We start from the raw sequence: 144179 nt of genomic DNA on the forward strand, positions 1-144179 counted from the left end.
CTGCCTTCGTTCCTGGCCATTTTTCCCCCTAGACATAGAGTCCTTGGTGGGTTTTGTAGAAAAAGCGTGGTTGTCACCTGGGGATGGGACATCAGCACTGTGGGAATGAATGATTTTGCAGGGAGCCAGAAATTCACAAGACTTGCCAACACATTTTCCTGGTCTTATATTTGCCAGTAATGAGAACCAAATGAGGCGCAGCTTCCTCCAAAAGGCTGCGTCAATGGCACAGATGAGGGTTCGGAAGCATGGAATTACCCTCAGCGGTTGGATGGTTGAAAGTGTGGTGAAAAACGCTAGGGTTCATGACTTCAGGACTTGCACTGGGGCAGGAATGGATTAATGTAAATTGGAGGCAATGGAAATCACTGCAATGGAGAGGGAGGATGCCTGAAGCCACCGAAAGTCCTGAAGGCCCGTGAAGGGGTCTTTACACCAAGCGACAAGTTTGGGCTTTGTGTTGAGGGAGAGAGTGGTAAATGCTATGCTCCTGTCCTCTTCTCTGATTATGGAACGGGATGAATAGGGGCATGGTCCCCTGTTTGCATGTACTAATTGTGTCCTGTAAAAGCGAACCAAATATGATCTGAGAGGGACTCCATACTTCTATTATCTGAGTCCTTGTGGACAAACTGTAACCTAACTTAATACGTAGATAAGGTTGAAAACTTCAGTTGGGAGTGTGTGCCAGTAACAGTGGCTGGGTCTTGGCCAATCCCAGCAGCCATACATCGACCACTCACACACTGCCGAGTGTTCAAACTGTGTTCAAATAAGGCAAATGCTGAGCTGTAACCAATCTAGTAGTTTCTGTACCTCACTTCTGATTTCTGTATGTCACTTCCCTTTTTTTTTGCCCATCATTCTTCTTCCACTATTGGCTGTGCTGGAGCCTCTGTGAATCTGCTGTGATTCCGGGAGCTGCCCCATTCGCGAATCGTTCATCGTTCAATTAAACTCCTTTAAACTTAATTGGGCTGAAGTTTTTCTTTTAATAGTCCTTTCCAAGGGGACGCCACCTTCTTTCAGCAGGTCAACAATTTTCAAGATGCTAGGCCATGGGGAAATGTATGAGGTTTGCCTGTGCCTTCCTGAGAGTCTACTAGACTGAGTTGGTGATCTTCCTCTTTCACTGCTATGGTCTGAGTGTTTATGTTCCCCTAAAATTCGTATGTTGAAGCCCTAATGCGCAATGTGAAGGTTTTAGGAGGTGGGGTGTTTGGGAGGTAATTAGGTTATGAGAGCAGAGCTCCCATGAATGAGATTAGTGCCTTAGAGCAGAGACCCCAGAGAGCTGTTTCGAGAGACAGTGCTATCTACGAGGAATGGGCTTTCCACACATGGAATCTGCCAGTGCCTGGAGGTTGGACTTTCCAGACTCCAGGACGATGAGAAAGAAATGTTTGTTGCATACCCAGTTTACAGTACTTTTCATTGTAGCAGCACGAATAGATCAAGATACCCACCCTCAGATCCTGGCAAATTCTGAGCTGATCCTGAACTGGGTAGAAAATGTGTCAGCAACCTCAGCTCCCCTGCATGAGGGGGTCTGGAAGAGGCCTTGCTGCTATGGATACAGAGTCACAAGCAACAAGAATGAGCCCTGCCTCAATCCCTCTGAGGGACCCTGGTTGCTTATCTCTCTTGCTGTATGTCCTGTGAATTGATGGATTACCAGGAACCTGCTGGAACCCTCAATGTTATTTTCAGTGGAAGCATTTGCTTTTGTTACTTGATGCTCTGTTAGATCCCTTCAGATATTGTAAACGGCTGGGACAATCTTATTTCATGTAATTTTCTAAGTTCTTGACACCCCAAAATAGGCTTTCTTGTCAATTCAAGGGTTTAGGTTTGCAGAAGTTTCCATATTCTGAAGGTACCAGAGCCCACTGGCATCATGGGGAGAATGACAAGGAATGGGAATAGTTATCCCAGGCTTCCTAACCTCATTTATATCATGATACTGTTTGCACTGTCCAGATATGCTGGAAAAAATAAACGAATTTACCTAGAGGTTCTGGTCTCCTGGCCCCATCCTTGAGAACTACAGGGATTAATGTCATGCTACATTTCATACTGGTTAGGAAGTTGTGAACTATCTTATCATGGGTAATATTTGACTTATTTGAAGGATGTGGCCCAAGGCACCTAACAATTTTCCCATTGAGTGTTTACAGGTTTGGGCTGTGGTGGCCTCTCCCTTTTTTAGTCACTACTGCCTACTTTTTCTGAATGCATCTTGCTTAGTTCATTCTTCTTTCTTTTGCTTCTTTAATTTCCAGTTCTCAACTCCTCTCCACCTGTCCACCACATCCTAGTCCATTTCCACTAGCTACCATTAGGAGTGCATTCTCTCAGTCTCTCTTCCAGCCCACCCTGCTCACCTGGGAGCTCTTGGAGGGCTGCATGGGAGGGTGGTGTGGCCCAGCGGAAGCAGCCAAAGATTTTGAGTCACACTACCTGAAACTTAAATCTCAGGTCTGCCGCTTATTAGCTTGGTGAACTTGGGCAAATTACCTGTGCAATGGAAAAATAACAGTTCTAAAAGAGATCATGTAGTTAAAATGGTAGAGACCACTTAGCAAATATCAGTTATTATTAATTACCCATCCTCCTGTCAGTGGTTAACACTGTCTTGGACTACAGCTGTTATTCAGACTCTGATAGAGGTTGAAATCCTGCCTTTGCCCTCTGTCCCCTACAAAAAGATCTTGGGTGATTGAATTGCCGTTCCCAAGTCCATGCATTAAAGTTCATGATACTGACTTACGTAAGAGATCTGAAGTGTTTTTAAACTTCTGTAATTCTAAGTACCACAGTGAGTTGGTGCCAGTCACAGTAGAATAGAAGCCGTAAACCAGGAGAACAGCAAAGGATCAGCCAAATGACACCAGTAAGACCCTAGAGGAGGGAGGAGCCAGAAAAATGTCTAGCAATTTGGTGTGAGAACTGTGATAGCTGATACCATAGTTTTGGCTGCAAAGCATGTTGGGACCACAATGGCTGACAACCTGGAAAGAAGAAATTGGGACCAAGAGGGTTTGGGGTAATAGAAAAATGTGCTAGGATCTATGCAGTGTGGAAAGGCCAATCTCAATTTTCTCATCCAGCACATGCTTGGTAGTTAGTGTGGTCCCGAATGGCTGTGCTGGCGATGGGTGTGGAAGCAAGGTGACGAGTCAGAAGCATCTTTGAGTGCTGCTCTTGTGCGTATCCCACTGGTTCCTTGCAGAAATATTGTTAATGTACGTATTTTCCAGATGAAGACACTGAGGGTTAGGGAGCTTAAATAACTTTGTTTAAGGTCAAATGTCTTGTGAGTGGAAGAAGGAGTATTTCCTCATGTCAGTCTGTCTTTAAACTCCAATTCTTTAATTTTTTATTCTTTTGAGACAGGGCCTTGCTCTGTTGCTAAAGTCCAATTCTCTATCGCTATATCATGCTATGTCTCTGGAAGCAGCTGAGCCATCAGAAATAAGTGAAATTATATTCAATGAACTCTGCTTGATAATGTAGGCAAGCAGGCAATATCCTTTAGGAAAACAAAAAGCTAACAATCAAGCTTTAGGTATCTGAATAAACCACTTAGGTGGAGTAGACAGATAGAAGAAAGGAAACATTGAAATGCTTTATCATATCAGGACTTTTAGTTTTGTAGGGCAGGCAGAGACATCAGCTTTTTGCTTCTCTCTTGGTAGACATCCATTCCCTTGTTCCTGTATTGGTGCAGAGCCTCCAGTTCATGGTTTGGATCCAAAACTTACTGTGTTTCCACAGTTTGTGGACTTTAAGGTCATGATGCTTTTTCTTAAAACAATATCAAGGATATTAAAATTTTAGTAAATGAAGGTTTATAGATCCAGATCTGTGATTTCTGCAGGACAATGAGAATGCCTTTGAAATTGATCTGTGAAGGATTAAAAAACTGTGTCTAAGTTTATGGAGACTTATTCTGATTTTTCTATCTGATATAATTGGTTGGTCACTTCTGTTCTCTCAACCGAATTTTTCCCTTAAGTTGTATACTTTTTTCTGGCATAACATCAGTTTCTTCAGATTGCATTTTTGATTTGTCCATGAAATGAATGCCTGTGCTCCTAAGTAATACTTCAGAATATGATTCTTTTTTTGGTATAAAATGCTTTGTTTCTGAAACCATTCTGAGACTCTATAATGTGCTCGTTCCATTTGTCTATGGACACTAAGATAATTTTCTGAAAACACAGAATGGTAAGAATGGTTACAAACCCCTAAAATTTAGCTTTAAAGCTGGCATCAAAATCCAAATTCTGCTTAGATGTATTTTAAAGAGTATTTCTATTGACTGTTAAAATAACAAAGCATATTATTTTAAAAACAGCCACTTTACTTTTGAATGCTGTATTTGAGCCTTTGTCTCCTTCCTTCTCCTCCTTCCTTCCCTTCCTCCCTCCTTCCTTCCTTCCTTCCTTCCTTCCTTCCTTCCTCCCTTCCTTCCCTGCTTCCTTCCTTCCTTCCTTCCCTGCTTCCTTTCTTCTTCTTTCCTTCTTTCAATTCTCCTTCCACAAATAGTCATTAAATACCTACCCTCTCTCAAATCTGTTCTAGGCTCTGGTATGTTTGAGGAAAAACAAGGAAGCCACCATATCTGGAGCAGAGTGGGTGAAGGGGAGATGGTAGATGAAACCAGAGAGATGGAGAAATGAGAGATAACAACATCCTACAGGCCATTGCAAAGTGTCAGCTTTTGCTCTGATAAAATGGAAGCTATCAGAGAGTTTGAGCAGAGGAATGACATCATCCCACTTACAGGATCGCTCTGTTAGTGTACTGAGAATAGACTGTGGAGAGAAAAAAGTAGAAACAGAAAGATAATTAGGAAACGTTTGTAATAGTCTCAGCAAAAAATAATGGACCTTGGACCAGGGTGGAGTTGGTGAGAAGTGGTCAGATTCTGGATGTATCTGGAAGAGAGAATCAATAGAATTTGCAAGTAGAGTGGCAGTGAGGTAAGAGGAGTCAGCGATAATTTCCAGGAGTTTGGTCTGAGTAACCACAAAAAAGGAAATAGTTATTATGATGTGAGGTAGGAATACTAAAAGTTCAGTTTTAGACATCTTGGGTTAGAGATGCTATATGGCAGATGCACCTGGCAGTAATAACTTAAGCATTACCCAAGAATTACCTTGTATGGCAGACCCACCGAAATGTGTGTGCCAAGGTCTGAGCTAAGGAATCCCAAAGTGTCCAACCTAGAGATTCATTCTTTATCTATGATGAACATCTGAGCTCCAATACCATCCTGTACATGGGATGGAGGTCCTTTGTTTTGGGTTAAATAATGGTTTTCAGGTGGAGGTTGTTAGGAAGAGGGTGCTAAGTGAAAAATGCTACCTAAACTGCATGTTATCTGCAGGCTGTGGTGGTTCTCCTGGCCAGGAAGCCACCACTGGACTGCTCTGTATGTAAGTTCCCTTCAGTAAACACTATGTTATATTTTCCAGCTCCGAGTAGCTTCTTCAAGGCTTTGAACCTGGTGTCATGACTGTTGTAGCTAACAGGTGTCTGGCAAACAGATGCCTGTTAAGTGTCCAGGTGGAGATGTTTTCTATGCAGTTGTATTTGTAACTTTAATTGATGGGTGAGTTTGGATTAAAGCTAATAATTTGGAAGCCTTCTGTGTATAGTTGGTATTTAAAGCTAGGAGACTAGATAAGATTTCTAAAGAAATGACTGATAAGTGGGAAGGAAAGAAAGTTCAAGGACTGTGTGGACGCACTTATGTTTGCAGGTTAGGGAGATGAAGAGAAACCAGCCAAGAAGACTGAGAATTGGCTGAATGAAGAAGAGAGTGTTTCAAGAAGAAGAGAGCAATAAAGTATGCCACATGCTGCTATTAAGTCCATTGAGATAAGTACTGAGAACTGTTATTGGACAATTAATATAGGGAGTGGATGGAGATGGCAAGAATAGACAATTGTATTGAGGTGTGTTGCTGGGAAGAGGTTCAGAAAAGTAGGCTAGTTGCTGGAAGAAGATAATAATTCAAGATAAATTGATATTTAACTAATTATCTCATAATGAGCTGCAGTGGAAGGTGGAAATACAAGTGACCCAGAACATCTCAACTCCCTTTCATATTTTCTGAGAAGACTGAATATCCTATACACATTCTGTATTAACCATCTGAGAGTCACTGATTATAAACTTTGGGTTTTCAGGTCTAGGAACTTTTGTGACAAAAGAATCTAAGAGAACATTTCTATGCTTAATTAGATTACTTAGAGCTCAATCTAATTAGGACTCTGATAAGAAGTATTAGATACATTTCAGCTATTTCTACTGACATCTTTTCATTAAGTTATAAATTTACTTGCTTAAAATATTTATTGAACATCTACTATGTATGTGTGAGTCAGTTGCTATGAACTGAAAGGTGGGTGAGGTGTTATCCTGAAAGGGTAAACATGTAAACAAGTGATGACAGCACAAATCAATTTGGGCTATACTGGAAATACATTCAAAGTGCTGTAGTTGACACAGACCAATGGAACAGAATAGAGATCTTGGAAACAAGACCACACATGTACAACCATTTGATCTTTGACAAACCTGACAAAAACAAGCAATGAAGAAAGGATTCCCTGTTTAATAAATTGTGCTGGGAAAACTGGCTAGCCATCTGCAGAAAACAGAAACTGGGCCCCTTCCTCATATCTTATACAAAAATTAACTCAAGATAGATTAAAGACTTAAAGCAAAACCCAAAACTAAAAAAACCTTAGAAGAAAATCTAGACAATACCATTCAGGACATAGGCATGGACAAAGATATCATGAGGATAATATCAAAAGCAATTACAACAAAGGCAAAAATGGACAAATGGGATCTAATTAAACTTAAGAGCTTCTGCATGGCAAAAGAAACTATCATCAGAGTGAACAGACAACCTACAGAATGGGAGAAAATTTTTGCAATCTATCCATCTGACAAAGGTTTAACATCCAGAATTTACAAGGAACTTAAACAAATTTACAAGAAAACAACCCCATTAAAAAGGGGGCAAAGAATATGAACAGACACTTCTCAAAAAAAAAAAAGACATACATGTGACCAAGAAACCTATGAAAAAAAGCTCAACATCATTGATCGTTAGAGAAATGCAAACCAAAACCACAATGAGATACCATCTCACGCTAGTCAGAATGGCAATTATTAAAAAGTCAAGAAACAACAGATGCTGGAGAGGCTGTGGAGAAATAGGAACACTTTTACACTGTTGGTGGGAATGTAAATTAGTTCAACCACTATGGAAGACAGTGAGACAGTTCCTCAAAGACCTAGAACTAGAAATACCATTTGATGCAACTGTCCCATTACTGGGTATATACCCAGAGGAATATAAATCGTTCTATTATAAAGGCACATGCATGTGTATGTTCAATGCAGCACTATTCACAATAGCAAAAACATGGAATCAACCCAAATGCCCATCAATGATAGACTGGATAAAGAAAATCTATTCCTTGTAGATTCTGGAACACCATAGTATTTCAAGGTACATATATACCATAGAATACTATGCATCCATAAAAAGGAACAAGATCATGTCCTTTGCAGGTACATGGATGGAGTTAGAAGACATTATCCTCAGCAAACTAATGCAGGAACAGAAAACCCAACACCACATGTGGGAGCTGAACAATGAGAGCACATGGACACAGGGAGGGGAAAAACACACACTGGGGCCTGTCAGGAGGGTGAGGTGCGGGGAGGGAGAGCATCAGGAAAAATAGCTAATGCATGCAGGGATTAATACCTAGGTGACGGGTTGATAGGTGCAGCAAACCACCATAGCACACATTTACCTATGTAGCAAACCTGCACATGTATACTGGAACTTAAAATAAAATAAAATAAAATATTTTTTAAAAAGTGCTGTAGTCACAGTAAGTAGCAGAACACAGCAAAAAGGGCAGCAGAAAGACTTATAGGGCCACCAGAAGAAGAAATAGGATTTAGACCTCCAATAGGAGGTTAGGCTGGGTAATGTTGAGAGGTCATGCAAACTTGACCCTATGAAAATCATCAATGCAATTCTATCTCCAGGCATGAGGAGTCAGGCTCACATATCTATGGGAAAGTGGTTATCATGATACTGGAGACAGAGAGGTTGTAAACTCCTATGGATATTTAACAGGGCTAGCATATGGCCAATTGATGCCCTAAGCACTGTCCAACAGTGGCTCCTCCTGGGCCCTGCCACTGCTTAAAATCAAGAGCTTAAGGGTCTGTTACACAAATCAGCTGATGAGTTAAGTGCTAGCCAGATCCAGTCAGTTGTGTTGACACTGGAAGGGAACCAGACACTCTCACTCCATGAGATTAAAAACAAATGTGATATCTGATGACACCTTCAAACCAAAGTTTTAAACTTTAGTTACTCATCATGGCCAAGAAAACATTTCCTAAGCAATGGAAATTAAAGTCAAACACTCCAAGGAGATAATAATAAAAAATTCTGGCTGGGCGTGGTGGCTCACACATGTAATCCTAGCACTTTGGGAGGCTGAGGCGGGTGGATCACAAGGTCAGGAGATCGAGACCATCCTGGCTAACATGGTGAAACCCCGTCTCTACTAAAAATACCAAAAGTTAGCCAGGTGTGGTGGCGGGTGCCTGTAGTTCCAGCTACTTGGGAGGCTGAGGCAGGAGAATGGCATGAACCCTGGAGGCGGAGCTTGCAGTGTGCTGAGATCACGCCACTGCACTTCAGCTTGGGCGACAGAGTGAGACTCCGTCTCCAAAAAAACAAAACATTCCATTGAAGTTGAGTGTGACAGTAAAAGAGTTAAAAGCATGCACCTAACTAGCTTTTTCTCCTAACTAGGGAGAAAACTACCAGGTGTCCCCTCCCTTCCCTTCCTGTCCTAAGCACAGACTTACTTTGCTTAATGGCTAATCCAGGGCTCGTGTTAGCAATGCCAGCTGGTAAATAGCAACATGATTCAGATTTGAAGCATGGTTTAAGGAACAGTTATTACACATGGTTGAGCCTAGAGGGAGAGTCAGAATAATCATGGTGTGGGGGTAATTTGAAAGAGTGCAAATCTGGGTAATGATAAATCATATTCCCCTCTTGTATGCTAAGAGCTCACATCCTGACAGTTACTCCTTTGGAGGACAATGACCACCACCGCCAACACAACAACACTACAACTATAGAAGGAGGATAAATTAACTCTTTAAATAGAAGACTTACTATATATTTGACACTGTGCTAAGAATTTATTATGAATTATGCCATTGAGTCATGATAACATTTATGATATAAGTAATATTGCTAGACATACTTTGCATATGAGAAAATTGAGACTCAAAGAGTCAAATGGAACTGGGATTTGAATCCAGGTGGGTTTGGCTCTATCTCCATTCCACAAAGATATTTATGTCCATAATATGTCTTTCTTGCTGCAGTGTAAACTCAGTAGACCATGTGCATCTAGTTGACCCTGGCAACCCTCCTGATGCCACCATAGGGCATGGCAGGCAGTAAGTTTATTGAGTAAATGAGTGAATGAATACAGCCTGCATCAATAATTACAGACATCTTTTTTTTAATAATTCCTGAAGTATTTCATTTGTAATAAAACTCTTGCAAAAGGACAATAATAAAGTCATAAAAGACTGGCTATCTAAAACATTACTCTAGCCATCATCTTATTCATTTTCAATATCAGCCTAGGATTTCTCATTTAAAAAGGGATAAGTCTCATTAAACAAGAATCCTGAGACAACCAGCGTGCAATATATATGAGTATATATGCATTTTCTCTCATGTAGTGATGATTTGTGTGTTTAATTTTTTATCTCTAATAAAGAATTAAATTGTTTAGTGACCTGAAAATTGAAAATTTTCCCTGTACCAAGACAAAAATGATCATTTCCGGACTGAGTGTGAATAAATGTTCCCTGGTTATCACTTTAGTTCTTCACCAGTTGAATGTCAGAGATGTGTATTTTCCTGATTAATTATTAGTCTAGGCAATGACTATGTGCTGTTATGCTTCACAGTTAATACTCAGACTGTTTTGAAAGAAAGATAATTTGGTGTTTTGAAAGGGAGATAATTTTGTGTTTTCTGGCTCATTCTTCAGGGATAAAAATAAAGTGGAGAATATGCTCTTCTAGTCTTTATTGCAGTGGAGACAGAAGTTGATTAATTAAGTTGTCACCTAACTATAAACAACCCATGTCAGTTATTTTACAACTTTAATAAAGTTTTTAGAAATTTACATCAAAATTTTAATCAACATTACATGTATTATTTATAATACCCGGATAGTATCAGTGTGGTATATTTATAAGCATTGTGAACTGGTGCAGAATTTAAAACTTGATTCTTCATTAAATTTTAATTCCTGAACTTAGCTCCTCTAGGTGAACACAGATAGGAAATAACAAAGTCCTCACCCATCTTGGAAAGGAAAATGCTTCCCAGGCATTTCACGGCTTCCTCAAGCCCAGGGGGATATGCCTAATGGGTGTCCCCCACATTCCACAATGACTTTGACACTTCCTTTCCATTTTTGCCTGTTGAATTGCTGAGTTTACCAATATTCCTGTACACTCAGCATTGTTCCAGCAAACCAGGGGTAAAATTACTTAAAAAAAAAAACACTGAATATCTTGGAGGAAATAGATTTTCCAAAGTAAAAGCATGATGGGGGAAAAATGCAGGAAACAGCAGGAAGGGATTGAGTAGGTGGAGGAGTATATCTGACACATAAAAAATTCATGCTGAGCCTTCCTAAGCTGCTCAAATGAAAAGTGATTAAGGCAAAACTAATGTCTGCATGTCATTTAGAGGAGGAAAGACACACTTTTTAGAGCTGACTTTAATTTTATTCTTAGAATTTATGTGAAGGGAAGGGAATGTGGGAAATGCAATTAAAATAAAATTTTCGTTCAACATGTGCTGTTTAGATTGGCACTCATATTAATTCAAAGAAAGGGAAGATTATCATCAAATATTTAGCATCCTTTTGTGTGAGTATAACAAGTTCAGTAAACACAGTCTCTAACTTTTTGGAGTTATCGCTTTAAGGCAGAATTAAGATATGGTAGGCAGAAATCTGACCATTTAGAGACAGGGACAGTATTTGCTATGGTTTGAGATAAGCAGAATAAACAAATCTCTACTTATGCAGGAACTAGGCTTCAGAGTTTGAAAAGCAGAACTTTAAAGCCTGAATGTATCACAAGCACTCTTTCCATGGAATAATTGTTCTGTTCATTTTAAAAATAGCTTTGGAATGACTAAGGCCCCTTTTCAAAGATTATTGACACCTTAGTTAATATTCGCTAGCCAAAAAAAAAAAAAGTTTCTCAAATTTGCCAATGGGCAAATGGCTCACTTTCAGATTAAATGATGAAAGCTTTTCCTAAAAAGGTGCAGCATAAATAATGCCTTTGCTCTTTGTCTAATGCAACTGATTAGCAATCACCAAATGCTCTAAGGACATAACAATTCCTTCAAATTTCCAGTGAGGAGGCTGATTATACATTGGCCACTGGCTGGCCACATGGCCCTGGAGATATAATTTGTTTGGTCCATAAAGAATTATTGTTGATTTTCTTTTAAAATAAACATTTAATAATTGGGAAATTTTATCCAAATATCTACATTTATGGTTTCTTTTAAAAATATGTCTCTGCCATATTTTCACATAGCCACAAATCAGTTGCCGCTGAGAACATCTGCCCCTTTAGATTCCAAAGTTCTCCAGTTTCTTGATGTTTCTCAACATTTTTATCATTATCATTATCCTAAGAAAGTTTCCTTTGAGGATATTTTTCCCCTCCTAATTGCCTATCCATCCCCAGAATATTTTAATAATGTAAATACACTGTGTATCGGTTTATCTATGGTGGCCATTTGGAAGACCACGAGCCATTGTACTACCTAAGGATTTTGCACTTCTCAGTAAAAAATTTTTGCCCCCTTGTGAATGATATCACCCCTATGGAGAATGCATGCTGCTCTAAACCTTGTGGTTTGGCAACACGGAGACTGAGTGTGTTTTGTGGAACTAAAAATAAAATATGAAAAAATTGGAGGACTATAAGTCTTATACCTCCCTTATTTTAGTCCTTAAATGCCTGTCCCCTGTGGGCATTTAAGTTTGCAGTCTCTGATCCATATGGGATAGAGAGAAATCATCTTTACAACCTCTAAGGGATTCTAAGTTGAGCCTCTTGTCTGTGAGTACTCTGTCCTGGATGGCCACAGCCTTCTGTGCTGAGCTGTAGGAACCGTTTCTTCAATGATTTCCTCAGGTGAATGCAAGATGAGTGCTTTTTAATTCAGAAAGGAGATGATTGAGAATGTGCTCTGGTCTTGATAGACTGAATTCGTCATTTATCTGATCATGGTTTGTGCTCAAGAAATATTTATTGAAACTTACTCTTATATCTAGCACCGTGCTAAGTCACTGACACCAGTAGAACTCTATAGGCATCATGAACTGAACACAGTGATGATTTTGATCATGAGATTCCTTTGATTTCCTAGTCTCATGGTTGGGGTATTTGGTAAAAGTTACTAATGAGGGATTTTAAATAATCAATCTTTAAATACTGAAAATGGAAGTGTGAGCAAAAGTAGGAGGAATCTACCGATTTCCTGACCATTGATGCAGGTTGGTATGTCAGTGCAATTTGCCTGTGACATATTTTTCCTTATGAATGAAGCTTGTATGTGTATTAAGACAGAATAAGAAAATACAAAGCTGTAAGAGGCTGACAGTAGGAATTTTGATACAGGAAGATGTATCTTTTGATCTCATGAAAACAAAGGTAGGGTTCAACTGTTGGGTTTCATTTGATAATTAGGAGATAGGCTGGATTGAGGACTAGCTCTGGGCTGAATGCATAATTCCCATCAAGAGGTTTTTGTTAATCGCTGGAGACCAAATATTTGTGTCTCCCCAAACTTTATACATTGAAATTCTTACTTCCAATGTGATGGCATTAGGAGGTGGGGCCTTTGGGAGGGTAATTAGGTTGTGAAGTGGAGGTTGATTAGTTCCCTTATAGAAAAGTCCTTGTAGAGCACCCTCATCCCTTCTGCCATGGGAGGACACATTGAGAAGACAGCCATCTGTATTAGTCTGTTCTTATGCTGCTAATAAAGAAATACCCGAACTGAGTAATTTATAAAGGAAAGAGGCTTAAGGGACTCACAGTTCCACATGGCTGTAGAGGCCTCACAATAATGGCAGAAGATGAAGGACGAGCAACGGTACTACCTATGTGGTGGCAGGCAAGAGAGCTTGTGCAGGGGAACTCCCACTTACAGAACCATCAGATCTCGTGAGACTTATTCACTACCTCAGGAACAGTATGGGGGAAACCGCCCTCAGGATTCAATTACTCAACCTGGCCCTGCCCTTGACATGTGGGGACTATTACAATTCAAGGTGAGATTTGGGTGGAGACACAGCCATGTCACCATCTATGAACCAGGAAGTTAGCGCTCATCAGACACTGAATCTGTCAAAACCTTGATCTTGGATTCCTAGGCTTCAGAGCTGTGAGAAATAAATTATTGTTGTTTATAAGCCATCCAGTCTATGGCATTTTGTTATAGCAGCCTGCATTGACTAAGACAGATATTGGTGCTAAGACATTAACAGTATCAATTCTTGGGTCCTGCTCTTGTAGGTTCTGATTCTGAGGTCAGGTGGGGCCAGAACTTACTGATGTGGAAATTACTGGACTAGATGAACTCTTGAGACTACAAGTGTCAGCCTCCAAAAAGTATATTTTAGGACCTTAAGTACCAATCCGGGTGGAAATTCATCAGGTTTTGGAACTGGCCGAATATCTCATACCAGTTGATACATGGTACCAGCATATTTTAATGCTTAGTGTCTGTAAAGAGGTAAGCAATAATATTTGGAGAGCTTTTTGGTCTATGTACAGTACTATATCTTACGGAAGTGTTGGTGGCAGTATGAGTGAACCAATGATCAGTTTTAAATAGAATAAATGTAGGTCGACTGCTACTGCAATTAAATACTATAAAAGGACTCATTTAGTTGCTAGTGGCAAAAAATCATTTCAAATGGTTTGAACAAAAGGGGATTAGTTAGTTCACATTTTTGAAAAGGAGACTTTGGATTCAGATGTTAAACAATTAGGATCTTTCTTTCTCTATTTTTCAGTTCTGCTTTTCTTTGTAATTTGCCACTACAGACACTATGAAATCCCTTCATTCTTGGGTAAGGTCCATCAGTGGTGGCAGGATGGCCTCCAGCAGCTCTGGGTTGACAAACCTCCTGGGTTAGCAACTCTAGAGTACAGAGAATTTCTCTTTCCCAGGACAGACAATAAAAGGGCCAGGGCAAGTTTTCATTGGTCTGCTTGGGTCATGTGATGATCCCAAAACAAATCACAATAGCCATGGGAAATCTGACTTTGATTGGCCTGGAAAGGGTCACATGTCTATTCTTGTTGTTAAAGCATTGTATCAACTCAATCTGAAACACAAGGGCTGAGAATAGGGATTGTTCTCCAACTAAGAATGGGGTACAGTCACCAAAAGTAGGGGGAATGATTGTTGGACAAACAAAACCTGCAGATACTGTAAAATAATAGCAAATATCATCAACAGTATTTTCTGAGATAATAAAATCTACCTTTAAACTCAAAGAGAACAAATTAATGTATGGGTGAGTAAGACTGGTTTTAATCCTTTTAAATTGTCATTAGTGAAAGATCATTTCAGAATGATGGATTTACCTGAGAAAAAACAAAGTTTTCATATTCCAGAACAATGATCAAACTTACTAAGAAACTGTATTTGTGTCTGAAAATATTATTAACATCTTGTTGGTGGTTCTGAATTGGAATGAAAAGACAAGTTTTCATTTCCTGAAAGATGATCAATATAAAAACCGAGAAGTCTGATCCTTAGAGAAAAATGAGGGCCTGAGATGTTAAGCATGTCAAGGTCTAGAAGATACTTGAGGAAGCCAAGAAGCCATGGCTCAAACACATCAAAACTTTCTGGAAAGATGAAAAATAACAGCTGGGTGTAGCGGTTCATGCCTGTAATCCCAGCACTTTGGGAGGCCCAGACAGGTGCATCACTTGAGGTCAAGAGTTCAAGACCAGCCTTGAAACCTTGCCTTTATTAAAAATACAAAAATTAGCTGGGTATGGTGGACCACACCTGTAATCCCAGCTACTTGGGAGGCTGAGGCAGGAGAATCACTTGAACCTAGGAGATGGAGGTTGCAGTGAGTGGAGATTGTGCCACTACACTCCTCTCTGGGCAACAAGAGCAAGACTCTGTCTCTAAATAAATAAATAAATAAAAGATGAATAATAACGAAAAAGCAGATGGTCACCTATTCAAAGAGATGACAGCAGGGCAGTTAGAGGACAATAGTGGGAGACAGTTTGTCTGAATACCTTTTTGTATTTTTGATGTTTTCACTATTATGTATTTAGAAATTTGTAAATAGAATTTAAAAAATTATTGGGCCATGACAAAAAAAAATTCTTCAAAAGCTGGGCATGATGGCACATGCCTGTAATCCCAGCTTCAGTGAGGCTGAAAGGAAGGAGGATCACTTGAGCCCAGGGTTCGAGGCCAGCCTGGGCAACATAGCAAGATTCTGTCTCAAAAAAAATAAAATATCCTAAAGTCATCATGTAAGCACAATACAATCTAGCGTCTCTGCTGTGCTGATTTTCTGATTCCAATTGTGCCTCTCCCTGCTTTATAGGCAAGCCTCAGACTGGCCTCTGATCCATTACAGGGTTCCTCTGGATGGGACACACCAGAAACTTCCAGTTCGGCCTTTCTGGGTGTAAATCTCCAACTCCTTTAGCAAGATGCTTTCTTCAAGGAGAACAGAATGTACAGAAGGCTGGTTGGCAACCTGGTGAGATAAACTACACAGAAAAGAGAAAAATGACATCACCTCATGGACAGATCACAAAACCCTGGCCTGAGAAGTTCTCCAAAATTTGAGGAATTCTTCAGCTTACAGCCATCTATGCTTTCCCTGACTCATGAAATTCTTCCTCTCCCATATGAATTTCTCCTGACTAATGCTAATTAAAGTAGACAAAAGACCCCCTTCCCCCACAGAGCACTGATCTGTATACTTTATGTAGGAAAAATGTTTTTAAAATATTTCTGGAAAACTAAGGCTGATAGGAATGTCTGCTCACATAAAGGTCTAGCTTTTAGTTATGCAGAAACTTTGTCTAACATAAGAATTCATTTGGGAGGATTCTGGGAAACTGAGGCTTTCCTGGAAGCCTGGTTACTATGGTTTCTTGGGCATCCTTAGATGTCCTCTGGTTACTATGTTTTTAAAATATTTCTGGAAAACTGAGGCTGATAGGAATGTCTGCTCACATAAAGGTCCAGCTTTTAGTTATGCAGAAACTTTGTCTAACATAAGAATTCATTTGGGAGGATTCCGGGAAACTGAGGCTTTCCTGGAAGCCTGGTTACTATGGTTTCTTGGGCATCCTTTGATGTCCTCTGCATTTGAATCACTGGCATTTTAATTCTGTGGGGACCATTGTCTGATTGCATTTCTCCTTCACCTTTCCCTGATATCTTGTACTAAACACCAGTAACGCAAATTGATGAATGAAACGAAAGCAATTTGGTGGAAGAGGCAAGAAAAACCTCCACTCAAATTAAATTTGTGCTTGTAAAACGTACATTGATGAGGAAGAACCTGCTGGCTCAGAAACCTTCCTGGAGTTGTGCTGATGAAGGATGGAGTTAACCTTGCTTTACCTTTTTGAGGCCTGAAGAAAGCCTCATGACTGAGAAGTCATATTTAATTTTATTTTCTATTCAGAGCTGATACCTCCTTCTCTCTGTCTTTATTTTGCAGGCTCTCTGTTGATCTGGCACAAGTGTGCAGGTTTTTAAAAACGATGATGTTATCTGTTTACTGTTCAAATGCAATTTTAAATGGTTCGGCTCAGCACATTTGAATAAAAAATCCTATTGAAGATGCAATATTCCTCTGCTACCTTTTCGCTGAGTGCATTTGCATGGCATTCCTTTCTCAATCGGAATATAATACTATATACCTGTTCAGAGTGATGTGATTTCCAGCATTGAATTTGCAGTCGTGAAACAGGCTGTTCACCTTCCTATCATGGAAATTTGGTATTCATGCATAATTTTCTCCCTTACATTTACAAAATACATTATTAGCCACGTGTTTGTGCCCTTGCTCTGCTCTATAGCGTTTTCATTTGAAATCTTCCATATTCTTATTTTTGCTCCTACCATTTGATAGAAATCATGAAATTGCTGAGTTAAGATAAGCACCCTCTCTTTCTTTCTTTCTTTCTTTTTTTTTTCTCCTAAGCGTGATTGGGGATAGATAGGAATGAGAGATGAAGAAAGCAATGAAGAAAGAGCAAATTGATCATTTACTTTAAAAAGTTCTGACCACTGGCTTGATGAGAAGCATCTTTAATTTTAAATATTTTGCATCTACTTAACTGCCTAATCGCATGGTTAAATGAGCTGTAGGAGAAAGATCGCAGCTAAAACCTTTGATCAATGTCAGCCAGTTCTAGAACACTGATGGTAACACCAGGCTGTGTTTCTCCTCTGGTAATTTTGAACTTCTTCAGAGAGCCCTGTTTATTAAGCAAGGCAGACTTTCTGCTTGGGCAGCATTTTCCAATTACAGAGCCTTCCCTGCAGTATCTAGAGATGGAATCAGAGACCACACACGTGTTCCGGGCAATGCCGGGCAGCCCAAAGTCAGCAAGTCCGATGCTCAGCCTCACCTTCTCAGTGTGCTGCAGCCTAGGGTTGTTTCCGAGTGCATTTTGACATGTGTTCTGTGTGGTGAATAGGTGGGAGCAGGCTGCCTGCAATAATTGGCCAGCCGGGATTGCCTGGGTGAAGCTCCTGGAACTCGCCCTCATCAATCGCATCCATTGAAATACAGTTATGTTGCTGCTCATAAAGACTGATTGTGTGTGTGTGTGTGTGTGCATATGTGTGTGCATGTATGCTTGTATTCATGCACATATCTGTGGGTACTCAGGATGCTGGTTTTTTGGAACTGGTAATTATTTAGAAATCTTGGACTAAGTCATAATGATAATTCATTAGAGGAAGAAAACCTGTCTAGGTTGCCTTGAGATATGGGGCAGACTGTGGGTGGGGGTATTCAACATTCCATGGGTATTAGCTGAGCAATCCCAGTTGTGCTAATTATGAGAAAAACAAATATAGTAACACAAGAAATGTATCAATAAGAATAAAACCCAGCCACCACAATTAGTGTAGCACTAACGGGTGTGCCAAGCTGTGCTAAGTCTTCCATGAAAACAATCTCATGCAATGGCAAGAGCATAGATTATGGAGCCAGTCCCTCTACATTTGAATCATGGCTTTATCATTTACTAAAGTTATGTGATTAGGCGTAAATTGATTAACCGCTTTGTGCCTCTGTCTCAGTTTCATCAACTGTAAAATGGGTATATGAATTTTACCTAATTCTACCAGATCATTTGTTCTCAACTTGATGCATCTTTACTGCCTTCTAAGTCTCCCCTGTACTGTGGAGAAGCCAATAACTATGGTTCTTAGAACATCTTTTTGTGTATGGCTTTGTGTAGAGTCTGCCAAGGAGAGGGACTTGGGTGAGATTTTCCTAAAATGAGAGAAGCAGCAGCCATTATGTTTTAAGGGAGTTGGTTGCAGGCAAGTGTGTGGGCAGGTAGATAACAGATTTATAGTGGCTTTCAGGTAAGCCTAAGAATCACCTAACTCAGGGATGCTGGCTGAGAAGCCAGAGAGACCCTCCCAGAGGCCCTTAAGGTGTTCAGTGGCCTCTGGGTGAGTGTCGACTCCCACTTGCATAGATACAGCAGCAGGCAGAAAGGTCCTGGTGGCTTCCCTGAACTTCATTGCTAAGTCTTTCCAAAAGACTGCAAACCTCTAATTTCCTGCATTAGAACTATTGATACTTAGAACATGCAAAATACCTTTTGTTTTTCTGACCAAATGCTGACGGACACACTATCTCATAGGGTTGTTGTACAAATTGTGTGGGGGGTTTCAAACAAATGCTTGGACTAGTGCTTTCCACTGAAATTTGCAGCTCGTAAGTGCTTGTTACTTAGTTCTCACCTCAACTTTAAGAGGTGGTGGTGGGTAGGAAAGTAGTGAGAGTGTAGTTTCTAGGGTCGGTGTATCTAGGTTTGGAAATTACAGTTAATTTGCTTATGAGCTACATGGTTGGACGAATTTATACGTACATCGGGGATAGAAGTAGCACTTGCTTGATATGATTGTTGAGAAGATGGAGAGTTAATAACACATAAAGCAAAAGTACCTGCTACAGAGTAAGACACTATGCTTATTAGCATGTTGACAACTTGTTCAGAAGATTGGGTTCTCAGAGATCAGGTCTCCGTTCATCTCTCTGGAAGTGACGGTGGGGGGGCGGTTGCCTCTGCAGACCATGCCTCGGTTTCCCATAAATGATCCTGGAATTGCCTCTTGCTGGTGTTTGCCTTCCGATCAGACTGGCCTCCAGTCTTTCCTGTTGCCACCTGCTCTGCATTCACTGGGTCTCCCTGCTGGTGAGTGGCCTTGCCCTGATGATCTGCCATTGCATGCTCCCAATTTCTGGCTCTTCTGGTCCAGCTGAGCTTCCTCCAAGTTGTCTGTGATATGTGAGACTGGCCAGGGGACAAAGAAATACTTATTGCCTATTGTCCAGTCACTGCTCCATGTAGAACCCTTTAGGGGAAATAGCTTACTGAACAAAGCAAGTTAAATGAATGTTTTCCCTAGCTGGACCTTGGGCCCCAGACTCAAGTGTAGAACTCCAGTGAGCCTGGCTGTACCAGGGGGAGGATGCTTTTATTTTCGTAAGGGGAGTCAGCTCATGTGACCTGGCACCAGTGCAGGCCCAAGGACAGATCCAGAATTTTGTGTAACTCTAGTCCAATCTAGGGAAAAGGCAAGTACACTTTCCACCTCATCGCCTCCTTCATGATAAATCTGGACACAGTGAATTGGCACTGAGGCTGATACAAAAAGATGGCTGAGCTTCGACTGACAAGACGTTACACCAGGACAAAGGTTGAGCCAAAACTTTAAGAAAGAAGCTTTTACAATAACCTGGCATATCAGATCCCTTTCCAAAAGCAAAAATATAGAGATTGGCATGGTGGGACATTGAGAAGTAGAATATTTGGAATCAGAAAGATACAGGCTAAGATACTGGCTGAGCCACCTGCGTGAGTCTGCTAACTTTTTAATCCTTCATCTTTCTCTTTTATGAACATGCAAATCACCATATTTATTTTCAGAATTGTGGTCAGCATCTGAAAGATAATGTGAAAAAGTTGAGGGTCTAGTATATGTTGAATAAATGGACTTCTCCTTCTATTTAAACAGTTTGCCCAAATACCCTCTCTGACAGCAATAACATTTTGGTTTGAGGAGTAAAATATGCGTGTATACATGCTTAGAGCAGGTCCTGGGACACCAAAAGTGCTATGTGGGTGTTAGTTAGGTAAGCATTTTAATTCTGTTATTAAAAAAGAAATACATTTGATAATACAATATAGACAATTCATAATGATAAATTTTAGAGGTTTAGGGATAGATCTTGAGGCCTTACCTGTGTGACAACATTAATAATGGTGTGAGCATTTCTAAATTACATTTTTTTCTAAAAATAGAAAGTTGAATAAAGTCTCCTCCAAAATGAAACCTTTGCAATTAAACTGGAAGGATTTTTGCAAATGTCACACTCTTGCCCTAAGGCTTCCTTTGAACCAAGTCAATAATTTTAGAGATTCATGGGTAGTTGTGGAATTTACATCATGGTATAAAAATTCAAAATGGTGGTTGGGGCACAGATGATTCTGTGAAAATCCCTGAATTTTTGTCATTTCCGATGGTGACATGTTTCAAGTGACATCCCTGTAAATACTGAATAATAATATGTTCCAGACAGAGCCCTCAGGGGACAGGAGAAGAAAATGAGAATGGAGCAGAATTAAAACTGACAAGAGTGAGAGACGGCATGGAAGATAAATAGCAAAAGTGTGGCTCTGTCAGAGGAGCATGGGCTGCAGAGCGGCTCAGATGATTGCATGATTGATGGAATCAGCTGTGGAGGAAATGTCCAGTAATGTAGGAACAGATCAGTATTGAGAGATAAATCATCCTGCAATCGTACACCGCTATCTCAACACTAATGGGGTTGAAAAACAGCACAGTTTTGAGGGAGGTCTTGAGATCATTGCTTTCTAACAACCTGTTCCTGTGTATTGGCAAGAAAGTTAAATCAAACTTGGGACAGCATTGCCATGCCACGGGTATAAGGGTGTAGGGACTGGGGGAGCAATATACTTTTACCATTGAATTGAAATTTCAGCAGCTCATGGGCTACTCGCCAATCTAAAGGCAAGGGAGCCTTTTTTCCTTGCAAATAGAATTCAGATCCCAGTGCCAAATTGCCACTTTGCTCTCCTATCTTCCTCTTGAATTTTCCGTTAATTCCCAGAGGAATATCCTGGTTGTCAGCCTATGGCAGGTCTTCCTGGACATCAGGAAAAGCTTTTTAAAAAAATTTTTTTTAAGACAGAGTCTCGGTCTGTCGCCCAGGTTGGAGTGCAGTGGTGCGATCGTGGCTCACTGCAAACCCCACCTCCCAGGTTCAAGCGATTGTCCTGCCTCAGCCTCCCAAGTAGCTGGGATTACAGGCACCCACCATCACGCCCGGCTAATTTTTGTATTTTTAGTAGAGAGCGGCGGGGTTGGGGGGTGGGTGGTTCACCATGTTGGCCAGGTTGGTCTTGAACTTCTGACCTCAGGTGATCCGCCCGCCTCAGCCTCCCAAAGTGCTGGGATTATAGGCATGACTCACCGTTCCTGGCCAGAAAAAGCTTTTTTTAAAGAATGCTAACTGTGCCCTAATTTGAGCCAGTGATTACGTAGGAAGAAGAAAGTATTGCAAGGGAGAACAATGCCATTTATTGAGTACCTACTGCATGAATGGTAGGCATGGTGTTTAGCACATATTAGCCTCAGGAATCCCAAAGAATGCAATCAGATGGATCAATGATGAACTGAATCTGGGAAGATGCATTAAATAAAGGCAAAATGGCAGGATAAAAACCGTAGGTGCTCATTAGTTCTCTGTTCCCCACTCTGCTTAAGCAGGGTCTGGGTGAGCATTTTTCCAAGTCAGAGAAAGCATCACCAGAGTAGGGCATCTGGAGGCCTTTGTTAGCATGAGATTCTATAGATCACAAAATATTCTTAGGTTGCTGTTTGTCTCCAACAATTTAAGGGAAAATGCTTCTCAGAGACATGGAGGGGAGCTCAGTGACACCTTACTTCCTATTTTAATCCGGGAGACTCTTGGGTTAGCCAAAAAGCAGATCTGATGGGACTTGAAGGAGCTAAACGTAGTGGTTCTGCTACTTAATCTTTTACAACATATCCCTCTAGATTTGCATGGCCTTTTTGGCATTTAGAAATGCTGTTCATATCAAGGACTGTTGCAGTTGGACAGTACGTATTCTCTATTAATGTTTTTAGAAGCATTTTATACAGTTGACCCTTTAACTGCATGGGTCCACTTATACATGAGTTTTCTTCTCCTCTGCCACCCCTAAGAGAGCAAGACCAACCCCTCCTCATCCTCCTCCTCCTCTGCACCTACTCAACATGAAAATAATGAACCTAAAGGCCATGCTCCACTTATGATGATCCACTTCCACCTAATGAACGGTAAAAATATTTTCTCTTCCTTATAATTTTAACAATATTTTCTCTATTATAAGAATACAGTATATAATACATATAACACATAAAATATATGTTAATCAGCTTTATGTTATCAGTGAGGCTTCAGGTCAACAATTGGCTATTAGTAGTTAAATTTTGGGGGACTCAAAAGTTGTATGTGGATTCTTGACTGTGTGGGGTTTGTGCACCTAACCCCTGGGTCGTTCAAGGGTTGACTGCATATGTAATTTTTATATATATATATAAATACATAATGAATTTATATATACTATATAACATATATAAGTTATATATTATATATAAATTATATATAATGTATAGCATATATTATATATAAATTATATATAATGTATAGCATATATTATATATAAATTATATATAATGTATAGCATATATTATATATAAATTATATATAATGTATAGCATATATTATATATAAATTATATATAATGTATAGCATATATTATATATAAATTATATATAATGTATAGCATATATTATATATAAATTATATATAATGTATAGCATATATTATATATAAATTATATATAATGTATAGCATATATTATATATAAATTATATATAATGTATAGCATATATTATATATAAATTATATATAATGTATAGCATATATTATATATAAATTATATATAATGTATAGCATATATTATATACAATACGAATTCTATATAGGTTTGTATATAAATGAATTTTATTTTGTAAATCCTTCAAGTTATGTATTATATATAGGTTTATATACAAATAAATTTTATTTTATAAATTCTTCCTTATATTTTATATGAATAGTAGTGTACATATAGTAGTCTTTATACATATATACACACTATATAGAATAAAGTATGTGTATATATTACATACAGTGTATATATATATACACACTATATGTATAAAATACATGTATAAAATATAAGGATGACTTTATAAAATAAAATTTATTTAGGGCCAGGTGTGGTGGCTGACGCCTGTAATCCCAGCACTTTGGGAGGCCGAGGTGGGCGGATCATGACGTCAGGAAATCGAGACCATACCGGCTAACACAGTGAAATCCCGTCTCTACTAAAAATGCAAAAAATTAGCTAGGCGTGGTGGCGGGTGCCTGTGGTCCCAGCTACTCAGGAGGCTGAGGCAGGAGAATGGTGTGAACCCGGGAGGCGGAGCTTGCAGTGAGCCTTGATAGCGCCACTGCACTCCAGCCTGGGCGACAGAGCGAGACTCCGTCTCAAAAAAAAAAAAAAAAAAAGAACAAGTTTACCCTCACACAACACTGGGAAATATGTTTTTTTCTCATTTTATAGATGAAGCTATTAAAGTCCAGGAAAAGTAAAGTCTTCGTCTAAGTTAGCGTTAGAATTTGAATCAGGCTGCATTCCTCTCCCCATCTTCCCGTCTGATTTCTTGTGATTCTTTCAAAGATGTGATTATTCACGTGGTCTGTGCTCCTTAATTCCCTCTACAATCTTACCCATAATACAAAAGCACCTAATGGCAACAAAAGTCTATTCAACCTGAAATACTATGAGATGATTACCCTGCTTAATTGCTTAAGGAACCCAGCTGAATATAATTTTAAGCTATTTATTATGGGAACAGACTCTGGGATTCTCTGTCACAGTTTCTGAATAGAACTTTTTCTGTGCTGAGCTAAGTTTATCCAGGCATGGAGGCAAAGAACGCAGATGTTTAATTAAAAGGAGTGGCTTAACTTTAGATTAGATCATTGTAATCTTGGGAATCTAGCTGGATTTTAACACAATGTTATTTTTATTTGTGGATAGATATTTCTAAGGAGCCCCTGATATCTTTATAGCCTCTCCAGAACCCATTCTAATCCTAAAAACATGTTAAATTCACTCTTAGAATACCGAAGCTGAAGGTAATTCTTAGAGATAATCTATTCTTGTGCCTTTATTCTACAGATGTGGAAACTGAGGCCTAAGGATTTAAAAAAATCATCAAAGATCACACAAAAGATTGTCAAAGGTCAAATCCAACTTATCCCTATTTTCCCAGGACTTTCTCAGTTTGAAAACTGAGGTAGGGCATGGTGGCACATGCCTATAATCCCAGCACTTTGGGAGACTGAGGCGGGAGGATCCCTTGAGCCGTGGAGTTCAAGACCAGCCTGGACAATACAGTAAGACATTGTCTTCACAAAGAAATTAAAAAATTGGCTGGGTGTGGTAGTGCACACCTATGGTCCCAGCTACTTAGGAGACTGAGGCAGGGGGATCACGTGAGCCTGGGAGGTCAAAAGGTTGAGACTACAGTGAGTCATGATCATGCCACTGCATTCCGGTCTGGGCAAAAACAAAAAACAAAAATCAAAAAAAACCCGGAAAGTCCTATGTCCCCGGGACTCCCTTAGTTCTGGGCAAACTGGGATGGCTGTCATCCTACCTTGCGCTCTCTCTATTTATTTATTTCACTGGCATAAATACAAAATGGACAGATTTGGAGGAGAATTGCATGCTGCAGTTACTGATAGTATTCTAGAAACTGGACAGACAGAACCCAGATGTACTCTTTGGAGTGTCTGGCATGAGCAAACACTCAACAAATATTCATTGAATCAATGAGTGAATGAGAATGCAAGTCACTTAAAGTGGTGTCATCGCTAGTTCATTTTTCTCAATGTTGCTCTAATTCCCATTGAGAGGGTATCAATGATTTCTTGCTTTTTAACCTGCCTACATTTTGTTCTGGAGTTCCTAGGTAAGATTAAGCTGCATGTAACCTATGGAGCTGCTGTTTTGCAGATGGTCGTTCCCAAGGTGCTTTTCACAGTGTTTTTGAATTATCTTGCCAATATTTCAGGAAAAGCAGCAAAAAGAAGGGAAAGAAAAGCTTTCATAATGAGAAATGACAGGAAAGCAACTCCCTCATGGGGTTGTCAGGGAAAGAGTTGTTGAATAATTCAAATAACAGATTTGTTCATTTCTAAGCCATTTCCTGCCCCAGCTTTGGAAATCTGCAGAAAAGTTCTGGATTAGGAATTATCCAAGACCTGATTTCATTGCTGCCAGGGGATCAGTTGAAGGGACAAGCTCCTTCAGGTGGCTTGGGGAAATTACCATAGTTTGAGGTCACTTACAGAATTTTCTGAGTTGGCAGGCCCTAGGTTGCTTTTTCCTTGCGCCAGGAAAATATAGACAGGGCCAGCACCTCATCTCTGAAAATAAAATGTACTGAGTTCTCACGGGTAGCTCAGCATTAGGTATGGCAGCTGCCCCAGCAGACTTACTCGTTCTTGTTTTGTTTTTGTTTTTTTTGCAGCTGTATCTAGGCATGGGAAGGGGTAGGAACTGGTGGTGAAACTCATGTAGGTTATGAGTCCAGGTGAAAGTAATTTGGCTCTTTTTAAGGAATTTCTGCAAAAGTTTAGAGGTCCTAATTGGGAAAAGTTATATTTTTGGATAATCTGCAAAATCCGTTTATCCGTATCATCCCTGGCCTTGTTATCACAGGTCACTGAGGGTTGGCTATACTTGTTTCTTATCTGCCCCAAGAGGACCTGGGGAGGATTTATTATCTCTTGCCACTAAATCCCTGACCATATGTGTATCAATTTACCAAACAGCCTTATATGTGCTTGGGGACATCCCTCAGAGATGGTTCAGTCATGAGAGCATTTCATAAATTTTTACTATTACAAATACTACCTCACATTTGATAAGCTTTTACCTTTATTTTTCAGGCTAATCTTACAGTTATTATATTTTTATCCACAAAACTCTTCAAGGGAGGTAAAAGTGTTATTAATGTCCCCATCCCTGACAGATAAGAAAACTAAGTAATGGAGAAATGAGGTGATTTTCCAGAAGTTATTCATGTCAGAGCTGGTCCTGAAACCCAGATCTCTTACAGAAATTCAAATATTCACCTTTTTCTACTCTTCTTTGCAAATGCCTCTACTATTACTGATTGAATGGTAAACCCTTTGAGGAAATGGGTTGGATGAAAACTCTTGCTTTGTTGGACGTTCTTACTTGAAAAGTCCATCAAACTTAAACAAAGGCCAGCTTATTTTGAATCTTAAAAAATGTAAGGCTACTCAAATTAACCTGAAGAGGGATTTGTGTTTTTTAGCAATTTCAGATGCCAGTCACTGTGACAAGTGCTTCTTATTCATTACCTGCACTAATGCTGGTGAGATGTTTGCACCAGTATCTGTTTTGTTTTAAGCTAGATAGTGACATATAGATGATGCCTAGGACAGTGCACAGCTACCAAAGTACTAGGTATTGTAAGTTTCTTGGTTTGAATACAAATACATATTTGTACATACATACTCAAGAGAAAAGCCAGTTTAAGTAAAATTCAATAGATATTAGTTGAAAATCACTCATTGTTCTGGGCACTGAATAAAACATAATCTCTTTCCTTCAAGGAGTTTGTGGTCCAATGAAGGAAACAGGACACTGATTAAAATATGGGTAAAAAGACTGAGCTAGAATCCATGTGGTAGAAATAGTCTATAAGAAGGTAGGCTTCCCAAGGGCAGGAGTCCGTATCTCCAGAATTTAGTTGCTTCTTAAAGATTTGGTGAATGAAAAAAAAAATGAATGGGTGAATAAATAAATGTTCTAGGAAAGCATGTAGGAAAGACAATTGAGCTGTTCTAAAAGAGTTGTGGGAAGTTTCATAGAAATTGATGGGTGAGCTTCATATTCAAAGATAAGTAAGATTTCAGTATATAAAGTTGGGAATTCTTGGCAAAGAAAAGAGCTAACAGAAATATTTGCAAGTGCACAGAGCATTTTGGAATTCAAGAGATGACAAATAATAAGTCTTGTGGGTGGGATTTAGACAGCTGGAAGTGATGAAGTGGAAGTCTAAGAGAAGAAGCTAAAGAAGTAGGAAGTACCAAACTAAGGCTTTGACTCATTTATGCCCCAGGGAGGCATCATGTATTTATAAGTAGAAAATCAGCCTCTAATTTGTGCTTTAGTAAAGCCATCTCTTGTGTCCGTGTAGGAGAGTCCTGAGGTGGAGAAGGGCTGGGATCAAGCCAACCACTCACCCACTTAAGAAGTAATGAGATCTTTAATTGCCTTTTCAGCAGTAATGGGGGTGGAGGTGGGGGAGTAAATTCCAAAATCATTAGAAAAGTAGAATGGGTTGAGTTTGTTGACTCATTAGATGTGGGTGGGGAAGAGAGGGCGAAGGTAAAGATGACTAAAGTTTCTAGTCAGGCACTTGGGTGGATATACCAAAATTGTACATTTACATAGTCTGTGGGTTTCTGAACAACCTAACAATTTTAAACCCTCCTAACTAGATGGAAAACTCTTAGATTAGAAGTGCAATTTCAATCCCAGATTCATAAGTACTTTCTCATACAGCTTTGTTATCTTAGATTTCTTTTAGTATATTAAAAAAAAAAAGGTCAAGATGATGGCTTTTCTCATTCTCGGAAGAAAGCAGAGATGATCGTAATTTTTGCTTTGACATTCGCACTGTTCAGGCATGCCTCATAACTAGCTTTTAGGGCTTCAATAAGTAACGCAGTGACCAGAAGCTCTAAAATGGGATTTAGAAGTTTCCAAATGATACCCAATTAAAAAGTGTTCCAGGCAAAAAAGCAGCAAACCTTGCTTTGAAAGGTACTCACAGTGCCATTTCCCTGAGATGAGGAGGGAGCTGCAACTCTGGGCTGATGGTTAATGCTAAAAGCATTCAACTGCAGCTGTAATTACTGACAAGCAAACTATGAACCAGAATTAAGATTATTAGTAATTACTTCCTATGAATCAGGGCATGATGGGTTCATGGCTTTCTGTCAACTGTTTTGCTTGAGGCAGACGGATATCTAGAGTGTCAAACTTAAAAAAGTTCAGCACAAAGGAATAGATTAGGGAAGAAATTGCCTCAATGAGCTACATGAAAATGTAAAATTAGGTCTGTCTAAAGACAGTTGGTTGATAACTTTGCTTCTTATCATGAAGGTTACGCTGAGTTAACCAGAAACTCAGGGTCATAAAACTTTGTTACGATCAACTTTAGAGTTAATTTATTTTAGTCATTTTACTTAGGAAACTGAAGCCCAGACTAGGCAAGAAAGTTGCCCATGGTTACACAGCTGGTCAGTGATAACACTGAGACAAAGTGGTAGTCATTCTAGGTTGCAGGTGCAGGCCTTATCTAAAATGGTTTATCCAACTGTAATTTGTTGACTGTACATTTCGATGCATAGGTATGTGACTCTTGCTGGCATAATTTCTTTTTTTTTAATTGTAAAAAACACATAAGATGGGATCTACCCTCTTAACAAATTTGTAAGTGGATTGTACAGTATTACGGTATTTACTATATGTGCATTAATTTTTTTTTTTGAGATGGAGTTTCGCTCTTGTGGCCCAGGGTAGAGTGCAGTGGCATGATCTCTATTCACTGCAACCTCTGCCTCCTGGGTTCAGGTGATTCTCCTGCCTCAGCCTCCTGAGTAGCTGGGATTACAGGCACCTGCCACCATGCTTGGCTAATTTTTGTATTTTTAGTAGAGATGGGGTTTCACCATGTTGGCCAGGCTAGTCTCAAACCCCTGACCTCAAGTGATCTGCCTGCCTCAGCCTCCCAAAGTGCTGGGATTACAGGCATGAGCCACCATGCCAGGCCTATATATGCATTGTTGTACAGCAGATCTCCACAACTTTTTTGTCTTGCATGACTGAAACTGTATTAATAAATAATACCTCAATTTCCCCATCCACAGAAGGGCAGCCATCATTCCACTTTCTGCTTCTATGAGTTTGACTACTTTAGATACTTCATGTAAGTGGAAAATTGAAGTATTTGTCCTTCTGTGACTGGTTTATTTCACTTAGCATAATGTTCTCAAAGTTTATCCATGCTGAAACAAATCATGGGATTTTCTTTTAAAAGACTAAATAATATTCCATTGTGTATATATATCACATATTTCTTTATCCATTCATCTGTTGACAGACAGTTAGGTTGTTTCCCTTCTTGATTGGTGTGAATAATGCCACAATGAACATGGGAGTTCAAATATCTCTTTGAGATCCTGCTTTAAATTATTTTGGATACATACCTAGAAATGAGACAGATGGATCATATGGTATTTTGATTTTCAGATTTTTCAAAGAACTTCTGTACTATTTTCCATAGAGTGCCTGTATCTTGCTCCCCAATGGTGTGCAAGGGTTCCAATCTCTCTACATCCTCACCACCTCACAGATACTTGATATTTTCTGGTTTTTGGGTTTTTTTAAAAATAATGACCATCCTAACAGACATGAGGGATATGGTGATATCTCATTGTGTGTTGCTTTTTTTTTTTTTTTTTGAGACAGAGTTTCACTCTGTTGTACAGGCTGGAGTTCAGTGGTGTGATCTTGGGTTACTGTAATCTCTGCCTCCCGGGTTCAAGTGATTCTCCTGCCTCTGCCTCCTGAGTAGCTGGGATTACAGGCGCCCGCCACCATGCCTGGCTAATTTTTAGTAGAGATGGGGTTTCATCATGTTGGCCAGGCTGGTTTCAACTCCTGACCTCAAATGATCCACCTGCCTCGGCCTCCAAAGTGCTGGGATTACAGGTGTGAGCCACAGTGCCTGGCCTCATTGTGGTTTTGATTTGAATTTCCCTGATGGTTAGTGACGCTGAGTATCTTTTCCTATACCTAGTGGCCATTTGCATGGCTTCTTCAAAGAAATGTCTATTTAATTAAGCTGTTTGCCCATTTTTAAATTGAGTTACTTATTTTGCAATTGGTTGTAGGAGTTTCTTATATATTTTAGAAATTAACCCCTTACCAGCTATATGATATAGAAATATTTTTTTCCAATTCATAGGTTGCTTTTCATCCTGTTGATTGTTTTATTTGCTGTGCAGAAGGTTTTAAGGTTTTCAAAGTCATCCCTTCTGTCTATTTTTGCTTTTGTGTCCTGTGCTTTTGATATTATATTCAAGAAATCATGGAAAAATAGTTATAGTGTTCTTCTCTTATGTTTTCTTGTAGTTGTTGTATAGTTTCAGATTTTACATTTAATTTTATAGTGAATTTTGAGTTGACTTTTGTGTGTGGTGTAAAATAAAGGTTCAATTTTATTCTTTTACAACTAAATGTGCAGTTTTCCCAGCACCATCTGTTGGAGAGATATATTTCCCCATGATGTATTCTTGGCATCCTTGTTGAAGATAAGTTGACTGAATGTGCATAGGTTTATTTCTAGGGTATTTTTCCTGTTCCATTAATCTATAGGTTCATCTCTATGCCAGTACTATACTTTTTGATTACTGTGGCTTTGTGATATAATTTGAAGTCAGGAAGTATGAGACTTCCAGCTTTGCTCTTTCTCACAGTTGTTTTGGCTTTTGGGGGGTACTTTGTGGTTCCCTATAGATGTTAGGGTTATTATTTCTCTTTATGTGAAAAAGTCTGGGATTTTGATAGGAATTGCATTGAATCTATAGATCACTTTGGGTAATGTGCACATTACAGTATTGAATCTTTCAATTCGTGAACATGAGATGTCTTTTCATTTATTTGTGTCTTCTTTAATTTCATTCACCAGTGTTTTGCAGCATTCAGTGTACAAGTTTCTGGCCAACCTAGTTAAATTTATTTCAAACTTTTTTTTGATGTTATTATAAATGGGATTATTTTCCTTAACTTCTTTTTTTTGGACTCTTAATTTTTAGGGTATAGAAACATAACCAGCTTTTTATGTTAATTTTGAAACCTGCCACCTTGTTGAATTTGTTTATTCAACGGGATTTTTTTTTTTCAGAAACTAAAAGAACTTTAGGATTTTCTACATATACATCTGCAAACAGAGATAATTTTACTTATTCTTTTCTTGATTTGGGTAAGTTTAATTTATTTTTCTTGACTAATTTCTCTAGCTAAGATTTCCAGTTCCATGGCGAGTAAAAGTGGTGAGACTGGACATCCTTGGCTTGTTTCTGATCTCAGAGGAAAAGCTTTCAGTTTTTCACCTTTGAGTTTGGTGTTAGCTCCATTTTTTCTTTTTCATATATGATCTTGATCATGTTGAGGTAATTTTCTTCTACTTCTTGTTTGTTGAGTGTTTTTATTATAAAGTGGTGCTGAATTTTGTCAATTGCTTTTTTGGTGTCTATTGAGATGATCATATGATTTTTATTTTTCTATTAATGTGACATATCGTATAGATAGATTCATACATTGAGCCATGCTTGCATCTCAGGGATAAATCCTGCTTGAATGTGATATATAATAGTTTCAATTTGTTGTTCAATTAAGTTTGGTAGTGTTTTGTTGAAGATTTAAAAATTTGTATGTATCAGAGATATTGGCTTACAGCTTTCTTTTTTTATAGTGTCTTTGTCTGGCTTTGATATTAGGATAATGTTGACTGCATAAAATGAGTTTGGAAGTATTCCCTCCTTTTCAACTTTTTGGAAGAGTTTGAGAAAGATTGACATTAGTTCTTCTTTAAAAGTTTGGTAGAATTGACCAGTAAAGCCCTCTAGTCTTGAGCTTTTCTTTTCTGGGAGGTTTTCGAATGTGGATTCAATCTTCTTATTCATTACTAGTACATTCAGATTTTCTATTTTTTTAATGATTCACTCTTGATACTTGTATGTCTTTAGGAATTTATCCATTTCTTCTTGGTTATCTGTAAGTCTCCTAGGCTTTCTTCATGCTTTTTATTCTTTTGTCTTTTTGCTCCTCTTACTGAATAATTTCAAATGACTTTTCTTCAAGTTCACTGATTTTTTTTCTTCTGCTTCATCAAGTCTGCTGTTGGACCACTCTAGTAAATGTTTTGGTTCAATTATTGTATTTTTCAGCACCAGAATTTCTATTTGACTTTTTTCTATATTTCCTTTTTTTTGCTGATATTCTAATTTTGATTTTTTCTGAGCTCACTAAGCATTTTTATGGCTGTTATTTTTTTATTCCTTGTCAAGTATCTTACAGGCTTTCATTTCTTTAGGGTTGGTTTCTATAGATTTATTTTGATTCTTTGATAGGGCCATGCTTTCCTATTTCTTCATGTGCCTTGTAACTTTGTGCTGGGATTTGCACATTAAAAAAAAGTCGCTTCTCTCAGTCTTTATAGAATGGCTTTAGACAGGGAAAGACCTTTCCTATTTAGCCTGGCTAAAGATTCCAGAGGACTCTCAAACTTTTTCTGTGGATGCATCTTTTCTGGATTTGTTCAAGTACATTCTCAATTAGAGGCATTCACCAGCTTTTCTTCTTTTTTTTCAGGACCTCTTAATTTCTTGCATCTTTGGTCTCTCTTTGTGGTATTTCAGGTTCTCTGGCTTTTAAGCAAGCCACCCGGTTCTTTTTCATTTGCAGTGATCTTCTGTGATCTGGAGTATGCTGGGTCACATCAGCACTCTGAGACAAGAGAGACAGAAACCAGTCCTTCAGGCAACACCTAAAAATCCTGCACATTGGATGGATATTTTAGTTTTCTCTTGCTTTCTCCAAGGAGAAGCCAGAAATTGACAGTTTTCCTTCAATTGCACTACATCGAGCTATGGGGCTCAATGGCAAGTGAGGGGTGTGGCAAGTGGGTGCCACAAATTTTCTTACTGACTTTGACGCAGTTGTTTTTGCCCTGACCTGGGGTGCAGGGACCTCTCAGTTTCTTTGGATTTCTTACAAAGGGAATTGGTCCATGTGTGGTTGAATTGGTTTCTCTGTGGGGAAAGGGAACATCCTGGACTTTCTATTCTGTTATCTTGCTTATGTCATCTCCCTCTCCACTCTTTAAAATGACAAATAATTACTCCTTTGTTAATAATATTCTTTAAAAAAACTTTAAGTGCTATTCAAGTGCAGTAGTGAGAATGGGGAACACAGTAGAACACGGAGTTTGATCTGTAACTGATTGAATTAACTGAGATAGCTCATTGTCTTCAGAAAAGTCTGCCCACTGCATTGCTAAGAGAAGTGGCTCTCTACTATTCTCTTTGTACTACTTGTCTTGGGTTGGGTTCCCCCAGAAGCAGATGGAGATTTGAATCACATAACTTATTTTGAACATAGTGCCAAGAAACACAAGAGGAGGAATGAGGAAATGAGGTGGACAAGGAAAAAGAATCAACATAGTGAGTGTTAATGAGCAGGTTACCGCTGTGGGCAACTATGGGTAATTTCTGACAAGCGCCTCTGAGAGATAGTGCAGAATATGCCTCAGTGTGGTTCCACCCAAGGGGTAAAGTAGCCTCGGGTATTATTCTCCAACTTTCATCATTAAAAGCACTGTCCCTGGGAATGGCATATTCCTTGTCCTTCTGGCCTACACCACTCCTGGGCTGAGTCCTCTAAATCCAGTAGGGGAGAAGTCATAGGTGCTTGTCTTAGGCAGCAATCAATGTTCAAAGAATTGTGAGTTCAGAGGGAACATGGATAATACCCTGCCAGTGTCTGTTCTTCTGGGCTGGCTGTTGCAAATGGCATGCATTTGGATCCGGTAATCCCATATCACCAGATGATAGAACAGTATCCAGGAAGAATTTGAGGTATTCTAGGAAATTTTAGAAGGTTAGGCAGAGACAGAGTTTTTGAAGTGAGAGCTCAAGCATTTCTTTGGAGAAATCACTAGAGCTTGGTGGAGTTATGGATTCATGTATTCCCTGCATTAAGTTCCAAAGATTATAGCTTACATTGAATGAGAGTCCCATGAAAACCAGTACTGAGAACAGAAACATTGCTTGTGGAATGGCTTTGGCTCACAGCAGTATTAGCACTCTCACTCTCCAGCATTACCACTCTCATCTAAGCCACTATTTTCCTCCTAGCTTATTGCCGTAGTGTCCTCAATGTTCTCCTTGCTTTTCCTGCAAACCCCCAATCCCTCTTGGCCTCTCTACCCTGCCCAGTTATTCTCTACACAGTAGCCAGAGGGGCTATCTAGCACTAAGTCAGATTATGTTGTTCATTTGCTTATAATGTACCAGTGGCTTTCCATCTCACTCAGAGAAAATACTCTAAGGTCCTTTCATTGGTTTACAAGTCTCTGTATAATCAGCTCCTGCCTTCTCACCTCTGAGGTGACTTAGCCCCAGCTCCGGTGGCTTCTTTGCTGTCCCAAGACCACACCATGTGTATTCTCTCCTTCGAGCCGTTCCACTTGCTGTTTCCTCTCCCTGGAATGCTCTTTCCCACACCCACATGGATTGCTTTCTTACTTTCTTCAGGCCTCTGCTCAAATATTGGCTTTTATGGTTACTCTGCATGAAATATTCTTTACTCCTTCTTCGCAGCTTCATTTTTCTCCATAGCAATTTTTATTATTTATTTCTACAGCTAGAAAGTAAATCCCACAAGGACTCGAATTTTGTTGATTATATTCAGTACTATATCTCCAGTGGTTAGAATAGTGCCTCACTTTCAATAAGCAATCAATGATTCAATAAATATTTGGTGAATAAATGAATGAAAGTATTAATACACGGATGTGGTTGGACAGAAACTGAAGTATACCCAGGGGAAAGTAGTCAGGCCAGGGAAGTCTAAACCATAAGAAATTGTTGTTGACTTTGAATTGTAGTTAATTTTCCTTTCTTACTCCTTATAATCTATAGTATATGGGGATGCTGAATTTGGAGAAGAGAAAGCATGGTAAGTGACTTCAGATTTTGAGGGACTAGTTTATGAAGAGGAGGATGAAATTATTCCATGAATTACAAAGGCCAAGATCCCAGATCACAGGAAATAAACTACAGAGAAGCATATTTTTGAAGTCAAAGGAGGAAAGAGCTCTCTAACCATTTGTACTTCCATAAAATGGAAGGGACTGCCTTTCTATAAGTAATGAGTCCCCCATCATCAGAGGTGTTCAAGCAGAGTAGAAAGTAGAGGTGAGATCCAGAAGATCTTTGAAGACTCTGTCAATCTTGAAATTCTAGAATTCCATAAACATGAGAGAGAAGCAAAAGTGTCTCTCACAAAGCATCCCACTACAGTGTGAATGCCATTTACTGAATATTCATCTCCTATAACGTTTTTTTCATACAGCTGGAGAGTATTCTATTACCTGAAAGACTCAAACAAGCCCCCCCCCCTTTTTTTTAAAGCACATGCCCAATGTTGGACATTTCTTTTAAATTTTTCATACTAAAAATAGAATTTGACCTTAGTTGGTTTCTGCCCTGAAGGGACATCCTAGCAACAGTGTTTGAGCAGACACAAGCTCAGGCGAAACTAAGAGTGGGTTTTAAAAAAAATACTGTTTCTTGGCCGGGCACTGTGGCTCACACCTGTAATCCCAGCACTTTGGGAGGCCGAGGCGGGCGGATCACGAGGTCAGGAGATCAAGACCATCCTGGCTAACACGGTGAAACCCTGTCTCTACAAAAATACAAAAAATTAGCTGGGCGTGGTGGCGGGCGCCTGTAGTCCCAGCTACTCGAGAGGCTGAAGCAGGAAAATGGCGTGTACCTGGGAGGCGGAGCTTGCAGTGAGCATTGCGCCGCTGCACTCCAGCCTGGGCGACAGAGCGAGACTGTCTCAAAAATAAAAATAAAAAATAAAAAAGGAAAAAACAAAACTGTTTCTTAGATCCAACCCTTTGTCTGTGTCGAACATCACACATGCAATGGTTAAGCCCCAAATATATCATGATGGAGTAAGGAGGGGAGAGAGATATTTGGGCTCTGAGTTTCCCCCATGCCTCCTATGTCAGAGCTTCTTACATTTTACGTGCACACAATCATTGGGGTTTTTCTATCACAGTGAAAATTCAAATATAGTAGGTCTGGGTTGGGGTCTGAGTTTTTGTATTTCTCGTAAGCTCTTGAGGGAAACCAGTCAGTTGACCGCTTTGTGAATATCACAGTCCTAGTTCATATTCCTTACGGGGCTGTCTATGAAATTGTCTCTATTTGGAGTCAGAAGCAGAAAATGTCATCCAAAGCCTAAAAACATTCTGAATCATTATGATGTTTACTTTGCATCAAGAAAAGCAATGACAAGTGGTTACTAATGAAAATAAGCTGTTGAAGGGAACTGCCAATTAGAAACAATTCAGCTTTCATCTCACATCAAGGACAAAATTAATCATGCATGCTATTTCCAACAAAAATGATTTAAGTAAATTATTTAGTATTTATATTTTGTAGTGATGCATGCCTAATAAAATCAGTGGTTGCAGGGCATGATTAACCGGCATCCTTCAGAATCTAGACCTGCTGCCCTACTATAGGACTTGGTGTTTGGAAAATCCTGACCTTTTTGGAGAAGGGACAGAGGTTTACACTACAGTTTCTCTGTGGCATCCCAAAGTGTGACCTGGATATTTGCAGTTACCTAATCCAGGCTTGTTAAAGGTCCGTGTTCTTAGGCAGAAGTCCTGAACTCACTTTTACTGGAGCAGTTCACAATGTATGACAATTGCCTCTGTTTGCTTCTTCCCTTCTAACGTGGGAGTGACAGGGACAGTGTCTTGTTCACAGCACATGTAAATATTAAGAAACTAAAGACAGCCGGGCATGGTAGCTCACGTCTCTAATCTCAGCACTTTGGGAGCCCAAGGTGGACAGATCATGAGGTCATGAGTTCAAGATCATCCTGTCCAACATGGTCAAACCCCGTCTCTACTAAAAATACAAAAATTAGCTGGGCGTGGTAACCTGCACCTGTAGTCCCAGCTACTCAGGAGACTGAGGCAGGAGAATCGCTTGAACCTGGGAGGCAGAGGAGGTTGCAGTGAGCTGAGATCGCACCATCGCACTCCAGCCTAGGCAACAAGAGCAAAACTCCATCTCAAAAAAAAAAAAAAAGAAAAAAAAAGAAACTAAAGACATATTTTTTAGATAGAAAGAGTGAAACTTTCTTGAGAAGAAGTTCCATCTGCCAGCCCTGATCATATTGTAGTCTGCCTTGCAGAATTCATCTGAAGCTTCCTCCACTGCCAGACAGATCTTCCTGCATCAGGTCCGGTGCTGCCCCTGACATGTAATGCTCAAGATTTCTAGACATTGAAACACTCTGAAGAATTGAAAGGTAATTCAAAAAGGAAAAATAATGACTGTCCTCAATGTGTGTGTGTGTGTATATATGCACACCTACCTGCCTGTGTGTGCTTGTTTAGATGATAAGAAAAATACTAAGAAAGTCTCGATAATTGAAACACTATGGAATTGATACAAGCCAAGAAGCAGACCCAAATACACGCAGAGAATGAATAGTTTATCCACTAGATGGCTTAGGAAAAAAATGACTACTTAGTAAAACAACAAATTAAGTTAAATATGTTTTCATATTACACAAACAGAAAACAAAAAATCCAGATGGCTTATTTAAAGAAATATTAACAAATAAAACAATAAAAGATCTATAATAAAACGTAGGTAAACATATTTTTGGAGTTCGAAAGACATTTTTAACAAAGAAAGAAAACACAAAGGAAAAGACAAATATATTTGAATGCATACAATTTGAATACAAATTTGAAACTGATTTTCATCTTTTATACAATGCCGGTGAATTTCCAATGTTAGTAGAATGTAAGAAATAAATATTCTCATATAATGCTGGATAGACTATGAAATATACTTACATTACTGAAGTGTGATTTGGCAAACAAGGTCAAAAACCTGTAAATTTTACATTCTATTTGATGCAGCAGTTGAATTTCTAAAAATTGGTTTTGAGAAAATTATTATAGATGTAGGGAAATATTATTTTGCAAAAAATAAGTAGAAACAATTAAGTATTCAATGGTAGGGAGTTAATTTACCAGATCATTATGCATCAATATGATGGAATACCATTCATCCATTAAAATGAGGAATAAGAATATTTAATGATAAGGAGAAATATTGACAACACATTGTTAAGTAAAGCAGAAGTAAAGCTGTATTGAAAATGTGAACCCTACTTTAAAGACTGGAAGTTTATATGTAAAAAATTAATAGTGGTTATCCTTGAGTTTAGGTATTATGGGTAATTTAAAGTTCTACTTCTGCTTTTTGTGCATTTTCATATTTTTATCAATAAACATATTTTACTTCTGAAATCAGAAAGAAGTGTTAATAAAAGAATGAAATCCCCTTACAGATGAAAATAGCATTGTTGTCACTATTAAAAATGAGCAGATGCTAATATTAATAATTGTACTAATTTAGGTCATGTTTTAAGTACTGTTAATAACTATTCTTTTTCTCTGTTAAATTAAGTCTCTTAAAGTTTTTACAAAGTACACAAAGGAACATGTTGAACAATATTTTAGTAGTCTAGATACAAAAAAAGTCTCTTTATATTTGTAAAAATAGACCAAATTATGCTGTGGTAACAAACAACCCTGAACCTCAGTGTTTTTAAATATGAAGGCTTAGTTCTCATTCTGGATGAATTTCTTTTCTTTTTTTTTTTTTTGAGACACTTTCCTTTTTTTTTTTTAATTATACTTTAAGTTTTAGGGTACGTGTGCATAATGTGCAGGTTAGTTACATGTGTATACATGTGCCATGTTGGTGTGCTGCACCCATTAACTCATCATTTAACATTAGGTATATCTCCTAATGCTATCCCTCCCCTCTCCCCCCACCCCACAATAGGCCCCGGTGTGTGATGCTCCCCTTCCTGTGTCCATGTGTTCTCATTGTTCAATTCCCACCTATGAGTGAGAACATGCAATGTTTGGTTTTTTGTCCTTGTGATAGTTTGCTGAGAATGATGGTTTCCAGCTTCATCCATGTCCCTACAAAGGACATGAACTCATCCTTTTTTATGGCTGCATAGTATTCCATGGTGTATATGTGCTACATTTTCTTAATCCAGTCTATCATTGTTGGACATTTGGGTTGGTTCCAAGTCTTTGCTGTTGTGAATAGCACCACAATAAACATGCATGTGCATGTGTCTTTATAGCAGCATGATTTATAATCCTTTGGGTATATACCCAGTAATGGGATGGCTGGGTCAAATGGTATTTCCAGCTCTAGATCCTTGAAGAATCACCACACTGACTTCCACAATGGTTGAACTAGTTTACAGTCCCACCAACAGTGTAAAAGTGTTCCTATTTCTCCACATCCTCTCCAGCACCTGTTGTTTCCTGACATTTTAATGATCACCATTCTAACTGGTGTGAGATGGTGTCTCATTGTGGTTTTGATTTGCATTTCTCTGATGGCCAGTGATGATGAGTATTTTTTCATGTGTCTTTTGGCTGCATAAATGTCTTCTTTTGAGAAGTATCTGTTCATATCTTTGCCCACTTTTTGATGGGGTTGTTTTTTTCTTGTAAATTTGTTTGAGTTCATTGTAGATTCTGGATATTAGCCCTTTGTCAGATGAGTAGATTGCAAAAATTTTCTCCCATTCTGTAGGTTGCCTGTTCACTCTGATGGTAGTTTCTTTTGCTGTGCAGAAGCTCTTTAGTTTAATTAGATCCCATTTGTCAATTTTGGCTTTTGTTGCCATTGCTTTTGGTGTTTTAGACATGAAGTCCTTGCCCATGCCTATGTCCTGAATGGTATTGCCTAGGTTTTCTTCTAGGGTTTTTATGGTTGCAGGTCTAACATTTAAGTCTTTAATCCATCTTGAATTAATTTTTGTATAAGGCGTAAGGAAGGGATCCAGTTTCAGCTTTCTACATATGGATAGCCAGTTTTCCCAGCAGCATTTATTAAATAGGGAATCCTTTCCCCATTGCTTGTTTTTCTCAGGTTTGTCAAAGATCAGACAGTTGTAGATATGCGGCATTATTTCTGAGGGCTCTGTTCTGTTCCGTTGGTCTATATCTCTGTTTTGGTACCAGTACCATGCTGTTTTGGTTACTGTAGCCTTATAGTATAGTTTGAAGTCAGGTAGAGTGATGCCTCCAGCTTTGTTCTTTTGGCTTAGGATTGACTTGGCAATGCAGGCTCTTTTTTGGTTCCATATGAACTTTAAAGTAGTTTTTCCAATTCTGTGAGGAAAGTCATTGGTAGCTTGATGGGGATGGCATTGAATCTATAAATTACCTTGGGCAGTATGGCCATTTTCACGATATTGATTCTTCCTACCCATGAGCATGGAATGTTCTTCCATTTGTTTCTATCCTCTTTTATTTCATTGAGCAGTGGGTTGTAGTTCTCCTTGAAGAGGTCCTTCATGTCCCTTGTAAGTTGGATTCCTAGGTATTTTATTCTCTTTGAATCAATTGTGAATGGGAGTTCACTCATGATTTGGCTCTCTGTTTGTCTGTTATTGGTGTATAAGAATGCTTATGATTTTTGCACACTGATTTTGTATCCTGAGACTTTGCTGAAGTTGCTTATCAGCTTAAGGAGATTTTGGGCTGAGACGATGGGGTTTTCTAGATATACCATCATGTCATCTGCAAACAGGGACAATTTGACTTCCTCTTTTCCTAATTGAATACCCTTTATTTCCTTCTGCTGCCTTATTGCTGTGGCCAGAACTTCCAACACTATGTTGAATAGGAGTGGTGAGAAAGGGCATCCCTGTCTTGTGCCAGTTTTCAAAGGGAATGCTTCCAGTTTTTGCTCATTCAGTATGATATTGGCTGTGGGTTTGTCATAAATAGCTCTTATTATTTTGAGATACATCTCATCAATACCTAATTTATTGAGAGTTTTTAGCATGAAGCGTTGTTGAATTTTGTCAAAGGCCTTTTCTGCATCTATTGAGATAATTATATGGTTTTTGTTGTTGGTTTTGTTTATATGCTGGATTATGTTTATTGATTTGTGTATGTTGAACCAGCCTTGCATCCCAGGGATGAAGCCCACTTGATCATGTTGGATAAGCTTTTTGATGTGCTGCTGGATTCGGTTTGCCAGTATTTTATTGAGGATTTTTGCATCAATGTTCATCAGGAATATTGGTCTAAAAATCTCTTTTCTTGTGTGTCTCTGCTAGGCTTTGGTATCAGGATGATGCTGGCCTCATAAAATGAGTTAGAGAGGATTCCCTCTTTTTCTATTGATTGGAATAGTTTCAGAAGGAATGGTACCAGCTCCTCCTTGTACCTCTGGTAGAATTCAGCTGTGAATCCATCTGGTCCTGGACTATTTTGGTTGGTAAGCTATTAATTACTGCCTCAATTTCAGAACCTGTTATTTGTCTATTCAGAGATTCAACTTCTTCCTGGCTTAGTCTTGGGAGGGTATATGTGTCGAGGAATTTATCCATTTCTTCTAGATTTTCTAGTTTATTTGCATAGAGGTGTTTGTAGTATTCTCTGATGGTAGTTTATATTTCTGTGAGATCGGTGGTGATATCCCCTTTATCATTTTTTATTGCGTCTATTTGATTCTTCTCTCTTTTCTTCTTTATTAGTCTTGCTAGCGGTCTATCAATTTTGTTGATCTTTTCAAACAACCAACTCCTGAATTCATTGATTTTTTGAAGGGTTTTTTGTGTCTCTATTTCCTTCAGTTCTTCTCTGATCTTAGTTATTTCTTGCCTTCTGCTAGCTTTTGAATGTGTTTGCTTTTTCTTCTCTAGTTCTTTTAATTGTGATGTTAGGGTGTCAATTTTAGATCTTTTCTGCTTTCTCTTGTTGGCATTTAGTGCTATAAATTTCCCTCTACACACTGCTTTGAATGTGTCCCAGAGATTCTGATATGTTGTGTCTTTGTTCTCGTTGATTTCAAAGAATATCTTTATTTCTGCCTTCATTTTGTTATGTACCCAGTAGTCATTCAGGAGTGGGTTGTTCAGTTGCCATGTAGTTGAGTGGTTTTGAGTGAGTTTCTTAATCCTGAGTTCTAGTTTGGTTGCACTGTGGTCTGAGAGACAGTTTATTATAATTTCTGTTCTTTTACATTTGCTAAGGAGTGCTTTACTTCCAACTATGTGGCCAGTTTTGGAATAAGTGTGGTGTGGTGCTGAGAAGAATGTATATTCTGTTGATTTGGGGTGGAGTTTTGAGACAGACTTTCACTCTTTGCTGCCCAGACTGGAGTGCAGTGGCTTGAGCTCGGCTCACTGCAGCCTCCTTTTGTCAGGTTCAAGCAGTTCTCCTATCTCAGCCTCCCAAGTAGCTGGGATTACTGGTGCCCTCCACCACGCCTGGCTAATTTTTGTATTTTTAGTAGAGACGGGGTTTCACCATGTTGGCCAGGCTGGCCTCGAACTCCTGACCTCAGGTGATCCACCTGCCTTGGCCTCTCAAAGTGCTGGGATTACAGGTGTGAGCCACCACGCCCAGCCCATTTTGGATAAATTTCTATTGTGGAATTTTGAATGGAGGTGGGGAAGTGGGAGATCAGCCCATCTTGGTCACTCAGAGATCCACTGTCTTGAATGTTGTTAGAAACTGACACAGTTAAATGAAATGCAACAGGATCTCATACTGGCTCAGAAATGACATAAGATGTGTTTACTCACAACACATTGGCCAAAATTAGCTATGTGGTCCCATAAATCATAAATGGCCAGGAAGATGGAAAGGCAGAAATATTTGGTGAATAGCATTCATAATTTCCTTCTTTCTTGACTTGGACAGTGGGTCTACAACTAAAATCTGAAGACTAGGAGGCTGTGATCTGGCAATTACCTTGAGAAAAGCTGAAACAATTAGCATAAGCAAAGAAAAAGAGATGCAACAGAGAAAATATTGAGCATATTTCTAGAGGAGCTTAAATTTCCTGCATTTCTCTTTCCTCACTATGATTAACATGAAATTCTATAGGCTACTCTTTGATAATGTGATTCACTTCAGTGATTACAATTAAAAACTGTAGTGTTTTATGTATTTTGAAAGACACCTCTATTCCTCTGCCCACCAGCAGGGTTATACAATGTTTTATCCGTTTATTTCCAACAGAAGCCACATGTTTACCATGCTGGTAATCTTCTGCAGATATGTCTTGCTGCTTCAAAATGTTATCATGCAGTATTATTATAGTTCCTATTGTAGAACCATCTTCCTATGGCTCATTTTAAGTTTTGTCTATTCTGAATTCTCTATAGGGAGTTTTGTTTTAAAACGAATCTTCCCAGTTAACAAGGACTGGGTTAAAGTGAGAAATGTAATGACTGTTCTATTGTAAGGTAAAACAGTCTTACAAATATCTGAACCAGTAGGCCAATCTAATTAATTAATCTAATCTAATTACTTAATTGGAGTAGCCAAAAGCAGTATGCAGAGATTAGGACACAAAGGTGGCCTAACTGTGTAGCAGCTGGATCCGAGGTTTGCCAGTGAGCTCTAGTAGGATTCCAGATGTTCCTGTCCAATCCCAGGATGAGAAATGTCAACTGATGTCAACCCTGCCAAAAGATGTTATTTCTTTAGTGCTGGAATATCTCCCATCAGTTAGCCTGCAATGAAAGCGATGAGTGATTCTCATTTGCCATTTTTTTTCCCCTTTCAGGAATGATCCTGAGAAAGCAAAACACACCAACAGCAGGTAGCAAATAAAATAAAAACTGCTTAGCTTGATGCCAAGTAAATTCTATTTTCTTTGCATTCTGGTCAACATAAAATGCAATATTAATGGATAAATTAAAAAGCTTGTATGACTTCAGAGAGGATCACTGGAGTACTAGTCATAAATGGCTAGAGGTTTTAAAAGAGTAAGGATTTGAAGCTTACAAGATCAGCCAGATATAGCAGAAAGATATGGGTATTTGGATGAGACATGTAGTACTTTCAGCCATATATCATTAGTTCAGAACTTTCTTATGAGCTCCAGACCCTCGTTATGAGTAATCGTCCCACAGATAGTACACATTCAACATGTCCTAAGTGGAACTCATGTTTCCCTTTAACCTTTGTCTCCCCTTCCTCCCACTCTTTCTCTTCCTACTGTGGTGGCTGTGGGAGTAAGAACACTGAAACGAATGTGGGCAATAATCTTGATTCTGTCTTGCCATCACATCCAATCAGACTCTATGGCATACACTCACAGCTACCTACCCAATATCCATTCTTCCTTTCTTTCCTACTCAGAACACTGATTTTGTTTAAGTGCAGTAATATACTCCAATAAAAATACTCACCCCTTGAGACTCTAGGGGTGATCATATAACCCGCTATTGGCCAGTGGGATAAGAGTGGAAGTCTCTTAGAACTTTTGAGAATCCTATCTTTTTCCTGATATTAAATAACAGGCCAAGTTGGCTCAAACTTTTTGCCTTCCTTTTTCTCATTTCCTTTCCTGAACACAGAAACAATGCCTGCAGAAACAATGCCTGCAGATAGAACACACGTTTTTCAACCATGAAGATAAGAGCCACATGCTTTAGATGATAGAGCAGGAAGCTAGGAAGAACCTAACCTTTGACGGCTTCCTTGAGTAGACACAGATTCTTGGACAGTCTGTACCCAGACTTTTGTAATGTAAGAAAACTAAAACTTATTTGGTTGAGCCATTGCAGTGGGTTTCTATTACATGAAACCAAATGCAATTTGCTATGGTTCGAATATTGGTCTGCTCCAAAACTCTTGTTAAAATGCAATCCCCAATGTTGGCAGTATTGAAAGTTATGTTTGTTAAGAGGTGATTGGGTCATGAAGGCTCAGCCTTCATGAATGAATTAATTAATTCATGAATTCATGTCATGGGAGTGGAACTGGTGGCTTTATAAGAAGATGAAGAAAAATCTGAGCTAGCACACTCAGTTCCCTTGTTGTGTGATGTCCTGTACCACTTTGGGACTCGGCAGACTAACAAGAAGGTCCTCACCAGATGAGTTCCCTTAACCTTGGACTTCCCAGCCTTCAGAACTGTAAGAAATAAATTTCATTTCTTCATTACCCAGTTTTAGGTATTCTGTTATAAACAACAAAAAATGAACTGAAACACAACCCTAACTACACAACCCCCATGTTTGTTGTCTTTACCTATGCAATATCTCTCAGATCTCTCTGCTTCTCTCCATCCCCACTGTCTTTTCTTTGGTTTAGATCATTATCTCCTTTTTCCAGAGTTTACTGCAATAGCCTCCTAGTTATGCTTTCTGCCATCAGTACTGTTCTTTTTCTGGGTTGTCCTTAATGTGGCCAGAGTGTTCAAAAATTCAATATTAATCTTTTATGCCTTGCTTAGAGCATTTCAGTGTTTCCTCATGACTTTGTACGTAAACCTGAACTCTTCCTCATGACTTACAGGGCCCTGTACACCTTCCTAACCTCATCTCTTGTCACTCTCTGCCTTGAACTCTGTACTCAAGCCATGTCTAACTTCCAATTCCTTAAATACATCATATTCTTTCTGTTTTTGGATTTTTGCAAATGCAAGTCCTTACTTACTGTCTAATTTTCTGATTGGCTAACTCCTACTTATTCTATAGGCCTCAGTAGTTGGATACACAGGGGAATACTCATTTAATGAGATGGAAAAGACTCAAGAAAGAAGCATTTGGTTTTAAATGTGTTAAGTTTGGAATATTGATTAACGATCAAAGTTGAGATGTCCAGGATACAGTTCAATACAGGAGTTGGAAGCTGAGAGGAAAAGTCACACCTGGAGATATACCTTCAGGAGTCATCAACATCAAGATTGTATTTGAAAACAGGGAAAGAATGAGAGCAGTTGGTGAAGGAATGGAGATAAGAAGGGTGCCGGACCAAGCAACACTTGGTGGTCTAGGGAATGGAGAGCTGTCAAAGGACAGTCTTTAGTCTACTGCATTGTAGTTTTTGTTGTTTGTTTCTTTTTACCAATATGTAGAGCTGGACTCCAAGCTCCATGAAAGTAGGGTCCCTACCTGTTTGATTTACCATTTTATCCTTGGTGTCCAGCAAAATGCCTGCTATATAGTAGCCATTCAGTGCAACTTTCTTCAAGGAAATAATAGACATGAATTCAACTCCTGCCTACATTATTAACTGGAGAACCTGTACACCTTGTTTCTTATTTCTGTAAGAAGACTAAATAAAATAGTTTTTAAGATTCTTTGCAGTTCTAAAATCCTGATTTTAGAGTGCCTGTGTTCTATACCCAGCAAGCCAACATCCCAGATTTCTGCATCTATCCTGTGATTTGGGATTAGTAAATGTATCCACTGGTAACTTAGAAAGTGAAACGTTTTGATGTGGCTTCTGATATATAATTTTTCCTCTAGGCTATTAGTGTCCTCTTCTCTAAAGTGAGGGATTTTGACTGCAGCGCCCCTACAGCCCCTCATAGCTTAAAAATTCTGCATTCCATTGTAGGGGAGGCTAAAAATCGCACTACCTTAGTTCTTATGTGAGATCTTTGGCTGTGTCTAGGAACTAGATTGATGCAACACAGACTGACCAGAGAAAAGCATACAGGCTTTATTAATTTCACATGTACATGGGGATCTTCACAAGAGAGCAACATCTGAAGGAATAGCCAAAGCAAGATGCTTTTATACTTTGTATACAAATAGTGATACATTCATGAAGAAATGACAGGACAAAGGGATCTCTAGGCTAGGAGCAGTAAATTCTAAGGGTATCACTAGGAGATATATTGGGGGTGTAAAGCTAGTGGAAGATAAGGGTTACTTCAGGGAGTTTATTCAGGCCCACAGCAGCAAAAATATCCTCTCTGGTGATCAGGGGTTATTTTCTCACCCTGGTATGGGGAAAGGCACCCCTCCCAAAGGAATTCTTACGGCTTGCTGTAGGAAATGGCAGATCAGATAGCTTTTTCTACAAGTACACTTTTCTCCAATATTTTCTGCATGAAATAATCAATATACAAAGCAGGCATATTTTGGGATGGCATGTGTATTAATCTGTTCTCATGCTGCTAATAAAGATATGCCCGAGACTGGGTAATATATAAAGGAAAGAGGTTTAATTGACTCACAGTTCCACATGGCTGGGAAGGCCTGACAATCATGGTGGAGGGCGAAAGGAGAGCAAGACACATCTTACATGGTGGCAGGCAAGGCAAGAGAGCTTTTGCAGGGGAACTCCCCTTTTTATAAAACCATCAGATCTTAGGTGACTTATTTACTCTGATGAGAACAGCACAGGAAAAGCCCATCCTCAAGATTCAATTACCTCCCACCATGTCCCTCCCATGACTTGTGGGAATTATGGTGGGAGCTGCAATTCAAGATGAGATTTAGGTGGAGACACATCCAAACCATATCAGCATGTCCCTAGCTCCTTCACCATATATATTCAAAGAATATTAATAAGAACTAACTTGGATTTTCTGCCTTTTGTGGGCTTCATGCTTTCCCAAGTCATTTCTTGGAAATAATTTCTTTGAATTATCCTCTTACTATGGGCTTCATTCTATCTCCCCCACAATCTGTACGTTGAAGCCGTAACCCCCAGTACATCAGAATGTGACTGGACTTGGAGATAAGGCCTTGTCGTAGACCATTTTTTAATTGCTTATGTCAGAATATATAAGACTAATTCATTTTTAAAAAGAAATTTATTTCTTATAGTTATGGAGGCTGGGAAGTCCCAGGTTGAGGGGCTGCATCTGGCAAGGGCCTTCTTGCTGGTGAGGACACTCTGCAGAGTCCCAAGGCAGCTCAGGGCATCACATGGAAGGGACTGAGTGTGCTGGCTCAGGTCTCTCTTCCTGTTCTTATAAAGCCACCAGTCCCACTTTCATGATAATCCATTGATCCATTAACCCATTAATCCATTAATCCATGAATAGATTAATCCATTTATGAGGGTATAGCCCTCATGATTACCTCTTAAAGGACCCACCTCTCCACACTGCCATGTTGGAAACGAAATTTCAACAATGAGTCTTGTGGGGAGCAAATATTCAACCTGTCACAGGTCCTTAAAGAGGCAATTTAGTTAAAATAAAGTTATTGGGGTGAATCCTAATCTAATATGACTGGTGTCTTTATAAGAAGAGATTAAGAGAGACAAAATAAGAAAATGAGAGAGAAAGGATGAGAGCAAGAGAATGAGAGAGAGAGAGAGACCAGGCATGTGCACACACAAATCACACAAATCACACGTGAACACATAAGTGAGAAGGCAACCGTCTGAAAGCCAATGAGAGAGGCCTCAAAGAAATTAAACCTTCTGGCACCTTGATCTTGGACTTCCAGCCTCCAGAACTGTGAGGAAATACATTTCTGTTGTTTAAGCCACCCAATCTGTGACATTTTGTTATGTCAGCTCTAGCAAACTCATACACCACTTAATACATGTAAAAATCTTGTGAGTTTGATATTCTTTTCCTAACCACATTTACAGGTGAGGACACAGAGTTTAGTGAGGTGAAGTGATACAGTTAGCTCATGGTCTTAACCACTACACTCTAATTGAAGCAATGCAAGTGGAAGTGAAGTAAGAAAACCAAGCTTGTAAGCCAATAATAATGAACACCTGTTGAATATTTGGTAGGCATAATTGTATGCAATTTATATGTATGAATTTATTCTTCATAACGCTAGTTGTTAGCTATTGCTGACTAACAAATTATCACATAAATCATAAATCATCAAACAGTTGCTTAAAACCACAAACATTTATTATCTCACAGGTTTTATGAGTTAAAAAGTCTGGTGACATCTTGGCTGGGTACCTCTTACTCTAAGCCTCTCATAAAACCATATTCAAGATCTCAGATGGAGGTGTAGTCCTTGCAGGGCCCTTGCAGGGCTCACACTGTGGTTGTTGGCAGGATTTAGTTTCTTACAAACGATTGGACTGAGGGTCTCAGGTCATCACTGGGTGTTGGCCAGAGGCCTCCCTCAGTTCCTTGCCATGTGTACCTCTCCATTGGACATCTCTCAACATGGAAGCTGGCTTTCATCAGAGCAAGCAAGAGACAACAGAATGGAAGAGCAAGACAGAAGTTTCAGTCTTCGTGTAACCCAATCTCAGAAGTGACATCCCCTTGATTTTGCCATATTTCATTGATGAGAAGCACTTCATTAGGTCCAGCCTATACTTAAGTGGAGGCGAATACAGGACATGTATATCAGGAGGTTGGCGAACTGGTTGTCTACTATGGATGAGCGAAGCAGAAGCACAGAAACGTCAAACAACGTGCTCAAAGTCACACAGCCAGTAAATGGCAAATGACAGCTAGTCAACTCTGCATCCTGTGTTCTTCCGCTTTATGCTACAATGCTTCGCTATGCATAATACATCAAATGCTATCAGCAAATATTGGAAAAAAACCTTTGGAGTAGTGGTAATGGACCAAATCCAGAGTTGCCATGTACTATTGCAAAATCAGTTATTGTGTTGGGGGCTGAAGGGGGAGCAGTCTGTAGCAGCAGTCAGCCAACCTCTTTTGTAAAGGGCTGTATAGTATTTAAAGCATTGTCCATATGGTTTCTGTGTCCAACTATTCAACTCTGTTGCTGTCGCTCGAAAGCAGACATACATAGTAGTTAAATCAATGGGTGTGGTTGTGTTTCAGTGAAATTTTACTTACAAAAGCAGGCTGCAGGCTGGATTTGCCTGCAGACTACAGTGTGCCAACTCCTGGTCTGAATCACCGTGGGCACATAGATGTGCCAAGGAATTCTTAATGTTGTTAAAGCTAGGATGACTTGCTTTATTGAGATCTCAGGAGTCACTGAACCAAGGAATGCAGCAGAAACCATTTCAAAGCAATAGAAGCAAAGAAGGTTGATGTATTATTCCTTGGTCCCTATTCCCCTCAAGACACCCCTAGCGTGCATTTAGCCTTTGCCACTCTATGCGCCTTGAACAACTTGTTTCAATTTGGGGGAAGGAATGCTTCCTTGAATTTTCTTTCAGGCTTTCATCCTATTGTATTCTGGTTAGTTCTTTCTTTGCCCAATGCCTGAGTCCTTTTCCCTTCTTATCAAGCTCCTTGCCCTAGGTCTGGCATTTTTCAGGTTGTTAACATCTTTGCATTATACCCAAGGTTTCTCTTGTAGTTCCCATTATGTTCCCTTAGGTGGAAAGGATCAATTTTCCCTGGGAGTTTCCTAAGTTTCCTAACTCCTGAAGAGGAATGCTCGAAAACTGTAGGTGACACCTTGGGCAGAGGCATATCATAGAACTTACCTAAAATTAAGAGTGAGCCCTGGACCCTAGTGAGTTCTAATTTTGAAAGACGTCTCTATCAAACAGACAGGATATAGGAAGCAAGGGATGGAGTGGTTTGCCTCATTTGGGGAGCAAACTCAATCAATATCATGAAAATGGCCATACTGCCCAAGGTAATTTATAGATTCAATGCCATCCCCATCAAGCTACCAATGAATTTCTTCAGAGAATTGGAAAAACCTACTTTAAAGTTCATATGGAACCAAAAAAGAGCCCGCATCGCCAAGTCAATCCTAAGCCAAAAGAACAAAGCTGGAGGCATCATGCTACCTGACTTCAAACTATACTTCAAGGCTACAGTAACCAAAACAGCATGGTACTGGTACCAAAACAGAGATATAGATCAGTGGAACAGAACAGAGCCCTCAGAAATAACGCCGCTTATCTACAACTATCTGATCTTTGACAAATCTGAGAAAAACAAGCAATGGGAAAAGGAGTCCCTATTTAATAAATGGTGCTGGGAAAACTGGCTATCCATACGTAGAAAGCTGAAACGGATCCCTTCCTTACACCTTATACAAAAATTAACTCAAGATGGATTAAAGACATAATGTTAGACCTAAAACCATAAAAACCCTAGAAGAAAACCTAGGCAATACCATTCAGGACATAGACATGGGCAAGGACTTCATGTCTAAAACACCAAAAGCAATGGCAACAAAAGCCAAAATTGACAAATGGGATCTAATTAAACTAAAGAGCTTCTGCACAGCAAAACAAACTACCATCAGAGTGAATAGGCAACCTACAAAATGGGAGAAAATTTTCGCAACCTACTCATCTGACAAAGGGCTAATATCCAGAATCTACAATGAACTCAAACAAATTTACAAGAAAAAAACAAACAATCCCATCAAAAAGTGGGCAAAGGACATGAACAGACACTTCTCAAAAGAAGACATTTATGCAGCCAAGAAACACATGAAAAAATGCTCACCATCACTGGCCATCAGAGAAATGCAAATCAAAACCACAATGAGATACCATCTCACACCAGTTAGAATGGCAATTATTAAAAACTCAGGAAACAACAGGTGCTGGAGAGGATGTGGAGAAATAGGAACACTTTTACACTGTTGGTGGGACTGTAAACTATTTCAACCATTGTGGAAGTCAGTGTGGTGATTCTTCAGGGATCTAGAACTGGAAATACCATTTGACCCAGCCATCCCATTACTGGGTATATACCCAAAGGACTATAAATCATGGTGCTATAAAGACACATGGACACGTATGTTTATTGTGGCACTATACACAACAGCAAAGACTTGGAACCAACCCAAATGTCCAACAATGATAGACTGGATTAAGAAAATGTGGCACATATACACCATGGAATACTATGCAGCCATAAAAAAGGATGAGTTCATGTCCTTTGTAGGGACATGGATGAAATTGGAAATCATCATTCTCAGTAAACTATCGCAAGGACAAAAAATCAAACACCGCATGTTCTCTGTCATAGGTGGGAATTGAACAATGAGAACACATGGACACAGGAAGGGGAACATCACACTCTGGGGCCTATTGTGGGGTGGGGGGAGGAGGGAGGGATAGCATCGGGAGATATACCTAATGCTAAATGATGAGTTAATGGGTGCAGCACACCAGCATGGCACATGTATACATATGTAACTAACCTGCACATTGTGCACATGTACCCTAAAACTTAAGTATAATAAAAAAAAAAAGAATGTGAAGTTTCATAAAACCAAGCCCACTGGGTGACAATATATAACCTCACAAATGGTCCCCGATAAACTTTTAAAATGTAATCTGAAAAGTTAACTACTTATGTCAGGGTTTCATCACATAGCAAACCAGTAATTCTACTTTTAGTGTGTTTTCTTTCTCACAGGAAAAAATTATCTGCTAGGAAAAAAATATTTGCAGCCACTGCCGTAGTCTTTATATTCTGAGTCTTTATATATAATATTTAATTTATATTAAATATTATATGTTTAATTTATATTAAATATTATATAATATTTAATATACTTTACATATTAAAGTGCTGGTAGCAGCTTTGGTGGTGATATGATCAACAGTTCCCTAGTTATTTGCCTGGGGCATTGTTAGTCTTTTATACTTATTTATTTTATTTTATTTTGTGCCTTGGACCTCCTAACACTTAATAATATAATTTACTTTGATTACACTGCAGATGGGCCTCTCTCGGACTCAGCTTTAAAAATGAATGCATTTAATTTTAGTAGAAGTGTGCAACAAGACAGCAGGTGACACAGCTAAGTGAGAGAAGGGTTCCTAATTACACTTCTAAATCAAACTGTGCTCCAAGTGCCCTTCTGGGGTTAAGTACTGCAGAAATCTAGGGCAATTGATGATTGCTGACTCAGTTTTCCCAAGCTGTAAAATGGGGAGGGGAGTATATTTTTATTCAAGACATCCTGAAGTTTCCAAATATTTAAAATTTATATTCACTACTCTTCCTAAAGCATAGTGTTTAGGGATGCTTAGCAATGAATGATTCCCTTTTTTCCCCTGTAGGCAGTTTTCTGAATTCCACTCAGCATCACCTGCTGTTTTATTACACATTTTCTCATAATTGCTTTTGTGTAATCAGGGTTTGTAGGATAAATAAAAAAAATGACTAGTCATATTTCAAGATATGGAATCCAGGGAGCACCTCAGCATTATTTTAAGATTATTTAAAAATGGATTAATTGCATCCTTTTCTTCCTTCTCATAACAATATTTTCTCATTAGGCTGGATTTATTTATCACATTGCTTTTCGTGTTGTAGTTTTTGCCATGTGAATGAATTATAGACCTTTTCAGAGAGACTTTTAAATGACTAGGTGATGATTTCTTCGCTGTGCCATTTGTAAGTGTCACAGTGATGAAGAAAGCAGCTTTTTAATTTTTTTTCCGCATAAGAAATTAAGATATACTTTTGGGAAGGGTGTGGATCATGTTTCAAGGAGCAGGGTCCAATTACTAAATTTCAAGAAGGAAAATGTTTAATTGAGATGAAGCCTTGATATATTTTGACGGAGATGGCATTTTGGAGGCAGTTGACTTTGTTGATTAACATGTTTTAAAATGTTTTGGCACTTGGCTGGAAGTAGGATCTTTTAAGTCTGGAGTTCTAGGCAAGAAAATAAACATGAATGAATTCAGAGATGAACATGAGTTTACCATAAGAATACTTAACTAAGCACCAGCCTGACTAATGGGGTGAAATCCCATCTCTACTAAAAATACAAAATGAGCTGGGCGTGCTGTCTCATGTCTGTAATCCCAGCTACTGGGGAGGCTGAGGCAGGAGAATTGCTTGAACCTGGGAGGTGGAGATTGCAATGAGCTGAGATCGTACCAAATGAACTCCAGCCTGGGTGACAGAGTGAGACTCCGTCTCAACAAACACACAAACAAACAAAGTGAAAATGTTTTTGCTTAAAAATCCCAAAGCAGGCTCTTGATTTTAAAAGGGGTCCTGATAAGTAATTAGCATTCTGTTGTAGGGAATTGAAAATAGAGACAGAGATCATATCGAGTTTTCTAAATAGAAACCCTAAGAGTGGTGGAAATGGAAATTCACAAAAGAAGATAATGGATTTCAAAAACACTTGAGGTTCACTATGACCCAGAAGAGATGATGGGGGTTGAAAAGGTATGAAAAGAGGATTCATTAGAGACTTGTTCCCCAGAGTATAGTCCATGAACTGGCAGACACCATTGATATTACCTGGAGCTTGCTAGAAATGCACAGTAGTCTTGGGCCTCACCAGAGACCAAACACATTTTAACAAGATTCTTTTGTGATGTATGTGCACATTCAGGTTTGAGAAGCACTGCTTTTGAGTAAGACACTGAAAATATTTTTCCTTTACCAATAATGCTTTAGTATATAGGGTTATATTTCCTTCACCATGTGTGGAGCCACACTATTTGATTCTACATTGAATAATACTTGCATAAGCACCCAAATGCAAACGCTGTTTTATAATTTTGAGTTGCTGCATAGATGCATGTATAGACAGAATCTGTTGCACTTGAGGTTAGAGTTACGAAACAGAATGTAAAGGTCATATACATTGACTACTTAACAACAACAAAATGGGGGGTGAGAAGGGAAAGAAAGGTAAGGAAAAGGATAAGTAAAGGAAGTAATTTTCTTCTCTTTAATAACAGGTTGTCAATACTGGTTAAAGTTGAAAATTCAAGAAATGGAGTTTGTCATATTCCAAGTTATAAAAATCTAATAATATAATCAACACAAATTGGGGGTTGAGGCAGGAAGGGAAGGTAGAAGGCAGTGTTAATGAACCAAATTATTTATCTTTCACAGCAAAGAGCTAATAGATGCTGTCCAGGGTTCATAAATCATGAAATAAAGGCAGGAGCATGTAGCAAATATGAATCATATTTCAAAAATCCAGGTATGTGAGAAATGTTACATTTCTTTATTTCTTCAAGTCCAGTTAAATCAAATGACAATCTTTTCCCTGATAATTTGGCAAGAACTAAATTATAGTTGGGATTAGGGAATCCCCCGCAACCTGTACTCATGTAGTTTAAGATTCCACAACTCGAATAAACGGGAGGGTTCCTTTACATTGGAACTTCATTTTCTTCATCAGTCTGGTAGTGATGCTACTGCTTGTCCCACCCATTTCCCAGAGTTACTATGAATTTAAATCCAATTAAATTTATAGAACATTTACTTAGCACTTAACAACAAGTAGCTATCAAAATAAAGAGACACAAATGACTACTACAAGTTTCTATTTACACGGAGCATAAACTCTAGTAGGCAGAGTAGAAAGACATGTACAAAAACAAATGAGTCTCTGTATGTAAAAGAATTTGGAAAACTGTGAAGTATACCACAAGACTTGTGAACAACGATGAGGCATTATTAATTTTCCCTAACATCATCATCTTGCTCCAGACTCTCTAGTTGTTAAGGAGATAGAAATATATTCTTAGTCATGGGTCCTTGTAAATCTCTTAGTTTATAATCAGGAGTAAAAACATTGCTGCAACACTGGCTGCTCCTAAAATGAACAAATGTGCAGGAATGAATTTCTCTTTAGGCTAAAGGGAAGAAATGTGTTGCTCACATTTTCAAAATCCATGTGTTGATTTCCCAGTTCCTGGTCCTACATGTAAGGGTGGGGACTTGGTGTAGGGAAGGGATGAGTACGTGGAACACAGATGGTTTTTAGGGCAGAGTAACTATTTTGTATGATACTACAGTGGTGGAAGCATGTCATTATACATTTGTCAAAAACTCTTACAATGTACAACATCAAGTGTGGACATTAATGTAAACTACAGACTTTGGGTGCTAGTGATGTGTCAATGGAGGTTCATCAATTGTAAACATGTGTATAATTCTCATGTGAGATGTTCATCGTGGGTAGGCTGTGTGTGTGTGTGTAGGGACAGAGGGTATATGAAAATGATCTATACTTCCTTTATAATTTTGCTGTGAACCTAAAATTTCCTTTAAAACTTTATAATTTAAAAAGTATGTTATAAAATTGTCCTCTCTTGTCAGTTTCTAACACTGAAAGCGTCAGAGACTATAAAAAAAGGCACTTTTTTTTTGAGATAGTCTCTCTCATTTCCCAGGCTGGATTGCAGTGGCAAGATGATGGCTCACTGCAGCCTCACACTCCTGGGCTCAAGGGATCCTCCCAACTCAGCCTCCTGAGTAGCTGGGACTACAGGTGTGCACCACAATGGCCAGCAAATACTTGTATTTTTTGTAGAGTCTGGGTTTTATCATGTTGCTTAGGCTGGTCGAACTCCTGAGCTCAAGGAATCCTCCTGTCTTGGTCTCCTAAAGTGCCGGGATTACTGGTGTAAGCCACCATGTCAGGCCAAAGACTAATCCTTTTAAAAAGGATCTTATGGCTGGGCATGGTGGCTCACACCTGTAATCCCAGCACTTTGGAAGGCCGAGGTGGTCAGACCACCTGAGGTCAGGAGTTAGGAGACCAGCCTGGGCAACATGGTGAAAGCCCATCTCTATTTTTTTAAAATTTTTATTTTTTTGAGACAGAGTTTTGCTCTTGTTGTCCAGGCTGCAGTGCAATGGTGCAATCTCGGTTCACTGCAACCTCTGCCTCCCAGGTTCAAGCGATTCTCCTGCCTCAGCTTCCCAAGTAGCTGGGATTACAGGTATGCACCACCACACCCAGCTAATTTTGTATTTTTAGTAGACACAGGGTTTCATCATGCTGGTCAGGCCTGTCTCAAACTCCTGACCTCAAGTGAACCACCTGTCTCAGCCTCCCAAAGTGCTGAGATTACAGGCGTGGACCACCGCACCCAGCCCCACCTCTACTGAAAATACAAAAATTAGCCAGGTGTGCTAGCACATGCCTGTAGTCCCAGCTACTTGGGAAGCTGAGGCAGAAGAATCACTTGAACCCAGGAGGTGAAGGCTGCAGTGAGTGGAAATTGTGCCATTGCACTCCAGCCTGGGTGACTCAATGAGATTTGGTCTCAAAAATAAATAAGTAAATAAAAAGGGTCTTAACTTTGCCTTCAGGTTAGTGTCAACTGACCACATTTATTTATTTATTTAACATGTTAGGCCTGAATAGATCTCCACACCTCATTGAATTTCACCCAGAGATGGGGCCTTGAGTGCAAGATGACACTACTGGAAAAGTAATATAGGGTTGGACAGTGAAGGGCCTTGTGTGGACGTTGAGCAATGTTCACTTTATTTTCCTGGCATTGAGGACATGTGGAAGGTTTGGAGATAGAAAAGCACATTAGTTAGGGAAGATGCAAAATCCCATCCCAAATTAGATTCTGAGATTATTGGCTTAAATGTTATTGTGTTGACTTTTTGTCATTTTACACATCTACGTGGGCATCTTGTTCTATGTGATCATTGAGAATCTCAGCTCTTTCTAAGTCATTCCTTTTTCATCCCCTGAGCATTGTCTTCTGCATACTCAAAGCTGCATCCCTGCCACTGCATCCTGGGTTCCAGCCAAGAGGAAGGGGACAGAGAATATAGGAAAGTGTGTCTGTTGTCTGAAATCCTCAACACAGAAGGGACTCATGTCGCTGTTACTCACTTTCCTTTGACAATAAGGCAGTCTTGTGGCCATGTCTAACTTCCGTCTGACTAGAGAGCCAAGATTTGGTGAAAACTTCATTATTAGGGATGATTTTGGTGAACACAATAGGATAATGATTAGATAGATGTCTAAGAAAGGAAGTTCTGACTCTTAATTTTCTACAACATCTAGCATAGAACTGTCTATGTGGTAGGCATTTCATTAAAAATTGCTGGCTCATTTATTGATTAATAGATTGATATACCCAGGGTGAGGCTTGAGGGCGTCTCCTGTACATACAGTGGCATGTGAAGATCTGTTAGTGGAACCAGCCCAACAATGCCTTCTTCAACACAATAGAGGAAAACTGGTTATTGAAAGTCCATTCTGCTCTGTTAGGGTCATGTCTGGGAAGTCTACAGCCTCCATAAGACAAAAGGGAATGATATGAGACCCCAAGTCAGGAGGTTGGGAAATGATCCAATGCGCCACTCTACCTATTACCAGGAAGGGGCTGACAACAGTTGCTATATTGCATTTGTACCACCACAGTTTGTAGAGAGGGATTTTATGTGGAAGTCAAAATACGTTTTAATTAATGCTTTTTTCTCTTCCTTTATTCTTTCCAATGGTGAAGCAAATGAATAGTGGTGGTGAGAGAAGCAGGCTCGAATGGGCAGTATTTTATCACAGACATTGTTTAGAACAGCTTTCCAATGATAATATTATAAAGCTGACTAACTTTGTGCCAGTTTTTAAAATCATTGTTTTAAAATTCACTACAGATAAGGCACCACCCTGCTGCTTACTCTGGAGTGGGCTGCTCCCAACTCCCCACTCCTTGGTGTGCTATTTATTTTCTTCTTCCTTTGTTTTTCTTTTCCCATCCTTCTCCCTTTTCCATAAAACTCTCAAAAATATGTGTCTGTTCTCACTGTTTCCCACTTCTCTCTTCCCATTCTCTCCCAAAGTCCCTTTAGTCAGACTTTTGCTCCAACCACTTTATTAAATTAGCTGTTGTCAAGGTCACCTGTGACCTCAGAATTGCTAGATCCAATTGTCGATTCTTAGCTCTTGTCTTACTGGACATATCAACAGCATTTGTTACCCTTGCTTACTTCTTCCTTCTAGAAACCCTTGCTTCCCTTGACTTCCAGGGCACCATCCTCCCTTGGTTTTTCTCCTTTCTAGTGTCTCTCTCTTTCTCTCACTCTTTTTTCATCTCTCTCTCTCTGACCTTTATTTCCTACTATTGGAGAGCCCCAGGGCTCAGTCCTTGGTCCTCTTCTCTTCTCCATCTGCACTCACTGCCTGAGTGATCTCATCCAGTTTCATAGCTTTAAATATCACATACAAATTGGTGACTCCCACGTTTATATCTCTTAGCCAGACATCTCCATTCTATTTCAGAGTCTTGCATCCAACACCACCATTTACATCTCCATGGAATAGATGCTTTGAACATGAGTGTCCCCAGCTGACTCCTCATCTCTCTGTACAATTGCTCCATTGGCAGTTTTCCCATCTATGTTAATGGTAACTCTAGTTGCTCAGGCCAACTGTATAAAGAATTATACATGACTTCTTTTTTCCATTCTCACATCCAGCCTATTGGGAAATTCTAGAGGCTCATTTTCAAAAATACACCAACACATGACAATTATTAGCAGTTGCACTGCCATTTCCTAGGCTCAAACCAACGTCGTCTTTCACCTGAATTGTTCCTCAGCTTCCTAAATAATCTCTCAGACCCCACCCATTTATCCTACCTCATGTCTATTCTCAACACAGAAGCCAAAGTGTAGAAGTGAGACCATGTTAATCATCTTCCAAAAACCTTCCCTTGGCTCCTTTTAAACTCAGTAGAATTGCCCAAGCTCCACAACCTGCACCACCACCATGGCCTTCCCAGTGTGATTTCCTGAGTCTTCCCCCTCTGTCATCATCTTGGCCACACTCTCTTTCTGCTGTCCCTAAAGTGCTCCAGGCATAGGCCTTGCTCAGGGCACTTGCACTGTCTTTGTTGACACTGATTATCATCCCCCAGATACCTGCATGACTTACTTTCTCAACTTTGCAAGACTTTGTAGAGGCATAATTTCAATGAGGCCTCTCATTACTATGCTGTATGAAACCGCAGCAGTCTGTAGCATTTTCCACCCACCTCACTCTTTTTTGTATCCAAAGCAGTTATCACTTTCTAATGACTTTTCTAATCATCACTTTTTTTCAGATGAACATATTTTTTCCCTTTGTTTTATTAATGTGGTAAATTCCATGGATGGATTTTTGAATACATACAAAGTCAGAAAAGAAAAAAATAATGGCACAATCTTTGTTTGTTGTTCTTTCCCACGTATAGATTTATCTTAATTCTGTAGGATTTAAGGGTATGAACATAATGTACTATATACTTAGTAATCTTTTACATTATTGACCATCCTTCCCCCACTAGAATATAAGCTCTGTGAGGGTAGGGATTCTTGACTCTGTATCCACAATGCCTAGACAGTGCCTAGCATATGGTAGGAGCTCAGTAAATACTTGTCGAATGAATAAATGATGGTTCTTCTTCCTGTCCTCTTGATAGTTCATCTTCTTTCCCCATTCCTTGCTTAACTATAACTTTTGGCAAGTTTTCTCTTCGAATACTTTTGAAGTATTCAAATACTTTGAATACTTCAAATACTACTCACCATCCATTCATCTATCCCTCTCTACAATAAATACTTAGTGAAAGCGTTAGGCTGTTCTTGCATTGCTGTATAGAGGAATACCCGAGAATAGGTCCTTTATAAAGAAAGGAGGTTTCATTGGCTCTCGGTTCTTCAGGCTGTGCAGGAAGCATGTTGTTGGCATCTGCTTGGCTTCTGGGGAGGCCTCAGGAAGCTTACAATCATGGTGGAAGGCAAAGGGGACCCAGGGGAAGCAGGCACATTGCATAGCAGGAGTGGGAGCAAAAGAAAGAGAGGGGGAAGTGCCATATACTTTGAAACAACCAGAATTTTTTATAACTCATTCAGTAACATGGGGACAGCACCAAGCCATGAGGGATCCACCCCTATGACACAAACACCTCCCACCAGGACCCACATCCAACATTGGGATTACATTTCAACATGAGATTTGGGTGGGGACAAATATCCAAACTATATCACTGAACATATTCTTTGTTCCCCAAACTGTGCTAAAAATCTAAAGTGAGTAAGAAACAGTTTCTTTCCTCAAGCTCACTCTTCTGTGGATGCCTACAGACATCTTGGAATTAGGTTTGGCCTCTAATGAGTTTCCATGTCAAATGACGGACTGAATCCCCCATTTCCTTATAACTTTTTGGAAGCCATTGTAACTACTTGGGTGGGCAATAGCTCTCAGCTGTTGGTTTGGGAAGAAAGGCTGAGAACCACTTGCCTGTAATGATGGAAGCTGTAAGTGATGCTTCTTCAGGAAATGTGTGATTTGCTGATTTGGAGCCTCATGTTTGTCATTTGTCACCTTGGTCTGGATGGGACAGATGACAAGGGCTCCCTTACCTTTTTGTTTAGGCCAAGTAGTCACATGTGTACCCTTGGTGAATGTGGAGCTTTTGGGGAGCAACATGAAGAGGCTCTCGTTTGTCCCAAGAAGACTGCACTGTTCCCTGAGCCTCTAGTGCTGTTGAGTTGATAAATTCCACCTTGGCTGAGGACTCTTCTGCTCATGAATCGGCTTCCTAGTCCTCCCTTGTCACCTGCCCAGCTCTGATTCAACCCTGGAGGCTAAAGGGCCTAAAACATGTAAATAGAATGGGAAGCTTGTGCAGGGGCAATCAGTCTCCCCACTCCTTTATCAGAACTTCCCACCCTAAAACTATCTCTTTATTTGTAGGAAATGGAATGCAGGCTTAGGGATAAAATAAGCCCAGGATTGCATGGCAGCCTTATCATTTTCTAGCTGTTTGGGTTTGAGCAAGTCAATTTGCTCACTTTGAGCCTCAGTTTCTCCCTCTGTAAAATGGTGATAATAAAAACTGCTTTACTGGATTGCTGAGAGGATTAAACGATGTAATGTTTGTACAACACTTGCTTCAGGGCCTGACATACAATGATCAGAAACTATATGATGGTTATTATTATTATTTAAGGACTTTTATTTTCACACATGTGAAAAGTTGTGTTTGCTGTGCTGGTTGTTAGTTGTTTTTAGACAGTGTCTCAGAGGCACAAGATTTGAAAATATTATTATTGGCACAACACAAAACAAAACAAAACAGAAAAACAACAAACCATTTCAACAGGCTCCCAGGCAGACGCTGATACTCAATCATTGTGGCTACAAAAAAGAAAGACATGGGCTTTTTTTGCCTTGTGGTCCGGGAGTGTTTGACATGCTTCAAATAGCCTCCTGTAATAGGGGAGCAGAAGGCCACCACCTATCAGAGCAGGAAGTTTCTCTCATCTGACGAAGGAAAAGAATGTGCTTCTTGGCCTCTGTTCTCCCCATGCTATCTTTGTGCTCCCTAGATGCCTTCAACTACTTTGCACAGCTAGGGACAGATTCTGGGCACCTGCTCTGTTTACAATACCAGCTCCAAAAATGAGCCCAGATATCTGGTTACAGGCCAATGTCTGCAAAAAGAGCCTTTTCTTTTTCCCCACTGTGAAGCTAGATTTCTGGGGTTGAGTAAGGAGTATCACAGTTCTTGTAGCAGAGGGACAACTCTGTCCTTATTGTGCCTTTCCACAACCGGCATTCCTAGGGTAGTCCCTAGGAGTCCTATGCCCTGGCCTCAGGGTCAAGGAGGAGGAGGGTCTTGTGGACCCGTCTTCCATTCCCCTCACTAATTCCGTGCACCCCTCCTCTTCTGTCACCAGAAGCTTCCACTCTACTTTGCAGCAACATTGGCTTTGAAATGATGTGGTTGTTTTCCAGAAAGTTCACTAGTCCTTCCAGAATTTTTTTTCTTGTTTTATTCAGCCTAAAACATTGTTAAATGCAGTGTGATATAGAAGAATGCTTCTTATAGCAACATGCTTTGGCTTTGGCTCAAATTTCAGCTGTATTACTTTCTAGCTGTGTTTCCTTGGGCAAGACACTCAATGTTTCAGAGATCCAGTGTTCCCTTCAGATAAGAAAGGATGATAATATATACCTTCAGGGTTGTTTAAGAATGAAATAAGCTGGGGTTTGAAAGATCTCAAGAACTATTAGTTACTCTTGGTTATTTCTCTAAGACTTTCTGTAAACTAAACTCCTTAGACAAAGAGGAAAGACAGGTAGGTTAGAATAGTGACAGCAGGAAAGTGAGTACAGAATCGAGATAGGCATTGTATTTGTTTACTAGATCTGCTGTAACTAAGTACCACAAACTGAGTGCCTTAAGACAATGGAAATTTATAGTCTTACAATTCTGGAGGCTAGAAGTTCAAGATCAAGGTGTTATCAGGGCCATGCTGTCTCTGGTCGCTTTGGGGAGAACCTTTCTTTGCCTTTTCTAGATGTTTGCTGATAATTCTTGGTGTCCCTCAGCTTGTAGATATATCTAACCTTGTCTTTTCTAGCTGGTATTTTCTGACAGTTCTTAAGGTTTCTTAGCTGGTAGATACATCACTGAAATCACATAGCCATCTTCTCCCTATGTGTCTAAATATCATCTTCTCTCTGTGCTTTTCTGTTTCTGTGTATAAATTTCCCTCGTTTTTAAAGGGCACCAGTCATATTATATTAGGACCTACCAGAATGGCCTCATTATAACTCAATCATCTGCAAAGATCTATTTCCAAATAAGTTCACATTTATAGGTGCTTGGTGTTAGGGCTTTAACATATTTTTGGGGGGACAAAATTTAACTAATAACAAGCATTAATACATTATTGTATTATATATATATATTTTTGCAAAGTAATGCAATCTTTTTTTTCGTCTACTCTATTGTTCTTGGCAGTGGTTCTTACTTGTTTCTTCTAAGAGATGAAGAGATTCATCCCTTAATTAGGCTATTCTACCCATGTTTCCTAGAATCTATCTATCCATTATCTATCTATCTATCTATCTATCTATCTATCTATCTATCTATCTTCTATCTACCATCTATATAGATATGTAACTTTCCTTTTCATATGGAACTTTCATTTTCTTCACTGGTGATAGATATATGTGTGGACTCTATAAAAGATTACATGTATTAGACTCTTTGCTTATTGGATGTTGAAAAGACACCAGAAGTAATAACAGTAGTTAATTTCACAGGAGGAAAACATACTTTCTTTAAATAAAGTAATAACAGTAATTAATTTCACAGGAGGAAAACATATTTTCTTTAAATAGTGAAAGAGTCTTTTCATTTAAAATATTTGTTTAGTGAAAGAAACAGCTCTATCAGTTAAAACAATGTCTTCTGTGAGAGAATCATTCAGCAACATTTCCTGCTCCAGACAATCGCGCTGGTATATACACAGCAAATCATTTCAATTTACCAACTGTTCTGAAATTATCTGACCAAGCAGAAAGCATTAATTCGAATCCTGTTACAAATGGACATTGAAATAGGGTCATGAACCTTGGAGGAGATGAGGAAGAATCATCTTCTCTCTGATTTGCAATGGTCGCGTTTATCATTGTTCAGTGTTTTTCCTCTTTTTATTTGTAATTAATGGCACACCGCAGTTCAGATCTGCTGGTCTTAATCTACAAACTAGGCCATTAGCAGCACCAGTCTGCATGATGGCATACCAATTAAAATTAGGAGATTAAAGAGTAATGTTCCTTGCCTGGGACCAGTTTGCATACCAATGACAATTTCCCTGGCTGTTGAATGAGGAAAGACTTAAATGGCAATGAACTTGATATCATTACATTTAGGGGACATTAAATGGGTGAGAGGAGATGGGAGGGTAAAGGGTGAGTATGTTAGGGTACTGGGAATTAAAAGACAGAGGCAGAAGTTTTTTTTGTATTTATTTTACTATTTGCTTGTTTATTTTTTACTTTCCACAAATATAGAAATTCTATCTAAATTAAAAGTGGTTCCTATTGAGGGAAAAGATAGTCAAATTCCGTATTTCTCCATTCCTAAAAGATCTTAGAGTTTTTTTTTTTTCTTTTTCTTCTGTAAAATAAGAAAAGGATACCTAGCCTTGTATTACAGCCAGTGTTGGAGAGATGGTACAATAAATAAGTTCAGGATTCAATCTTAGAATTTTAAGAAGATGTCTAAAGAAGGGTTCTGAAACAAGAAATGGAAATTCACTGAATTTAGCTGAAAAATAGAAAATATATTGTAGGCTTAGCCCATATAAATCTAGAGGCCCTCATGTCCTATGTCTCAGTACCCAGCCATTTTCATACCAGCATAGTCCAGCTTCCAAAATATATTAAATAAGAATATTATTTTCTTGGGTCCTCTGAAGAACATTAAAAATAACCTAATTCACAAACCACAGTAATACTTGCACAGATCTCCTTCCTGTTTCTCTTGATCCCTAGACCTTTCCAGAGTCTCATTCAACAAGCTACCTCTAGAACTTTTCTGGCAGTCAATGCTCCCTCCAGTTTTATTTTTCTATTTTGGTACATGTTCTCTGGCTTTTTAAGACCTTTCTGATTCAGGCAAGAATTCTTCCCAGTTTCCTCCCATTTTGCCAGCACTTTACCTAGAACCTCCAACTTAAAGGAAAACTGGCCTGCAAAAATAAAGTTCATCTAAGTATGGATAAAGGGAGACCATTGGCAGAGGCTAATGAGGATAAAGGGGAAGGTTAAGAGCATCCATACACCGATAATTTTTGTCCCTGATGCTCTTGGGTCATTCCCCAAGCAACTGGAAGGATGTCAGAAACTCACCACTTCTATCTTTCTTGTTCTTGAGCCACATCGTTTATCATTCATGATGTAGATCTGCTTGATTTTTCTCTGACTGAAGCTATTCATCGGCTTGCATATGGCCCTTAAAAATAGACCACCTCAAAATGGCAGCCTCAGTTCCTATGTTTTTATGACCTTCTAACTGGCATTGCTTTAATTAAGTGATTTCCAGGAGATAATTCCTAGGAGAAAGAATCTAATGGCTCAATTTGTTTCAGACATTTACTTCGTGTCCAATAAACTATGGCCAAAGAGTTTTGGATCATGCTGCTTGTGCATTAGGAGATGATAGTGCTTGAGGGCTTGTCAAGGTGGAGGGGAGTCAGGGAAGGGGAAGAGAGTAAATAATGTGGCATATTCAGTCCAGAAGATGTACTTAAACTTCTATAAAGTGTTGTTGTTATTTCAAACTCAACTCGTTTTGCACATCAGTCCATTAGGCTTTGTACTGAGTCCTGATTGTGTAACTGAGTGCCTTTGGACACTATTACCTGGTTTCCCTGGAGTTGACTTAAAAATCTGTTTGGAAGCTTTTCCAACTGAGCAATCAGTGACCTGCTACTTCCTTCAAGATTATGAAAACTTCTGGTGACAATTGCATGAGATTCATCTTTGGAGGAAACTTGAGGAGAGAAGACAGAGTTAGTGCAGTTGAAGATGTACTGAAAATCCGGGTAAGCCCCCAGTGATTTGTGCTCTGGAGAAACTGATGGTTTTATTTCTCTTGGTCTGCCAAACATGTCCACTAACCTTAACAGAAAGACATAATTCTCAAACTACAATCATTGACCTGTTGAATTAAGCCTGACTTCTAAAAGATACAGGTACTTCAAATTCAAAAGGCCACAAATTGTACTCCCTATACCCTTCTACATGCACACCAAAACAAGAAACACTTTTCATTCCTCATTTTCCACTATGATTTCATTATTATTATTATTATTATTATTATCATACTTTAAGTTCTGGGATACATATGCAGAATGTGCAGGTTTGTTGCATAGTATGCCATGCCATGTTGCATAGGTACACCACATGCCATGGTGATTTGCTGCACCCATCAACCCATCATCTACATTAGGTATTTCTCCTAATGGTCTCTCTCCCCTTGCCCCCACCGGCTGACAGGCCCCGGTGTGTGATGTTCCCCTCCCAGTGTCCATGTGTTCTCATTGTTCAACTCCCACTTATGAGTGAGAACATGTGGTGTTTGGTTTTCTGTTTCTGTGTTAGTTTGTCAAGAATGATGGTTTCCAGCTTCATCCATGTTCCTGCAAAGGACATGAACTCATCCATTTTTATGGCTGCATAGTATTCCATGGTGTATATGTGCCACATTTTCTTTATCCAGTCTATCATTGATGGGCATTTGGGTTGGTTCCAAGTTTTGCTATTGTGAAGAGTGCTGCAATAAACATGTGTATGCATGTGTCCACTATGATTAATGTTATCTAATTATTCAAGATAGGAAGTAATTAGAAAGTATCCAAAATTAAGATAAGATGATTTTTGCTTGAACTATTCCTATAGGCCCTAACTCTTCTATCTTCTCCAAATGTTATATGTTATCTATTTCTAATCCATTTCTAATATGGGTTAGAAATATCTTTTTGAAAATAAAAAAATAAAATTTTATGGCTTCTTATTTTCTAAAGGACAATTCAAAACTGCTTTATAAAAGCCTTTCATTGATCTTATCCTAATCTACCTTCAGAATTTCTGAAGTCTCATTACCTGTCACCTCTTTTCTTCTTGTTTTCTTATTCACTAAAATACCCTCAGGGCTTAGAATGATACCTGGGACATAGTAGGCACTCAATAAATTTTGTTTAATCAATTTCTTTTTACCATTGTCATTGTTATCCTCTTTCTTTGCTTATGAAATTGGTCTTTCTTATTTTCTTCTTTTTCGTATCAGTTTCTAAATCTTTTTCTTCTTCTTTTAATTCTAAATATGTTTGTGTTCATCCATATTCTTCCTGGTTTTCAAATCTATGTGTGAGTGCATCTTCACCTCTGACTTTATCCCTGGAACTTTAATAACAGAGTATTTGATTAAGCCTTTCATTAGATTCATGTTACTTTTGTCAAGGAAGATAAAAGTAGTGTGTTTACTTATAAGATCACAAATGTGGTCACACACTGATATTAGTAAGAACGACCCCGAGCCACAGACTAGAAGGGCTAGGCTGCAGTATTGGTTGATGGGAATATGGACCTTTGGCCTACTTATTCTGATGTCTCATAGTTTGGCTTCTACTAATGTTCACCTGCTGCTACTATCCTTGCTAGTCTCCATTCAAGGGTCCAGTTTTTAATCTGTCACTGTGGTTTCTGTGGCTGCTAAAGTTAATCTCAACATGGTGGTCATCTTGCTGGTGCAAGGAGAATGATTTTCTCTCCCATCAGCAACTTTGTTCTTCCACTTAGCTTCTTGTAGATTTCAAAATGTGACAATCACTTTTCTTAATTACCAAGAGGTCAGGCTTACTTTTTAAAATTCCTTAGAGCCCCTTGCTGTAACAGTTGAGCCCTGTACCCCTTGGGTCAGGGTAGATGTTACAAAGAGTCTCTCCAGTCAAGCTCCTCTGAACTCTCTTTTCAGTTAGGCCTAGACTATTGGACTTAAACATCTATCTTTGCATTATCCAATTTTAGCAAAAATCCTCTTAAGTCAGTTTAGAGAGATTCCTGCATGTAGATATCCCATCACCTTAATATCTGATCAAATTCCTTATCCTCACAGTTCTTGAGGTGATATCTGATCACCCTGGCCTGGCTTCAGCAAGAATCCTCTTAAGTCGGTTTAGCCAGCATCCTCCACAACCCTAATGTTTCCTTTATCCGTCCACTGATACCTCACTCTACACCTTGGCTATAAATCCCCACTTTTCCTTATCATAGTTTGAATTGAACTCATTTCTATACTGAGGGCTTTTTTTGTGTGTGTCCTCTATCACAATGCTTTCCAAATAAAATCCGTTCTTACCACTTTACTGTCAGGTCTGTTTTTTCATCAACAGGGGACATTTTGGATAATACCTTATATGGTTTTATTCAAAGGCGTACCCTACATTTAGTCAACAAATGGAGCCTAAACCTTTTAATTACCTCAGGGTGATTTTTCAGCTCCTATGAGACACTCCCTGACTGATCATCTTTCTCTGTCGTCTAGATTTTGATTGGGATACTAAATCCTATTGAACTGGGCTCAATGACCCTTTCAGTTGTAGGAAGGAGAAACTACTGTGGCTATTTTTTTTTTTTTTTTTTTTAGCAGAAAGAGGTTTAATATAAGGACCTAGGGGCTTAAGAAATCTTTGGAAGTTGATGTGTTTTGGATGTGGCTGGGCCCATGGGAATATCCCTGGAACCAACGCACTAGACTGGTCTCCCAGGGAAGCTGCTTCCTCTGCTAGGAATATGGGGAATTAAGAGGCCCCCCCCCCCCCGGAGCTGTGGTCCTCAGGAACACCCCAGTTTGGCTGTGGTATAGGGCCAGTTTCATGACTTATCCCAACTTCTGTGAGGCACAGGGCTGGATGTCAAATGCTATGGCAGTAAACCCCAACATTTGCCACAGGAAAACCAAAACAGCAGGAAGAACTCCACCTCATGCTCAACTTCTAAAATCTCATGTGAGTGTTTATAATGAGCAGAAACTAATTTGTATTCAGAAATCTGTCTGCAAGGGAATATGGGAGATATAGCTTTTAACTTTTTGCAGTACAAGAAGGAAGCTGGTGTAGATGACAAATGAGCTGAACCTCTGTAATTCATCACAGGCCCATGTCAAACATCAGGATTAGACCGCTGCTTCTCACTCAGACTCCAGACTTCCAAAGGCATGGCTGGAAAGTGGGCCACATGATCTGCAAGCGGATGTATCGCATGGTATCCCACTTCCCAGGCACTGCTGTTGGGCAGGGAGGAATCTCTGACTGAAGGCCAGTGAATTCATTGCTTCACCAACAGATAACCAGAATCTATCTCTTGGGAATTTGAACTAAGCAGAGGCACATAGCAGAAGGTCTGACTAAAAAGACCAAATTTGAAAGATCAGAGGCTGGGGTCCCCATGGTGGGCCTTGTGTAACATAAGTACACAGAGGCATTTAGGAAGAGAAACAAGAAAAACAGAGCATATAAACAGATACAGAAATAGGCCTCTGAGAAACAGAAAGAGAAGACTCAGTTTCTGAATTTACCATTTCCAGAGAGGCCCAACTACGTTTAGTTTCCTGCCTTTGGATATTGTAACAACCCCTACTTCTGTGTTTTTCTTGAGCTAGTTTGAGTGAGTTTCTGTTCTTTACAATAAAAGTTGATTCAAGTAAAAAGGTACAACTTTTGGATGCCATTTACTTATATATTAGCATTTTGTTGGGGAAAAATTCCTCACACATACTTATTATCCTTATATGAATTTTCTAGCTTCTCTACTCCTGAAGAGAAGGGAGTTTAATGTGGGTTAAGAGAGGTATTTGGCCAATCTATATTAATCAATCTATCAATCTATCTATCCACTTACTCTAACAATATCAAAATACTACATATGTGTGCACACATACACACACACACACACATATGTCTCAGTTTTCCCTTATGTGTATCTTGAAGATAATAAAAACATGTTAGAAGTCCCTCCTCTCCTCCCCATTATCTGTGGAACATTGACTTCATATTGCTTTGGTGACAGATTATAGGGAGCGTTTATCTAGAAGGTGTTTTGTGGTCTGTCTACAATGATGTAAACTGTTCTGCAAGAGATGCCTGGTTCAAATGTCTAAACTGGCTTTATCCATAAACATGATTAAGTTTCATAATAACCATGAAAACAAAATTTTCAATAGGAGTTAATCGTGGCTTGGATAGGTATAAATGTTAGTGACTGGAACAGATGAGCATCTCCTTTTAAGATAATTGCTTGTACGAACAATGAACAAGGACATCTAAAAGCCATTTCATGGGGAATTTTTTCCATTGACTCTTTGCTTGATTTTAACTACATGCAAAAAGCGCTTTAACCCAGCACCTTGGAAATAGTCATTGGGAATGGTTCATCATCCTTTGCTTGGCAGACAGACATTGTGCTTTAAAGTACAAAAACCTGATCTCTGTCTCCTCTGGGTAGAGCACACTGTATTTTAAAAAATTTATACCCTCCTTTGTTTTTAGGGAAAATAGCATACTTAGGCCCATCTGTGGTGTCAATTACAAAGAAATGTCTGCAGGGAGACGGCCTTTCAGAGATTCTGGAAGGCTAAAGGTAGAGATACTCTTCACTCCCTGTTGAAGATGTGGCCTTTCACAGTGTTGGATGCTGTTGGGAGTGATCCAAGAACCAGCAGAGCCCAGTGTTTGTCAACAGCCTCTTCTGTGGATATGTAGCTTTTCTGAGATAGCAATGAAAAGTAGCACAGCAAGGTGTTTATTTATTATTATTATTATTATTATTATTATTATTATTTAATGTAGATAACATCATTGGCAGCTGAATTCCCAAGATCAGAGAAAAACCATGTGAAACCTTCTGCATCTGTAGCCTTTTGTGTATCCCTTGCTTACCCTCTGATTTGTGTCTGGTGGTGTGTTAGACAACAAATGCATTTGCACTCATTTTTAATCATTGTGGTAGTTGGGTTAATTTTTTCTGAATGTGCTGTTTTTATTGAACTGCACAAGTCGCCAGATTTATAATGGCCAAATCTGCAAGGACTATAGTCTTTCATTGTTTCATTTGTTTGTTATTGGCCAAGTTCTTAGCAGAAAACAAAAAGAATTCTCAGTTGATACCTAACTATAAGGGAAGAAAGAGAGAGATTTAAACTGAGTTTTGGGGAATATTCTTGGGCAACGCAAAAACACAGATGACATTATCATGGGTTCTGCTTGCAGGGAAATCAGAAGAAAAATGGTAATGATCTTAGTAAATTAAGATTTTAAAAGTTGATTTAACCTTCTTGCCATTTTAATCCTTTTTAAATTTATATTTATTTTTTAACATTTGGGATATATGATATGTAAAAAAATATTCTTTTTCTAGGTAACGCAGCTGGGATCTCATTTATGAAGTATTTGATATATTCAATAAAGACAGACAATGATTTGCTTAATTCTTTTGCCTTAATGCAAATGGTTCAGTACAGAGCTTTGATATATAATCTACATCTTTGTTTATATGTCCATATAAAACTATGGAAATCTAGTATTAAGCAAGTCACATTTCTCATACTTAATGTGTTTTAAATAAAACAATTTTTACTTTTCCCAAAGTTTCTTGGTCTTTTCTAACCAGTCCTTTATATCATCATTTTATTAAAAATAATTGGATGAACTATGATAATGAAGCAGGCTTATGAAATGTCTCTCCTGCCTTGAGTTGTTCACTTGCTTGCATGACTTTAACCTGTTTTGAAGGCATATTAACAATAATTAATAACCTCAAAGGAAAAGGTGAATAATAAGTAGCAAATTTAAATAGATGGCATTATAGCTAAAATGTGTGCAGTAGGAAACAGAAGGGCCTTGTACTCAAGAGAAGATAATTTTGAGACATTTTCTTTCTCTTGGTATATTGTATAACTGAAACACTCTCTCATGATAGGCTTTGAAGAAATCCTCTTAGTTTAAAACCTCTGATAGGAATGCCCAAGTGGGATTCTTTAACCACAGACTCTGAACTATATCTCCTGATTTTTCTATAGAAAAATATCAGTGGGGATTTAATAAAAAAAAGAAGATTAGAAAGAAATATTTTCTGACATGAGTTGTTTTAACAGAATATGGAGAAACTGGGGTCAGACTGAGGAAGTTCAACCCCTTATTGCTCTCAAAAACTTGAGAAGTTTTCTGAGGTTCCTGAAGCATGAGTAAAATTACCTTTTTTTTTTTGCCCGTCAGTCACTGTTTAGTAATAAAAGCACCTGTGATTGAAAATGTCATGACAATTACTAGCTGGAAAATTCTCCTAGAAGCTTGTTAATAACACTATTATTACATTAAAAATTACCAAAGTGATATTTTTGTTACCCTTTTTTTGTTTTTTACTAATAAAGACAATATAGTCTCTTCTTTTAATTCATTGCATACCTTACAGATAACAAAGAGTAAAGGGTGACGGTCAGGTAATATGTATGAAAACACAGACTGCAATATGTACAGAATATTATTTTATTATTTTCTTTTTAATTTAACAAGCACTTGACAAACTCTGCGTGTGACATCAGTTCTAATTCTTAGACCCCAAAACTTACACAATAATTCTGACCATGAAAATGAAGCAAATTGAAAATATTTTATGTCGTTCTTAAGAGTATGCTTGGAAACATCTTCCAGTAATGAGCCAAAAGAGGCTAAAGTATCAGTATTTTGGCCTTCAGGTTAAAACAATTTAGAATTCTTACTTTCTTTTCCTTTTTTTTTTTTTCCTGATCCTGGAAACATCTGGGAAGTTAACAGAGAAAGCCTTCAGCCTTCTCTAAATGTGACAGAATTCTTGTCTCGGTTGATTAGAAAGTTGAGCCACAGTAATGAATGAGAACACCTTTGCCAAAGGTGATTTGCACAAGGTCCCTGTAGGTTAGTACAAGTCTCAGGGTAAAGAAATGTTCATCTTTGTGGAAGCTGATTCTAAAATATCCCTGAGGAAAGAAGAACGAAGGATCCAGACAGATGAAGGAGGCCATCTGGATCAGGCAAAACAAGCAAAGAGAGGACTTGAGGCTTTCCATTTCAGGCACGTTGCTGAAGAAACTGGCATCCGGCTTCAGAAGTACCTAAAAAAATCAGAGATAAACAACTAGGAAAAGCCACATGTGCCTTGATATTGTGTATTGCACTTATGATAGAATTTAGGAAGGCCTTTCACAGCATCTAGGCCTATATTATTACTGTACAGATAAGGAAACTGAGGATAAGTTCAGAGTTAGGTCTAGAACACATGTCTACCAGCAGATTTCACATTTCAATGCAGAATTAGGGATAAGGGAGTAAAATATTCAATAAAGTATTTCTGCATATGCTACCCCTGTTAAAGATCAGCCATTATGCTCTAACGAAGTCCAATTGAAGAAAGATAACTCAGAGAATTTGAGTATTTGAAAACCTTACACATGAGTGTTCAAATGTGATAAGGCTTGGCTCTGTGTGCCCACCCAAATCTCACCTTGAATTTTAATAATTCCTACATGTCAAGGGCAGGGCCAGTTGGAGATAATTGCATCATGGGGGCAGTTTCCCCCATATTGTTCTTGTGATAGTGAGTGAATTCTCATGAGATCTGATGGTTTCATAAGCATCCGGTATTTCCCCTGTTGGTACATTCTCTCTTTGCCTGCTACCATCCATGTAAGACCTGACTTGCTCCTCCTTGCCTTCTGCCATGATTGTGATTAAGCCTCTTCCTTTTGTAAATTGCCCAGTCTCTCATATGTCTTTATCAGCAACATGAAAATGAACTAATACAAAATGATAAAAAGATCTCTAGACAACAAGAGGCCAGATACAAACAAGGAGTCACCAGTTGTCTGAAGTTCTTCTGTGGTTCAAATTCAAGCTAATGCTTGAGTACTGGACTCAAGCAGGGGTCCTGAGAGTTCTGGCTTAGTGTGGGTATGGAGTCAGACTTGCCACAAGCCTGCAGGTGAGGGGTCAGGAATTTAGCATCCTTGGGTTTTGCTGAGCTTTAGAGCCCGAGCCAACAGAATGTGCTAAAGCATCGACTTAAAACTATTGGTCTGAGCAGTAGAAATTGAGTATGAAGCAACCAGGTAGAAACTGGATGCAAGAGAAAGAAAAGCTAGATTAAACAGAAGGTTATGGGGTGACATTCTAGAGACTTTTAAAGGACAGCCTGATGCCGTACCAGGTGGTGGAGAAGAAAATCTTCAGGGTGCTAAATCAGTCTAGACTTTATTGTTGGTGATCATTTCAGAGGAAACTGAGTTAGGAGATGAAGGAAGTGTGGTGGGGAATATGTGTTAGAAGGTTTGCTTTGAGGCTTGACTTGGGAAAATGTCCCTGGTCCACTGTGTAGGTGTGAGTCGAGGTGGTTAGAATACAAGACGGTGACTGGGAAGAACTGTTGACTGTGCCTTTCTCATTCAGACAATAAATATTCATGAGCATCAATTTTGTGCCAGGCACTGGAGATACAACAGTGCCCATGGCAGAAAGGGCATCTGTCTTGATGGTGCTTATTGTATTTAGAAAATGCCATAAGCAGATAGATACATGAATAAACATAAGTACAGATGTAAAATGAAAGAAATAAAAATGGGATATCACAAGGTGAAGAGTTCTTTCAAGAAGATGGTGTGGGAAGGTCTATCTGAATAAACATAAGTACAGACGTACAATAAAAGAAATAAATAATGGGGTATCACAGGATGGAGAATTTTTGAAGTAGAGGTTGTGGGAAGGCCTATCAGACAAGATGGTGTTTAATCAGATGAGAAGCATTGATCTGTTTTAGAAGCAGAAGAAAAGCATTTCAGGCATAGAAAAGAGCAAATAAATAGGGACTGAGGGAGGAAAAGTTTCACGTTGTTCTAGGAACTGTCACAAGACCATTTCACTGGAGCGTAGCAGGCATGGGGGAAAATAGCATGAGGTGAGTTTGGGGAGGCAGGCAGGGAGAAGTTTGTAAGGCATTATGGGTCTTGGTAAGTGCGGTAACCACTCTCCTGAATGGTCCCCAATGATACACTGTGTGGTCCTTTTGCACACTTTACCAGGATTAGTCTTTGTTACCAATAGAGTATGGCAGAAATGGTGGTATGTGACTTCTGAGATTGGGTTATAAAAAACAATGTGGCCTCTCTCTCTTTCTCTCTATCCCTGTGTGTGTGTCTCTCTCTTTCTTAGATCATTTGCTCTGAGGGAAGCCAGTGGCTGTCTTGTTAATAACCTTATGAAGAGGTTCACCCTGTGAGCCTCACGAGTAGGCTTGGACATAGGTCCTCGAGCCCTAATCAAGCCTTCAGATCATTGAAATTCCAGCCAACAGCTTGATGGCAACCTCATGAGAGACCTGAAGTCACTCAGCTAAACCCACTTCCAGATTCCTGACCCTTAAAAACTGTGTGAGATGAAAAATTGTTGTTGTAAGCTGCTAAATGTGAGGTCATTTGTTACCTAGCAATAGTAACTCATATTGTAAGGACTTTAGATTTTGTTTAAGTGCAATGTCCTTTAGAAGAAAAGGAAAGAGGGGTCTTGGAAACTGTCACTAACTTGAAGGTTGACCAAGTAACCTTTTGAGACAGTGTTCAGTGATGATTTGCTGGACCCCTTGCCTTTAGACAGTGATATATTGTCTCCTTGTGTTTAGGACTCTAATACCAATAGAATCAAGAAGTTGTTCTATTTGCAGTCTCCTTGAAAACAAAAGCAGGACTACATTTAAAGCTGTAATAAAATAATGTTATTCTATTCAGTCCCAAATGTTATCCTCCCTAGACACTTGGTACATCATTGTCTACTCTAATCCAATTCAGTAAGCATTTTTAGAGAAACTTTTTTTTTTTTTTTTTTGAGACAGAGTTTCACTCACTCTGTTGCCCAGGCTGGAATGCAACAGCGTGATCTTGGCTCACTGAAACCTCTGTCTCCCAGGTTCAAGCGATTCTCCTGCCTTAGCCTCTGGAGTAGCTGGGACTACAGGCATGCATCACCATGCCTGGCTAATTTTTGTATTTTTTTTTTTTTTAGTAGAGATGGGTTTTCACAATGTTGGCCAGGCTGGTCTCAAACTCCTGATCTCAAGTGATCCCACTGCCTTGGCCTCCCAGAGTGCTAGGATTACAGGCTTAAGCCACTGTGCCCAGCTGAGAAACTTTAAGAGACAGTTCTGTGTTTAGTGTTGTGAGGCCAGGCCTATGGCCAGAGTCACAGTTCCTGTCCTCTAGTTACTCACAATCTAAGGTGGAATTGGATTATTTTATATTCTGTCCAAATTGGTGCTCTCTCCCTTCTCTTCCCTAACACTTGATTCTTGTTTATGATAAGGATGCTGAAACTGCAGAACACCAACAGACCAAGACTGGCCTAAGGATTTTTTCTTTCTTTTTTTCCTAACAAATACAAGTAGTATCTGTATTGTTTCCAGTCCTGTGTAGAAATTGAGATTTTCTGACCTGAGGAGATTGGGTCAGGAGTTTACAAGCTTTCTTGTTATTAAAGTGGTGGTAAGTGGGTTACTCTGAAGCTTGTAGCTAAGTCCTTGTTGAGGCAACTGGTGATTAACCTAAGGTCAGGTCCATTGTCACATCCAGTCACTCTTTTATATTACCATACTTAGGGCATCGAGAGACAAGCTTTACCCTAGTTTTACATACCATAAAAAGCAAGTAAGCATGGTTTAAAAACATGCCTTAAACATCTACATGCATCTCCTTTTGTTGCAGATGTTCTCTCTCTTTTTTTTTTTTTCATCACCACAATTCCTCCTCTGCCCCCAATCTGGCCCCTGGTAACCAGCATTCTACCCTCTGCTTCTGTAAGTTTGAGTTTTTTAGATTCCAGATAGAAGTGAGATTACCTCGTATTTGTCTTTCTGTGTCTGGCCAAAAGTCTCTTTCTTAGTGCTATACAGAGATCTCTACATACCTTCCTTTAGAAAAGTAGACAATGAATACTTTCTCTTAGTTCTTTCTGATATCTAAGAGAAGCAAAAAACCATTGCCTGGCAGTGACAGGATATCTAGGAGAAACAAAAACCATTGCTTGGCAGCATCAGGCTGATTATAGGAATATTTTTTTCCCCAAGGGCCTCCTAAAACACAAACACACCCAGAACAAATACTAATATAAGGCAAAAGCTGATAGCTGTGTCACTGAAGGTGCATATTTCAAGGTGCCTTTGAGATTTGGGTACCTCATTTTGGAATTCTGAGCAGTCTTCATAGGCAGGTCCATCATCTCGGTGGAGAAGGAGGTCAGCTGGGTGCACCGAGGCAGAACTGACTGGCTAAATTGCCAATGGCTGCAGAATGATCCAGCAACAGTCTGAAGCCAGGAGGACAGAAACAGCTGTATCCAAGAGGCATTGAAATCTGTCTCTAATTACATTCGCCCAATAAAAGCTTGGTTATTTACCATTGAAGAGATGCTCATAATAGCATTTACATCTTTCATCCTTCCAAATAATTTTGCCAGGTTTTTTTTTTCTTCCCCTAGGTTTGAAGGGCCAAATGTTGAGAAAGCACATTTCCAGAATGTCCTGTTTTTTGTGTGATGCAATGTAAAATCATCTAGTAATTTCAGATGCTAAGGAGGGATGTCTGCTTCTTGAAAAAGAGAGTGAGTCTGTTCACCAGGACTCCACTGTGTCTGTGTTGTGGTCCTGGGAAGATTAACCAGTCACAGTTCTTCATTTATCTGATGGCAGCTAGCCCAGGTTAACATTCAGAATGAGTCCTAGTGGTAGAGGTTTCCACAGTCCAATGGTGCATAAGTACTATTCCATTAGTAGTGGGAGCAACATTTACAGGTCAATAAAGACTTCATAAAGTGCTTTATATGCTGATGTCAGCTAGCACCTAGCACACACGGGTAGCCATTAAACTGGTGGGTTTGCTGAACGGAGTTCATTTTCAGAACCTTTTCAATGAGACGTTCCTAAACAGAAGTGTTAGCACAGCACACAGGAATTGTACTGTTTTCTGAAGCCTCAGTCTTAGCCCAAATGCCTGACTGTAATTTGAAAAATGGCATTTAGCAGTTTCTATATAGATAGCATAATGGTTACTATGATTAGCTTCAGAACCAGACAGACTTGAGTTCAATGCCATCTTTGTTTCTTACGTGATGTAAGCATGAGTTCTTTAATCTTACTGAGCCCGGATTTCTGTCGTGTGTCACGTAGGGAGAATATTACAGCTAAAGCAAAAGGAGAATGCCTTTTCACTATTCTTGATTCCAAGGGAGACATAGTCTTGGCTTTGATAATATATGCAAAGTGCTTAGAATATTGTCCAGTTCACATTAGGCATTCCATAAGCGGCCATTATCATTATTGGAAGTTATTCTGACTCCCTGTGTACTAATTGGGAAATTGAGGGGTGGCTGATGTTATTGCTGCTTACTCTATGACTTGTGAGAGAGCAGAGTTAGACATAGCTCTTGCTTTTCAGTCTGATGTGGTTTTCACAGTTCTTATTTACCTTAGATGGCTTGGACTGAAAAAATCCATGTAGGAGGTATCCTTGCAGATCATATATTAACAAAACAAATAGAACAAATTTCTTCTTTTTCTCTTAAAATAAATACTTTGTATAGGCCGAGCTACCCACTTCATCTTTTCTTCCTCCCCATCCTTTCTCAACCCACGTAGGCCTAGCTTTCAGTTACCCATTTTTGAGACTGGGGACCTGTCAGTCAATATCTGCTCACCTCACATGCTCCAGTTTTCGTCCATTAGGACACAGAAACATAATTAAATGGTGAGTAGGAATAAAACACAGAATATATTATTTTCTGTTTCATTTTGCTGCTTAATTCCTTTCAAACTCATTCAGCATATTGGTAAGCCTGAGAAATAGATGACTAGGTGATTAGATCTCATTTACCTCATCATCTCTGATCAACTGACAATAATTTTCTGGGACATTGTCTTCTGAAGGATTTTCTGATTATGCGTGTAGGTTCAACAGTGAAAAATCATAGTGGCCAATTTAAAATGATTGCTATGGGTGCAGAAAACGAAGGAGAGGTGGTGGCGTTGGTACCAGGTATTCCATCCGTGCCTTAAGATACTGGGTTAACAGCAGCGCGAGAAAGTTTCAGAGCAGGAGTCATTGCTGATCCATCTTGATAAATCCTAACATACATTTGGTGCTTTGCATTTTGTTTTTCAGATTTATTTATTTATTCAGCAAATATTTGTTGAGTGCCTACAGCATTCCAGGAACCTTGTTATCCAACTAGAAAAGTGTGTTCCCCTGACAATATACAAGCTGTACTGAATTCAGTAGTTTACCATTTCCTTTTTCTATCTCTTCTTTATTTCATTGCTGAATTTCGTGTCAGTTCATGCCTTCATTATCTTGACCTGGACTGTTATAACCATGGTTTTCTAGGGAAAAACTGAGTACCCCACGCCATCAACTGCCCGAGGTCTTAAAGCACATTTGTAAGTTCTCCCAGGGAAGAGAAGAAGCAATAGTGAGGGAGAAGAGAAAGCAAGGAAGGCCAAGTGGTAGAAACCAAGTTGAAAAGTACTGCCACTGAGAGATTACTGGGAGGAAAAAAAGAGTTTATTTGGAGATAGTTTTCAAATAACCACAGATACCAAGAAAGACAAATTTTCTCTTGGAAAATTTCTCTTGGAATTTGGTAGATGGGCACACCCACCTTCTTATTTTTATAAGCTGTAAAAACTTATGACTGTGACAGTCTCCTAAATGGTGTTCTAACCATCATCTTACACTATCCATTCCATCCAGCCCACTGTTTCTAAATAAGTTTTTTCAAGATGTGCACCTCCAGTCATGTCACTCCTCTGCTTAGAGCTCTTTGATGGCTTCCATTGCCCACAGTAGAAGTTTTTTGTTAGAAATTATCAATGCATTAGGATAACTTGTAAACTGTGTACCAAATGTCTGCTATTAGCTGAGTTTCAGTGTTAAAGATTGGGAATAATTTACTTTTTAAGTGTAAATTTTACAATTTTGAATTCCATTATTCTTTGGGGTTGTGAATAATCAGCAGCCAATCTTTTCTAAGTTGTGGGCCACACCATGTGGCATTTGCCACCAGTGCTTGTCATGATGTCATTGTTATTATTTCACTCAGAATCTGGGATTGTCCAGGCATATGTATTCAACATTTCACCATCAACTGTCATAGATTTTGCAGTAGAATAGCCTCTAGCTGATCAAATAAAGTCCAGACTTTGTAGAGGCTTTATGATGACCCTCTATTCTCATCTTGTTTATCTCTCTAGACAAATCTTTGAGAGTTCCATCTCTTACTCTGTCAAAAATGTTTTTCTACAGCCCCTCCTTCCAATCAATTTAATAAACCCCTCAAATATTTTAAGATCACAAATTCAAGCATTACTTATAAGGTCTACCTTGATCCCTTCCTCACTGCTTCTGGTAGAATTGAGTGATCACATAATTGCACAATAATTAAAAAAATGAGGACACCTGTCTCTTCATTTCTCATTCGTTTCATCAGATCCCAGTAGAAAGTACCTATTGTATCAGTCAGGATAGTCAGGGCCTGCTGTGAGAAAAAACAATCCTCAAATCTCAGTGGCTTGCCACAACAAAGGCTTATCTGTTGCACCTGGTTCATGTTCATTGTGAATTGGCTGGCATCTTTCTCTACACCATCATTCAGAAATTCAGGATGAGTCAGAGTCCACTGTCTTAGACACCGCTGGTTATTGTAACAGAGGAAAGACAGGGTCTCACAGAGGCTACTCCATCCCACTGTTATTTGTATTTCTGATTCATTACTTGTAACTATTAGCATGATGCTATTCAAACACACAAAAAAGCCAGGAAACACAGGATTATCTTATGTGTGTGAGGCAGAGAGCAAGAAATATCTGGCAAATATTACTTATTATGACCACATTTGCCCAGATAGAAAGCAATCACGGTATTCCCTAGAGTTATGGAGGGGCCTATTTTTCTGGGCACATTTGTGTGACATATATGGACATACTTGGCTGTTCCTTAGCAAAGAAGAATAACTGATAATATACAAGGTGCACTGTATACAAGGTATGTCTCTGTCACACCTTGTGTCTTCAACTCCTACAGCCAGGTTCAAGGGTTGGGGGGTCTAGAAGCTTCATAGAACACATCCTGTTTTTATTTCTATGGATATCCCAGGTAAGCTTTGCGTATCCAAAAACTCTTTGTGAACCATTGTGCTGGGAACTTCATATATAACATCTCACGTCTCGTCCAACAATCCTATGAGGTAGGTATTGTTTTCTGGATGGGGAAATAGAATACTAGAGAGGATAAATAGCTTGCTCAAGGTCACAGAGCTAAAATGTGGTGGAACTAAATTTAATTCCAGCCTGTCTTCTGAATCTGTAACTTTTATTTTTCTTTTTACCTCTGCAGCATTGTACATGAAACCCAGGGAAATATATTAACTTCCTTTAAAGTTAAATGTATTTTAAACTTGTACCCAGTATCATCTGAGGGTGCTCTAAGTCTTGGTATGTTATATTCTGATGTGTAAACCACGTTTCTTATTGTTTTAAACATTTATCTGTCTGCATTTTTAAGGGAGAATATCAAGGGTTTATCTTCTTACACAGTCCTGTTCTGACAACACGAGGGCATTTTGTAGTGACAGTGAGCTTTAATTCAGAAAAATGGATGGGACAGTGATTCTCCTGCAGTAAGAGATTTATACATATTTCCTTCTCTCTGTTAACAGGATTTATTCATCAGCTCTGAACAACACTTGCCAAAGGCTGCACTCTCTCTCCCCTCCATCCCCCGAAATAGCTATTGGTATTTAATAAATAATCATTGTTATGACTTAAAACGCTCGTTATAACCAGATGAAACAAGGCAATTGGGTTTTATTTTTAAAGCAATGAAAAGGAGTTAGTTTATTGCATCTCTTTCAGAGAACTTAGGTGGGGGTTTCAGCCACAATGATGCTACTTTATTATGAATTTCTACCAGTTGGATAGACTAAAATTAACATTTGATGACTTCTTCATTGATATCTGACATTTTTTCATAGGCAGACTCTAATAAAGAAGTCAGTTAGAGCTATTAGACATATTTTAGAAGAATTTTCGATGCATATCTTCACTTAGATTATGAAATTTAAATCATTGCTGCTATCAGTTTGAATGCTAATGATATAGCCTGCCAGATGGAAACCTTTCATAAATTTTCACTTTTCTCTTACAGTGGGTTGTAAATCTTAAGTAAATGACTTCTTGGGTGAACTATGTTGATGTCAGCTTTAGTGCCTTATGTCCACACTAATTTCAATGTCATAAGTACCTGGAAGGCAGGCAACTCTTAATTAAATACCATTTTCTTTGTGCATTATTGAGCTAGAGCAGAGTGCAGACTCTCCTTGCATTGTCTGTGGCTTCCTGGAGAATAGCTCTGCTCTCGCTTTGTCACAAGTGGGTTCTTTTGGAGCTATTTAAATGCTTTGGTGTCATGCAGCTTCTCCTCTCTCAACTAAAACTGTCTCCCTCAATGTGTCTTTCAGAGAGTAAAACACTGTTTCCTTAGCCTTTTGTTCTCCATTTTGACAAAACACATTCTGTAGGTTCTTGCCTTTTTTAACAATTTTTTTCCTCCAAAAATTGATGTTTTAGTTCTCTTCAGGAGTGCTAATCTCCATATGAGAACCACACTGGATAAAACTCCTTTTATCCCTATGGGGTTATATCAGTATTCAGACTAAATCTTCCGAAGGACTTTTCTACCAATTATGAAGAATTCTGATAACTTGTGCCTGCTTATTACTTAGATTTCTTGGGAATTTTTTTATTACAAATTTTTTTTTCCTTTAAAACTGAGCCAAATTTTGAAAAATATTATCACTTTTTTTTTTTAAAAAAACAGCAGACAAAACATAAAATTAAATGAAAGATTGTTCAAACTTTTTATTCCTTGGAAGCCCAAAGGAAAGAGATGATAAAATCACAAGAAAAATACTTAGGTGAGCCAATAAATATTCCCAGTAGAAATCTCAGAAATCCTACAGGTAAAACAACTTTTTCCAGTTATTGAGTTATTTTCTCAGCAGTTGTTTATTTATTGATTTGTTTTGCCATTAAACCTACAGACCAAGTGATAAATGTGCTTCCTCTGTTGTTACAATGTAATGCATTGAGCTTTTCTTGAAGCTTCATTAAAATTATATCTAAAGCACCGATTATAAGAAAATGATTAATAATACAATAACATAGAGCAACTGTTCTGTGGGGCTGCTTGGAGTTACGAGTTTTTCATCAACTCTGTTTTGTTCTCTGCTTCTATCCATGCAGGGAAGCAAATGCTCGTCACCATGTTTTTTCATCAAGCAACAGGAACCATCATTCTGTAGAAACAAAGGCACCGACAAAACATTTCCAACCATTAAAATAATTTTCCGACATGGTTTCAGTAATTAGTGTATTTCATTTTCAACAACTATAATTAAACCTGACCTTTAAGCTAATTATATCTTGACATTTATGATTTTAAACTGGCTTTCCCTGTGGTGACAGTGTGTTAGATTCGGGTTCTAATGCACAGTTTTGTACTATTTACCTGTTGTCAAAGGGTCTCTGTGTGGCTTGAAGGGGACCATTTCATCCAGCGTCCTGTTATTGGAGGGCTAATGGTGCCACCAATGGTGCGGAAGGAATATTTTCTTCTACAATATACAGATGATGCTGAATTTTTGTAAAAGTGTTTGGATATAATTACAGTCACGGCAGAATCCCTGCTAGAAAATTTCAAAGAACAGGATGAAAATTAACTCAGAGTCTGAGTGTAGATCAAGTGGCCTTTATTTTTTTGCATATAACAAGCTGCCATAGAAGAAAAGTTGAGTCAAAGTGAAACTGGGGAGAGAGGAGAACCCAAGATGGCAGGCCTGGTCTTGTTGGTTTCCATTAAGCTTGAGCAATGATGGGAATGTTCACTGTTTTTTTTCCTTTTGTCTCTCCTAGGCTACTTCCAAATTAGCTTTCCTTTTTCCTGATAATAAGAAGAATAGCTAATATTTTCTAAGCCTCACTGTGTGCCAGGCACCATGTTAAACACTTCACATGTATTATATTCATCCTTTAGCAGTCCTTGGAGGTATGGAATCCATAGCCCCTTGATTTTCTTCAAGTGTCAAATGCCAATACTTGGTGAAACAAGACGTATTTTGAAATGTTAATGTTCATGTTTCTTTTTCCCCATTTGTCTTATGTGATCATCCACTGTTTGGTCAGAGGCATCCATATGGCTTTTAAGAATGAGAATAAACAGTCAGGTTTGCTTTTCTTACTTCCAAAGTGGGTTCTAAGGGAAGCAGTGCCACAATCAGAGAAGTGGAAAGAGGATAGAGTAAGAACTAGAGAGCCAGGCTGCTCATCGCCTCACCTCCTTGCATGAAAGAGAGCTGGAGCAGGGAGGATAGGTGACCTTAGTGGAGGGGAGGCAGGAGAGAAGTGAGTTCATGGGAAATGTGGTGCAAAGCAAGTGAAGACATGTTGTGGGGTGGGTAATAGGAACAGCCAAGCAGAGTACTAGAGAGTACCCTGGAAGCTCAGCCTTCAGAGGCAGACTGCCAGTGGGGAGAGGACTGGCCATATTCAGGCAGGTGGAGGAGCTGTGCTAGAGGAGCCATTAGCCTCATTGCCCTTGTGAGATCTGAACTTTTCATGGAGAGTTGCCTGCAGGTGGCTTATGGATTGTCTGGTAGGAAGATAACTGTGATGAGACTTCATGAGGCCATCAAAAATCTGGGGGCAGTGGAGGTGGGGGGAATTCACTTTTTTTCTGTGGCCTGGGACATACATAAGAGTCTTAAAATATAGGAGGGAGGTCATTACGCTTAGAGAGGCAGGGACATTATGGAAAGGAAAGCCCAAGCTTTATGCTTAGGTGGGACTAGATGTGAAGGGACCCTGTCTTGTAACATGGAAAACGATTTAAGTTCTCACTGGATATTTATTTTTAGCAGTGATTTTGGTTAAAAAAATCAAAATCAGTACTCAACCAGGTGGTTTTCTAATGGTGGGATTAGAGGCAGGGGGATACCTGGTTTCAAAAAGCATCCTGAACTGGTTTTATATTAAACTCAGTGGTTTCTGCCTCTTTGCATAACTTTAGGATGCATCTTATTTCTGGGCATCTCATTTCTGGGAAGTGAGATGTGTGCTTCACCACTGTGTGTTGCCAAAGAACAGGTTAGATCAAGTGTGTCCACTGACTGAGCAGTGGGAATGGGCTTGGGGAGTAGGATTGAATAAGGCACAAGATAAGCACAAAGATAGGATGTTGTTAAAGAATTAGGACACAGACCTTGGCAAAGCTATTACAACTTTAAGATTGTTCTGTCGTCTTCTCTAGTTTCGTCTTCTTGGAGATTTGGGGCCTCTGTGTGGACTGCAATAAAACAAGTTGCTGAAACATTGTGTGAGGACACCCTGGCCCTTGCTTCACTTTAGGCAGGTTTCAGACAATGTCGGTTAGCTTCCTTTTACTCAATGTACCTGCATAGAAGTGAACCGATGGTGAATTGGTGATTTTAAAGTACTGGTGGTGAGAAAGGAAGAGAATACTGATTAGAATTTTAAAAAATGTTTTAATTTTTACTTTTATAAATACAGGGAGTACACGTGCAAGTTTGTTACATGGACTAGAAAAATACTAAAGAGTAAAAATCGACAGCCATTTGAAGTTAGGGTCAGCCCCAGGGATGTGTCTTAGAGTGGTTATTAGGTGGCTGTGTCATGCATTGCTTATTTTGCTTGTCTATCTGACTAGGCTGCAAGTGCTATGAAGTTAGGGCTGATAGTTTTGTTTAGCTTTGTTTTGTTTTTCCACCTGTGTGCTTAGAACTGGTCAAAAATGCTTCCAGATGAGTGGATCCAGCCTTTGGAAAATATTTTCCTCTTCATGAAAGGCCAGTCTGTATATGGCCACTCATGCCTCTGTTCTGATCATCATCTTTCTGTTCCAGTTCCCAAGAGGAGTCAGTTTCATGAGTTTTGGGGCCAGGGGCTGCAGAAAATTGTAAAGACCTCAAGAGAGCCAACTCCTTGTTCCCTTCAGCATGTCAACAAGGCAGTGTCGGAGAGCTACTCATTCCAGGTGCTGCTACTATGACAGAGAACCCTGGACCACTCCTACTGATGTTGACTTACAGAGGAACTAGTTGGTTGGCCTTGTGGTTAATTTGTTCTCCATCTGGGGCAGGCTGTATAGCCTGTATATCCAACTTCATCTCACAGGAGACAAATAGACTGGACCTATCCTTGCAAGTGTATTGGGTGGGTCAGATGTTTAGCAAGATCCTTATGACTCTAATCTCTGGTAGATTTATTATCTGAGTCTTACAACCCCTTGCTGTCTTGAAGACTATAATCTATATAATGTGTGGTGAGTAAAACAGCTAGCCAGAATGCCATTCCTAACATGTTATTGGCCTGTAACTCTGCCAAGCAGGCTCAGAAAGTCATAAATCTGATGTGAATTTATAGTGGCAGACTTAAGTGTAGTCAATAACAAGAGAGTCCTGTTATTTTACTGACAGGGGATCACCAACACACTGAGACTTACACATCTGGTCTATTAAGAGTTAAAAGTAACACTGAATTTAAATTGCCCTTAACACAGGATATATCTAAATATTCACTGTGTATTTATTTATCTCTGCAGTTCAAAGCCTTTTCTGACCAAAGTCTTTACATTTCTGTGCTAACAGTTTATTCTTTATCAGTAATGATCTTTCTGGGGCCATTTGGTTTGACTGTGCAGTGACACATGATATTTGGATAAACCAGGATTTATTTCCTCTTTAGCTCTGCACATGGAGTTTGGTGACACGTTTACAAGAGATCACCTGTGATGAGGACAAAGGTCGGTGGAAAGCTGTTCAAACAGAGAGACTTGGCCTTGAGGAGCCCATTTGAACCTCAACTCTTGACCTGTTCATTGACTGTGTTGGCTAATTGGGTCTTCAGTGCAAAGCAAGAAACAATGCTCAGCTTTGCTAACTGTTTGTGTAGCCAGAACATGAAAATCAATCTACCGATGACCAAAAGGGCATAGCAAACAACATCCCTGTGGAGTTGGGTGTTTTTGGCCTTGGCGTTCCACAGATGTGACCTGAGAATTCACACAACTTACATGAAGATGCAATTCATATGATTAATATGTTCACTGCATGAAGATTTTATTCACCATAAGTTGGGATGGTGAGAGACGGACAGAAAACACAGAAGCCTGAGGTAAGTAGAAATGTGACCCATGAAAGCAGTTTGGGTTCAGTTGAAAAGATTGTGCATATTCTGATATCATTGAATTGTGTTCTTTTTTTTTCCCCATCAGTGAGATGTGAAGGATTTTACAGCTTGTGAAGGAAAATAAATCATATGAACACAAAACAAAAAAATCCACCTCTCTTTGGATACATTCCTTGGTTTAACTCCAAAGAAGTAGCTTGTGTGGCTTCTCCTAAAATGTGTGAAATACCACCTGGCTGGGTCCCAGGGAAAAAACCAAGTTGGGGGTCCCTGAGTGCTGAAGTCTCCTGGCAGCTCAATCCTTGTTAGTATTTGAGATAAATAAAACAACTGATCTTATCTGAAAACTGCATAGAAAGTAGGAATATTTTTATTACATTGAAAATGAAAAAAAAAAGCTCTTGACTTTTTTTTTTTTTTTTCTTTTTTGATGGAGTCTCACTCTGTCACCCAGGCTGGAGTGCAGTGGCGTGATCTCAGCTCACTTCAACCTCCACCTCCCGGGTTCACGCCATTCTCCTGCCTCAGCCTCCTGAGTAGCTGGGACTACAGGCGCCCGCCACCATGCCCAGTTAATTTTTTGTATTTTTAGTAGAGACAGGGTTTCACCGTGTTAGCCAGGATGGTCTCGATCTCCTGATCTCGTGATACGCCCGCCTCGGACTCCCAAAGTGCTGGGAGCTTTTGACTTTTTAAAAAAACTTAATGCTGTCAGATCCAAAGGAAGTTAAATAAGCATGCATTTGGATTTAGAATCTTGATTAAAGAAATATCTTGGAAATGAGCCCCATAGCACAGGACCCTCTTCGGTAGAATTTATTAGAAAGATCCCAAGTGGCAAGCATCATTTTTATTTTCTCTTTCTCATTTAAGGTGGGAAGCTCTTTGCTCTCTTTTAAGATGCTTACTGCTGAAGTAAGTACAAAACAGGTAAGCACATTTTAATCAGGGGATATTTTCAAGGCTTGCAACAGTAAGTTACATTGGATATATCCAGGAAAGCTTTTTAAAAATCCCCAAACCTATCTCACGTACTTTATTTTTAACAAAGGAAGGGAAGAGATAAAAGAAAATAAAGAAGGAATAAATCGAGTGTAATGTGGCAGATGCCTTTCTCACTGCCTATAATTGTGTAAAGAAACAATACAATGCAGTAAAACTCGGCGGATTTTATTTGGTTTATTAGCTCCAACTGCATCTCGAGCTGTCTCACTGCCCCAGTTTTAGACAATACATGACATCATAATTGCTTCTGGCATTTTACAGTAATAGATACTGGTGAGAGTTGTCTGAGTTGGTTTTTTTTCTTGCCTCCCCTCACTTTATGAGTACTTCTTTGGAAAACAGCAACCGCTCATTTGCAGCGCATGCACATTTTGGCTAAGATAGTTCTTCACTACGCTGCCTGCAAAGATATTCTGCTCTATTTAAGTTCGAAGGCAGCTTTCTTCAATCCACCCAACAGACCCTTAGGGTCTCCCAATGATGCCTATCAACTTACTCAGTGTGGTACCCCTGTCCAGGGTGCTGAACTGGGGAGATTAGCCAAATTAACCAAAACCAGGGCAAAAATCATTCTCAGGAAATCCAGATTCCTAAAGTAAAACCTTGGGTGACTTAATAGTATTTATATTCCACAATATATGTAGAGATTTTCTTTTGCTCTGCATGCATGACCTCTGTTATGTGCTGAAGACCCAGCTAACAAACCAGTAGCAGAGAGGTGGCTAAATGAAGTCACCAAGGCAAATGTGAGTTGAAAATTGACCCAAGCACTGGATGACAAGGACATCTTTATAAATACGTGAAGCTGATGCAGGCTTTGACTGCCATGCAGCAGATTAGCATTGTTAAACTGTGTCACAGTCCAAACAGTGCCTGGCTAGAATATTTATTATGTTACTTAATCTTGCTGAGCAAACAGACTATATTTATCAGCACAGGGAAGGAGCTCCCCTTTCAAGGGCCAATTTGTCCAGAAAAGTATCAGATAAACATACATTGTTACAGATGGCAGTGTTAGGGGAGATGATTTTAAGTCTCACTTTTATAGGTGAGGGCACGGAGAACCAGAGAAGGTAAGTGACTTTCCCAAGGTCACATAGCTATTATGTGGTAGTGCTGGGACTAATTTTCTAGTCTTCTGATACCTTGAAAATTGTTCTTCCCGTTGAGACAAGCACCCTCATAGCTGGGGAGCAGCCTGCAAACCTATGAACAGTTTCTGCTTTCCTGCAGAGTCACATGGTGATAGTGGTCCTGAGCAACTATGTTTTCTCTCTGATATCCCTTAACACTGGCCTTTGGGAGGAATAAGACATATTTCTCCAGGCCTCCTGCTGCCTGAGCCATGATTGGCATACTGTGACATGACTTTCCTATTACTACATTAAAGTGCTTTACGGGCTCATTCCTTCAAGATTCTGCCATCACTTATGGCTGAAAATGATGAGGACATAAATAGTTATATATTGCAATGTATGGCAAGAGAGCCAACTGGAAGTAGACACTGTTCTGAAGCTCCCAAACTCTCTATATCTATTGTATGCTTCTTAGCATTTTCTATTTTGAATTATCATGTTTTCATGTAGTATTGTTCTTTATTGTATTGTAAATGTTCAAGATTGCCATTATTACCTCTGTTTTACAGATGAGTAAACCAGGAGTTCAAAAGACTTGTCTAAGATAAATGAAAACTAACTAACTAACTAGCAGTGAAACAGTGATATCTAGTTTCTATTCTATTCTTATTTCCCTTACCACATAGTTCCATCTCCCTACTATACCTGGCACATAGATAAGAATTAATACACCTATTTTGAATGAATGAGGCCAAATCTGACTTCCACATGCCTTCATTTTCATAATCAGTGATACTTTAATCCCAGGAGTAATGGAATGAGCTTAGCAGCTTCTCCCACAAACCTGCTTTCCAAGCTTTGTTTATTCTTCTTCTTATTTTTTTTAGATGGAGTCTAGCACTGTCGCCCAGGCTGGAGTGCAGTGGCGCCATCTCAGCTCACTGTAAGCTCCGCCTACCAGGTTCATGCCGTTCTCCTGCCTCAGTTTCCCGACTAGCTGGGACTACAGGTGCCTGCCACCACGCCCGGCTAATTTTTTTTGTATTTTTAGTAGAGGCGGGGTTTCACTGTGTTAGCCAGGATGGTCTCCATCTCCTGACCTTGTGATCCGCCCTCCTCTGCCTCCCAAAGTGCTGGGATTATAGGTGTGAGCCACTGCACCTGGCCTGTTTCTAATTTTATGAGGAGAATACCCTACCTATCTTTCTTCTCAAAGCAAGTCATTTAAGTTCCAGGAAATTATCCCTTAAGTCTGGCTTTCCTGTGTGTCTCAGTTTCCATTCCTCTCTCCCTCCTGCTACTGTACTAGATCAGGTCCCCATTATCTCTGATCTGCACTAAAATAATGAACTTCTTATGGACTCTCTTCCTGTGGATTCACCTCTCCTCCAGTGTGGTCCTCACAGAGCTGAAGGTTCTAATTCACAAATCTGATTACATCACCCTCCACTTCAGAACTCCCCATTTTTAAGGTCATAATCTTAACTCATGTACATGGCATGCCATGCCCTTCATGAACTGGCCACTCCTTGCTTTTGTAGAGTTATCTATTGCCACTCTTTACTTCTTACTCCACACTCTACTCTACCATTATTGAACTACTTGTCATTTTGCCCCATGGTCTTTCAGACTTCCAAGTCTTTGCATGTGGCATTCCCTGGAATATCCTCCTGCCTTGACAAAGTTGTACCTACATATATGATATTGTGAAAACACGTAACCAGTTTTTCTACCATTATAGCTCACGTTCTTTTGACAATGTCAAAATTGTATTTTAAAAGTGGATTCTGGGACTTTTGCTTCTGGCAAATAAGATATCACTCATACTTACTAAAATGGTTAAAATCAAGAACATCGACTATTCCAAGTGTTGGTAAAAATAGAGAGGAAATGGAACTCCCATACATTGCTGGCAGAAATGCCAAGTTGGTGTAACAACTTTGGCACACAGTTTGGCACTTTCTTTAAAAGCTACACGTGTCTACTACATGACCCAGCCCTTCTGTCCCTTGGTATTTATCCAAGAGAAATGAAAGCACATACCCATACTAAGGCTGCTACGCCAATGTTTGTAGCAGCTTTATTTGTTATAGCCCCAAACTGGAAACAACACAAATGTCCATCAACGGGTGAATGAATAAACAAATTGTCGTATATCCATGCAGCACAATACTACCCAGTAATAAAAGGAATGCACTATCGACACACTTTACAATGTGAAATAGTATCAAAATAATTATGGTGAATGATAGAAGCCAGACCAAAAAACAGTGCATATTGTATGGTTCCATTTATATACACAGAAGAATCTCTGTATCTGGGGATTCTGCATTTGTGGATTCAATCAACTACAGATAAAAAATATTTGAAAAGCAACATAAAAATAATACAATGCAGTATAACAACTACTTACATAGCATTTATAATGCATCAGGTATTATCAATAATCTAGAGATGATTTAAAGTATAAAAGAGAATGTGGGAAAGTTGTTCAAATACTGCACAATTTTACATAAGGGACTTGAGCATCCATAGATTTTGATATCCACAGGAATGTCCTGGAAAAAAATCCCTGAGGATACTTGAGGGTACAACAGTAAATCCAGTAAATCCAGGGAATATAACCTAATGCATAATGACAGAGAGCAGATGAAAGATTACTTGGGGTGAGGGTGTCATGAAGAGGGGATGGTAAGGAAAGGGGGGAATGGATTGAAAATGGGCATGAGAAAACTTTTGGTTGGGGTGATGCTTTTTTATTATTTTAATTGTGATGCTTTAATAGGTATATACGTATGTACAAACATACTAAATTCTTCATTTAAAATGTATGTAGTTTATTGTATGTCCTTTGTCCTCAGTAAAACTGTTTTGAAAAACAAATCCTAAAACTTACAAATAATGATTTTTTAGTTGTGAGAATTTCAGGCATTTTGATGGGTGCCATGATCCTGTTCGGAGCATCTTTTTGTAATCCCTTGTCTATCAATATGACCTGAGAGTAAGGCTTGTCCCAACTATAGCCATTGGCCATTCCTAGTAAAGTATTTTCAGGACTGTTTTTCACTTCTGAAAATAAGAAAAGTAGAACATCTTGCTGAAAAAATGTAAGAAATATCAGACAGCATCATCTGGGGTTCTCTTCTTGTATTAGTTAGGGTAGGCAAACTGTTTCAGCAAAAATACCCAAAACATCAATGACTCAATACAAAGGAAATTATTTCTTACTTTCATGCAGGCCCTATGGTGGTGCTCCACATGATCATTCAGGGACCTTTATCATTTCTGCCCATTGCTCCACCATCCCCTAAGGCCTTAATCTCCTCTCTTGTATCTTGTCAACAGGCAAAGAAAGAATGTGTGAAAAATGAACTTGAAGGTTTAACATGGTCAAAAGCTAGAAGTAGTGGGTCTCATTTCTGCCCATGTATTCATATTTTATTGGACAGAACCCACCCTCAAGATGACACCCAACACCAACGGGAATGAAGGGAATGCATTTTGTAGCCAGCCTTCCTGTCTCCGTTACAGTCCTCAATACCTACTCCCATTTCAGGTGTTTCTTAATGAGCCAGCACTAACTTTTGACAAATATACGCCTTCATTATTTAATAATTTTTGTGTGTGTGTACTTCCTATGTGAGAATACACATCAAACCTGGTTCTGTCTTTATTGTAGTGTCATAAAGGGATACAATGTACATAAGAGAAAGAGATAAGAGAAAGAGATATTAAAAAGATAAATTTCTAAGTAATTATAATTGAGGTAGATACTACAAAGAGAAAGAGCAGACAAAGGACCCATGGTCTTTCTATGAAAAACTGAACATTCATCCATTCATTTCAACAAATTGAACTCAGTGTGGAGCACTGAGCTGCCATGGTACAGAAGTCCAATCCTGTGAGTTTCAGTGACCCCTGCACTTCCGGAGTTCACAATGAGTTGAAAAAATAAAACACCTATGCAAGGAACTCTATCAAAAGGCCCTTTAGAAGTACCATAAGAATTTGGAGTGGAGAACAACCAGTTATCCAAAAGAACTGTTTTCTCTTTCCTCTGGTGAGAAACTGCATTTCCTATGCTTCCATGTAGTTGGGTGCGGCCGTGAGTGAAATGTGAGCAGAAATGTTATGTTCAAGCTCTGTTTCTCTTGCTTGAAAGAAAGTGATTTCCATGGATTTATGCTATTTCCACTTACCTGAAGTTTTTATGGATATATTTGTGGCCCAGCTTCAACCATGTGGAAGACAATGCCCCAGAAGATGGCAGAGCCACAAGATGGAGGGAATCTGGGTCTCCATATGACTGGATTGAGCAGAGCTGCTTTCCCAATCTGGATTCCTCATTTCAGGAATCTTATACAGAAAGCCATAAACTTTCATCTTGTTCCTGTCACAATATTTCTGGGTCTTTTTTGTTGTTGTTGTTATAAGAGCTTAGTCTTTTCTAAGTCACTGTGAGAAATAAAATAAAAATAGAGTGATTCTTAGAGAAGAGCGATCCCCTCTGGCTGCAGTGACCAGGAGATGCTTCATGGAGAAGGTGGCATTTAGGTTTAACATTTTTTAATGGGTAGAAGAAAGGGGACTTTAATAGAACGATGAGCCTAAGGAAAGGGCTGGGACTAGGAAAGTAGAAATTAACCACAGAATTGCATCATCACACATAGCTCTGGCTAGTTATCTCTTCTCCTTCCTCCTGCCATGCAGATGTAGAGTTCTCTAATTTTAGAAGTTCTTTTTCTGTTAATTCTTGTCTAAAGACGTTTAATATCCCATAGGGTTGGCAACATACGTAAAATTATTTTTAAAACTTTTTGGTGAAATTTGCTATTATAATTAGTCTCTTTATAATTAGTCTCTTTATAATACGACTCATAATCCCTGTTATATCACTGCAGTGAAATGAGGATAATTGAAATAATTAGTTGTATGATTCAGCTACAGTGTTATGGTGGCCTGGGTAATCTGGAGTGCTTAGAATTTGAGGTATAGGCCAGGCCAGTGGCTCACACCTGTAATCCCAGCACTTTGGGAGGCTGAGGCAGGTGGATCACAAGGTCAGGAGTTCGAGACCAGCCTGGCCCACATAGTGAAACCCCGTGTTTACTAAAAATACAAAAATTAACCGAGTGTGGTGGCTTGTGCCTGTAGTCCCATCTACTTGGGAAGCTGAGGCGGGAGAATCACTTGAACCTGGGACGCAGAGGTTGCAGTGAGCCGAGACCATACCATTGCACTCCAGCCTGGGTCACAGAGGAAGACTCTGTCTCAATTAAAAAAAAAAAGAATTTGAGGTATAAGTGTTCTGAACATCTCCCCTTTGCCTACTTGTATCTACTTTTTGAGGGTCAGTGAGTACAACTAACACTTCCTTTTAAATATATTCCCCACCTCTTATGCTCTTCTCCTAACATGAACTGCAAGATTCTAGTATATTTGGGCTTATGACCATGATAGCTTGCTCTATAGTTTAGAAAGTGCTTGTTATATACATTATGTCATTCTAATTTAGATAACTGTAAGGTAGATTCTGGGCTGGTATTATCCCCCTTTTAGATGAGGAAAACCAAGGTCCAAGAAAGGCGTTCGAATTTTTTGCTGGAAGTTTTGCTTATAGGTAATTGTTAGTCCAGGAGTCAGGCTCATGCTTTCTTATTCTAACTCTAGTGCTTTAAGAGATCTGACCTCTTCTGGCAATTTGTTCCTAGGTGACTTTGTTTGGCAGTGTCTCTACTGCAATGTAGAGAAGAAGGTGTTGGTCCTAGAGCCGTATGTGTGGGGCTAAATTTTAGTGTGTCACATCCTAGCTGTGTGACCGTGGGCAAGTTAGTTAATCACCATGTGCTGTAGAGTTTTTATCTACAAAATGGGAATAAGCATATTACCAACCTGATAGTATTTGGGGTGGATTAACTGATATATGTAACATGCTTACTAGGTGTTGGTTCCAAATGTTATTATTATTATTCTGCTCTATTTTAACAATCTAAGTCTTGAAAACTCAAGACAAAATCTATTCAACTTTTTTGTTGCAAATTCCAAATCAGACCCCATCAGGAATTCCAGGTTCTCTAGGTTCCAATGTTCTCTCATGAAAGAAGAACTGCTAGAGAGATTCCAGTTCCTGTAGGACGTCAATTAATTGGAACTCAATGACCCAAAGCCCTAAATTAACTAAAATTTCTTTCTTTTGCTTTGTTTTTAGGAGAACCAAAAAACTTGAGGCAGTTGATATTCATTCATTCAGTTATTATTTAATGAACTCTTGCTTTGTGGAACATATTCTGTTGTGTGCTGTGAGGGTCACAAAAGTGAACCAGATGCTTAGTCTGCCCTCAAGCTATTTGCAATTTAGTAGCTAAGATAGGACATGTACACATAAGCTTAATAGAATGCATAGATAAAAGATAAAGGAGGGGATGTGAGTATTTTTTTTTTTAATTGCAGGCAATGGGAATTTAGCAGGAATTACTTTTTTCAATCAAGGTAGATCACAGGCTCGGTGGATTTGGGGTTCTATCTTCTACTGCCCTGTACAATAAAACCAATGTTAGGAATGCTATCTCTGAGGGCCTGCAGGACCCTCACTTATTGCGGCCAAACTCATTTATGATTTACTAGACTGATACAGAAAAGGTTTTTGATCATGTAAATGAAACATATATTAAGCAAAATAATGAAAAGATATTTATTCCCACACTACTCAAAAATCACACCACCAGAATATTCTAATCCTATTAGCTATGCACCTCCTAGACCTCACTAGAGGCCAAACACATATTTGGTGGCTTCAGAAGTTCTCAGTATTCAGAATATATTAGATGTTACACAACGCACTGAATGTATCCTGGAGATTTTCAAGGGGGAGTTTGCAGAATACCCTTGCTGTTTGATTAGACAGATTGGTTGTGAAAAAAGAGAGTTGTGATTAGACAGATTGTTTTTTAAAAAGAGAGAGAAAGAAAATAGAAATAATAAATAAGAAGAATAAATATGTTTAAAATCCTTGTTATATCATTACAATAATTCTAAAAGCTGGGGCAATGTTACCATCCCATTTTATAGCTTAAAAAACTGAAGCACATGAAAATCAGGTAACATTCCATATGTCACACAGTTAATATGTATTGGGGCCAGGATTCTAGCTAATTCTAGTAGTATTCAGAGAAAGTTTGCTTAAAAGTATATTATACTCCTAATAGCATAGTACAAAAATTAGCAAAGAAAATGAACAGGCAATTCACAGGTAAGAAAATATGTTGACCAGTAGATATATGAAAGAATATTCAGCTTTTTTAATTAATCAGACAAGTGCAACAGTTTTTTTAAAGATAATAGTTTTAGACTTAAGTGCCATATACTATCTGTAGCAGCTACTCAATTCTGTTGTTGAAACAAGAAAGCAACCATAGAAAATACATTAAAAAATGAATGTAGCTGAGTGCCAGTAAAACTTTATTTACAAAAACAGGTGGTGGGCCAGTTTTGACCAGCAGGTTGTGTAGTCTTCTGACCTCTGCATTATGAGATTTTATGAATATAATATAAATATAAAAAAGAATGAATATGTGGGAATGTAGGAATATTCTAGATATAGTATTAAGGGAAAAGATGCAAGTTTCAGGGTAATGTGTATGGTACGTCTCAATTGTAAAGAGCTGTATGGCAAAATATATATGACAGTTTTATGTTGCAGCCTGTATATGTATGTTGAAAATATCTACATAATTTGGTAAGCGCTGGCATGGACAAAGTGCAAAATGATACCTATTAAACTACTAACTTGGGATTTTTCAGGGGGCAATTGGAATTGGGCAGGTAGAGACTGGTGACATTTTCTACACATGCTCTGATTTGTTTGTCTCTATAAACCATCACAAATTATTATTAAAGTTTTTTTAAAAAGCAAATGGTATATCATAAGAATAAGAAAAAAGAAGAAAGAAGGCAAGGAATGAAGAGCAAAAGAAAGGAAGAATAAAGGAAGAAAGAAGGAAGAAAAGAGGGCAGGACTCCTTTCAGTTGATTTTAAGATTTCCAAATGGAGAAACACTCTGTGGATGGAGCGCCACATGTGCTATGGCACATTTTTTTCATAGGTGAAAGTCAGATCAGGATATGGATAGCCTAACAGAGTATAAGCCCTCGATAAATAGTAAGTGAATGAATAACTTCTTAAAGGTATATTCCTGAAAAAAGAGAAAACATAGATGACTTTATAAATATTTTTCCTGTTTTTCCCCTAATTTTTATATGAAGGAAGGCAGCTTAGCATCATGGATAAGTCTGTGTTTGAGTCCTTGCTCTGTGCCTTACTGACTGTGTAATCATGAAGTTTCTTAACTTCCCTCGGCCACAGCTTCTTCATCTAGTCAGTGGGTACCATAAGAATACTTACCAAATAAGAACTGTTGTGAGGACCAAACGAGATGACATATGTAAAGTGCTTAGAGCAGGGTTTATGTGGAAAACATTGAACCAAGTAAAATTGATATTGGACGCTGTTTATAAAAACAGCTAGTTAGGCTGGGGGCAGTGGCTCACGTCTGTAATCCCAGCATTTTGAGAGGCCGAGGCAGCTGGATCACCTGAGATCAGGAGTTTGAGACCAGCCTGACCAACATGATGAAACCCCATCTCTATTAAAAATAAAAAATTAGCCAGGCATGGTGGCATGCACCTGTAATCCCAGCTACTCGGAAGGCTGAGGCAGGAGAATCGCTTGAACCCGGGAGGCGGAGCTTGCAGTGAGCTGACATCGAGCAACTGCACTCCAGTAGTTTAATATGGTAAAACTCCATAAAAGTTAGATTTTGCTTTACAGGTCTTTGCCAGTCTTAGGGGGTGGGGGTGAATGTTGGGGGTGAGAATCAGCCATAGATATGGGCATAAGGCAATGTAGACAAAATGTGGGCTATGAGACAGGCCTAGGTTTTTACCCTGGTTATACTAACTGTGTAACCTTGGGCAAGTTACTTATCCTTCCAGAGATCCAGTGTCCCTATCTGTGAAACAGGATTAATAATGTATCTCTTAGTGTTAGTAAGAGGATTCCTTAGAAAATATGCTTGCTTCCACATAGTTTGTAATCATGTGCACATGGTTGATATTCACTTACATATAGTCAGTATCAATGGCATATGGTTGATATCCATATGCATAAGTTTTGCATCTACATTCAAATGGTGGGCATTCATGTGCATGTGGTTGGTATCCACACGAACATGGTCAGTATTCCATGTGCACATGGTTGTTGCTTCACATGCATAAGTTGGTATCCATGTGAATGGGGTTGGTATCCACATGCACACAGTCAGTATCCACGTGTGTATGGTTGGTACCGCATGTGTGCATAGTTGAATTCACGTGCACATGAATGATATCCACAAAGAGCAGTCACAGTGTGGTTGACCCCGATGCCTGCCTTTCCCATTGGTTTTAAGGTTGCCTGTGTGCTCCTCTCTGTTGCTGATAACACCCTCCTGCTTCCGTTTCCATGGGTGAAACACTTCACTATGCTATTTTGTGGCCCCCCCTTGGGGCTTTTGCTTCCAATCCCAGCTGCTTCTCTTTTCTGTAGGGTCATCTGCCACCCTCTTCCTCTTCTGCCATTTGCAGCTTCTTTGCTCTTAGCTCTGCTGCTCCTGTCCCACCTTAGTCTCTCTCCTTCAGTTATTACAGCTCTTATAGAAGACTGACTCTTCATTGTGCAATCTTTTCTGCCCAGGGACTTGGGTCAAGCTCCAGGGCCTGGAGAGCACCAGAGTTATCACCATCCTCAAAAAGTGTCCCTCAGTGACAATCCTAAAACCCAGTGACTCGAGATAGAATCCAGGTGGCTTGATACTTCTCTCCTTAGTGTAAGCATCTGCCCCATTCACCATATCCAAGCTCCACATCCTTTTATATATTTTTCCCCCAACACTTGTATCTTCCAGAAATATTTTTTCACATGTCTAAGGATCTAACCATCTTTCCTAAAATTTTCTTCCAGTTTCTCCCCAAAGGTCTGTCTGGTTTTTATGCAAAGGGAACTCTAAGCAACTGTTTTAATATGCTGGAATTTTGGAGGAGTATATGCAGCTTTAGCAAATCTCCCCCCATCCAGAGCACACAGACCTTTGCTGTGTGCTCAACTGACTTTCTTGGAGATATGATGGTGGGGTGGGGGTGGAGAAGCTACCCATGAGACCAGATGTATTCTTTTTCTTCAATTTTTAGTGTTTTTGCTGGGGGCAACAGACTTTGCTATCAATTAGAAGTGACTGGGGTCTCAGGCTTGGGAAAACTTCTCTAGATAACAGTCAGAAGATACTAATTCCTTCTGCTATCGCAGCTGCCTCAGGTGGTCTTTCCTATGTGTGAGATTAGCTGCAAAATTCATGTGTGTCTGACTTCATAAACACTTATATTCCCTATCCATTTCATCAGAAAACAGGAGGTTAAAACTTGTACTTACACCCTTCTAACCTCTCTGAGGAAGTTTGGCTTTTCTTTTGTTGAGCAGGAAGCTTCCTTGGTGAGGAGTAATGATATCTGACCTCAAAGGTATGGATGTCCAGAGATCACAGATCAGGCTGCTTTAACTTAAGAGCATGACATTGAAAATTCATGCTGTGCCTAAGGAAAAGCAAGTTTAAGAACCAAAAATCTTGAACAGATTTTGCTCAGTACTCATCCTTCTAAACAACTCTTTGTTTTTTCCAACTTTTTACCCTAATTCTTCCCATTGGAAAAGTGCTGGTCTTGGAATTCAGATGCTTTGGCTAATTTTGTGTGTAACTTAGGAAAATGAACCAACCTCCTAGAGTGTTAGTTTATTTACTTTTTTTTTGCACAATGTGAATAATAATAACCAAATCATGGAAAATGGCCATTTACTGAGTCCTGAGATATTCCATGCATTTCATGTTGTAGTAGACTTCTCTCATCTTGGATAGCTATGTAGCAGTCATTCTCCTTTCCTAATAGCATTTGATTTTCTCTGGGAGATTTACCTCTCCCCAAGTATGTGTGATCTTGGTGGGAGTGTAGATCCAGGACCCCTGTTTGCCATCATTGGAGCTGATGGGTCCGCTTTGCCAGATCTTTCTTTGCTTCACTAAGTATTGTTAAAGGGCAATCACATAATCCAAGTATGGTTAATTAGACTTTTTGCTTTTGGGATCTTACATATTGAACAAAGTAACTGAAAGCAATGGATAGAGTTCATTCACTGTGTGAGCAACACTACTGACAGGCTGTGGAGTGCTTTCTGCTATGAACACTTCCTGGGAATCTTTAGTTTCTTATCTGGTTAGAGCCTGATCCTCCAGATTTTTCGTTAATCTTTCCATTTTCTTCAAACTTATTTTTTCAAGTCTTTTTTTTTCTATTTGTTTACAACAAAAAAACTTTATTTATAAATGCAAGCATTATTTTGTTTGATTCTGACAATAATCATATGAGTAGGTGCAATAATCATATCCAATATACCTATAAGGAGACTGAAGCTCAGAAATGTTAAGGAACTTAACCCAAATCCTGTAGTATGAAGAGAAGCTAGAGTTTAAACCCAAGTGATGGGTGAAAGATCAAATAAGATATAAACATTTTAAAGCATCTTGCATAGTCCTTGACACATAGAAAGCACGTAGCAACATTAATTAATTCTGAATGTTTGTGTTGGTCAAAAAGTGACTACTTACGATGAGGGGGAAAAATAATTAATGCACCCAGTGTGGGAAACTGTAAAACAAATCTGTGATCCAGTGGTTTATTATTTTATATAGATACTGTTCATCATCCTTGCTTATTTCTCCAAATTGAGCTTTTCAAGGGCAAGGTCTCTGCTCTGGAATCTCTTTGCATTTCCAGAGAATGCTAGAAAATGAGTACTCTTGCTGTATTGAAAAGAGCCTATTAGGAACAAGCCACAAAGCCTGGGTTAAGATTTTTTTTTTTTTGTGGCTTAGTGTGGTCCAGGTCTTGACACAGCCAGTGCCACCACAAACATCCTGTTGATGATGCTTTAGTTTTCCTGGAGTAATAAACAAGAACAATCACAGCCTTTCCAATCCCCCTTTGAAGAGCATATAATAATACCAGTCTGGGCAACATTTCAAAACTAATTACTTAACAGAAATTTCACAGCATAGCAGTGACTACTCACCAGGTATTTGAAACTGGTAAAAATCTAACAGCATGGCAACCATTTTGATCATTTCTGTTATTAAATTGATCTGGACTTTCCTCTGTATTTCTCAAGAGGCCAGTTTGATTATTTTTTCAGGCATATTTTCATTTGAGCAACCTCAGTTTTAGATTTATTTATTGCATACACTTATTGCTCTACTGATATACAGTACAACCCCAGGCCCTTGAGTGTCGATTGTGCATGAAAACAGTTTTTAATAGAATGAATTCCCAAGGGGAAGTTAAACAGCCTCTGCTCTTTCCTTTCTTTCTTTAGGTATTTTCTACTTTTCCTTCTTTTTTCCTTTTTTTTTTTCTAAATCCAAGGCTAACACAGAACAGGCTCCAGGCTCCCTGTGGGCGATTGTGTCAAATTAAATCTGACCTTTTCCAAATTGTCATTCTGGTCATTTGGAAATGATGGAGGTTTGGCCGCACCTGGGCCTGCACTTGTTTAGTTCCCTCTGCATCGTGCTTTCTGGCTTCTGTGCAAGGATCTTTTCCATTTACAATAAAGTGGTGTGGATTTGGAAGACTCAGGGATGGCCTGATTTTCTGACTTTTCTGAGTTGGTCAATATGTCAATAATCAGTGGGGGTGCTGGTTCTGTCTAACTTCACCCCTGGCCTTTGCATACTCTCACTCTTCCGCTGAGTCCCTGATCACGCTGGGATTGGCTTTTACATGCACCTCTTGTTAAGGTTGTGGCTGTGTTTTAAAAAATAAGACCGGTCAGAATGGAGTGCTCTGGGGAAGGAGCAGGCTTCTTTAGTGTTCAATAATACTTGGGCTTGGGCTCTGGTATTTTTATTAAGTTCTGTTCTCAGAATTTCACTGCAGTCCGGCCTGCTATAAGTGCTGAATGTCTCCTCTGAGGGAAGATGGAGAGTTTTCTTTAACAGATGGGTATCCTCAAATGTGGTTTCAAGGGTCCTTTTGTGAGGGTCTGCAGGCAGAATCATAACACATGTTTGTCCTCTGATTAAAGGACATCTCTTTGGGGATAATTTATTTTTGGGAAGGAGACTTGAGGAGGTTATGTTCATTCTCCATATAAAGAATAGGTAACATTCCCCAATGATGATCAGTACGGAAAATATGTCTTAAACCAAAATAACATTACTGTCACCAAACTCTAAAGAAATGTTTACAATTTTTCTTTATGTTGGGAATTGCAAACATAGATTTTGCTAGTTCTGTTGATTGTTAACTTATTACTGAGTTTAAGGTGCATCTATAGGGACCCGAGGGGATAATTGTACCTATGACATAGGGATTATAGGACATATTTAAGGCATTTAGCATAGTAATCACACAATGAATGTTAATTATTAATATTGCCATTACTCTTTTGAAAAATCAAATATTTGGAGAAATGCAGCTTGATATGGTTTGACTGTGTCCCTACCCAAATCTCACCTTGAATTGTAATAATCTCCACTTGTCAAGGGCAGGGCCAGGTGGAGATAATTACATCATGAAGGCTATTTCTTTCATACTGTTCTCATGGTAGTAAATAAGTCTCATGGGATCTGAAGGTTTTATAAATGGGAGTTCTCCTGCCTCCATGTAAGAGGTGACTTTGCTCCTTATTTGCTTTCTGCCGTGATTGTGAGGCCTCCCCAGCCATGTGGAACTGTGAGTCAATTAAACCTCTTTCCTTTTTTTTTTTTTTTTTTTTTGAGATGGAGTTTCTCTCATGTCACCCAGGCTGGAGTGCAGTGGTGTGATCTCAGCTCACTGCAACCTCCGCCTCCCAGGTTCAAATGATTCTCCTGCCTCAGCCTCTCAAGTAGCTGGGATTACAGGCACCTGCCACCATGCCCAGCTAATTTTTGCATTTTTAGTAGAAACGGGGTTTCACCATGTTGGTCAGACTGGTCTCGAATTCCTGACCTTGTGATCCACCAGTCTTGGCCTCCCAAAGTGCCGGAATTACAGGCTTGAGCCAACGCACCCGGCCCTAAACCTCTTTCCTTTATAAATTACCCAACGTTGGGCATGTCTTTATTAGCAGCGTGAGAACAGACTATCCACAGCTGAATTCATTGCTGTTGTATATTCAAATTTTAGACACTAAAATGACAAATTTGGATGAGTTGTTGATCACGGCACCCTAGATATTAAGTGAGTTGACCAAAGCCATTGGGGTAACTTCAAAAATGATGTTATAAATTCTTGGACATTCCTCCTCTCAGGAGGTGGCTCCTAATTTCTTTCCCCTTAAATATGGGCAGGACTTCACGGCTAACTTGTACTGAATGGAATGGAGCAGTAGGGAAGCTAGATGACTTCCCAGACTAGGTCACAAAAGGCAGCACTCCTGGCTCTCTTCAGCTCTTGGAATGCTCCCTCTTAGAACCCAGTTGTCATCTGTGAGGAAGTCCAGCCTACATATAGGGATTTGGGCTAACATTGTCTGCTGAAATCTCAGCTGATAACCAGTGCCAATAGCCAGACTTATGAGTGAGGTAGCTTTACAGGTAACTCCAGCCCTAGCCACTGTTGGACTGCAACCACATTAGAAAGCTTGAACATGACTCATGCACCGAGCCCTGTGAGAGTGAATAATAGGAGCAACAAAACACCGTTGTTTATGCCACTAAATTTGGCGTTTTTTAATTCAACAATAAACAGAGCAGATAGTAAAGCATCAAAACTAGAACCCAGTTCCCTTGACTTTTGTCCATTGCTTTGATCGCTTCATTAAGTTAGTTTCTTGACTTTCATTTGTTTTAAATATGAATTTATAAAATGCTTATATTTCAGGTATATTAAAGGTCTTAGACTATTTTTAGAAGACGAGATGGTTGGAAAGGGTGTTATACTATTTGAACCTCATTATACAAATGAATAAATTGTACCTCAGAGAGTTCATTATTTAGGATCATTGTAAGTGGTAAAATGCAATGCATATTTAAAATTTAAGTGTCTAAATGTTGGATTGCGAATGGCAATGATAACACTCACAAACAAGGGCTCACAACTAAGCTGTTCCCATACATAATTGAGTAACAATGCATGATTAGCTATTATCAAGATCACGTAATCAAATAGTCTGGGCTTCTGCTTGATTTTGGAAGATTTGAATTATGCTTGAGAAATGAACTTATTTTTTAGTATTCACTTCATTTTGCGATCTGTCAATAGAATCAAAATGCTCACTTAAATACATCCAGAAATGCACATTCCTATGGTTGTTCATTTGTACCCTTTCACATAATAGTTTGAAAGCTTTCTTTTCCCCTTTTCTCATGAAAGCTATTGGAAGAAATGGATTAGAAAATTGAAATATAGAAGAGACAGAATCAAGGTGCATGAAAAACAGCGTGTTTGCTGAAGAAGCCAGCCTTCAGTGGTTGGGTGAGGAAACACATATTGCTACTGTGGACAGCATAGTGGTCTGGGAGAATCCTGGGGGAAAGACTGCATCAGAGTGATGGGGAATTTCTAATTTTTGCTTTTGCCTAATCTGCATATATCTGCCTGAGGGATAGAAATTACCCAGTATTTTTTTTTTAACTTTTTCTGCTGCAGGCACTGCTTTTTGGTGGCTGCAGTTCTGATTCACAGAGACCAAGAAAAGGAGAAAGCTGCTGGCTTGAAGACTCCCAGGAGCCACCACTGAGAATTTTTGATACATTAAACATAGAACCAGCCCTTCTCCTCTGTGGAGTGCTCAGCAGTCTGGGTGCAATTTTATTGGTGCCCAAATACCTCTTTCTCTATGACACATTCTTAAATTTCCAAACCTTTTACACTTTTAGATTTAGTTTTCAGTGAATTCTTTTGAGTTTTTAAGCATCTTTTGCTCTGATTTTGGTTAGGATGTTGTTGGATTGATTTGTGATATCCATAGATTGTATGCCCTTTTTACCAGCTGTCTGTTGGGCAAGAAGAGTTGCCCTAAGAAAGAAAAGACACCGTAACTTTTGATATGTCTTAGCACAGATAGGGATGGCCAAGGACAAGAAGGCTTGGTGTTTCTTCTTTTCTTCTTCATTTTCTTGGTCAGTGACTCATATCAGAGTAGAGGTATCTCTGACTATGAGAAAAGAGTAAGACTAGCTGCCTTTACTCTGGTCCTACAATTCAGAGTTGATTCCTGAAAACGATTCTTCTGTTTTCAGATGCTGAATTATCATAAAGTAAAAAGTCACTTTAGTGTCAGAAGACCTGTGTTCAATCCTCACTCTGTCATTTATGAGACCATGGCATGTTACTTAATATCCCAGAGGACCTCAGGTTCCTCAGCTGTAACATGGGGGTAATAATGACGACTTCATAGATTCAATAAGATACCACTCAGCAGCTATCAATTCAGAATTAGTTGTTGTTTTTTTTTTTGATAACATAATCTAGGCTAAAATTTGAATTTAACACACAGATAACTAAGTGAATAAAGAGAAAAGAGGGTAAGTCCATTTTTATTATATATATAAAATGAAACTTCGAGTTTAAGAAATTTTAACACTGGCTGGGTTCAGTGGCTCACGCTTGTAATCCTAGCACTTTGGGAGGCCAAGGTGGGCAGATCACCTGAGGTCAGGAGTTCTAGACCAGCCTAGCCAACATGGTGAAACCCCGTCTCTACTAAAGATACAAAAATTAGCTGGGCGTATTGGCAGGTGCCTGCAGTCCCAGCCACTCAGGAGGCTGAGACAGGGGAATGGCTTGAATCCGAGAGACAGGTTGCAGTGAGCCAAGATCGCGCCGCTGCACTCTGGCCTGGGTGACAGAGCAAGACTCCATCTCAAAAAAAAAAAAAAAAAAAAAAGAAAAAAAAGAAATTTTTACTTTAATGAAAACATTTATCTGCCCCAATCTCTTCTGTGTTAAAAGTTCTCTTTCAGAAAGTCCCTTCAGGTGTACCTCTGTCCCCCTCCACGTACATGCAGTTTCCTGGGAGAAGTAATACTTTAACCCCCTGAGTATAAATTGGTTTCGGATAAACTTAAAACAAGTCCTACTGCCCCTGGCACCACTTTCATACCAGAAGGTGAAAGCATATTACTATAGTTATGCTAAATTTTCCTCAAAAAAAGATCTCTTGCTTGTATTACAGCAAACGTTCCATTCCATCTGGGGAATGCAGCCGAAGTCCAGCAGCTGTAGGTTCCATACTCTGAGTTACTTGTATGGGCTGAAGATATGATAGTTGTTAGGATCGGAGAAGCAGTGATAAATGTCCCTATTTTCCTTTTCTTTACAAGACTGCAATACTATAAATCATCAAAATGCAATCCAATTAAATTTATGGGTGTGAAATGAGAAGGCCTGATCTCTTGCATTATAGCCAGACTGAAGTTTCTTTCTTCTAGATTACATTACGGGCTCAGATAGAAAACATTGTGACATAAATTCTAAAAAAACACAGAACAGAAGAGTTGCATAAAAGGTGAAAATCCGTTGTTGAGATTATACTTGAAAATCCTTAAGAAGAGAATTCACTGGAGGCTGACATTTGTGTTAGAAAATCCACTGCTTCCAGTTCATCCTCCGTGGTTGGAGCCCATGGCTCTTTCTTTGGTGGAGCACCAGGGGAAGGGGTTGGCTTGCATTTGGGGCCATTTGTATAAAAGCAGCTCTCTGTAATCCTAGATTTGGGGCCATTTGTATGAAAGCAACTCCCCATAACTCTCTGTGGTGGGGTGAGATGGTCATGGGAATCTGCCGAGAAGGGAGCAGAGACATGACCCAATGTCACTCTCATTTCCAGGCATAGGATCATGGAGGGGTGTTTCGGTTGGAATCAACTACTGCATTTTTTGTGTAATTATTTCTCTGTCTCCTAATCTCTCTAACTCTCTTTCTCTCCTTTACCTGAGAGCATATACTTAAAGTGTAAAAGTGAAACGTGTATGTGATGGATCTCCCTGGGATATGCACAGAACTTCTGTCTTTATTTTTAAATTCCTCTGTTTTTAGACGCTGAATCTATTAACGTTTCTGATTGACTTCTTCCTTTATCCCCACAGCACAGAGTCACAGGTTTGTAGAATCACTGATGCACAGTCTTGGTTCTCTGAGAAATTGATCCTTAAGCGTGTCTGCTCTATACCACAAGGGACCACGGAGCTTTCTTAGGTGTTCTGGGGCTGTCTTTTTTGTTCAGAAATGTTTAATCTTTTCTTCTTTCTTAGTGAATAATTTATTTAATACAGTCAACTACAGTCAGGTGAGAAAAAGTTTATTTGTGTCTCATCAAAGCAGAGACAAATTCTCTATTCATTCTGGTAAAGATTTTTTTCTTTGACAGTGCCAACCAAGAGGACTTGTGTCTCCTGGTTCAGAAACTGGACATTTGATGTGAATCTGTGAACTCTAAAATTTCAAAGTATCACAGAGCAGTAGAAAGAGCACTGAATGTATAGCCCATTGAATGCTGCTTCTATGCCAGGCTTAATGTAATGAGAGCTGGTGCTTACTATAAGTCAGATCCTGTTATAAGAGCTTTTCATATATTAGCCCATCTTTAATCTCCTACAAATCCTATGAGGTAAGGCTATTATTTTAATCTTTGTTTTAAAGTAGTGGAAGTGGAGGCACAGAGATGTTAAGCAACTTGCCCGGGTCACCCAGCTTCAAAGTAGCAGAGCTGGGATTTGAACCTTGGCAATCTGGCTCAGTATCTACATACTTAACTGTTGTTAATTGCTATTTTCCCTCCACCCAAACTTATTTAATCTTAATAACAATTCTGTAATGCAACTACTATTATCCACAATTGGCACAGGAAGTAACAAAATGAGCTCAAATTCACCAGTCCAGTAAGGGAAATATCTAGGGCTTGGATCCAAGTTTCTCCAAAAAGCGATAATTATCAGAATCCTGCTTCAAAGAGGGATCTGAGTTTAAGCTGTGTTTATATCCCATGCAAGCCATGTGACCTTGCGTAAGTCCCCTATCCTTCTGAAGCCACAGTCCTTATTCATAAAGTGGAAATGATAATACTGTTCTGCCTACCTCATGGGTTTGAAGGTAGCAGTAGCCAAAATAATATAGGGAAAATCTTGTTTCTCTCCAGTGTTTTTGGCAGTGAGTAAGGGAGACTCTTTGGATCATTTCCTCTTTCATTTTCTAAGAGACAATGTAGTGCTGCAATCTTGGAAGAGTTACTGTCCTTTCCCAAGCATGGAAGTTACTTCCCAGGAGGCACTTGGGCACTGAAGTATTTGGATCTGCCTCATCAATCTATGTGGTTGATGTTTCTAATTTTTCTTAGACTTTGCTTGGAAGCCCAAGCTTAGGTAGAACCTTGAGGGGAAAAGAAAGGTACTTAAAATAACACCAAATATTTTTGCAAAAACAACAAAATATTTTGAGGAACAGAAGTGTCTTCTAAAACAAGCTACTATGCCAGTTCCTTTTGATAAAACTTTATGTCAATGACACACTTATAACCTTATAACCTGGGCTGTTACAATACAGGAGCCTGACGATGAATCACGTAAGGGCTAATGTTATCTTAAAAACTCATTAAACATTGACTAAATGGTCAAGTATTATGAAAAATCCATAAATAGAATTCTGGGAGTCTTGGAGTGAAGGCAAGTGATGAGAAGAGTTAGACAGTGACTATGAAGAATGAGATTTATGAGAGATAATCTAGTACCAATGGAAGGGAAGCTATAGTGGAAGCCATAATGGAAGCCTGGGGGGTTTAGTAGATGGGGAGATAGGTTGACTCTGGGTACTAGAAAAAGGGCAATTAAATTGGAACTCGGCTTCATTTGCTCTCAGTAGCATCTGAGCCCATGCTTCTATTAAATTCCTGTTTCAGTTATTTATTGCTCTGTAATGATTCTGTGGGTTTGCTGGGTGATTTTTTTTTCTTTTCTGGTTTTGTCTGTGCACAATCACATGGGTACATTGAGCCAGAAATTTGGCTGGAGGCTGCATTCAGGTGGGTCTGCTGAGATGGCTGGGATTCTTCCTCCAGTGGTCATTCATTCTCAAGGAAGATGGACTGAGCCATGGTTGGGGTGGGGGGAAGCATTTCAAGAGGACAAACTCCAAATGCATATGCTTTTTTCAAATCTCTATTTGTGTTTTTGTGTTAGTCTCTTCTCATGCTGCTATAACGAACTTCCCTAGACTGAGTAATTTATAAGGGAAAGAGGTTTAATTGAATCACAGTTCTGCAGGGTGGGAGAGGCCTCAGGAAACTTACAATCATGGTGGAAGGGGAAGCAATCACGTCCTTCTTCACATCGTGGCAGGAAGGAGAAGTGCCAAGCAAAGAGGGAAAAGTCACTTATAAAACCATCAGATCTCATGAGAACTCGCTCACTATTAAGAAAACAGCAGCATGGGGTTAACTGCGCTCATTATTCAATTATCTCCCCCTGAGTCCCTCCCATGACATGTATGGATTATGGGAACTACAATTCAAGATGAGATTTGGGTAGGGACACAGCCAAACCATATCATTCTGCCCCTGGCCTGTACCAAATCTCATGTCCTCACATTTCAAAACACAACTATGCCTTCTCAACAGTCCCCAAAAGTCTTAACTCATTCCCGCATTAACCCAAAAGTCCAAGTCCAAAGTCTCGTCTGAGACAGGTAAGTCCCTTTTGCCTATCAGCCCGTAAAATCAGAAGCATGTTAGTTACTTCCTAGATACAACGGGGTACTGACATTGGATAAATACACCCATTCCAAATGGGAGAAATTGGCCAAAAAGAAGGGGTACAGGCCCCATGTCTGTCTGAAATCCAGTGGGGCAGCCAAATCTTAAAGCTCCGAAATGATCTTTGACTCCATGTCTCACATCCAGGTCACGCTGATGCAAGAGGTGGGTTCCTATGGCCTTGGGCAGCCCTGCCTCTGTGGCTTTGCAGGGTACAGACCTGCTCCTGCCTGCCTTCATGGGCTGGTGTTGAGTGTTTGTGGCTTTTCCAAGTGCATGGTGCAAACTGGGGTGGATCTACCATTCTGGAGTCTGGAGGACAGTAGCTTTCTTCTCACAGCTCCACTAGGCAGTGCCCCAGTGAGGATCCTGTATGGGAACTCGAACCCCACATTTCCCTTCCACATTGCCCTAGCAGAGGTTCTCCATGAGGGCTCTGCTCCTGCAGCAGATACCTCTGCCTGGACATCTAGGCATTTCCATACATCCTCTGAAATCTATGCAAAAGTTCCCAAACCTCAATTCTTGACTTCTGTATACCTGCAGGCTCAACACAATGTGGAAGCTGCCAAGTCTTGGGACTTGCACCCTCTGAAGCTATGGCTGGAGCTGTACTTTGGCCTCTTTTAGCCATGGCTAGGATGCAGGGCACCATGTCCTGAGACTACACAAAGCAGCAAGGCCGTGGGCCTGACCCATGAAACCACTTTTTTCTCCTGGGCCTCTGGGTCTGTGATGGTGGGGGGGGGGGGCTGCTCTGAAGACCTTTGACATGCCCTGAAGACATTTTCCCCACTGTCTTGGTCATTAACAGTTGGCTTCTCCTTTCTTTTTTCTTTTCTTTCTTTTTTTTTTTTTTGAGACAGAGTCTTGCCTTGTCGCCCAGGCTGGAGTGCAGTGGCACGATCTTGGCTTACTGCAACCTCTGACTCCCAGGTTCAAGCAATTCTCCTGCTTCAGCCTCCTGAGTATCTGGGATTATAGGCACCCACCACCACGCTCATCTAATTTTTGTATTTTTTTAGTAGAGATGGGGTTTCACCATATTGGCCAGTCTGGTCTTGAACACCTGACCTTGTGATCTGCCCACCTCGGCCTCCCAAAGTGCTGGGATTACAGGCATGAGCCACCACACCTGGCCTTGCCTCCTCATTTCTTATGCAAATTTCTGCAGCTGGTTTAAATTTCTTCTCAGAAAAAGGGCTTTTCTTTTCTATCACATTGCCAGCCTGCAAATTTCCCAAACTTTTATGCTCTGCTTCCCTTTTAGACTTGTTCCAATTCCAAACCATATCTTTGTGAATACATAAAGCTGAATGCTTTCAACAGCACCCAAGTAACTTCTTGAACACTTTGCTGTTCAAAAATGTCTTCCACCAGATACCCTGAATCATCTCCTTCAAGTTCAAAGCTCCACAGATCTCTAAGGCGGGGGCAAAATTCCACCAGTCTCTTTGCTAAAACATAGCAAAAGCCACCTTTATTCTGGTTCCCAACAAGTTCCTTATCTCCATCTGAGCCTGGACTTTATTGTCCATATCAGTATCAGCATTTTGGTCAAAGCCATTCAACAAGTCTCTAGTTGCAAACTTTCCCACATTTTCCTGTCATCTCCTGAGCCCTCCAAACTGTTCCAAACCTCTGCCTGTTACGTAGTTCCAAAGTCACTTCCACATTTTTGAGTATCTTTACAGCAGAACTCCACTACCTGGTACCAACTTACTGTATTAGTCTGTTCTCATGCTGCTATAAAGAATTGCAAGAGATTAGATAAAGGAAAGGAGGTTAATGGAATCACAGTTCTGCATGGCTGGAGAGGCCTCAGGAAACTTACAATCATGGTGGAAGGGGAAGCAAACACATCCTTCTTCACAAGGCAGTAGGAGAGAGAAGAATGAGAACCAAGCGGAGGGGAAGTGCTTACAAAACCATCAGATTGCTTGAGAACTCACTCACTATCATGAGAAGAGCAGCATGGGGATAACCACCCCCATGATTCAATTACCTCTCACCTGGTCCCTCCCATGACACATGGGGATTATGGGAGCTACAATTCAAGATGATTTTGGTGGGGACACAGCCAAACCATATCAGTAATGTTTGTTGATGTATCACTAGCCAAAGAAATTCATGAAGCCAAGCTCTAACTCAATGCAGTAGGAGAATCAACAAGAGCATGTGTCCTGGGAGGTGTGATCTATTGGGGGTGATTAATCAAACATTCAGTGATAGTCTGCTGTCTGCTTTCTTCCATATGTAAATATGACTACACCTTCTAAGGTTCCCAAAGTTTCACTTACTCATGACACCATAGTGAATTTTATGAATTCATGATCTGAATCTGATCTAGATGTGGATGAGGACTTCGAGTGAGCTTCTCTTGATCTTGAGATCTGTGAACTAAAAAGATAAGACACTTGATCCCTGATGCCTAATACACAATGGTGATACAGAAGAGAGTCAAAATAACCACATTAGATATTTTCATTCTAAAAGGAGAAGGGTAGGAGGAGGCAGATAGTTGTCACTGATCCATAGCAATTCTGAAATTTAGCCAGGTGCATAGTGTCAGGGCTTCTTGTTCTAGGAAAAGAAATGTTCCTTGACTAGGACCCAGTTCTGCTTCTTGAGAATGGTTTCCTAATCCATGGTTCTCTTTGGCTCTTAGCTCTACCCTCTAGTCTTCCCTTTTCTAAAAGAAATAGCCTGTGTTCACAGCTAAGTAGCTTTCTCAATCTGCTTCCTGCTTATAGAAAGTTGGAGATCCAGAGCTTCTTTTCATTTTGAACCTTCTCTGCTCCTTGTAGTTCAAGCTAGTACAAAATTTTACACATGCCACTCAGTAGGAATTCTATAAATTTGATTTCATGCCTCCAAAGTCACTCCATAACCCTTTTTAAGGCAGACCTCTCTCTGTTGTGTCAGGGTGCTGTGGGACATTGTCTTTAAGATTTTAGAAAACTTTTTAGTTTAATTGAGAGGGGCTAACTAGGTACTCTGTTAAATCTTTCTGAGGTTTTAACTAAAGGTCTTATAGATAAACCTTTGATTTGATCTCAACTCTGAGGCTATTTCTTAGTTTTGACTCTTTTACTGACTAAAGACAGTAAAAAATGTGAAATAGTTTTATTTTCCAACCTAGTACATCTTTGATCTTCTATAGTTCCTTGAAATTCTGCTTGCATACTTAATACTTCTCTCTGTATCTAATCTCTCTATTCCTTATACACGAGAGCCAGTTGGCACTTTCAATCTTCTGCCTGGAAATCTCTTTAGTCAGGTGCACAAATCCATTTTCTATCTTCCAAATTAATATAGGAAATACTTTTGCCAATTGATTTTACTACACACCAAAAGCTACTGTCTTTCTAGTCTCCCATGACAGATTCCTCACTGTGGCAAACAGAACAATAAACCCTTAAAGATGACCATGTCATAATCTTTAAAAACCGTGAATATGTTACCTTATATGAAAATGACAATAGGGAATTTGAACATATGAATAAATTAAGAATCTTGAAGTGGGGAGGTTATTCTGTATTATTTTATGTGGCCAATGTAATTATAAAGGTACTTTTAAGGGAAAGAGAAGAGGGAAGTAGAAGAGACAGAGAGAGGAAAGGAGATACAATGATGGAAGGAGAAAAAGAGAGAGAGAAATTTGAAAATGATACACTGGTTAATCTGAAAACAGAAGAAGCGACAACAAGTCAAGGAATGTAGGCCGCCGCTAGAAGATGAAAAATGCAGGGAAATGTTTTCTTCTTTAGAGCCTCCAGAAGGAATGTAGCTCTGCCAAACCTTGATTTTAGCTAAGACCCATTTTGGACTTCTGACCTCTAGAACTGTAAAATGAAAATCTGTGTTGTTTGAAGTCACAAAGTATGTGGTAATTTGTTACAATAGGTGATTTGTTCTATCCCATTTAATGAGTTCCAGTAGACAAAAATCTGGCCTTAGATATTCAAGGAGCTTATGGATGTAGGGAAACAAAAGTGGCATTTTTTTTTTTTTTTAAGCCCAAGCAGCTTGTTGGTGTTTCAGAGTTTTTATTAAAAAGAACGGTTGGCATAGTGTATTAGTCTGTTTTCACACTGCTAATAAAGACATACCCAAGACTGGGTAATTTATAAATGAAAGAGGTTTAATTGACTCACAGTTACACATGGGTGGGGAGGCCTCAAAATCATAGCAGAAGGCGAATAAGGAGCAAAGTCACTCCTTACATGGTGGCAGGCAAGAGAGCATGTGCAGGGGAATTGTCCTTTTATAAAACCATCAGATCTCATGAGGCTTTTTCACTATCACAAGATCAATATGGGAAAAACCCACCCCTATGATCCAATTACCTCCCACCGGGTCTTTCCCATGTCACATGGGAATTATGGGAGCTATAATTCAAGGTAAGATTTGGGTGGGGACATAGCCAAAGCAGATCACATAGAGTGGTTTAATGTTTGACTAAAGCTTCTGTGAGCTATTGGTCTTTAGTGGGATGCATAAAGTATTTTATAAATGTCTGATCTCTATTCAATTATTCTTTACCACTAAACAAAAGATCCATAAAATATATCATTTAGTAATGCAGCCTGGCAGAGAAAGTGTTAAAATCCATGTAAGCTAGTAGAGCTAAAATTTGTTATTATCTTAGCCATGAAATTTGAATAAATCAATTAACAAATGAGGTTGGTGTGTAGACTTATAACCTGCAAATCTTTTGTCTGTTCGTTCCATGCATGAATGTTTATTAACAATGGCTATTTAATGCATTCATGTGGAAAGATACTAATTCACAGCAGGGAAGTAGCAACTCTCACTTAGGATCTGACTCTGGGGTTTGTGGAACATGAGCCAATCAACATACCTGAATGCTAAGTGTTCACTGGGGGCTGGACATCAGGGACATACTTGCAGGTATATATTATTCACTAACCAGAACACCCAGGAAAGGGTCATGACTATTCTGAAAACCTTAATGGTTTGACAAATGGACATTTGAGCAATTTATAATAAGCTGCTCAAGAGTTCCTAATTTAATTTCTTATTTTAACTGCTGTGAGAGTCCAGGGTGTCAATGTGTCTTGAGAATATTACAGTGAAAATGAGAACTGGGAGAAGAATTTCATTCTTTTCTTAGGATAGAAGACAATGCCTATCATTCACTAGTCTAAGATTAGTCTTTTATTAATTAGTAAAGAAATACTTTTTGAGTGTTCCTATGAGTGTGTGTGTGGACAGCTCAAGGCTTACCTCTGTACCAGCAGTACTTGGTCAGAGGAGGTGAATTACTGGATTGTGGGCCAGGTTATAAAGCAGTGAGTTACTGGTAAATGATTAATAACTGAGTCTCAGGGAAAAAGAAAATGCCTTGATTAGTAGAGTTTGCCAATTTCATGGTGTAAATACTCCCATCATGACCAATTTAAATTAACTGGATGTCACTGAACATTGGTTTGGGAGGGGATGTTCCCAGTTGTCTCTCATCAGCTGGTACAAAGTGATGTCAACACTACATCACTGCAAAGCGATTTCAGGGTGTAGTTACTGTAAGAAACACATCATGCTGTAAGATGAAGAATAACTGTAAGACTCACCCAAACATCTTGCAGGGCCTACACTGCCACTTACAAATAATGATATAAACTGGCCTGGGGATTTCCAATGCTGGCTGGGGATCACTGGGTCTCTTTGACCATGGGACCTAAAATCCTAAGTCCCATTTCTAGAGACAAGCCTATCTCAGTACAGATGTAACTTTCATGAGCCTTAAAACAAAGCCCACCTGATATGGTTTGGCTCTGTGCCTCACCCAAATCTCATCTCAAATTGTAATCCCCACATGTTGAGGGAGGGACCAGGTGGGAGGTGATTGGATCATAGAGACAGTTTTCTCCATTTTGTTCTCATGATAGTGAGGGAGTTCTCAGGAGATCTGATGGTTTAAAAGTAGCAGTTTCCCCTGTGTGCTTTCTCTCTCCTGCCACCATGTAAGATGTGCTATGCTTCTCCTTTGCCTTTTGCCATGATTGTAAGTTTCCTGAGGACTCCCCAGCCATGCAGAACTGTGAATTAATTAAACCTCTTTCCTTTATACATGACCCAGCAGGCAGTTCTTTATAGTAGTGTGAAAACAGACTAATACATCATCCTTACAAGAATAGCTTAAGCTCCCTTTATGAACAAAACAAAACAAAACAAAAAACACCTTGTAACTGATCCAGACTAAATACAGGTATAAGAAAGGGAGAAGATTCCAGAAAACTCTGAGAATGGTCTCCAGATGGAAACCCTTCTGGTTAGGCAGTTATCTGGTCCCTGACTGTATCTGGCCTGTGCCACCAGCTTGCTCCTGCTATCTATCTTGCAAGAACACTGCCAGAATACACTGTCTGAACTCACAGTGCCTACCTAAGTAGGACTCATCTTTGACATGTGCAAATTGGACCAAAGTGGAGAAGTGGCCTCTGGAGAAGCTGGTCAACTAGGACCACGCAAGACCCCCAAACGTGACATGGGACAGAAGCCACACAGTCATCTACTTTTGGAACTCTTCTATATACCTGCATTTAGACTTAACAACATTGTAGATATAGTGAAGGTGAGTAGTTTAAGGATTTCTCTTTCTGTTTGCTTTTCATTTTTTTTCTGCGGAAGAGAAATAATTTAAAATTTCACTTTTTACATGAAGGACAATGCCATTCATATCCTCCTGGTTGTATTTTATCTTAAAGACCGTAGAGCCTAAATCTTGAACCACCTCGAGGGTGGGGGATACTTCATGAAGGAGTTGTGTTAAATGACAAACCCATCTAGGTAATTGAAACACTTGCTGGATTTTTAAAAAATTGTACTGTGATTCCAATTTTAATTTTTCAGAGACTTGTTATACGAGAGATTAAAGGACTCTATTTCAGTGATTCATTTAAATCAATTATGAATAAGTTGACATCCCTGGGAAGCCTTTGAATATTTTATTATATGTATGGATGGCACTTCTAATTGGAGATAGTTACACTCACCTACTCCAACTCACTCCTTCTTCAGTACAGATTCCCAAGCCAATCAATCTTAAAGTTTCAATGTTTAAAAAATTATTCCAAAACCATTTAAAACAGAGTGGGAGTAAGAGAACCATATCCTATAATCTCATTGTTCTGAATTTCTTAAGGTAGATGCAGGAAGAGTCAGTTCTGACCTAGATTCGTTATAGGTTGCGGTGGAATACAACTCTGGTGGCCTCTAAGGTTGTGCTTACCAGGGTTGCATCAGCTGGTCTGTCTGGGAAGCAAGTAGCCTGTGTGTTTCCCATGAAGCAATTGTTCAATAAAAATTTGAGGGTGATGGCAGTGTCAGAGACTCTGAGAATGCCTAGAATGACCCAGCTCCTGGAAAAATTTGGACTGAGTGTGTGGTGCTGTGCTTTCTTTTACCCCAGAAAACATCCCATCCCTACATGACCTATCATAAACCAGACATTGAAACCAGGGTCTGGGATGAAAAGGGTGATTAAGCCACATGTCCTACCAGGATATTTAGAACAATGCATATTATCATATGTTCAAGAATTCTCTTCTCAGTTGCTTACAATAGCTAAAAATTTGGAAACAACACACATGTCCCCAAATTGGAAACTAAATTTTAAATTATGGCTTAGTAATACAACAGGATTCTATGTAATTATTAAAAATATTAGTACATACATTCTATAAAACTTGAATGAATAATGTATAATTATGTTAAAAACATTTATATTATGTTTTATTTATGTAAAAGATGCATATTAACATCAACACATATATAGAAAAATGACTGGAAGAATTTGTAAGAATTTGTGACTTATTTCTGTTTTGTTTCTCTACATTTCTTCATTGAACAGACACCACATAATAATGAAATAAGGGCAAAAAGTTAAACATGAAAAAAGACAATTGTTACAAATACTTACTTTAAGAGAGCTGTTTATGAGGCTTTGGCTATGACCCTGTCTTCCTAGACTCATTCCATTTCCCCCATTTCCCACATGTACCTCCCCTTCCCCATCCTCCTCTATGGAAGCTCAGTGTGGCAGATTCAACTGTTTTGCTTCTAACCCCCAAGGATTCTCTCAGGACCATATTGTGAAGGTGGAGACCTGGCTACTTGATTTTTCACATAGTTCAGGGAAGCTGGAGCTATTTCAAAAATCCCAGCAGGGAAGAGGGTCCCTGTTGGAATCTAGTGGCTGCCATACCCATGGCAGACCCTCCTGGCTGGCGTCATCATTGATTCAGACACTCAGGCCTTCCTGTCTCAGTTTTCCTTGGCTTCTTTTAGAACTACCCCTTCTACTGATGTGCTCCTGCCACAAAGACTGCAGATCCTGGACAGATCCTAAAGTAGCTCATCAGGATGCAGCTGCCCTCTCGGCTCAATCCTACTTAATGTCTATGTCAGCATATCCCTCGTCTCCTCTAAGTCTCAGGCCACAAGCCGTGTTTTTAGCTTTTCTAAATGGAAGCATGTCTCAAGAGGAGGATTAGCTAATTGGCTAAAGAACAAAGAATCAATTTAGTTTAAAATAGTTTCTTTAAAGGTGGTGTTTTGCATCCACAGTGATTTTCCAAGGCACTGTGTGCTTTGTCCGAAATCCTGGGGGAGTCTAGCATGAGGTCTGCCTGTCACCATCAGGCAGGCAGGATGGCAGTGGACCCCTGCTTTCTGTCAGAGTGAGAAACTGACCCAGAAAAGGATGTGACTTGTAAACCATCTGCAAAGCAATGACAACTGCTTAGGGTGCCTCTTGAGTGTCATATCTTTAATAAAAAGAATAAAGGAAATTATCAAAAGCTATAGAGAGAAGATAGCTAAAGAATATATAGCCCTACCTCTACACTGACTAATTGATTACAAACAATGATCTAACAATATCTTCTGGTGCTGAAATTTATCCCTAGCACCACATGTAATCATAGTTGATGTTTTAAAGTAAAAAAAGAAATCTCTCATTGTGTAGTTAATCAAGTCATTTGGACATGTATCTCATTTCAAGTAGAGAACCGTATTTAGGCAACACCATCTAATAATTGAAATCAGGCATAATGCCAAATGTTGCAATACACGAAGAAAGTATTATTTAATACTGCTTTTTTTGTCACTACAAAAATCTATCTTCCCACTGCCCCTGAGTTTAAATAATACATGCAATTCTAACATTTTTTGAAAATAAAAATTTTAAGTAGGTTTTGCTAAGAGTTTAAAATGTGAAGTAATACATAACATATGCTGATACAGATGGAAAAGTGAATACCCTACAATTTTCTGAGTAACTACTGAGTGCCAGACACTAGGTATAGGTTATTTAGAAAATGCAATAGTTGAGAAATGTAGACATGATTATTATCCCTACTCATCTGATATTAAAACTGAGGCCAGGGGGTTTAATCTTTTCCAAGACCTTCCAGACTGGAAGTGGTTGAGTCAAGTTTTTACCTTTCTAGCTTTAAAGATGCCTGGCTTTCTATAAGCCAAATGCTCTTGCAGATATCTATCTATCTATATGTATATGTATATCTATATCTATTAATCTATGTATACAGAGAGAGAGCATGCACATATTAGAATTGTATTTTAGAATACATAGAGGTGAGAATGAAATTATTTAAAAAGACTTTGTTCAGCAGGCAAATGTGAAGTGAATGAAGAACATAGGATGGAGAAAGGAAGTGTCAGAGTAATGGAGTATATCCTAAACCCTGCAACATGATGAGACCTCCTGCAACTCAAGGAGAATGGCAAGGTTAGGTGATGAGCAGAAATGAAAGAGTGAGAATCAAGACAAGCGGGTTAGCCATGAGTTCCCTGGAGGCAGGGTCCCTTTTTAGACTGTTTCCTCACTGCTCAGCACAGAGAGTCTTTCTTGTATAGCGTTGGTGTTCTATAAATACTTCCCAAATGAAGGCATTGAGTATTTTAGAACATAGATATCAAGTTCCTAGACTGAATCTGGAATTACCGAGATATAGAGTCCAGGTCTTCCTATTCCAGGTAGTTCTCATTCTACCTGGTACCTGGCTTTATTTGACCTAGAAAAAACCATTCCAACCTAGACATTTTTAGTGCAGGAGTTCTGAACCAGAGGTTCATAAGTGGGCTTGTTTGGGGGAAAAAGGTCTTTTATATAAGGGGTCTGTTGTAGTGCTTACATATAATCCAGGTTTTAGCATGTATGTACATTTTAATAGGGAAAGAGGATGCATAGCCATTATCAGATTCTGAAGAGGGGATCTAAATTATAAAAATCATAATGATAATAAGATGAAGTGATGAGAGGACAAAGGAGATTCAAAGTCTGTCCTTTCCATTCTAATTCATTTCCTTCTCTCCATCCTCCAGAATGCCAAGGTTATTCTTCATTGCATTCCTTCGCTCTTGCCATCGTAAATGCTGACATTTAAGTGCTGTCATCATGCCAATTTCCTTAAATGTCACTTCACCATTTTTTTTTTCAACTAACTCCTCTTCATCCTTTGGAACCCAGAGCATTTTCCGTCAAGTCTTCCATGACTACTTTAGGTCCTGTAAGTTTAATATCTTCCTGCTCTGAATTCCTGTAGAACTTATGTTTAGCCTACACAACTTACCATTTAATTCTATAGCATCTGTCCCTGTTGTTTCATGAAGTCAACTTTTTAATGCTAATAGATTAACAGATCTTTGGGTGCAGGTAACACATCATAAATTAGTGGTTGAGAGCACATGCTTGGCTAAGTCTTTCCTCCTTACTGTGTGCCCTTGAGCAGGTTATTCAACTCTGTATCCCTTGAATTTCTCTTCTGTGAAATGATCATAATCTTAGAACCTATACCATTCAGTTGATGGAAGGATAAATGAGATAATGCATAACAGGTGCTTAGCATAGTCTCTGGAAAACAGTAAATTAATTTGAACTATTAGAGCCCACTTATCATTACCTTCTACTTCTAAAGCAGTATGAGAGTCTCTCTACTCCCTTTCTTTAACTCTCAGACACCAAGAAAGTCATTTAAGTCTGTTCTGTCTCAGTTCCCCCATCTTTGAAACGATGCTGTAATATCTGCAAATGGGTTTCTTGTAGGGCTCACATTCGACAATGGGAATAGACATGTTTTGGAGCCCTGACCTCACAACAACCCCAGCCAGGCTGTCAAAAGCCCTTTCCTAGATTTTCCAACTGAAGTACTATTCTCATGTTGTGATGTTTTCAGGGTCTGAGCCTAAAACTGTCAGGAGCAAAGTTATTAAACTTCCTCAGTGGAGTTATTAAACACAGCCTATACGCAGAAAGAGGGAGATCTAGAAGGAGGGAGGTTGGGGTGCCTCGAGACCCTGGTTCCCATAGGCCATTGCAGTTCGTTGCCCTTGGTGCTTACTTGAGTCAAGGCTCCACTGCCCTCCACTGGCTTCCATGCCCTGCTCCCCTAACAAAGCCATTTAGAGCTGAGTGCCCTTCGGGGCTTCTGGAGTTGCCCTCACTAGTACGGAAGAGCAAGAGCAAGTCTAGCTATTCAGTAAGAGAAAAGGTGACCAGGACAAGGTGAATTTTTCTCTCTTCATGTTTCTTTTCCAATGAAAAGAGAAACACAGGAGATCCTAGAAACATTAGAGAGAAGTCGGGAAGCACATATCCCATTAGTGTTTCCTGGCACTGCCCAAACAGAACAGGTGAGAAACCAATACCTTTGTCTTCATAGAATTTGAGGTAAACATGTTTCCCTAGTCCACGGAACACCCAGAAGCTTGGGAGAAGGGTACCAGTGCAGGGCTGGGTTTAGGGTCCAATGGACCCTATTACCCCAGGAGGGTGGCAGCAATTGCAGTGATGCGTGTATGTGTGTGTGCAGCAGGGGAAGGGAGTGTGGATGACGATGGGGGAAGCTTCTGAGGGAACAGCTAGGGTGACCGCGAGAGGTGCAGAGGCAGGGCAGAGCATCAACAAAGAACCGTTTCTTTGACATGGCATGGGGTAACTGCCAGCAGGGAGAGCCGATAATCCACCCCTTCCACAGTGCTGAGAAACTAAAGTTGTTCTTGGCTGTTGGGGAAAACTTGAGCTCCAGCAATTATGCTGATGGGGTCTTATCAAGACATACGAGCTGGGCTCCATGACTCGGGCATGCAATCCCAGCATTTTGGGAGGCCAAGGCAGGTGGATCATTTGAGGTCAGGAGTTCGAGACCAGCCTCAGTAACATAGCAAAACTCCATCTCTACAAAAAGTACAAAAATTAGCTAGGCATGATGGTGTGTGTTTGTAGTCCCAGCCACTCAGGAAGCTGAGATGGGAGGATCTCTTGAGCCTGGTGGTTGAGGCTGCAGTGAGTCATGATCATGCCACTGTACTCCAACTTGGGTGATAAAACAAGACCCTGTCTCCAAATAAAAAGAAATATGACCATTGGAAAAAAGTTATGATGTCTTTAGAATATAGGCTTAGATTGTTTTACTGACCAGGGAACAAATGTTGCTCAACCATCTAAGCCATAGTCAAGTTTTTGCCCATGCATACACAGATACATACAGGTATAAGGTGCACTGTCTATAAATACGCCATCTGTAGATCACTGTCCCTTGGTAGCTAAAGGATACATAAGAGTTGGCCCCACAGAGCTTCCCCTTGCCTTCCATGAAGATGATGATTTAATAAAGCTAAGGTTGTGATGATCATCGAAAAGGCTGCATTTTATGTATTTTTCACACCTAAAAACTTTACCCTCTTGGTGGCAGAGTCTCAGAGTTTTCTGAGGAGACTTCATTGTTAAACAACTTATTTTCAAATAAATGATTATGAAAGTAATAAATGTTCATGTCAGAAAATTTGAAAAAAGTGTAGAAAAGGCCAAAGGAGAAAATGAAAATCACCCATAAGGAGACATCTTCGGGAAGAAAGGAATCCTCTTGCTATTTCAATATAAAGTCCCTTGCATTCAATTCAGTTCGAAAGCATTCACCCTCCAGACCTCTGTGTTGGGGGTGGAGAGGATGCATATTGGAATAAGACTAAGCCCCTGCCTTGAGGACCCAGCAGTGGAATAGGGGCAATAACAACTCTGCTCATATGAAATGCCGCTCCACTGTGATGGTTCCAGCATGTTCACACTTGTTACATTTGCCAAGACACTGAGGGCTTTGGTGAACAAAACAGGCTTTTAAAACTCCAATAATAGGCTAAATAAAATGTATGAACAACCTTTTATCCTTTGTTTCTAACATAGGATCCAGATAAAAGAGTTCAGGAACTAAGACAAGACTGCATTGCAGTCAGCATCTAATAGCAAAGGTGCACTAACTTGCTTTTACATTTGAGTGATGGGGGTGCAGGGAAGAGTCTGTTGCCAGAAAGATCTGATGCAGATTGGGGCAGACTATTAACCAGCTGGGTGTCTGCCACGTGTGGGCTGAAACCACACTTACCAAATTGCCTGAGACAGGTTGTATAAAAGCTATCAGCTGTTACTAGCTTTTGACTTGCCACCAGTTTCTTCTAGTCATTTCTTATTATTGTCTTGGTGCCATAAACGCTTCTGTACAGACGACTGCATTTATACTGTGGGTAATACATGCTCAGGAGGAACTTCTATTTTCAGGGGACAATTTGGGGTAGAAGAGGAGGAATGTGGCGGAGAGGCTACAAATGAGTTTGGCAGTTATGGGTGTGCACAAGACAACCATGTTTACAAACATTTCCAGGAAAGCCAGGCAGCACCTGGGCCTCCCGGAGGTGGTTTTACTGTCTCTGTAGCTGGATCTTTGCTTGGAGGCAGTGGTGCTATAGGTTAGACAGGTACGGTGCAATGTCTCAATGAGCAGCCACACCACCCACTCTCGCCCACTAGCATACCTGGCATCAAGCTCCAGCAGAGCAATCAGAGAAGGGAGGGAAAAAACTCAGCTTAATAAAACAAAACATAAAACACCCTGCACAGTGATGGAGAAGATTCACAAGCTAGTAAGGAAAATTCTCAAGCAAGTGGCTGTGATGATGGGTTTTGGGTCAGCCCCACGCTTTAAATTAAAACCTGAAAATAAATTCCCATCAGTTAAGAAGAGCTAGGCATCTCCTTGTGAATTGTCCATAGCTGTTCACATGCTGATTGTCTTTCTTTTCTGCAGGCATTTCAGGGAAAATAAGCAAAGAAATGGAATAAACCCAACTGTTGGAAACAGTTCCTTTCATGCTTTGTCACCTTGTCTGCAGGTCTTTATCAACACAAGAGGCTTGCTGGTGGGAGGGGAATTAAACATTTGGGCACATTTACCTGCAGTTTGCTGTAGCCATTTTATTGTGTAAAGGTTAAAGGTCAGGAGCTTTAGGAGACTAGGGGCATCTTTCTTCTTTAGGAATCTAGAATAAGACCCTATGACGGCTTGCATTTCTTTTGGCCACAGGACGAAGCTGTGATCTAGCCCTGGTGTCATGTGGCCTTGGTTTGAATGGTGCCATTGTTGGAATTTGCATCTTATCTGCTATACATTGAACATTTATGTTACCCACCCCCAAATTTATATGTTGAAATCTAGTGCCCAAAATGATTTTATGAGAGGAGGGGCCTTTAGGAGATGACAAGGTCATAAGGATGGAGCCCTCATGAATGGGATTTGTGCACTTATAATAGAGACCCTAGGGAGCTCCTTAGCCCCTTCTATTACTATTTTGAGGTTACAGCAAGAACAAGGCTATCTATAAACTAGGAAGCAGACCCTCAGCAGATACCAGATCTTCTGGGGTCTTGATCTTGGCCTATCCAGCCTCCAGAACTGTGAGAAATAAATTTTTGTTGTTTATAAGCCACCCAGTTAATAGGATTCTGTACAACAGCTCGAATGGATGAAGGCATCATCTTTGGACCCATTCCAGATTACTTTCTCCTTGCTTTTTAAGGATTTCATCTTTCCCAGCTTTATTTGGGGATCACTGACTCTGGACTAAGTTGTGGATGTGATTTTTTTAATAGCCTTTGGATTTTTCTCTCTCCTCTCCTATCTTGGCTTCTTCAAAATATGACATTCAACTGGGTTTCATTCTGGTTCTTGATACTGTACAATGAGAAGCAGGCAATCAAGACCGAGCAAGTCCCAGGAATCACAACAGAACAACTGGGTTCTAGTCACTGTTATAACATATCCTTATCACTTTAGACAACCTATTTGAACTCTTAAAGTGTTTATTTTTCTGTAAAATCGGGCTAATATCTATCACAAGAGGGTTGTGAGGATAAAATATAGTAAGGAATTATTTAAAAGCGCATGAAGATAGAAGTTGTCTGTGTAGTTGAAATAATATGTCTCTACTATCTCTATTTTGATTCGGTTGGTCTTAGAAAGAATGTGGGTTTTTCATAAAGACAGGCCTGTCCTGCTAGGATTTGGGCTTCTAAGATCAGGTTTGAGCACAGTTGAAATGTTGGCTGTCATTAACCACAGTCTATATCACTGCCTTGGATGTGTAATTCTGTAGGAACCTCCTATTTTCTCCTATTATATGAGCCTGGTAAAAAGAAAGCCACGGACTGTGGGCAATTTTTTATAGAGTGTGCTTCAGACAACTCAAAATCAATAGTTTTTTTTCCTGTTGAAGGCACCCAGGAAAGTAGAACATAGGAATCATAGGGGTTTACTATTGCTTTTTGAGTTTGATGGTAAAACTTTATAGTAGCCTCATAAAATGCATGGTTGAGTACAAAGTGCAATTGTATTCCATTATAGTTTATCATTGTCTGATGCTGGATAGTGCTGCATTTTGTAACATTTGACATCTAGTATATATGTAGTTGTAGTGAATTCTTACACTTTTATGTTGCCTTGACGTCCATTTTGAGTATGAGTTTAACTTTCTCATACCAGAAGCAGGGCTCAGTCTCTCTTGACACTTTCCAGTTCTACACCACACTTGAGGGGCTCAAGCCGGTGGCAGAGATGAGCATTTAGAGGCATCTCTCCTGCTTAGACAATTGGGCTCCCGGCTTGCCCACATCTTCCTTTAAATGGATGAATCAGGCACTTCCCTGAGAACTTAAAGTGATGCACACCCTAGTCCCTTATCTATACTGCTAGTTTCTACATGTGTGCGTGCTCTCTCTCTATTTAATTTGCACCTTCCATTTGAGGAACCAGGGACTATCCCGGGTCAAGTTTCCCTGGGACACCAGGGTGGGGGACACAGGCCTGGCTCCCAACACCACAGCAATAGCCAGGCAGGTATAAACTGTACATGAGTCAGACAAGAGCCACAAGGGCATCTGCCAATATAAACAAGCTTCTTGTGTGAGGAACCTCTGGTCATGGGTTGGACAACTAAGCATTAGCCCTTCCACCAGGTGAAAGAAGCATTACATGAACGGCACACTGTAAACACCATATCCAGCTCCCATTCATTTTCCATCAGGGCATCATTGCTAGGCACGCTGATACTGGAATCCCAGTTTAGCTGGGGGCTCTCAAAATAGTGGTCAAAACATTGAACTCTGTTTTTCTTCTCCTAGTGGCTTAGGATCTCTAAGGCAGGAAAAGGATCTGAGGGTGGGATTGATGAAGGGGGCAGCAGACGGTGGGAACTTTGTGGTGGCTTTTCAGAGACCCAAGGGATCAGAAAAAAAAAAAGGTAACCCCTAGCTTAGAATGCCCTTGGCAAAAAGGTGGGTAGGTAATACCAGTGATAATAATATTAGTAACTAATGCATATTACAAGATTCTAGGCTTTGAGCTCATCACCTTGCATTCATTAGCTCATCTGAGCATCTCAGCTTCCCCATGCAGTTAGGCATGGTCATGTGACTGAGTTCTAGCTAATGGGATGAGAGGGAAGTAATGTCCAGCAGCCCATTCAGGACTGGTCTATACAGTTGCCCACAGTCTGTCCTCAAGCTCTTTTCCTGTTTGCTGCCTAGATTTAGAAGATTTTGACCTCAATCAATGAGAGAGAAACAGGTTGGAAGAGGCCTGGGACCCTGAATGACCATATGGAGCAGAGATGCTTATCAATGAGGAACACTTGCATTCTAAATTCAACTCTGTATAAGCTAGAAATAAACTATTATGTTAAGACATTAAAAGGTTGGTGCTTATTTGCTACAGTAGCTTTTTAACATTTGTACTAATTTAGTCCCCAACCAATATCCGGTATATCTAATTGTACTGGATAGTACAGTGATATCTACTTCCATGTATTGCTATAGAAAGAGGTTTACTTACAAGAAAAAAATAAATAAATAGATATTACATCTTTTTTTTTAACTTTAAGTTCTGGGATACATGTGCTGAACGTGCAGCTTTGTTACAGAGGTATACATGTGCCATGATAGTCTGCTGCATCTATCAACCCATCATCTATGTTTTAAGCTTTGGACACGTTAGATATTTGTCCTAATGCTCCCCTTCCCCTTTCCCCCCACCCCCCAACAGGCCCCAGTGTGTGATATTCCCCCCATAGTGTCCATATGTTCTCATTGTTCAGCTCCCATTTATGAGTGAGAACATGCAGTGTTTGGTTTTCTCTTCCTGTGTTAGTTTGCCCAGGATGATAGTTTCTAGCTTCATCCATATCCCTGCAAAAGACATTAACTCATCATTTTTTATGGCTGCATAGTATTCCATGGTGTATATGTGCCACATTTTCTTTATCTAGTCTATCATTGATGGACATTTGGGTTGGTTTCAAGTCTTTGGTATTGTAAATAGTGCTGCAGTAAACATACGTGTGCATGTGTCTTTATAGTAGAATGACTTATAATCCTTTGGGTATATACCTAGTAATGGGATTGATGGGTCAAATGGTATTTCTGGTTCTTAAAAATACATACGGTGACTGAGAATCCCATGATGTCTTCGTTTTTGGAGCTAAACAATGTGCTTTACTATAATAAACCTTCAGTCCTTTGTTCCTTCCTTTGTTTTATCCTTCTTCTCTTTCTCCCTCTCTCCCTTCCCTTCTTATTAATTTCCAGTTGTGTTCCAGGTATTATGTTATATGAGGATATAAAAAAAGGAAGAAAATTAAATAAATACAGTTCCTGCCCTTAAGGAGCTCAGAGTCAAAGGGTGGGTTAAGATATATCAGTATCTAATCATGCTGCAATGTGGTAGTGACAGAGGATCTGTACTAAAGGAGCACGGAGGAGGGTACCTGACCTAATCAGGGAGGAGTGAAGAAAGCTTAGAGAAGATTAGGGACTAGGGTAGGAGGAAGTTCCTGAGATGTGGGTTTGTCCGTGATAAACCCTAAAGACTTCCGGGCAAATCTGAGTGGGTTTGAATGGTGTCATTGTTGGAACTTGCATCTTATCTAGTGGAGGCCTAGGTGGAGGCAAGGTCCTTTTCTATCCTCAAAGGATGAGTAGGGGTTTGTGGAGAACATTCTAGACCAAGGGACATCATGAGCAGAAGCAAAGAGAGAAAGAACACATGGTGCTCTGGGGAACTGTAAGCAATGCAGTCTTGCTGGGGGACAAAGTGGAAGACAGCGCTGCGGAAGTGAGGCTGGAGAGGGAGGCAAGAGACAGACTGTGAAGCTCTGAAACCAATTAAAGGAGCATAGGCATGGTTTTTTTTTTTTTTAATGCAGGTGAGGGACTTAATGGAAGACTGAAGGCAAGGGGAAGAGTGAGGAAGACACTGCAGAGGTCAAACCCTGGTTAGGGTGGAGAAGAGAGGCAGTTTTTAGAAGTCCTCAGAAGGCAAAATCTTCAGTTCTTGGCTATCGAGGAGACGAATGTGTCTAGGGAGAAAATAGATGACTCCAAGATGACTTGTGCATTTCTAGCCACACTGTGTGGCTAGAGTCCCTGTGGTCGGCTGTCTCTCAGGTCTTTGTGAGGGTCTGTCTTGTCTTCCGGGGAGAGCAGCTTTTCCTTCCCAGCCTCTCAGTCTCAGCATGGAGCACTTTTCTGTACTGCCTCCTGGCACCATAGAACACAGTGACACTCCATGACAAAGGAGCAAACAAGCTACCTTAGAAAGGCAGATGAGGGCTAAGAAAATGAAAAGGAGCATACCTAAAAGAGGAACTAATATTTGAAGCAGAAATTCATCAAAAGCTTGGTTTCAAGGAAAGGAAATTATTTTGACTTTTGCTTCCTCTTCCCCAAACGTCCCTGTGGAAAAGCATACTTCCATTGCCTTTCCACTCTAGACTCAAGGTTACACTCTCAGTCACCCGTCATAGGAACATTTCTACCCATTGATGGGGAAAAGTTGCTCTTCTAAGCACTGAAAGTATCAGTAACAATGGGGGCCTGATTCCCATTGTCTTCAGCTGGTATTGGTGGAGCACTTACAAAATGCCAGGCTTTGGACTTGTTCTTTTACATGCGTTATCTCATTTGAGTTTCATCTCACAACCTCCCTTGGAAGTAGACACTTCTAATAGGCAATTGCAATCACAAAGATTAATGTAATACTTAAAGTTAAAGCAGTTAAATATTTTTCTTTACCTATGAGTTACTTGAGCTCAGGAATGCTTTTTTATTATTCACTTTCACATCTAGCCCAGTGTCTGGCCAGATGCCTTAGGAATGTTTGCAGGATCAGCGAATAGATTGGTTCCTTGAAGGAAAACAAAGCAAAGGGCAGAAAGAGCACACAGTCTTGGTAGCCAGCTGCCTAAAATCATCTTAAGCACTCTAGTGGCAAGGAAACCCAAGGCCTCTCTCTCCAAGTTTTCGTATTTCCCAATATTTGACCTAAAAGATATATAAACCATCACATTCTTTGTTTTGAAAAAATAGCATTTACACAGAAAAGGATTGTCTTGAGGTCTAGCACACTGAGAAAAAGGAAAAAAACCCTCTCATGTACAATGAAAACTAATTAAGAATTATTGATAGTTGTGTATCTCATTACATGACCAAATTAAACCTAGAGCTTGGGTTATTGCGGGTGATATTTGTTTGCTATGGTTGTGTCTGGGGATCTGTCCTGATTCACTCACTCTTGTAGGTTCAATACATCTAGCTCAGTCTGAGACATAAATGGGAGCCTGTTGCATCAGTTCAGTCAATCAATTATTCAGTGAAAATATATCAAGTGCCCATGGTGTTTATAGCAACAGGTCAAAAGGGAATCAGATAAACAAAACAAATACCATGCAGGTACTGCCTTGAAGGATACACATTTTAGCTGAGGCCTTGCAGAATTCAATGCATTTATTTGAATAGCTATCTTAATTTGGCTTTTGTTTTCAAATGAATGTTAAAGGGCCAGTCACATATTTTATGGAAGTTTATTTTGCTATATAACTAAATAATATAATTGTGTTAGTTAAAGGTACTTTTAAGCGCATCAAATGCATTTTTTATACAGATGGAGATACTGAGATATAAATCCAATTGGCACTTTACCCGAAGATCCATGTTAGAGGAGAGGCTAGAACTTTTTTGTTTAAATATTTCTCCCCAGGCATAGTGGTTAAAACACGACTAGTGTTGAAAGTAATGGGCAATCCTTTGGATCCTGGTAAAATGGTTACGATTGAGAAGTAGATATTATCATCAGGTTTGTTGTATTATTATTAGTCTCTTGTAAAGACTTAAAAATGAAAACAAAAAATATATTTTCATTAATTTCAGCCTATGTCTGAATCAAAAACAGGAGCATACCTTATGATATTCATAACCATTTTGAACACATATTCTGTTTTGCAATACAAAAACATAACAAAAAAGAAACCCTACACTATCAGAACTAGAAACTAGAAACTAGAAAAAAAAACTGTCCTGAGAGTAAATCATTATGACTTCTGCCAATTGTAGATTCTTTCCTTAGATATATGCAATTTTGAAGGGAGTAAACTCATTTACTTAAAACTAAATGACATATAACATTGGTTATACCTATTAAAGATGAAAATTAATCAGCAAGACAAGTTTCAAACCAGAAATTTCTCTAAATGCGCTTGATTGCTTTTATATACTGAATTTTTTTGTCCTCCCCAAAATTCAAATGTTGAAGTCTAATCCCAGTGTGACGGTATTTGGAAGTGAGGTCTTTGGGAGGTGATCAGGTCATGAGGATGAAGCTCTTATGTAATAGGATTAGAGCCCTTTATAAAAAGACCCCACAGAGCTCCCTTGCCTCTTCCATCATGTGAAGTTATGGCACAAACATGGCTGTCTCTGAACTAAAAGGCACGTCCTCACCCGATATTAAAAATCTGTGTCTTGATCTTATATTTCTTAGTTTCCAGAACTGTGAGAAATAAATTTCTATTGTTTATAAGCCACCCAGTTTATGGCATTTTGTTATAGCAGCCTAAATGGACTAAGACCTCTCCTTTAATCTTAACAATATCCTCATTATGTCAATCTGATTATTACTCCCTTTTTACACATGATGAAAGTGGGGTTTAGAGAACTTACACAACTTGTGCAAAGTTATGTATCTAGTAGGTAGGAGTGATCCCCGGTTTTTCAACTGTCTTCTTAATATTCCACAATCTGCCTTTTATCTTGATCTATCCATAGAAAGAGATGAAGGGGCAGCATGAGTTCCTTAGAAAGGTTAATATCTGCCTTTCCTATTTAAATACACGGCTGTGTTAATTTCAAACTTGTATCCCCAGCATCTGTTATTGTCCCTAGCATATATAAGTTAATGCTTCATTGAATTATGAACAAATAAGAGCCAACATGGACATTCTGTCATTTTACAGTATGTAGAGATTAGAATACGTAACGCAGTTATCCTAAGGGGATACGTTTTCTGCCAGAGGAGAAGAAATCTGGACAAAATGATAAGAGGGCTTATTTTATTTTTTTCATTGGCCCTGACTTGAATTTTGGTTGTAGTTTTGAGATTTGTCCAAAGAGTCAACATCCAAACAAACCCAATGATCACAGGCATTCTCAATGTCCACCAAGAGCTTTTAGGAAACAATAATTTTGAGAAATAAAGCCCAAGACTGATTATTTTACTCACAACTGCACCTATACTTGGTGGAGTGATTCAATCAAGGAAATGTCACACAAAGGTTCCATCTACTGAATCACTTGCTAACAGTGAGGCCCAGTTAACATTGCAGACCTGATGCTGGGGGAAAAAAAAATCTCATCAAGATTCTACAGATTTTCGGCGGTGGCAGCACTCATTCAAGGAGAGTGGCTTTGAGTGCTCTATCCTGTAATATGAAATATCATGCAGCAAGCTGTACTCTCTGATAATTTTTATAGCAAAACATAACATACTTTTCCAGCAAGGTCAGATATGTCAATAAAAAGGTACAAATGGACTTGCCTGCGTTTCTCAATTTTGAAAACAGTCTGAACTCTTTAGTGCATTGGTGCTGAGGCTTGAAAAGCAAGTGTATTTTCAAAGGGACTCTTGAGGCTGCCTTAGACTTTTAAGCAGGATGCTTGCCTGTGTAGCCAGGATGTCCCAGGGAATAATACAATACTTTGACCTTGGACCAGGATATGTGAGCACATAGGAAAGGGCTGAGTTGCTACCCCTGCATCTACTTTTAGTTTATGTTTGAGGAGGAAAATGAAAACAAAAAGAAACAAATGAAAACTTCACACAGGACCTATATTAGATTTCTACTGAGGCATAACAGATTATCACAAATGTTGTGACTGAAAACCACATTCATTTATGATCTCACAGTTCTGTAGGCCAGAGGTTGGGGCAGGCTTGGCTGGGTTTTTTTCTTAGAGTCTTACAAGGCTGAAATCAAGGTATTGGCCAAGTTATGCTCTTATCTGTAGGATATGGGGAAGAATCCACTTCTAAGATCATTTAGGTTGTTGGCAGAATTTGCTTCCTTGGGGTGTAGAAATAAATTTCTTGCCGGCTGTTGGCCGAGGGTCATTCTTAGCTCCTGGAGGCTGATCTCAGATTGTTTTCAAATGGCTCTGTCCATCTTTAAAGACATCAACTGCATGTTGAATCCTTGTCACATTTTGAATCTCTCTGACTTCGTTTTTTTGCAACCAGCTAGATAAAACTTTCTGCTTTGATAGAGCTTGCATGTTTCAGTCAGTCCCATCCAGATAATCACTGTATTTTAAAGGTAGCTTATTTAGACCTTTAATTATATCTGCAAAATATCTTCACAGCAGCACTTATATTTGTATTTAATTGAATAACTGGGCATGAGAAAACTTGAAAGGTCATTCCAGAATTCTGCCTACCAAAGGACCAGTGTGAACCATTTGCTTTGCATATGCTATGTAATTTAAATCTTTCCACAATCTATTAGGAAACAAGTTGATTGCCTAATACCCTCACCCAGTTGGTGATAAATTTGGTCCCAGATTTTCTGGCTCTAAAATCGGTGCTCTTTCTTAGTAACAATAATAATGATGTTAATAAGAATAGTAGGCTCTATGTGCCGGAAACTGCCACTTTTCATTTACTAACTCATTTAACCCTCACAGATACCCTGTAGGTGTGTAGTATTATGGTTTCATTTTGTAGGTGAAGAAGCCATAGAGAAGCCAGCAAGTCAGTAAGGCTGTCAGCATAATAAACTGTGCTAGTTAATTTCAACCTCTCTTGTCAATGCAGCATGGAGGAATTCAAAGAGAACTCAGGAATCTCACCAACATCAGCTCTAGGTACTCATGGATTTTGTGCCTTGTCACTTCTCTTTCAGTCCTGTTTTCTTCACTTGCACAATAGGAAGTGATACTTTCTAAGACTTTTATTGTGTCAAAGCAAAACTTGTACTGGATAAAATTGAACAGACAAGGAAGACTTTGAAGGAGTGAAGAATGTGCCATTCCCAAATATACCAAATTGGTATATTGATTATTTTCAGTTGAAAAGTACTGAAGAAATATCAGAAAGGGCTAGATGACCTGTCTCTTCCTAGATGCAGCAAACCTTAAAAAATCCTTCATCTGGGAGGGGTACCCTCCCTATACCAGAGAGAAAATAGCCCTTATCACCAGAGACTGGGAAGTTGGGGCTGCAATGGACCTGAATAAATATACTTGCTGAAGTAATCTTTATTTTCTGTTAGCTTTACACCCCTCCATACCACCTATATCTCCCAGTGACTTTCATAGAAATTTACTGTCTCTAACCATATCTTCCTTGTACTGTCAGTTCTTCCCAAATATATCATTCCTTGTCTAAACAGTATGAAAGCATCTTGCTTTGACCACTTCGAGCTTCACTTTTTTTGTAAGATTCCCATGTACATGTTAAACTAATAAAATCTCTATGCTTTTCTCTTATTAATCTGCCTATTGTCAATTTGGTTTCTTGACTCAATTGAAGTGCCCACAAAGAGCTAAAAGGGGGGTTGGAGGTGGTCTCTGGGTCTCCTACACTTTATTAAAGAACATTGCAATAGGGAGGAGAGCGCAGAACTCAGTCTAAGCTTAACTCTGCTGAAACAAAGGGCTGAAGAGGTTTTAAAAGCTGAGATGGGGGCATTGTAGGTTATTTCTCTTTGCTAATTGGTTTCACCCAAAGGAAAACTAAACTTCCTCATATCTTCATGATAGAAGAAAGTTTTCTGACTTGGAACAAGGTGCTTGCTAAAGCTAGGCTCCTACCTTTCCATAGGAACTGGGGATAGGAACTCTATTTTCCTTGATGATGACATTTCCAAGGATGGCTCCCAGATCCTTGAGAAAGACATTCTTGGAGTATAAACCTGGCAAGAGGCTTTTAAGAAGATTTACTTCTCAAAGGGACAGAGGAAGAATTTATAATTACAAGTTTTCTAAAGCAAATGCTCTAAGTAAAGAGAGGTCAGTGACTTAGAGACATGAAGAAGCCTGTCTAAAGTTTAGTCAAGCTGAGAGAAATGTTAAGGCCAATACTGTCTTGACCAACTGTGAGGACTAAATAAATGTTGTGTTGCCTTGCAATCTGAAAAGTACTATTCAAGAGTCACTTCCTCCAGGAAACTCTCCTCGACCTCTTAAGTCTATTCTCTGAGCTCTTCTTCTCTGGTCCCAGAGTGCCTGATCTTTCCTCCATTATATACCATGTTATATAGAGCTGCTAACAGCTTAAGTGCCCCTCAAAAGCAGAATAATATAGACAGATAATGGTACATCCATGCACATGGACACCATAGCCATTAAAGATTATGTTTAAGAAGAAATTTAATAACTTAAATTGTTTAAGTTATTAAAACATAAAATAAAAATGTTTATGGTAGAGTGTTACATTAAATAGGGGCAAATTATAAAACACTATGAAAAATATTGCAATTAAGGAACAAAGTAAATAAACAAACAAAATCCCTTGGAAGGATATATACCAAAAGGACAGCAGTTATCTTTGGGTGGTGGGGTTACAGTTTATTTTTATTTACTTCTTTGTGATTTACCATTTTTGTGGATTTTCTATGACAAAAATACATTACTTCCATCACTAGAATGGAAAACACAATTTTATACAAAGAACCATGGACAGAAAAAGTCACCAGGGCCATATTTATGGCTGCCCAGCCATAGTCTAATGGAGGCAGACACAGTGCTTTATAATGTTTTATGAGTAATTTCTTGTCCTCGTTTTGATACTATCCTTCTGGTGGTCCAGACCTTGATGGAGAGCAAGGTGATGAAAAGGGCTCCATTTTCCTGATCCACTGGTGTGTGAATAGCTGCCAGCCCTGCAGGAGAGAGGGTTTGGGAGAAGTTGTATAACAGGATTGGGGTTATGCTTTCTTGCTCTGGCTTCATCTGCATCCTTAATTGATCAATTAATTGATGGAAACATTTATTTCTATTATTTGTCCCCATGTACCTTGCCAGGAAGAGTTGTTGAGAAATGGCATGGGCCACATTGTGAGATAATGAGTGTGCATTCAAGGGGGTATTCAAGCAAAGTCTGAAGGGACACTTGTCAGGAAAATGATGAAGAATCTTCAAGCTTCATATAAACCAGCTGGTTACCTTTGTGGGCTCTGTGGCCTTCCTTCAATTGTTTAAAGAGAAGGGGGTTTATTGGTAGGATAACTCTCTTTTAATCCCTGAACAAAAGAGGAAGTACAGCCAGGTTTCCTAGGTACTGGGAAAGTCAGTCACAGTTGAGGAAGCCACTCTGACTTTTAGAGGTTTGTTTTCCGCTTTTCTCTGTGGCTGCATCTTGGAGCCCTAGCTAGCCCTACCTCTAAGCCACAAAATCTCTCCTCCAGTAACTATCAGAAACAGTGGTGTTCCTCAGGAGGGGGAAGGAGGGAGGGAGGAAGAGAGAGAGAGACAGAGAGAGATTGAGAGAGAGGGAGAGAGAGAGAGAGAAGAGACCAATCTAATCATGCATCTGTGGTTGGGGGAGAAAGGATTGACAGGCACTATCACAACAGGTTAAAGTAATGAAAAATATATTGATTGGTAAACATGCACAAAACTTCCTGGATGACATACTTATATATGGGGCAAATTTTCACAGCAGTTTCTATTTACCGGAATCTACTTCATCACCTTTCCTTGGTCAAATTGTTTTACATTGCAGTGGTAACTCGAGAATGCCATTCTACATGGGTGATTAGAAAAACATTCTGGGGTTGGCTCTCTGAATTGTTATTTGAAATACACCATCTAGAATCTAAATGGCTTATATTCAGTTCAGTTACTCTGATTACAGGCATAAACTTGTATTTTTATGTTAATCTAAAGTCATTTCTTATATTTATTCAGTGGGCAGAGCTAGATAACTAGGGAATTGAAGACCTCTTTGAAAATATAGAAACCCTTAAAATATAAAGAAAACACTGGGAGTAAAATTTCCCTCCATTGTGTCACAGCAAGGCCTCAGGTTATGATTGCTGGTTCATTCTATAACCTTCGACAATATCCAGCCTCCCTCATTGTTGCCTTTGCCTGCAGCAGCTAGTGTTTCCTTAACAAATTATGCCACGTTTTTCATTTCCATTCACTTCATCATTTAGTCAGCGGAGTTGTAATTCCTCTTTCCCTAATACGTCTTCATTTTCGACCCCATTACCTGCACAGGCTCCGAAGGCTCACCTGTTCCTAGCACGGCGTTCCCATTCTCAAGGTGCTCTCCTGGGTCTCTGACAATCTGCTCCCTGCTAATTGGTGCAGATGGGAGTAGGAGGATAAGCAGAGCACATGAGGGAGGAAGCAGATTTTCCCAGTAAGTAAAGGGCCCTTGGGAGCCAAGGCACTTTGGGGAAGCTGCTTTAACTCTATCAGGCACAGTGAAAGAGGGATTTATGGAGTCTTATTCCAAGACATTTTTCTTGTCCTTAGAAAGGATATTTCCAAAGGGTACACTAGACTTGGCTGATCCTCTTGAGGTCTATACTTAAGCAAGCTCAGAATAATAATAATAAATAATAAATATCACTTATTGAGCCCAACACAATGCTAAGCACTTTGTACATAATCATTCATTCATTCATTCACCATAGGAAACCTATGAGGTGTGTATTATTTTTCCTGCATCACCTGAAGAACCACAGTCTCAGAGACATTAAGCAGTTTGCCCAAGCTGATGCAGCTAGTGGGAGGCTGAGTCAGGCTGAGATGGCAGATCTATCTGTCTCCAAGGAAAGTGTTCCCAGGCATTTACTCCACTGCCTGAAGTAAGTAGAGTTTATTTTTGGATTCTCTTTCTATCCCTTTAGGTAACCTCTGTCCTTACTTCTGGTACTCCTTGTTGTGATCAAATTTCCCAGGGCCTGTGCTTCATTATAGGGTTCCTGGGATTGTTATCCTGCAAGTATTTGGTAAAATAATCTCCATTAGAGTGGCTAAGACGGTGCCCCTCATGTGGATACTCAGCTAGAGTTGAGTGCCCTTGAGGACTAAAAGCTAATGACATAATTTTTAGTCCCTGTGTCTCAAAGCAGGGGAAATAGTTTTGAAATGGGAGAGTCCCTTTATCCTCCACACAGGATGTGCAACAAGGGTGTGGCTTGTGTGTTCAGCCACCAAGTGCTTAAACTCCCCCCACCCCCACCCTGTTACAGGAGGGGGAGCACACAGACAGGCAGGTTGAAGAGCTGGAGCAAGTGCCTTGGGGCTCTGGCTCCACCATAACTTCTAGGGGTGGGTATCTGTGACTCCCAAAGCCTAAGTGGGCATGTGTTACAATGTGCTCTTTTAGCTTTGCTGTCCACAGACTGCTTAAGTGTTAATCAACTCAGTGCCCTCTTGGTACCCAGGTCATTTTCTGGCATCCAGGAAGAATTAGGTCACACAGGAACTTGAAGGATAAATGTGGGGGTTTTATTGAGTGGTGGAGGTGGCTCTCAGTGGGAAGAATGGGAAGCTGGAAGGGGGATGGAGTGGGAAGATGATCTTCCCCTGGAGTTTGGCTGTCCAGCAACCAGTCTCCTCTCCAATGGTCCCTAGCTGAACTCCTGTTGGTGTTCAGATGCTCCTTCTCTTCTCTCCTCTGCCGTGCTGTTCTGTCATTCTTCTGCTCTTCTGTTCATCTCCTCATCTACTTCCGGAGCCTGGGGTCTGGCGTTTATATGGGTACAGAATAGGGGAGTGTGGTGGGCCAAAGACAACTTTTGGGCTCAAAACCAGGAATGCCTGTTCCATGGGTTTCCAGGCTTGTGGGTAGGGCCTTTGCTGGGGAACCATCCTTTTCTACTCTATATTTTCCCGTCTCCTATCCATATCAGTTTCTGGTGAAAAACATTGCCAGAACAACCCATATCATATTGGTAAGGATGTCTGTGATGGTTAATTTTACAAGTCTGCTTGACTGGGCTAAGGAATGCACAGGTAGCTGTAAAACAGTATATCTGTGTGTCTCTGTGAGGGTCTTTCCAGAAGAGATTACCGTTTGAACTGGAGAATTGAGTAAAGCTTGTAGCTCTCCCCAGTGCAGTGGGCATGATCCAATTCACTGAGGGTCTTAATAGAACAAAAAGGTGAAAGAAAGGTGAGTTCTCTCTCTGTGCTTGAATGGAGACATCCATCTTCTGCCCTTGGAGGTTTTTGCTCTTCCTGGTTTTCAGGTTTTCATACTTAGATCGGGTCTCATACCATCCTCCCACTTTGCTCAAGCTTGTGGACTTGTACTGAATGATGCTTACCTAATTCTCCAGCTTGCAGACAGCTAATCCAGCTTAGGGGCTTCCGTAACTGCCTGAGCTAATTCCTATAAGTCTTCTACGTATAATATATATTTATTATATCTATATATTGATTCTGTTTCTCTAAAGATTCCTGACTAATACAGTTTCTGTTTTGCTTATATAATGACTAGCACATGGAAGGTACTTAGGGAATGTTTATTGAGTTGAATTACAGTGCAATCTCTAGTCTCAGAGACTCCTCAGCATTTGGTTTGCACGGAATCAGGACATCATGGTACACTTTCAGGCATGTGGGCTACAGATCACCAGAGATTTGGAAAATTGTAGAGCTACCAAGATTTTGGTTTGGAACCAGCCAGACCAGACTCCAAACCCTGCTTCAAAAGAGTGAATTGCTTTAATAATGTGTAGTCCCGCTAGGACTCTGGGTTGTCATTGAGTTCCAGGGTTTCTGTTTGGTGGACACATGGCACTGGAAGGGGTTGGGAGTGATGGGGTAAGGGTGCAAGACAGGCTTGCAAGTAGGGCATAGGCATTCCAGCTCAAATTTACTCATGCCTTCATTGATTCCACAAATATTTATTGAGAATCTGGTATCAATCTGACACTGTTCTGGGAATTTGAATTAGAGTGGCAAGTCAAGCCGTCATGAGGTTTCCATTCTGGTGTCGGAGACAGGAAGCAAATAAACATGCTATTTCCAGATACCTGTAAGTGCTGTGGAGACAAACAGGTGATGTGTGGAAGACAAAGTGGTGTGGAGGATCAGGGAAGGGTGTTCTGAGGTGGTGACAGTAGCTGGGAACTGAATGAATCTCTGGAGTCCAGAGCCTCTGGTACGGGCCTGCTGATTGGAGCAGATCCAGCAGGAGCTGCACTGTAGCAGTTCATTTTATGTGGATATTGCTCTGTTATTAGTCACATCTTAATTCTTCAAATTCAATGATAACACAGGATAAAATTTTTGGTGGGACTTTGACACAGTCAGCCTGCGACATGAGCATTGCCCTTGTCATCCTGGGAGGCTTACATACAACTAGGCTCAAGGCAACCTATGGGAAGTAAAAGAAAGGTGGTGGAAAGGGCTGGATCATGGAGCCAAAAAAGCACAGTGAGCTTACTGAGAAATCTTGGTCAAATTATTAGGCTTTAGCAATCTCAGAGTTCTCACCTGTTAATCGGTAGAAGGGCTTGGGAGAGGTGGACACTTGAAGGAAAGCATCCTAGTTCCTCTCTCTGGTACTTCTGTTAATCCTCACCTGGGTTGATCTGTTAAAGATATTCCCTGATCCATTTACATTTGTAAGAAATAATAAGTCCTGACGTTTATGAACCTCCAAGCCTTATACATTTTATATGTTCTCTTAGCCCCAAAACAACTTTACAGAATAGAGATCTTTATTAGGTCAATTTTATAGGTAAGGAAACCAAGGAATAGAGAGATTAGGAAAAGGAAAGGGGACCGACAGTAAACATTCACTATGTACAAGGAACTGTGTTTTGTGACTTTAAGGCATGGTCTTGTTTTATAATCATACTAACTGCACTCTGAGTCTCTTAAAGTTCCCACTTTACAAATAGGGAAACTGAGGCTCAGGATAGTCTATGATTAGCTCAATAAATGTAAAGAAAGAGACAGAGCCGAAGTTTGACCCCAGCCCTATGCTGCTGCAAAGGTTCCTTCTTTTTCCACATATCATGTGGGGATGCTGATGGGGGATGCTTCTCTACCAGCAGCAGGGACTGGGGGGCTCTTTTCTGCCCTAGCAGAGATACCAGCCCTGGAGGGCTCTTGATGTCTGTCTAGTTACAATTCTGGGCACTGTTTCCATATTCCTGCTACGTTAGTTATGTGATGACAAGGCCTAATTATACCTGTCAATATCACCGGTGAGGTAATAGTACCACCTACCTAGAATTTTTGTAAAAATTCAATGACAACATTAAAAAATGACAAAAATTATATGCTAGATTTAAAATGCCCCATCCAGGTATATATAGAAGGTACTTGATAAATGGCCTCTGTTACCTTTATTGAGAAATATGGCTTTTTTTTCTTCTGGGTCTCCAGACTTGAGCTTAGCATTTTTATGTTAAATTAAATAGAAAATATGTACATTATGAATAAACCAAGCACATATTGATGATAGCCTAATGGATGAAAGAAGTAATCAATTCACAGCTTGGACTTTGGGGACTTGAATTCTAGTCTAGGTTCTGCTAGTGTTATGCGAGATCATTCAGAAATCACTTAGTATTTCTGGGCCTATTTCCTCCCTTGTTTCATGGGGCAGTTGTCCCAAATGATCTCTATGGCCCCCTCTAACTATGGAATTCTTACATTATTGAATTCAGAACCAGTAAAATCTGAATTCATTCCCTGATGTTTGTCACAGCTTAGTGACCCTATCTGATGCCCTATCTGATCCTATAAATACTCACTTTCTTGGTATCCATGTGGGTTTCCATGTGTGGTGTCCGAATACCAAGACTGAGAGCACTGATTCCTGTTATCTGCCCTGCTAGCAGGATGATCAAAAATGGAAGTCTGGGCCTAATGATTAAACACACACACACATAAAAATTCCCTGGTGTTTGAAAGGATTCAAAGGCACAGTGAATCCTTTCCTTTTCCTAATCTCTCTATTCCTTGGTTTCCTTACCTATAAAATGGACATAATAAAGATTGCTATTTTGTAAACTTGTTGTGGGGCTAAGAGAACATATGTAACGTACAGGGCTTGGTATCCATGTGTGTAGACTGGATTTCACATTTTGGGCTTTAGGACATGAAAGGGTATCTTTCCTTTCCTGTCATGTTGTTTCATGTTCCTGATTTTCAACCAGGGGCAGTTTTGCCCCCTTGGGGACATTTCACAATGTCTGTAGACATTTTTGATTGTCACAACTAGGGGGAGGTGCTACTGGCATCTGGTGGGCAGAGGCCAGGGATGCTGCTAAACATCCTATAATGTACAGGACAGCTCCCCCGCAACTTGTACACAATAAATGCTTAACTGGTGCAAAAGGCAGTAGTATTCAGGATGAGAAACACTGTTGTATGTGGAAATATATTTACAAGACACAAGAATCTCCTAATACCAAGCCTGAGAGCACTGATTCCTGTTATCTGCCATGGTAGCAGGATGCTCAAAAGTGGAAGTCTGGGCCTCGTGATTAAACACACACACACATAAAAATCCCCTTGTGTTTGAAAGGATTCAAAGGCACGATGAGGGATGCTATTACAGTGCCTCAGACTTCTGCACAGAGGAAACACATTACCTACCTGTAATGAAGGATTTCTGAATAGATAAGGGCTGCAACTTCTACAGGCGAATGTTTTAGCCAGGGGCATGTGGGTTTTAGCCGGGGGCATGTGGATTTTAGCCGCATGAATAATATCAGCATTAATGGGAATCATTATGCTGCCCTGCATTGGAAATTTACCACCAAATGGATACAATATCCCACAGTCAGAGGCCATTGAAAATCTGTTTCACTGGCAGGAGACATAGAGAAGGCTCGAGTGGGAAGCACTGTTGGCTGCCAGCCCATGAGTGGCTTCAGGCTGAGTGGTCTGTGTACAGACAGAATGGGGCACATAGGGCAATGTTATTCAATGACTGCATGAACCCAGGGTGGCATTAGGACAGGTCAGTGATCTCGGGTTCACCTCTATTCCCCTATGGAGCTTTTTCTGTTCATTTTGTAGTGCTACCACTCTGGTCCCTGTCACTTCCCAAGGACCCCAGCTCTCCTGACACCGTCCGGGAAAGTGGCCTGATGGACTAATTCTCTCTAAGCTGTCAAGGATTCAGGTATTACCTTCTGCAGGATAATTTGTGATTTAAAAGTGTTTCATTAACAAATAATCCAAAGGCATGAATTTGAGGTGGACATGAAAGCACTGGAGCATAGAAATTTGTGTTTCTGGAGGGTCTGTAACGGTACTCTTAAGAATATTACCTGCCTTTGCATAAATCCCTCAGATCTTGATTTAAGCTGCTGTGGAGTGTTTTTGTGCATGTTGTAATTTATGGAAGTTCAATATGTAAAGCTGTAAAGAACTGGAGATGCTCTGTTAAAACAAGGCTTGGGGATCCGGGAGTCAGGCCCCTGGGTTCCTCCCCTGCACCACACCATTTGTTCCTGTTTTTTCTAGAAACATTTGGCTCCATGGAGCATAGCTCCTCAAGTGATAATAATATTTGTGTAGAATTCAGAGTACTCGGAGAACACTGCTGTAGGTTGGAGGCAAAGACCCAGCCACCCTGAGGGCTGAGTGGATCAGTAATTGGGAACAGTCTGCCCTGGAAAGCTGTGCCAGGGAGCTTAATATGAAAATCACTGCCCTTGGGCGACCTTGACAAAACCTGACAAGTCTAAAGCCCTGAAACTGAAAAAAGTAGAAGATATCAGCCCCATTGCTAACTGGCACCGTACCGGAGTTAATGGGATTGGATTCATTGTTTAATTCATTAAGTAAATAACCATGGGTCACCTACTGTGTGCCAGTTACTCCTGTAGCTCCTGTAGAAATAGATGAACAAATCCCTGCTTTCAGGGAGTTCACATTCCAGTGGGATGGGAGTGGGAACAAGTTAACCAAAAATAAATGAATGAAATATATAATCAGTGAGCTTCATAAAATAATGCAAAATGACAGACTAGTGTATATTTGTAAA

The 144179-nt window shown here is 39.5% G+C and overlaps 1 long non-coding RNA gene across 1 annotated transcript; it reads left to right on the forward strand.

The window, feature by feature from the left end:
* Positions 1–27792: 27792 nt before the first annotated feature.
* LOC109026541 (uncharacterized) lies at positions 27793–92523 on the forward strand. The gene is made up of 6 exons (XR_004070173.3): positions 27793–27877; positions 37699–37815; positions 41683–41843; positions 87169–87597; positions 88486–88542; positions 90581–92523. It is a non-coding gene; the product is annotated as an uncharacterized lncRNA (long non-coding RNA).
* Positions 92524–144179: the final 51656 nt, after the last annotated feature.

The sequence above is a fragment of the Gorilla gorilla genome, chromosome 3 (assembly GCF_029281585.2).
Source record: "Gorilla gorilla gorilla isolate KB3781 chromosome 3, NHGRI_mGorGor1-v2.1_pri, whole genome shotgun sequence".
Lineage (NCBI taxonomy): Eukaryota > Metazoa > Chordata > Mammalia > Primates > Hominidae > Gorilla > Gorilla gorilla.